Here is a 131,561-nt window from a genome sequence, read left to right as displayed (position 1 = left end):
ATGACAGCATGGAAGGTGACGTCCTCGTATATACCCATTAGCACAGGAATTTCATATAGTATAGATAACTCCCTCAATTCGTAACAGCAAAGCCTGAAAGAACTTATACATAATTCCCCCCACTGTCCTAACAACAAGCTAATATGCCACAGCTTGAAATGGGCAATTCCTGCAATATTCCGCAAGTAGCAATGATACCAACGTCCACACATTATGTATATGACAAAGAATCTTACAACAGTATCAGCTGTTGTATGGCCAGGTAACAAAGCCAGATGTCACACAACACGTAGCAGTGCATTACAGTACTCTGTGGAAGACATAGGAACTACTTGAAGGTAATGAGAATATTCATATAAAAACTACAACATTTCTAAGGAACTTCAGAATTAATGGTTTAAAATAAGGGATGTGGTAGTAGTGGTGAATGATTTTTTTAAGAGTTGGTAGAACTATACAACCATCCTCTCAAAGAGTGGGTGTCTCACTTACATGAACGTGACATATCAAAAAGGCTTCTTTAAGACATACCGGAGGCAAAAAAGATAACCTCCATAAATCCAGTACCTAATAATAATGGAACTGAAGCAAAGTATTACAGTAAAACCTCGTTAGAGCGTTCGTCATTGACACCTTTTCCCACTTAGCACGTCGTAAATTCGAAGTCACAATGCTCATCGTATTAAATCTATATAAAAATACGTCACTTACCACGTCACGAATTTTCGCTGTTACTGCTTAGTACGATCACATTTTCCTAGTCCTGAAAATGTTATTTGTCATCCCTTGGGGAAGGAACGTGATTTCGAACTCCGGTAAAAGCGCTGGCCGCAGCTGCGTGATAAATGGAAAAGGCCTTGAATTCTTTAAGTTCACAGAATAAATTTTACCTTCAGGGAGCCTCAGAAACGCTCAGTTTTTCTTGCCGGTCAGCAGTGAAACTGCTGAATAACACAACGAGCCTGTTTGTGCTTGTATTTCACATTCGATTCAAAAGTTAGAAATGTATTTCCTCTTTAGTTGCACAATGACGGGTAGCAAATGTCTGTCGCGCAGTAGCCTACATCTGCAACATAATCGTGGGAAGTTGACCACCCACTGGTTCAAAATAAAATGCCTTCTCTAACATTTGTTTTAGAAAGAGTGTGATGTGCATAATACTACGATATTTTTATTGGCCATATTCAAATATTTTCATATTTGTGCACTTTTCAGTGCACAATTTTTATGTTATAAGCCCCAGCGGAAAAGGTCTCATATTTGTTCTCTCGTGTGTTTTCCCCTCTCAATAGTCTCTCCTTGTAGAGTTTCACTGTACCCTTGGATATACGACGAGAAATCCGAATATGTCGGAAAATCGTATGTACTGTTTCGATATCCCTGTTGGATAGTTTTTATACGTTTATTCAGTAGTACGTTTTCTTGCTTAACACATTCATTTTCCTTGTCCCTTGCAGAAACGTCTTAACGATGTTCCAGTGTGTTTAAATCAACAGAATTGGTAAATATGGCAAAGGTCTGGCTTCAAAAAATAAAATTACCAAGTTTTGACGAGACTATATTTCGAGGGCATTTTTGAAAATATGATCACTAAAAATTAAGGCCTCATTGGAATAATAAAATGTCAGTATATCACCTCATCCCACAAAGTTTAGACAAAGACGACCATAAAAACACATTGCCATGATCGAATCCAATGTCACCATATTGTACAACTTAAGCTGATTGCATCAGAGTATGTGAAGCACATCCTTGAGTCCACAAATAAGCATGTTGATTAAGGCTCGCTTTATGCTGTTTAACCCTTCTCCTCTGAGTGGAATCGAACCAGATTTAATATTCCATTGCATGTAACTGAGAAAATATGGACGCTACATGCCCAAAACCTTGTGTATTTGTTCATCTCGTTTAGTAGTTGTGACATGATTTTAAAATATTTTTCAGTTGCTGACTTCTCTACTTGTTCAATAAATTAAATATATGACGGACCCATCCATTCATTTCAAAGCTTCCCTGGTCACCATAGAAACAATATTTGACTACTTCCATGACTAGAGAGTACTTCAGTAAGGAAAGTAATATTATGTTCATTGTTTCAGTGTTCAAGTATGGCTGGTCATCAGCGGATATGTGAGCAATCTGTACGAAATATATTGTATGAAATTAGTAAGAGTGAATATGAAGAGGAAGCTGATGATGCATTGGCTGATCCTGATATTATGTTTCCCAAAAAACTCATGATGAAGATCACGTTTCCCTCGAGGGAGAAGAAAATGATCTGATAATAAAATACAACATGTGGTTGACTGTACATCATGATATGTACATATCTCGAAATAGGACAGAATGGAGAAAATAACCCTATTGACAATCACGTGTAAGGTACAATCAACATATACAGTAGAACCACTACGTAATGTTTGTACAAGTACCCAATTCATTTAACCTTAAATGGGGTTTACACTAAATCGAGTTTTCAGTAGGAAGCACACCATTTCCAGAGATCTTTGCATGTTTAACATAAATTATACCATCGTACAATATTTACACAATGAGAGCATTATAAGAAGGAGATAATTATATATTCTACACAATGTATTGAAGTTACAGTATGTGCTTCAATTTGACAAATTTTTGTCAGGGAGTGCAAATCGGTTCAGTTTAACTTTTCCTTATAGCGTTATACATGATTTTCCATTAAAGAAGAGGAATACACCAAACTCGCAAAAAACACAATAACATTGGTATGAAACAGCAATGGGTTTGTTTAGACATATTCGCGGATGTCTTCCTAGTAGCAGCTTACTCATTAGCACGTATTTTCTAATTCCAATAGTCTGAACACACATATTCCGTCTCATTCTTAAGAATTGTAATAGCACCAGTCCAGAGGATTGTGGTAAATACTTCCATTCTCTTATTCCAAACAGCGTCACCTAACCTAGGTTTACTGCGCACATATTATGAAAACATATTTCAAGCTCCCTGTAGAATAATGATAACATTTTTACTACAAATTTACATGGAAACAGCCTTTCTGAAATTTAATAAGACGCATAAGTACATAACCTAACCTCTGAAATTAGTAACTTAATAAGGAGAAGTATCACATTCTTATTTTATTTCAGTACATAGTATTACAATTAAGAAATCATTTAATTATTGCAAGAAAATGTTATACCGATGTATAGACACCAGTCGGAGTTGTGAGAAGACCTCAGACTCCCTCAAGATTGATTCACTCACACGTAACGAGGAATCAATACGGGAGATGATTGATTGCATTCAATATAAATGCTGGAGTAGAGTGTATGAATACAGATAACAGATAAAACTAACATGCCCAAATTTGCCCGTGATAATGGATGAATCAATAAAAGGGTTCTCAGTGTAACTGATGGATACTGCACAGAATAATACAGGAATTTTTGAAGGTTAAAATAACATTTCCCTTTAGAGAAAAAAAGTCCCTTTAAACGGTATTTACCTTCCAAACCTAGAGGAAAACATAAAATAAAAGTATGGCTCCTCTTGGATTTTGACAAGGCTTATGTGTGCGCCACCGAAGTTTACAATGGTCAACCAGTAAACGGACAGAGAGAAGTGAATAGGGGAAGGAATGTGGTATTGAGAATTGTCAAGGATATTGAGGGAACAGGGAGAAATGTCACTAAAGATAATTTCTTCACCGACTTCACCCTGAATAGCGAGCTTCTGAAAAGAAGAAAAACACAATTTCAACAATGACTGCATTGATCTTCACCTATCCCACTGGAACATACCTAGAGACCTAACACTTGCTCATCCTCAAACAGACACATTCCCAGGAACTCAAGTTTTCATGCAGCATTTAATAATGGATCAGGAAATTCACAAACCCTAACCTGTTCTCCAAAACACAAAATTGAGATGAATCTGTGATGGAGAGGTTAGTATAATTACTTACAAAAGTTAAAAGCTGATCGTCAAAGATACATATGTACGTGCTGGCAAATGAGGGGTAATACCATGGATGATACACAGGGGGAAGATATAGGTGATGTACCAGCAGTCAGGAAAATACAAGGATACTAGTGGATGAACAAGATTAGGCCACTTCGGATGAACTTAAACACAAACCACAACAAGTTATAAACAGTACAGCACAAAAATATAGAAAGATATTTCACAACAAATCACAAAGGAAATATTACAAAGTTCAGTGAGAGCGACACTAACAATTACAATTAGATTCATTAAACAGAACAGATGTTTCCTCACACCAACTGTACAATGAGATGGGATGATATGATAGGAAAAAAGAACAGGAGAATGAATTCAAAATGAGCATTTTCAATTACTAAGTCCAGGCATGCCATAAGATCTGACCAGACCGGAAAGTATAAACATAAACAAGTTTAAGATAAGACTATTACGCAGTTGGGGAATGTAAACAAATATTGAAATCCGAATGTTCTTGAGAGAATTGACACATAGAAGTTCATTTTCACATAAGTTCAAAAAGTGATCCAAATAAAGGAATAGACATACATCTGCTTCGTAATGGATACAAAATAGTATACAAGCACTCCAGAATCAAGCGCAGTTTACAATACCCTATGGTCTAAGAATAAGTTCCATACCAGTGTGAAAATTTACACCAGTAATGACACAAAAATGTTGCCCGCTCTCCAACAACCAAAGAATGACTCAAGGTAGTAGAAGACAAAGAGAACTACTTATACAGACCAGTTGAAGAGGTTAGGTACAGGAAAAGTGATGACACATGGTACTAGAAACGCTGAGAAAAACCATGAAGAGTGTAGAGTGTAAAATCTAAAACCAATGATGTCATCCATGTTTAACGACTGTAGTCCTGTAACTGTGATAGTGTGCGTATGTCAAATGCCAGGAAGAAGGCAGCAGTAAATGATGAATGGGGCAGAGTGAACTGACGATGTTAAAAAGTAGTCAGTTGTAGCTATCTACTAACAAGAAGGGAAGATAAAAACTATACCTCATCAATCTCTATTCCTATGCAACCTACAAAAAAATTCAACTATTTTGGATAATACAAGAACTACACCAACAGAAAAAGGGTTTGAATCAGAATTCCAGCAACATTTGACAGACATGTCAAGCAGATACACTGTAGATTTCCCTATTAAGAAATACTTTAAAACTTGGTAGATCAAAACAAATGGCAATTCAGCATGTCCTGTCCTTGGAAAAAAATTGAAACAAAATGGGAAGTTCTGCCCGGAATATATTGAATTCATGTGAGAATTCGAGTCACTGGTTCACATGAAAGAAAGAAATGTGAAATGCTCGTAGGAAGAAAAATCACTATTAAATTCCACATCAAGATGTCATAATTCTGTCAAGTTAAAAAACAAAAACACTTGTTTTCTGTCAATACTGACAATGGCATAAGTCTGAACTACATCCAACATATAGGGCCATCTATTCAAGAACATCTCTTCTCTATAATCATCTGATTGCAGGCTCAACAAATAGCATTTACAGCAGACATAGGAAAATGTATCTTCAGGTGAATATCAAGAATAACATTTACAATTCATGATGTGTACTCTGGCAAGATAGGCCACATCAGGCAATTAAAACATACGGAGTCACAGTGGTAACCTACACAATAGCATACCTTGAAAGAAGATGCACGAATAAATTCAAAGAATGTACAAGCTCCCCTCATGCAGGAAACATCATAAATCAAGACTTCTGTGTAGATGCATGCCTCAAGTGTTCTAAGTTGAATGCAGACACTTCTGAACAATTAATGCAAAATACACAAAGGGTGCATGCAACCCCAACATACCCATTCCTTAACACTAGAACAGAGTATCTTGGCCCAAGTCTGGGTCTGAAACTTTGATCGTTTACATACCTACATGGCATCATTCCATATCTTAAAAATCAACACAAACGACCAATGCCTTCATGGTGTTGCATTTTCTATTTTCTTAAGTGTATCATATTAATATGTCTAGATTTTATCAAAATCAAATCGAGAGCTAATTTGTGCCTGTGAGTGTTAATGTCCTTCTAATGGTTTGATTATTATTATTATTATTATTATTATTATTATTATTATTATTAAATTTTGGTCAGTGTATTTCATTCTATTTTTCCTTGTTCTTGTTATGTGATCTCTAATTGTGCTGTAATTTTGTGTTTTATCCTGTGTTGGTTTATTTAACATTATGGGATCATTCTTCTCGCTGTTCTGGGGTCTAATTTCAATTATGCCTCATACACACATTATGCTGTTCCCAAAGCCGCTCACTTTAAATGTTATAACAATTTCGGTCACCTGTTAAATACTCTGTAAAGTGAAATCTTAATTCAATCCAACTATCATTCAATGTATTAATAATTGTACCTCACCTCCGCTCATTCAAATAAGCGCCTTAATGAACTCCTCTACGGAACAAAAGTTGAAACTGATACTACATGAATTTGGAACTTTAATCAGAAGATGTCACTACTGAAATATTAAGTTTCTAAACAGATTGAATTTCTCCTTGTTTTGTTTGGCTATACATCAAGATGTTTGAACATTTTTCCACAGATGTCACTACCACAAACTCTGATCATGCACTCTGGTGCAAGGTGAAAGAACTTATAACTTAAAGAAGTTTCGTATTTTGAAGTTTTCATAACTGAATCTATGTTCATTTATTTTTGGACTGGCAACACTTCTTTTCTTTCCACCACTTTGAATCTAGCCAATCAGGAATTTTTGTAATTAATTTCCAAACAATCCTGCATTTCTTGTTCACTTGGTGCTAACTAACAATAATTGAGAGGGTGTGGCCAGATCAGTCCTGAATTCTCTCGAACCTTCCCCGAGGGTATATAAGTTGCGGCTTTTCGAGTTTCCTTGTCAATTGATCGCCGTCTTTCTAAGTGTGTGTGTTAAGGCAAGAGGCCGGGCGCCTCTTTCTTCAGCCGGCAGAACATCTTCCAGGTAATGGCCCGTTAATCCTATCTTTCTTTGTCTCCGCAACTTTATCTGAGGGGAAGGTCGGAATCTTAACTATCTAACATTCTTTTCTAAAATGTAAATTTTCGTTTGGCTAATGTAAAACTTTATAAAATCTGAAACTGTAAATCGGGCATTGAGAGTGAGTTACCCTCTCGAGATCCCCTTCATCTTGGATTCAAGTGACTACCATTTCGTAACCTTTCGTTCCTGTAATGTATTACAGTTTTTCCCGTGCACACCACCTCAGTAGTTCGGGACTAGCCCCAGTTTCACCAGCCAAGATCCCTGTAGGTTTTAATATTTCATTATCTCAGAGCGCAGTGTATGCCTCCATTCTGATTGAGTACTAGATACCACTGTGCCTTGTGAGGCCAGAGAGTGTAACATTGCCTTGAGCGTTCTGTAAGCAACTGAGAGCCTGTTCGCTGTTATAATAGTAAAGAGTGGCTCTGGAAGGGTAGATATTTTATTTAGGGAGCAAGTGATCTTGAATTAGGGGATATCTGCCCTTGACTAAATTGTTCCTTATTTTGACTTGAAGTTTTGTAAACTGGATCTGGTATCTCTGAAATTTTAAAACTAGGGGCTTGAAGCCCAAAATGGTTAAAGTTCTGAATCTTGGATTTTTCCAAATCTGGTTTCAAGATTGGCATTGTACCTGATTGTTACTTCACTTAGTGGAAATTTGTTTGTTTTTATATGCTGAAAGGTATATAAGATATATAACCTTGGTTAAAATTTTAATTCAATTCTTGATATTGCAGTTAGACCCATTCAAGACCGCACCTTCTTTCACCATCCCCGCATTCCACACATACCCCAGAACAACAATAATTATTATTTATCTTCTGTAACTAGGCCATTCTAGGGAATTGAAATTTGTTTCTCCTGTTCTTAATTTTCCTTTGGTTCACGCTCACATGTCTTATTCACATCCGTGTTTTGTTTTTTTCTCCCATTATTTATTTGTTCTGGCGCTAAGTTCTTATCTCTTATTTTGTGGATGCTTTCAGTTTAGCAGGCCTTGCCTGTTATTGATTAATGATAACTTTTGCTTGGATAGCTGTATGCTTCAGTTCGTGTATCATAGTTCTCTTAATGTCAAAAAACTTGTTTTTGAGCTATTAGCATTCGAAGTTTTGCTTATAGTTTTCCAATTATTTTTTTCAACAACTAACTTTAAATAAACTTTACACTTTCTGCATGGAAGTCACCTTATTACACGCTAATTTTCTTCTATCCTATTCTTTAAAAATTGCCAGGTATCTAATCTTTATTGGTAACCTAACATTATTGGCAAGGGCTTATTTAAATAAACATCAACTGTTTGTTTAGTACTTAACAGAGACATTGGCCCTTTTAACACGTTGCAGGCCAGGATAAAACGCGTTTGTATCAGTTAATATCCCAATCTTGATGAAAAATGGCATTGGCTCTGTTAGAACCAAGCCACAGAATTGTGGACCATTAATATTGTTTTTCCATTGTAATATTGTAATTGGTATGGGGAGTTTTCTACCATGTATTATTGTCATTGAAATTCATTTATTTATCCGTGTGATTTTATTTGCTGTTCAAGTCACATTTTGAGTTTGTGTGCGTCCGTGTTTCCATAATTGTTCAAACATTCATGTAAGAATGAATTGAAACAAAGTTCAATGAAATCAGATTAATATTTAGTTACTGGCCAGTATTCTATTTCTTAGAGAGGTATACCTTAACATTAAATATTAATTTTGTAAAAGAGTCTCAGGTTCATAGTAATAATCTAGAAAGGTGTCGAACTTTCAGTATACTTATTGCTTTAGTAATTTATTCAGAGTTATTAGTGATCATATTTCTTATAATTTTATTCATTAGAAATGGTAATTCAATTGTGAATAATATGAAATTTAACTCTTTATTCATTAAGTAAATATTTAACTCCAATTCTAATTGCATCTCTTCATTTGGTAGTGTTGGTTACTTTGAGCTGTCGACTAATTAAGAGCTAATTTAAGATCTTGCCCTCTTACCTGTCTATTATCCTGGGCCCCTTCCACGTTTTATGTTCATATGCTGCTGCCCCAAGTAGGTAATTTTGTGCTTTGATGTTGTTTTCTGTTGTTTTACTGTATTCATTTTTGTGTCCTTGGCCCATTGCAAAATGGGCATTGAAATACCCCATAACAACATATTCATACCGAAACAAGATGACAGAAATGCTATGCAGTGGACGATTGCAGTGATCAAATGGGTATCATGGTAGCGACGGATTCATTCATATAACAAATGTTCACGTGAGTAACGGTCAACATACAAGGACTATTCACAAACAGTATCTGTTATGAAGTATGAAACAGAAACAGAAGTGTTTAAGTAATGCTATACGTTACAATACACTAGTAACATCATAGTTGGAAGAATAAGAATACTTTTGCTTGCCACAAGAGGGCTACAATGTGTGTAGTATAAAAGTGATAGCTCACAGTAAGCAAGCATATCCCTTGCAACTTATACCTACAAATAATTGTATTATCTAGAAATCAATAATTAATATAATCAATAAGAATACAAATGTGTTTCATTTGGATGCAACTAGTATCCACTAACAGTAAAAAAGAATGTATCTTATAGCAAATCTGTGTTCAAAAATACTTACAAACCCAAAAGTATTGGTATGAATAATACCAGGTCACAAATGATAACACGGTACTGGTCTTTCGGGTAATCCTAACTGCTACACAATACATAATACCAGATAGTGGAACAACTTGAAGGAAAAATGAAAATTAGGTAAGTAAACAGTCAATCTCATAAAAAAGTATATTTCCATAGGACTATCAATCATATGCATTGAAATGAACGGTCAACCACTGATATCTGTTGAGCCATTTTTAAAATATTTTAATTACCTGCAGATGGATTATCAAATCATGTACATTACCTCAAGGGTGTTTTCCTGTGTTGACCCTGGCTCTGTTAACTCTGATTTAACTTCATTTTTCAGAACTACCATATCTGATAGATGTTCAATACTTTCCTGTGGAAAATAAGACATATTAGGTATGCATTAAACATATATCTACAAATACAGTCACCAACAAATGAACATGATAATTCATTATCTGCCAGTATAACAGTTACTTTCAAAATTTCACTTATGTTCAAGAAAGATTTCTACCATCAGAGGATTGTTAATACCAAAGGATGTACTGAGAATGGGCTTCCTCACTCCTTATGTCAGAGACAGAATGGGACTGAAAACCAAATATAAAATGTGATACACATTCTAGCAATATCAGAATATATCCTAGAAGAGACAGAACTGGGGCCATCTCGCACAGAATTTGGAAGGAAGCTGCCATAGGCATAGACACTAAATTGTATGTACTGTACCCGGACAATATACTGTACCGGTTACGACCTGTACACGAGTCTTTTTTGAGTATAAATGACATTTAATTATCACGCGTAATGTTCTGAGCACGCCTGGTTTGTTTACCGTCAGCGGGGCAAGCAAGCGAGTGAAGGACAGCTGTGAGCTGTAACGTAGCCACAGGGGCTAGCTAGACCGCCCGCCCGTCACACCACGTGTTCCCAGCCTGGACTCGTATATTCTAGATTCCACGTCACATCTTCCGGAATGTTCGACGGGGGAAATTTTGTAACTCCCGTAATAATTACGCTAGCGGCTTGAGCGATATATCATCTTGTTTGGGACCACCTGAACGTCGCAATGCTCGAGTTTCAAGTAAATCCATCGAGGGATTCAGGAGATATTCAGTCAAGCCGTATTGTGACATAGACGTCTCGGATCGAATAAAAGGAGGGCCCACTGTAGCCTGTTCACTCAGTTACAGCTGAGTAGTCAGCGTGGACACTCTCGCTGCTACTATCGTCGTGTAGTGACAGTCCCGACGAGGAACTCTGTAATTTTCTAAGTATTCATAAAGTGAACTTGTATTTTTTTCGAGTGTGGGAGAACGAATTCTTCCAAGTATTCTCAAGTGGACTTGCAATATTTCGAGTGTTAAAAACATTTTCTAAGTCTTCATAACTGAACTTACAATATTTACGGGTGTTCGAGACTGGAATTTTTCCAATTATTCATGAAATGGACTTGTATTATTTACGTGTGTTAAATTCATAATTAGACTTGTTTTATTTGTGTTGAAGAACGAATTCTTCATAAATTGAACCTGCAATATTTGCGAGTGTTAAGAGACTCATTCCTCTAATAAACAGTGATTTATAAACTTTGCTAGTGATGATCTCTGAATGTGCTCAAAGTTCCCGTAAGCATAAATTTGTGATTTTTGCCGGTACTGGTTCAAAGACTTATAAACTTTGCCGGTGATGAACTCTAACTTCATTCAACGTCTTTAAAACATAAATTTAGGATTTCACCTGTGTTTACTCAAAGACTTGGATACCTTGCCAGTGATAGACTATAAATTTATTCAGGTGGATGGACTTGTGTTTTTCGTCCATGTTCACTCAAAGACTTGTACATTCGCCAGAGTTGATTCAAAACTTTATAAATTTCGCCAGTGATAGACTGTAAATTTATTCATGTGGATGGACTTGTGTTTTTCGTCCATGTTCATTCAAAGACATGTACATTCGCCAGTGTTGATTCAAAACTTTATAAATTTCGCCAGTGATGAACTTTAAATCTATTCAGATTTTCATGTGGATGGACTTATGTTTTTCGTCCGTGTTCATTCAAAGACTTGTACCTTCGCCAATGATGAACTTTAAATTTGGTCATAGTTTCATGAGAAGGGACTTGTGTTTTTTTGCCAGTATTTATTCAGAAACGAAGACTTTTGCTAGTGGTGAACTCTGAAATTATTTATTTTCCTCGTATACAGAGACATATCATTTTACGAGTGTTAAATTTTGAAAGTCTTGACGAATTATAACCAGTGACATCGCTAATAGGTTAATCACCCGAGGTTTTTATGAACTCAGATTTATCAGTACTGCGAGTGACCTTGGAGACATCAACCCTCTCAGTCACATTGGACTGAGGTAGCAAATGATTATCTGCAACATCACCAGGATCATCGGGGTTCAACTTGGGCCTCGAAAGTTCGAGGCATCTCTACCTTCTACCAACCCAGACAGTCCAGCCGCTTCTGTACGGAGTCCCTGGAATCTTCCGGAACGTGTTCCAACCTGCTAGGCTTGGTGAACTGGAGAATCCGAGCCATATTATAGGACTATGTGGAAGACAGCTTATATCTACCTGGAGGTGATGTGCAATTTCATGTCTTATATGAATAAACTCATGTTCAGTCAGAGTCAAAGTTTTCTTGTAAATAGGACCCTACCTCCTGTACTCACTCAGTTTTAGCCCTGAGAACTATATTCTTGCTTACTTTAAAATATAATCTGAGAGTCGGGCTCTTTTACCGGTACAATATGGAATAAGGAATAAGGGCATGAGATTCAACAAAGGGGTGAACGGACCTTATGGAGGAGGTACTGAGAGGTATACACTGATCGAAATAATAGCTGATTTTTTAAGACAAAATTTATTCATTTCATTGAGTAGGACTTGAATTTTCCTTATTATTTGCTTGATCAAAAATACTTTGATAAACAGACTCAATATCGTCTTGAAGTTTTAATATCAAATTAATTGTGACGAATGTCTGTCTTTCCAAAATGATTTTCATTTGAAAGTACAATCTCTTCATTGAAAAGTTCTTACATTTTTTTCTTGAACTCGTTTGAATTATGGGTAAAGAGAAAATTATTAAATTTAAATTAAGTTTCCTTCACTTGAAAATATAGAAGTTTTCCCTAGAGTCTTTTCTAAATGTTTAACACTTGAAATTGTGAAACTCTCCTCTAGAGTCTCTTTAAACTTTTAATACTTCACAAAGTATCGCAAAATGATTCGTCTTACAAAGTTCAATCTTATAATTTCTTTACGAATAGAAGTTTAAATATTCTGATAGTACTGTTGGAATATTGATTCCCAGTAAGAGTGAATAAACTGTTTGTTGAACTGCTATCTAGAACCAGTGATTCTAATATTCCACCAATGAAAAGATAGTCTTGTGGAATTCAAAGAATCCAAAAACACTCATCACCAGTAATCTGGAATTCAGGAATGGATTGTGAAGATATGCAGTTCAGTGAATAGCATGTTTGACAGCCGGTGTCGTGATGTCATCACCCATGGTACAACGCTAAACTCCCTCATTGAGACAACGACCCATGTCCGTCGCTGAAACAACGTCTCCAATCCCGTGTTGAAACCACGTCTTCAATGCCACGTTGACAGGTAGACATGAATATAATAGGCACTTGTCAGGTTTTAACGCGTTTTTGGCTGGATATAAAAACACGAGACAGTTCAACTGACTAGTAATAATTACCGAGTGTCCTATCTGACCTGTTTCAGATTTATGAATCAGCCTACGAACACAGTATCGTCTTAAGTGCACACTGGCTGTAAATTGTTGATAACTATTCTTCTGGAAATCGTCGTGTAAAATAGCAGTCGGAGGATATGTACAAGTGTTTTCACAAGCAGATCACAGTCTATTCAAATGACGGAATCTTATTATCTCGAGAATACTTACAAGTATTGTCACACTGAGATCACAGTCTACTCAAAATGTCCAAATGTTATCTCTCGCGAATGTTTACAAGTCCTGATTGCGGTAGAGTAGAAAGCGGTACAATATTATGCACTCGCGACGAAGGATTAAATACGTTGATAGTTCAAAATTGTCATTAGACGTGTGTTTTCAAGCACAATTATGAGATAGTCTGCTTTAGTAAACAAGATATTATTTTTACAAGAAAATGTCCTTAACATGCACATGTTTATCAGTTGTAAATGTTTTAAGTTATTCCGTCCAGAAGAAAATTATAAGTTTTAAATAGTCGAGTTCACTCGAGTTAAAGTCCAAAATGTAAAGTAAGTTACTATCACCAACATTGTTAAACACTTTAAAAATGGTGAGACTACCAAGTCATCGTAGTAATAATTGAAACATTTCTAAGTGCGATATTTTTCACTGGACTACAAGTCCGAAGACAGTTCAAGCGGAGTACCCCTACGCGATTACTAAGTTCGACTTTCGACGTGTATATCTGCGTCAACAGCATGCTTACGTGATTGCTGTGAGTTGAGAACTGTCTCACCAGGACAAATGCCTGCTCTTTTATATCGTGCAGCTGTGTTAGCTTTCCTCCCCTTCTGATAAAATTGCATTTCTTTATTGCGGAATGACTTTTAACTCCGTGGGCCCATTTTTATAAAATTTAAATATGTTGCCATTTAAATCATGGGCTACAAAATGGTTTAAGTCATTATTTGATATTGCCACGGGATAAGAGTTAGTAGAAATACTTCTCGTATGTTCTAAAGGTACCATGCGTTGTTCACATGATCATGACGTCAGTTCTGACGTAGACAGCTTGCTGTTTGCCTGTCTGAGCGTGCCGTTGCAGTTCCTCACACGTCGGGCCGTATCGTTGCAGCACACTGACATTACAAAATAATGTCCCAGGCCGTTAATTGCTCCTGGTACAGTACTGTTTTCGTATGTCCAATCATATCAATCAAATCTTGGAGAATGTTTGAACCAATTCCATGTGTTACAACTGTTCTAAAGATTTCTTTGTTCACAGCACAGACTTTGGTTTAGAGACAGATTAAAACATTTTGAAATATCTGAATCACATTCTCTACTGTGGTTTTGTTGAGATCACAGGGGCTGCATGCTGCATTGATACAATTCTGTTTCAAACAGCATATTTCAATGCTTGCAAGTGTGAAAATATAAAACAAACATGGAAGAAGAAGGCTTATCACAATCATATAGCAGGGAAAGTTGTGACGTAGCCCAAACTCAAAGCAACTACAAATGAAACATTTTACTACTACAACTAAGTTATGCAGTGTTCTGTAAAGAACTGTGGGGAAGAGAACACCATCAGCAGTGTTGTAGTGTACATCAGCAGTTTCAGAAGGTCTTTCATGAACTTTCACGAGACCTTTTAATTTCTCACATGGATTCTTAAAACCTCATCTGTACGAAAGTATGTGAGGGAGGGAGTGTGATCAAAAGCTTACATTCTAATATAAGTTAATTTTTAATAAAAGTGTATTCAAGTATAAAATTCTAGAATATACCGGCATAACCTATTCAATATAGAAGAAAGACAACAGTACCTGATGTAAGCAAAGGATGAAAAAGATGCAAAAAGTGGAGAGGAAAATAACTACAAAGAGGAAAGAAAAGTTAATTTCTAATGTGCATGAAATCCTCAAAGTGTCGGAGCCCACTGAGAAGGGGCACATTAAAGAAAATTTTCCCCGAAATCATATATTCTAGAGTCCTTAGACATGGTTCTCTATGTAACACAGACACAGGCATGTATTTGAGAAATAAAACGGGCTAATCACTATTCTGCCTTTCTAAATGAATTCAATGTCTGAGCAAAATAATTATTTTGAGAGAAATCAAATTCAGATTTTAACTCTCATAAGCCATAAGCAAATCTTTTTCCTTAACACAAATATCTTCCAGCAGTTTGTGGATGTGAGGTAACCCAGAGTAATCATACCTGTGTTGACATTCTGTTTAGCACACTGGTGTATCCAGTCTCAAAAACACTGACAAAACATATGTGATTCAATTACACTAATGAAGACAGGAGTAATAATTTTTAACATGTGGTGCTAATGCTGGTGCAGTAGTGTTGGAGGATATTACTGTTTTAAAAAAGTACAATGGGTCAACCATCCTCTAGTTTAATCAGAGGGGAAAATAGAAGAGGCATGACCCCTAAACTAAAGTAAATTTGATACAGACAGAAAAAAATACAGACTAATCCAACCCAAACATTAACACACTCACCAACAGTTTCCGATAAGAGCACACATTTCTTTAACATCATTTTGAGATCTGTACAACTTAGAAGCAGTATCATTTTAAAAAAATATCACAACTAGAGTTCTTGTTTAGGAGTGCGCTCATATGCCAGGTTTAGGCCTGACACAGAACATAACAAGAAATATCAGAGGTAAAGATCTTGAACAGCAAAACGCTGACATCATTGATACGTTCACACACCTTTACCTTCTGTAGTGCATGTAATTAGAACTCAACAAACACACATTTATTCTGAGAATAGCGTGCATTAACTGCAGAAATTTAACTTTAATTATTACTGCCAAGTCACAGTTATTCACTGAACATCTCTCTTCCAACTTTCAAGGTTTTCAAAGACTCTGAGGTGCCAGAATGATGCGCAGGAATTCACTCTCACGATACTACAACTACAGGCATGTGCTACGTCACATACCTCTAGACCGAACCCAAATAACACTCGCCAACACGAAATTAGCATGTCATCAGTTTACCATCTGAGCTATCAGATTAAGAGCCACTGAACTGAAATTCACACTCGGAGGATAGTAATGGACTGTGATTAGATTAGCAACAGACAAAGCAAGGAAAGATGATGAAAATATCTTGATTCTTCTCAAAAATATTCCACTGCATCTCCGCCTCCATCAGGGTGTTTGCTTTAGACGAGCTATACTCACAGCAAACTGCCAAGGCAGAATTCACCACATGCTCACCCAACATTAGCGACATTGTACAGAAGGTTGAATGATGCAAATCTTACTTGGAATTTCTTTTGGAGGAAAATTATGTTCACCATGAGAGCCAGGGACCTACTGGCCATAACCTCATTCAATCTAGCACCCACCATTTTCCACCATTTCAGCAACTACTAGGACTGCAATTGGCTGACATATGATAGGAAATGATTTCAAACCCACAAAGATTTCAGTATTATACCATGAAGAATAAATTCATAACCACACACCCTCCAGAAATCAATTTCAATAACCAACAGAGGTAAACAATTAAACAACTCACAGTCAGTCAATGGGTACTTAACACATGAAATGCCCTGAAAACTCAATCTTGAACAATGCCTATCACAAATTCGTCACTAGCTGGCCTTAACCAAGGTTCCTTCACTATCAAGCCCACAACAATAATTCAGCTTTTTGCCACTATCAAACACTAGTAAATGCTAGAGGCCAATTGTCCACTCAACGGCCCTAATCTGGGGGCTTATGCCACAACTACTGTTGTTTGTAGTTCCTAAGAGTTGGCAGCTCTTTGTAGCACGCTATAACATACTGCTAAGCTAAGAAACAAAACAGAGAAATATCATGCCTAGACACCCATGCAGTAAATGAAGACTGCTGGCATTAACGTTGGGTAAGCACACAGTAAATTTTGCCCCAGTCAAACTTATTCAGCTACTAAGGGTTAAATTATGATCTCTATACAGTTATCTGGAATGGGACTTACAAGTGATGCATTTCTTGTTCCTTCAAGCCAGGCTGGTTCCTCTTTGATGTTTACTTCCAGGTCCATTTCACACTGCACCTGAAGTAGTTAGAAGGTTGCTACTTACATTATTTGTCAACAGATTTAGCAACAAACATGTAATTCTATATGACTGTCAATAATATGATCATACCAAAAAGGCTCAAAATTTTAAATGATTGTTGACACCGTGATCGTACTTATAGGATTTCAAGTTTTCTATTACGGATGTAATGATCATAGCTAAAGACTTCCAGTTTTACATGACCTCTAACACAATGATCACATCCATTGGATATCTAATTTAACATATCTGTCGATATCGAGATCATAGTCCCCTAGTTTTACATGGTATAAGTCCAGGATCCGCCGGCACAGGCGAGCACGGGCTCCGCGGCTGCTGCTCGTGCGTCTATATGACGTCATGTAAGACGTGTTTAGCGAGTTGATGTTTGCAAACATGGCGGATAATTCGAAGGAACGTGTAGCAGCCGCTAAATGTATGAAATAATGGTCTGGTATATTTAGCTGTTTGAGACTGCGTAACACAATTCACAGCCACTAGATTGGGTTAAAAATTGACCAGTTGGATAGTGAAATAGATATTAACGGCGCGATATGATGGGGCTGACTTGATTTCGCGAAAACTTTACGAATATTAAGTACGTCCGGCAAGTAGGAAAAGCACTGATCTGGTTTGGTTAAGTCCGGCTAGTGGCAAAACCATTGGTCTAGAGACAAGCAAAAGGGGGTCGGTGGGCATAAGCCCCCATGTTAGGGCCGCGAAGCGGCCAACAGCCCCTAGCATCCTTTACGAAAGCAATTGTGATTCACCGAAAAACACGTAATCGCACTGACACAGATAGGTGGGAATGGGAAGGAAGTGGCCGTGGCCTTAATTAAGGTACAGCCCCAGCATTTGCGTGGTGTGAAAATGGGAAACCACGGTAAACCATCTTCAGGGCTGCCGACAGCATTACTAATTTAGCGCGGTGATCCACCGAAAACCACTGGTAGTGACACGTTAGGTTAGGTGCGACAGCATTACTAATTTAGCGCGGTGATCCACCGAAATCCACTGATAGTGACAGGTGGGGAAACCACGGAAACAATTTCTGGGCTGCCCATCGCGCAATTCGAACCCATGCAATCTCACCGCCACTCACCCCTGAAGAAGAAATTTTACACACCAATAATTATCAGGAAATATGTTTTGAAGGAGAGGCATCCTACTGATAAATAAAACATGAGGACTAATTACTGGATATAGCTGTGTTGTGGGGTGATGATATGATACAGACGAATCTCCATACCAACACTTATATACCAAGAATTCTACATATTCAGATAATATTCCAGATAACCTAAACGGAACAACTCTCAAGATTGTGAACCCTACTACCATCTTTCGCAGCCGACAGTGTAAAGAAAAACTCAACATTCACAGCTTCACTTTTAAATCGCACACAGAGGTAAATAACACATTAACACAATAATTAAAATTATACACTACATCTTGTAATTTCTTTCTGAAACTACGATCCGCATTTCTTCACCTGCGTAGCTCTTCAGAAAAATTCCTCATTCCTCTAAATGTAATTGCACGGTACATTGTTACAACATATGACTTGCCGACACTTGTAAGGCAAAGGCCAGGAGTTTTCAAGAAGAAAGCTAGTTATAGAAGTATACACTTTTAATGCTTAGGTAAGCCTAAAATTTAAGAAAAATTAAAAGTATTAAATATAAAAATATGTACGCTAGAATACTGAAACAGAAAGATTAGTATTAACTTATTACGGTTCTCAACTGAGTAAAAGTAAATTATTGAAACTTCAACATTACCACCAATATGTTAGATGCTGTGAACACAGTGTAAAATGATAGAAATCACGATTCCCCAATAAAGAAAATCTGTAGCACGATTAACGGAATAAGCTGGTGAACTGGCTAATACGCGTCTTATATAACAACATACCTCACACTTCGAAACAAAACCGAACATTTTAATGTAGTTTAATCACTTAATACAAAGCAGGAGGAACAAATGTAATTTCTATCATTCAGTACAATAGGCTTCTTCTTCTTCTTCTTCTTCTTCTTGGTTAGTTGTTGGACATCGTCGTAAGACGCTACGTCCAGTCACTGGTTTGCGGGATAATTAATGTCTAGGAGAGGTACCAACATTAGAAGAAATCAGTACACTACAAGATAGTAGGGTTAGCTATGTAATGAAGCTAATGACAGCCGGTAATAATGAAACTGAGGAAAATACCAATAATATGGAGGTTAAACTATCTAGGATAACACGAAAACACTGGGACACAGGGTTCTAATGCTTCACGTCTGTGTGGTCTGCCACGACGTCTTACTACAAACAAACGAGACCGGACCACAAATAAGGGTTGGGATGCGAAAGTTCGTACCTATAGGAAAGGAAAAGGTTACAATTGTATGTTACAGGTAACTAAAAAATTAAGTATTAAGTCTACAACGCGAAAAGTCGGGTGAAACAGTAAACACGAAACATTTAACGGCAGTTGGTAACCCGCATGAAGAAACTGAGCTATGAATTCGCGACGGTGATGTTCATATGTCTGACACTAAAAAAAGATATGGTTGACAGTACCTACTGCCCGACCGCATGGACATAAGTTACTTTCGATAAGATTAAGGCGATAGAGATGAGCAGGCGTACACACATGATTTAAGCGGAGCCGTATGATTGTAGGAATATGACCCCGAGTGTAGTTACCAAAGGCGAACCACGGTTTATGAGGAATATCAGACATAAGCGTGAATAAGTGCTTACCTTTCAACTGGGAAGTTCGGCGCCATACTGCACATCACTGATCGTGGATGAAGTGACGACAGTGTTCCCATAAGTCTGTGTGTGGAACTGCGATATAGTAATCCAATCCAGTACCCTGGGCGGCCTCTTTAGCTAGGATATCCGCTGAGACGTTACCGTGTATTCCAGAATGGCCCGGAATCCATGCGAATAATACTTTAACATTACGGAGGAACAAGTCATAACTTAATTTGCGTAAATGTTGAATGTACCAATTATTGGTATGTTCGGGATTGTACAAATGAGAGCTTTTAATATTCCAGAATATCAAAAGAATTTATCAAACTCACTAATTCATGTTTCTTATTTAATATGCTCCGACAATTCCATTGCAGTATCCGCATGTTTTACATTGACAGTAGGGGAAGGTCCCACGTATCGAAACATCTCATCATATGCTGATTGTAACTTTTGCTTCCATATGCCGGTTGTTTCAATTTCTGCGATTATATCTGCAAATGTGTTAAAGGCGTTTCGACATCGTTCATTAGAATTAACGTTTGATTTACTATGTAAAGCCATGACAGAGGGAGATGCCGATATTGGCGCGTGGGGATCCGAAGGTTGCCCTTGAGGACTGGGCTTCCGTGATGTAGATGCAGGCTCGTTAGAAGTAGCAGGTATCAAACGCACGACTGGAGTTCCAGAATGTTCTGGAACCGTCTTCGGATTACTGATCAAATTAAGATATGATGCCCTGTCATAACCTGGTTTAACGGGTGGGCGTGAAGGGTTACTAACCACCATAGTAAATTTACGCTTTCGAGGGAGAGTTTCGTCCGATTGAGATGATCTAGTGGGTAAAGGAGGAAAATGTTGGGGCATCAGAAGGGGGTTAGATAGGGACTGTAATGGGGCAAAATAGTTTTTCACTTCAAAATATGATTTGTTTTCAACACTCATAATGCGTTTAATTTCTTTTTGTTGTTTATGGATTTCACAATGTTCTGCTCCCGCAGGATGATTTCCGCCACAGTTAGCACATTTAACGACTTGGTGAGTGCAATCTTCAGTAGAATGAGTAAGGGAACACTTTCCACATCTCGGCTCCCTGGAACGACAATTAGTAGCGGTGTGTCCATACCGCTGACATCGTTTGCATAATAAAGGAGAGAATATAAAGGCCTGAACCTCTAACATGACTTTAAAAATGGACACACTTTTCGGAAGTTGTTGACTCTCGAATACAACCTTCACAGTACCTGTAGGGATATATTCAGTTTTTCCGTCTTTAGATGAACGTCTATTTAGACGTTGTACTTTCACTACAGGATATGGGGAGTCTAAATAGGTGAGAATGTCGGATTCGGAAATAGTAGTGTCTACTCCCCGTATGACCCCTACTCGCTGAATATTCGAAGACGGAATAAAAGCTGTCAATTTCTTTTCTGTAAGAATGGGATGAGAAAGAAAGGCGTTTGCAGCCTTACTAGACATGAAAGTAACTTGAATTCTATTTCTTCCCTTCCTATGTATGGCCTTGACGTCACCAATTTGCCTCTCGTAGAAAATCCGTCCCAGAGCCATAGGGTGAATATGTCCTATTTTATTTGTAGAATCAATCGATTCGACAAATACTATGTAAGGGCCAAGATGAGTGGTAGAATAGGTAGATACAGGAACGTGCGGGCGCTGATCCGAATCACGTATTGCATCTTGAGAACTGTCTCGTTGGGTAGCAGTATTACTAACGTCCATGTGTAAATCCTTACTCACGGCACCTTTACCAATATCAGGAGGTCGGCCTAAAGGGCCACCACCACTATCTACAGACATAATAGTCCAAAAGGAATTACCCTATACTAGCACCAGAAAAAAACACAAAAGAAAATTACTAGGATACAAACACAAACATAAAACACTCTACTTATCTACAGACAGGAAAAAGCCGCTGCACCAGTGACCGGAGCAAGACGTGTGCACCGCACAACAGCAGTACAATAGGCTGAATTTACAAAAGGTATTACCGCTAGAAACTCCCAAGTATACAACACTTCTTCTTCTTCTTCTCCTTGATATCTGGTTGGGCTCAGTATTTAACTGACACCCAGTTCCAATAATTTTGAATGAAACACTTCACAACACACGTAACCACTTATTTATGGTGAATAATAAACACCTTATCTCACAGTTTTTAAAGCTCGTAAAACTGTAACCTTCTTTGTTATTACTATGTAGGGATCGCACCTTAGTATGTGGAATTATACGATACTTACTGAAAAGAGCACTGGGTATACAAATACAGTAGAGACAATACGCGACTCTCAGCGAGATATCGAGGGACAGAGCTCTCTCTAGCGAGTAGACCTGAGAACTGCTGATTCTGTCATAAGAGCACGTGTATTTGTTTGTGAAATTTTTGGTGTTATTTATGCGTTTTCAGTGAGTTGACATAATTCAATAGTAGCGTGTGTCATTCCTTGATATCTCCTTCCAACACGAGGGGAAATGTATGTGCTGTAACTATGAAGTAGAGAAGAATGCGCGGTCTTTCTTTCGCTACCCTCATGACAAGAACAATAATATTGTATTTGCATATATATATTCTTCCAGTGACAAAGAGATTTTTATAGTACTTCATAATCTTCTGACCTGCTCGACCCATATTTTAACTGGCTTAAAATATAATACGCATACTTTATTGTATAGTACAGCAGATAACCTTCAATATTCAATATTCAAATATTCCTCAAAGCATCACTATCGACAACATTTTCATACCTTTATACTTTTCTTTCTCTTATCCCTCTTCTCAGATTAAAGCCGGCCTTTTACAGATTTTTCTTTCTGTTGGTAGGCTTCATGTTAAGAGGAAAATTGTCCTGCTTTTAAATGTTAATTCATTGCATCATGTGGGTAAGGAATGTGCCGATATTTTTACTGACAAGTGTCTTAATGTGATGATCCAATGTTTTTAAATGAGAAAAAAGACAAATCTAACTGTAAAAGTTCAGGCAGGAATGCTAAAGCAAAAAAAGTAATACATAAATGAAAGATCAATCCCTTTCACAGCAGTCCATTTCACATCTTGTTTATATGTCTAATTTCAGTCTTTAAATAATAACCTTTTAAATAATTCTTCATTCATTAATCCAGAATTGCTTTAGCAACTTCGAAGTTAATATCTCAATAATACTTTCTTTCTGGACGTAATTTATTTATCCATTTTCGTATATGCATTTCCATTGATATTTGCTTTTAGCGCGACTTTCCAGGTCAACTCACTAGGAGCACCACCATCGAATTGTCTCACATTTGAACATGGTTATATCCGTAAGTCGCGTATAGCTCTACTGCATTTGGTATAATGTCCGGCTATGTCTGGCCCAAAGAGGATCTATAATAGAAAATGAACATCTCCGGGTATCAACAGATGGGAATAAACAAATTTGATGTTAGTTGCTTCAGAGGAGAAAAATAATACGACAACGGGTCCATAAGTCGTAACGTATGTGGACAGCCATGGAAGGAAGGAACAACTGGCTGAATTTCAAGATCCAATTCGTCGTATAACAGAAATTAAATCGTAGAGTTTTTATTATTATTATTATTATTATTATTATTATTATTATTATTATTATTATTATTATTATTATTATTATTATTATTATTATTATTATTGAAATATGCAAGGGAATTTGTATGACTACCAATTATGCTTGCCTTCATGTTATCCTTAGCTGGCTTTGCTAGATTCAGTTTCCAAGTAAGTTCCTTCAATTCCTCCTTATTTCCACAGCCATTTCTAACTCTATTTCTTTCCAGTCTGCACCTTCTTCTTAGCATCTTTACTTTTCTATTTAATAATGTGGGTATTTACCACTCATTACCACCTTTAAAGGCACTGACCTATTTTCGCATTCCTCAACAATTGCTTTAAACCCACCCCAGAGTCTGTTTACATTTTCATGTACCGCTTTCCACCATTCATACTCACTTTATAAAACCTCCCTAATACCTGCTTTATCAGCAATATGGTACTGCCTAATACTTTTCGACCTTCCTTTCCATAATTTATTTTTAACTACGTCAATAACAGCTTCATGATCACCAATACCGGTACCATCTATTACTTCGGTTTCTCTATAGAGCTCATCTGGTATTATCAGCACCACGTCCAGGATATTTTTGCCTCTAGTTAGTTTCATCACATTCTGAATCAGCTGTCCGTCCCATATTAGCTTGCTTGTCATTTGTTGGTCACCCTTCCTGCCGTTCGCATTACATTCCCAATTGACATTTGGTAAATACAGATCTCCCGCTACAATCACATTCCTTTCCATGTCGTTTCCCACGTTTCTGATTAGCTTATCAAATAATTCTGATTTAGCGTCAGTGCTACCCTTTCCCAATATGTACACTCTAAAGACATAAAGTTGCCATATTATCTTTAGAAATGAGCTATACACCTAGAATTTCACATTTGTCATCTTTAACTTCTTCGTAGCGTACTAATAATTTGTACTCTTAAACTAATAAGCCTAACTAATAATATTACCCGATACCTCTATGAAACGTCATTTGACCGGTTCAGGAATAGAATGAATGAAGTCCCCATCTAGCCTGTCGCACTCCTCTGGGGCAAAGATTAATGAATGACAGATGAAATGAAATATTACTGGAGAGTCTTGCTGGAAAGAAATATGAAGGGAAAGCGGGAGTTAACTGAGAAAAACCTGTCCCGCCTCCGCTTTGTCCAGCACAAATCTCACATGGAGCGACCGGGATTTGAACCTCTGAACCCAGTGGTGAGAGACCGGTGCGCTGCCACATGAGCCACGGAGCCTCTGTACTACTCATAATATTAATAAACATTATAAGTGAAAAATATCTTATAAAACAAGGCCCTGCTCTCGATGGGATCAGTCAAGCAACACTCTGTTCCGAAAAAACAGTGTTCCGTATCGCCTGCACTCGTAGGGACTGGTATAGCAACACCCTGTTCCGAAAGAACAGTGTTCCGTATCGCCTGCACTCGGCGGGATTGGTCCAAGATCGAATCCAACTCTCCTTATTGGTCTAGGTGTGTGAGAACCGCGCATGTTCCGCTCCGCTGGCTGTCTGATTGTTCAGACTCCGGGCGAATGTGAGTGCTATTTCTCTGCACTGGTTTTGAAGTTCTTTGAAAATTGACTGCACTGGACCATCCAGGCAAGGGGAAGGGAACCCTCGAAATATGAAACTGTAACACGTAGGGGCGCGCATCTTAGTCAGCATTTTGACAGACAGCGAAGGTATGCATGACACTGATTTTTAATCTTTATTCGTATGAATTCTTGCTGCTTGAAACCACGTGCATCGTCAAAGTATTCAGGTACCGCGATTTACGGCTATTTGTTCTGTGCTATCCACTGCAATTTGTTCATAAGAATTGTTAGAAATAGACTATTATGCATACAGCTATATAAAACACAGCAATATCCATACACCAAATGTTATTGAACAAGGCCTACATGTTTCATATTTTACTAGCATCTGTGTTCATTTGTCATATAAGCATCTTAGGTAATATATGACTGTTTCACTGTCTGTAGAAACTATTTTTTATTATGAAATACCTGAAAATTGAACATATAACAACAGATCAAACCTAAAAATTAATTTAATTTAATTACTTGTTCCTTTCTCATGTTTTATTAATACACATTTTCTGTGATAAAAGCCATGTTTCAGCGTCTTCTACAGACATTAAAAGTCAAGCATGAAACTAACATTGAGAGGCGGAACTGTTATTGGAACAGTTATTCTGAACAAAGCATTTTTTCGTAACCGGAACAAACAGAACTCTTCCAGAAAAAGAAAAACTTCACCCATCCCTACAGGTTTGGTTCTTCTGATCCCCAGAGAGCAGGTAGGTTGCCCTGCCATTCCGTACGGTACCAGTGCGCATTATTTCAGATTTTCTCCTACAGATCGTTACTCGCACCACATATCTGACAACTCTGTTTTACATTATCCCTACAATGCCCGAAATCAACAGAGGGTTTTATTGGACTCTTTGTTGGCGGCGACGCCTGCTAGGAATTTGAGATCTATCGAGAGGAATAAAGATGAGTGCCCGTCTAAGGTAAGTTGCTTTATATTGTTTATACATCCTGACAATACAATTATGTATCCCGGGGTTTATTGACTTGAAATAGCAAGCAATTGGTCAGAATTTCTGTATTCGCTGTTATGACACTAAATATTTCGTTGGTACAGTATGGTACGGCACGGCGCTTACCATACCTTCTTGTTTCTTTCCTCCTCCTTACTTCTAGAAAACAATTCATACTGTAGTCACAAATAATGGGCCATTGAATTATATAATTGTGGATTTTACTCAAATGTCCACGTCGTAATGCACGTGGAGAGCGTGATGTAACGTGTAAAATTATTTTCAGTGGCTTTACGCTTGATGAAGTTCTGTGCATTCTTGAAGAGAAGGATACTGAAGTTGAAGCGATATACATTGAACAACTGGAATTCAATGTATTATCCGATGAAGTTTCGGCTGGGGAAGGTGAAGGCGGTCTCGCAGATAACCTAACGGGACGCCAACACCGAGCACAAGCTGAAGTAGTGCTGAAGCGGCAAATTCCGCACAGCAGTAGAGAATCCATGTCTGATAATGATCCACGGCCCGCGAAGAGAGCGAAATCAGCACCTCGTCCGCCAGCTATGGATAGCGGATGAGCTAGTTCCCACAACAGTCACTTCCCCAGTGAGAATTTTTCCACTTTCCTAATATGACACTGACCGACATATTTGAGTTGTTTCTTGACGATGAAATCGTGAATTTCTTGTGCTCTGAGGCTAGGAATTATGAGTAGCCTCGCCATCTCTGAGCTTTGGAACCTTGAGACTATAGGTATCTCTGATCAGGTAGAAGACAAAACGACTGAAGAGGTCAAACAGAATCTCCTTTTGAAAAGATATGGCAATGGTCGCTATATAATAAACCTTCCGTGGAGAAATGGTCAATGCGAGATCGGTTGCAGAAACGATATTGCAGAGAACAGACTTGAATCTACGACTGACATGCTGATGAAGGCAAACCTATTCACCGGTTACGTTCAGATTTTCACCGATTGGAAGAAAGAAGGATTCATAGAAGAGATACCGAAGGAAGAATTAAAAGAATTAAAAAGTTGCTGCCATTATCTTCCTCATCGGCCAATAATTAATTTAACGAGCTTGACAACTCCTGTTCGTCCAGTCTTCGACGCATCTTGCAGAAAAAAGTGTTTCACTGAATGACTGTCTAGATAAAGCCTATTCTACACCAGGGCGACTAAATGATAAACATTAAATACGAAAAGAGTGTTAATAATATTAGAGGATAATAAACTTTAGTCACCCCATACCTAGTTGAATGTGAGTCAACAAAGGTTAATCACCCTTGTCCTCTTATCGTCGTGGATTATCGTCGTGATCTAGAATTAGACAAACGTTCAGCTTTAAGTACGGGGCACGCTGGAAGCACATGATACTACGTCACCTTAAGGTTGTGAACAATATGTTGCTTGCGACTCTTTCATTTAAATTCTTTTCCCCTTCCTATGGTATGGCACATATATTTTTCACATCAAAATTCAGTTTCATATGTGTTTTATGCATAGTCTTACACTTTTCTATTTCTTATTTTACAGTTGATCCAAAGAGAGCTCTATTTTAACTGCTTTGAAACTATAAGTGACACACATTCATCTAAAATCAAATGCTTTAAAATATTTCAACACTGATGATGGACCTTAGAGTCCGAAAACCGTTTCCGAAATAAAATTTAGTGTGCTGATACGACTGTATATGATTAATTATAATAATAAGGAGTACCTAGTACTCATTCTACCGGGCCTTTGAGAGAAGAAAGGAAAAACACGGGTTAAGGTTACTGTCCCAAGATCACTTGCACTCCTTGAATCTTATAAATAAAGTTGTTCGTGTCTGTTTGTCTGTTTGTTTGTTCCACCATCACGTCCAAACGGCTGGATAGATCTCAACCAAACTTCATATTTAGAGTATACTCTCTCCGGGGAAGGTTTCGATATGCATATCATTTTAAAATCTTTGAAAAGACGGGGGTTTTATAGGAAAACCACAACGGTTTTATTTTCTCTTATACTATTATAGGCAAAATATCGAATTTGTCGTATAAGGACGAGACAAAGCTCAACTTAATCCTCTTGACGCAAAGAACAAAACTCGGTAGGCCCTACGGGCCCGAAAACCATGTTTAAGGCCCTAAAACCAAGCGTTACGGAGATATTGGCACCACACTACCCCTGCTCTAGGAATCGGATAAAGAAATGAACTGCCGTAACCATGGCGACGTCAGCTCCAGGATTCTAGAGCAGTGAGATTATGTATGTACGTTTGGGCATAGCTACCAACCAAAATTGGTACAAATAATACTTAATATGTGGAAAAAATATACTGTTGTGGAAGGCACTCATAGGACTCCTTTGGGCGGGGATGGAAAGGAGATGAATTACGGGTATAAAAATCTTACTATATATAGAAATGGAAGTGTGTGTGTAAATGACACATCTCCTCCTAAACCACTGGAGCAATTTCAACCAAACTAGGTACACGTATTACTTACTATCGGAAGACGAGCACTGTGGCGGGTAAGCCATCCCTAGCGCCCTTAAGGGGGGGGTGGTTACAATAATAATCGAGAATAGTGTCGAATTCATAGTTTTCGGGGTCGCTGTGTTGAAAAGTTATACTCTAGAATTTTTTAAAGTCCAGCCCCCTTTTAGGTGGGGAGCAAGGGGGGGTGAGATATAGAAATAATTAAAAACAGTTTCGAATCCATAGATTTCAGGGTCTCTGAGATGAGTAGTATTACCCCGGATTTTTTGCAAGTCCAAGTGGGGAGCGAAGGGGGTGAGATATAAAATTAATCGAAAAACTACATATAAAAATATTATCTTCTTCTTACTATATATAAAAATTGATGTATGTGTGTGCGTGGGTGTGTGGGTGTGCGGGTGTGGGTGTGTAAATGACACATCTCCTCCTAAACCACTGGAGCAATTTCACCAAACTTGGTACACTTATCAATTAGTATCAGGAGACAAACCGCGTGAGGGTAAGACACCCCTAGCACCCTTATGGGCAGGGGGCGAGGGGCGTGGTATAAAAATAATCTAGAATATTATCGAATCCATAGTTTTCGTGGTAGCTGAAATAATTAGTGACACTCCGATTTTTTTAAAATTCATGTTCAGCCCCCTTTTGGGTGTGGGTGAGGGGGAATGAGATATAAAAATAATCGGAAACAGTGTCCAATGTACATTTTCCTGGGTCACTGAGATGAATGGTGACAATCCAGATTTTATATCTCTTAGTGGTGGAGGGCGGGAGGGGGACAGTCTCATTGACAGTTGAAATCCTGTACATCGTATCTATAGTACGACGGCTAAATACATATAGTTATCACTTATTAATTTTTGACAGGATCAAATACTTCCCAGTTTATTCGAGCTTCCATAAGGACGAAGTTCTACTCGAAAACTAAATAATCTAAAACTTGAAATCAAACACATCTAAATAATTTTAAAACTACATAATAGATCATAACATATCAATCTGCAAGTCAAAAAGGAATTCTATAAAAATTCACTACACACGTAACTAACTGGTAATGCAAATCTTAGAGGTAAATATTCAGAAACTATCCGGGCAACGCCGGGTACTACAACTAGTTTGCAATAAAATCATTAAGACCCTATTTGGGGTACTTGCCCTAAGTTACAGAGGCTGATTAGATGGAGAAAATTTACGTTACAAGTTACAAAGAACGGTTACGAAATCATAGTCACCTCCACAACAAGTTGAAAGGGAATTCGAGAGTGTAGCTCACTCTCTATCCCCAGATAAAGTTTAAGTTCTTTACAGCTGTTAGAATTTTACATTAGAAGTTTACATTTTAAGTCACATGTTTAGGTCCGGAAATATTCCCCTCGAGGTAGCTGAGAGAGACTATCACAAGATCACCTTAATATGCTGGAAAGCTCGATGAACCTCCAAACACATTAGACCAGAGCGATGATCAACACCAAGTGGCTCGAGAGAGGCCCGGCACGCCCCGCAAAATTTACACAGGTACAAGAAAGCGCCTATTGGTTGACAATTAAATATATAATTTTGCTATTGGTTAATATTTAAAGTTTGCGGCAGGGACGGAAGTGTTGAAAACCTTTGAACATACCAAAACAAAGAATAATCAACACAGTGTAGTAAACCTAGAAATAATAAATTTCCTGAGAATTTTACTGTTTCCTCTTCACACCAGAGGGCATGGACATAGTATTTAAGTAAAGACATCTGTTGACTAAGTTCACATTTCTTGCAATAGTTGTACCTCCGGGTACAGACCTCCCCCCCTCCCAAAGTCTCTCCTCACAGTGACAGATAGAGGAATTTCATGTTAGAAAAAATTAAGTTTGATTCAACAGACAAAATATTTCTTGATGACAGTTCATTTTTGAATAAATTATGTTGGAAACCAATCTTGATGTCTTCCTGCAGCCGCCCAAGTACAGGATGTATAGTTCAGTTTTGACAGCGAGTGCGGCCGCCGCAACCGATAACCGGATGGGTCCCCCGGACCTCCCAAGTACCCTAAGATACGCCTCTCCCGCTACTATGAAAGGGGTTTCCATGGTGATGGTCGCCGCAGACCAGATGTAGAGATAAAGCCCCAAGATGGGTAGGCGGTTGAATTGCCGCACCTCATTCCTTGCCGGGAAGGATGGTGCTCCAGCACGCCGTTATGAAAGAGACTGGGCCAGAGCAGAGTGGGCCCATACCCACGCCAGCATCGCTCGCAAGATATTGTGACACGGCCGCAGGAGAGAGAGGGGGTACAGGAACAGTCAATTCTTTGGCGACAGAGATTGTTTTTTTTTTTTGGAGAGCGAGAGTTGTTTATTGGGATGATGCGGGCGGCATTGAGGAGGCGAGGCGAGGGTGCAAGAGGGGAATGTTGTACATGTTTGCTTAGATGGATATGGGCGGGGCAGAAAGCCTCCAAATATGCCTTCAAGTAAAAATGTTTAATTACTGAGCAACAGAGGAAGGAAATGTAGCCGATTTTTTACTGCCATAACTTAATGGCCTATCTTGCAAAATAAGAAATTTATACAGGCTTAATTTGTGAGATTTGTACCCTGAAGATTATCTCAGTAGCGGGGTTGCTCACCAAAAGTGTGACTGGCGTTAAGAAATCCAAAATGATGCACGGTCCATGAAATCTGGGGGCAAGCTTGCCTGCAGGAACAAAATTCTTAACCATAACTTGTTCTCCAAACTTTAAATTGGATGGCCTCCGTCCACAATCATATCTCAAATGTACTGTTACTAAGTAAAGAAAGAGAACCAAGGCTGAGATGAGATGGACACATCGAAACAGAAAATCGAAAAAGTACAACACTTCCGGAACACGCTACGAGGGAAGGCTGTCACGTTTAACTCATGACAGAATAAAAAGGATAATAGCATATACTTCCGAGGAGGAATTCTTGAGAGATAGAAAAAATCGAGAACCTCATACAGATAAACCTCATATCAACAACGAAGGTGGTTTACTACCGCATAAATACTTCCCAGAATTAAAGCAGGATAACTCCCACGAAGTGAATAATTCACACTGAGGACTTCATCGGTAAATCCAAAGGCCAAAACACGCCTGATACCGATATAAATGTACTACCAGGGATAATCACTCCGATATGACCTCAATACACCCATGTCAAAAGGACAAAGCACCAAACACTAATTATACAAGAAAATAGGTTGCACTACAACTTCACAATATACACCAAAAAATCTCGAGAAGATGTATCAATACCATAAAAGGAGCAACATACTCCAGAAACATCCTCTCATCCTCTCACTTCATAAATACCCTTATTCAGAAAAGAGAAAATGCGTATCGAAAAGTAGCCTAGAACTCCATACAAAATCTCATATTATACAAAATATAATCCTACAACTAATCAAGATACAAGGACATCATGGGTGAACCGGTCAAGAAGACCAAATAGCGGGTCGAAAATTAGGGTAGAAACACATCTGGAATGAAAAAAAAGAATTCCGGTGTTAAGCTGGTCCTATCAAAAGGAGGGGACAGAAAGGAAGACAGAGAAATGTAGTAAGCATAACTAAGAACAGTTTAAGTATGCTAGAGGAACTACCCCATATGAGCAATCTCCAACTGCAGTGGGTTCAGCAGGAGGACGAGTAGCAGAACTTAACCACAAGAAGCACATACTTCATTCTGTGCACCTTGAAATCATTACCAGACCTACAATGCGCCATGTGACGCGAAATTCGAGAAAACTGCGATACAGCACAGAGAATAGAATCGGAACATGGCCTGCATAGGACAGGGTACGGGACAAGGGATAATCAATATCCATTCAAAAGAGAAAGCAATTACGGATTGCATATATATACATGGCATCAAAGGCAAGAAATGAGAAGAGAAAGCGCCCGATTCTAAAAGCAAATCGTACAAGGAAATCCACCACCCCCATACCCTGCTACCATTACACATCAACACAGTACACGACATATACGCGCAGATACTTACCTCGCTTACCTCTCTTCGTAAATTGCCGTGGATGGACTGGAACGAGCTAAAACAGCTCGGAGCTGGATCCGTGCATAGACAAAGGGAAGCGAAAGGACAGAAAGGCATGAACCCGTAACCCCCATGAATAAAAGAATGGATCAAAAAACCTGGGGTTTATTATAAACACACATAGTATTAGAATGAGAACAGAAATGTGAGGCTGCATTAAAAGTTACTTACATAACTGTAGAAAATTGAAACATCAAGTAGTATCCCGTTCAGTGACATAGTAAGTTTCGTGTAACAGTACACACGATCGCACTACACACCTACGTATGACTACATATAATTTACAAATTGGTTTGAGAAAAATAATGTGACGTGAAACACATCATCGAGGGAATCAGAAAATGGAACCACTAAAGGAATAATACAGTCGCGGTAATACGGGCCGCGCACATATTACAGTTTGCATCCGCGCTCCAAGCGAGCGTCCATTCGATGCCAGCGCGTCCTAACAAAAGCAAAGCACAGCCTCCAAAAAGGAGCAGAAGCGAAGGAGAAAAAGATGTTGCCACAGTTACAAAAACAAAAACTAATCGCTGACAATGGACTAAATAACGGCCTAGAAATATAAAATAGCACACTACACATGGCCCTAATCGGCCAACAAAAACGAAAAGTAAAATAAAGAAAAATAAAAATTGAAATTACGAGATACGGAGAGTACTATAGACCGTACACAAGCAGACACCACAGGCTCGCGCGCGCGCGCGCACACACACACACGCACACACACGTATGAACAAGAAGAGAGACCCAATATAAAATCGACCCAGATCAGGCCGGAGTGTAAAGGCACTCGACGTATACTATCGCACAGGATAGCGAAGGATATCATGGGCTCACGAGCATGGTTCGAACACCGCAGATGCAATGCTGGACCGCCGCAAAATATAGGCAAGGCTGATCCAAATATAATCGTAGCAATCACAACACTCGTCGACCCGCTACACGAGACATCCAAATTGCCTCACGCGGACAAACATGAATTAAACCCCGTAGCATCAAATCACACAATACACCAATGCTCAGCCATGATTTCAAATGATGAGTAAACAAAAATGCATGGTCTCAAAACCCACAAACACACACAGGCCCAAATAAACAGATAGGTAAATACCACTCTCCGTTCCCACGCGTGTGCACACAAAGAAAGAAAAAATTAAAGCACACACATAAAATGAAGTAATTAAGAGCCTGCAAAGACAGGTGATAAAAGACTACCGAAATACAATCACACAGAACAGTTTTTTGTAACTGGCATGAAAATGAAATAAAATGAATGAATACCTGGGAGCAGCAATCAGGAGTCTCGAAATATATAGGCTACCTCAATCAAAATAAGAACTTCATGCAGAGAACCGAGCCTTGAAACAAGTAAATCCACGATAATAGCAATTCGCAGATCAAGAAGCATTTATTAAATTCCAGTCAGCTTATCACGTTTGATGCGACCATTGTTGGCATCGCGAGCAGACCAACTTAACACTCGGAGAGCGAGAGACAGACTGTGTCAAAGAGACTGTGCACAAACACAGATGGCAAGAGCGCCATCTTCAATGAGAAACTATAAGTTTCACTTCGCATTCGGGTAATGTTATCGCTAATGGCGACAACGACAGTCAAGGAGAAGTAGGAATAAAGGAAGTGCACCACCAAGGCAGGCTTGGTTCGGCCCAGAAATGAGTACGTATTAGAAACGAAGACCGATTAAGCTTAGCAAAATATTCAAGGAGCGGTCGGTCTAAAGGTACCGCGCCTGAACCAGAAGAGTAGATCTACACCAGATAATTTAGCCCACGGGCGTACCCAACGACCTTGCCACAGAAACAAACCACACATTAAAGTGGCGACCGATAGGTAAAGCAAGAACAAGTACACAAGTTAAGGAGCACTGAGGACCGAACGACAGGATCCAGGTCACACAACCAAAATAATAATCATCACTCAGAAAGAAAACGCTTGAAATGGGGCAGCTCAAAACGACTTTAAGTTTCACAATATGATTAGCAACCGTGCCGCCAGACTGGACCTTCCTAATTAGAAGCTCGTAAATCAGTTCCTCCTTGTGCAGTTACCCGGGTGAAAGGACTTCGCGAGGGCCAGATATCGTGATATGAAAATTTAAAAATTTACAAAATTTCCAGCCACCAAGAAAATTTTCAGATTTCGATGTAGATTTCAATTAGTAGCCGACGAAAGAGGCTAAATTCAGACCCATTCAACCACGCTCTGGTACCACTTGTTACGGAGTTTGTGGGTCACAGAGAGGTGCGGGCTTGAATGGGTCTAACGACGGCAATTCAAAGATTGATTTAAAACTTTAAAATCAAAGTTTTACTTCCTTTTATGCTCCTTTTTATTAATTTCAATTTTTTTACAAACAAGTCGTTCTTAGACAGAACAAAATTTGAAGGTACAGATTTAGCTTGTTAACTTAGTTACAAGGTTGGAGAAAATAAGAAAATCAACAAATTTGTCACTTAATCGTCTGAGATTACAGCTCCCAATTTTACAAATGTCCTTTGAGCGCTGTGACTCCATCCACTCAATAATCAAGGAGACAGACCTCCCAATTTCTTTTACAGAGAATTTGCAAGGAAAATCTTTCTCAGAGCACTTTGCTCCACCACAACTTTACCGCCTTCCAAAAGGCACCATTTAACCATCACAAAGAAAACTCAAAAGAACGTGTCAGAGAAATTAAGAATACCTGGTGGCAACAGAAAGCTCAGAAACTTCAGAAATGATCTAATACTTGGGACCTGAGGGACTTTTACGCAGGGAAAAAATGAGCTGTGTGGTCCACCTCGCTCTTCAGCAGGTATGCTGTAAACTGCTGATAACTCTACCACTCTTACTGACATCCATGAAATCTTGGAGCGTTAGAAGGAGCATTTCTCCACCCTTCTAAATCAACCTTCTACCGCTGATGAATACTTTCATCGTGATGTGCCTCAACAGTCCAAACGTCATGAATGGCAGTTCGGCAGTTCCGCCAAGTTACCAAGAATTCAGTGCAGCTCTCAATCATCTGAAACCCAGAAAGGCATCTGGCCCAGGAGATAATTCAGTGTGGGTTTCGAACTTGCACAGGCACAACTGATCTGATCTTATGTGCAAGGCAACATCAGCAACAGTATCCTGCCGTCTTAGTCTTCGATGACCTGGCAAATCCATTTGACTCTCTTCCAGGACCTGTTATATGGGCGGTAATGGTACACTTTGCGTTTTGTTGATCTGATTCAGCCTCTCCATGATGGCATCAGAGTAGGATCTCTATCTAATGGACTGAAACAGGGGTGTGTTCTTGATACAAGCTACGAACAACACAGGTGTGGAGGCTAGGTATTGTTTCGCTGGAGGGTTTTTCAACCTAGTTCACTCCCGGAGGCTCACCGAGGTTATAAATGTAACCAAAATGCTGTATGCAGATAAATAAGCTGCCCGTCCCTAGAGACAACTAATACCATAGGGCTGTCGCGAGGGAAGCATTATGTATAATTTCGTGCGGCGTTTTCTAGGCGTGTGCAGCCCTTGTAAGGCAGACCCTAAAACAACGGGAGCTACGTCAGCATTTTCCCACGAGGTCACTGACCCCGTCATGGTCATTGACATCATCACGTTACGGTCACGTGCTAATGATGTCATGGCAACGTGCTACTGTTTACAAACAAGGCCACGTGCTCGTGTTGTGACAGCTGTCGTCTTCACAGCTGTCATCTTGGCGGGTCCTAACAAGATTTTGAACACGTGCTCGTGTTATGGGCGCTGAATTTGAATAAGTGGGCGAGGCTAACCTCACAGCTGTCATCTTGAGGGCTCTTAATGTCACTTTTTGACAACGTACACTTGTTTGTACAGGTGAAAAGCGCTAAATTTGAATATGTGGGCGACCCTAACCTCACAGCTGTCATCTTGACGGAACTAAGGCGCGCAACAGTGCAAGGCTAACCTCACAGACGCTGGGGCATAACTACACAGGACCTAGTTTTACGGTCAGATGCCCTACCCGAAGCCATTTTGCTAGATGCCCTTCCCGAAACCATCTTGGAGGGGCCTAACCTTCTTTTACGGTAAGATCCCTTCCCGACGCCATCTTGCTAGATGACCTTCCTGACACCACCTTCGAGGGTCTTAATCTTACAAGGCCCCTTATTTTACAGGCAGTTGCCATTTCCGTCGTCATCTTGACAGATCCCCTTCCCGACACCATCTTGTGGCTTTACGTCTCCATCCGACGGGCAAATAACTATGATCACACGTCCTCTTCCTTTACCAAAACCGCATCATTACTTGGTTGTGCAACTGCGTTATCGTGAGGTCTGCTTACGGCTTTTCTTCTCCATCCGACAGAGATATATCGTCCTATTCTTTATCGTCTGGCCTCTTACCTCCTCCTCTTTATCGTCAGTCCCTAGATGCCTTCCCTCATCCTCCCTCCTCCTTCTCATCATCTGTCCTAGTTTTACAGATAGGCTACCGGATGCTCTTTATAACGCAAGGAAGATAATAAGATAAAATTAATAATGTAATGAACAATAATGTACATCTACTTTTACGGTTTTCGAACAAAATGAAAATCATAATTTTGTTACTAATACAATTGAAGAGCTATCTGATAAATATACCCGATCCCCAATAATTTAATAAAATATCATTACATGTTAACTACACATTAATAACACCTATTACCCCATTTGGCTGCAGATATACTTACAATATTATTATATTAAACGCGTAAGCATGGTGTAAAGTACCGTCGCCATCTTGCTCAAGGCTTTACGTCTCCATCCGCCGACGTCATGGCGTGACCTCCCTCTCCTAACATGTCGGCAGAGCGCAAGCAATCTGTACAGGTACAACCCCGTTACAGAGGAGAGGAAATGCGTTGTGCTGTGCCCTCTACTGAGAACATGATGGCAACAATTTCGTGTTTAGAACATACGTAGTCTGTTGTTATCTTACCTTAATTATAAATTACAAATATACATGTACACTGACTGACAGTGACAATGCAACACCAAGGAGGAGTGGTTCGAAAGGGATGAAAGTTGGGGGAAAAAACAGAGACGGCACGGATGAATAATTGATGTTTATTTCAAACCGATATGCAGGTTACACAATGCGCACGGCATCGACTAAGTAGGATGTAGGACCACCGCGAGCGGCGATGCACGCAGAAACACGTCGAGGTACAGAGTCAATAAGAGTGCGGATGGTGTCCTGAGGGATGGTTCTCCATTCTCTGTCAACCATTTGCCACAGTTGGTCGTCCGTACGAGGCTGGGGCAGAGTTTGCTAACGGCGTCCAATGAGATCCCACACGTGTTCGATTGGTGAGAGATCCGGAGAGTACGCTGGCCACGGAAGCATCTGTACACCTCGTAGAGCCTGTTGGGAGATGCAAGCAGTGTGTGGGCGGGCATTATCCTGCTGAAACAGAACATTGGGCAGCCCCTGAAGGTACGGGAGTGCCACCGGCAGCAGCACATGCTGCACGTAGCGGTGGGCATTTAACGTGCCTTGAATACGCACTAGAGGTGACGTGGAATCATACGCAATAGCGCCCCAAACCATGATGCCGCGTTGTCTAGCGGTAGGGCGCTCCACAGTTACTACCGGATTTGACCTTTCTCCACGCCGACGCCACACTCGTCTGCGGTGACTATCACTGACAGAACAGAAGCGTGACTCATCGGAGAACACGACGTTCCGCCATTCCCTCATCCAAGTCGCTCTAGCCCGGCACCATGCCAGGCGTGCACGTCTATGCTGTGGAGTCAATGGTAGTCTTCTGAGCGGACGCCGGGAGTGCAGGCCTCCTTCAACCAATCGACGGGAAATTGTTCTGGTCGATATTGGAACAGCCAGGTTGTCTTGCACATGCTGAAGAATGGCGGTTGACGTGGCGTGCGGGGCTGCCACCGCTTGGCGGCGGATGCGGCGATCCTCGCGTGCTGACGTCACTCGGGCTGCGCCTGGACCCCTCGCACGTGCCACATGTCCCTGCGCCAACCATCTTCGCCACAGGCGCTGCACCGTGGACACATCCCTATGGGTATCGGCTGCGATTTGACGAAGCGACCAACCTGCCCTTCTCAGCCCAATCACCATACCCCTCGTAAAGTCGTCTGTCTGCTGGAAATGCCTCCGTTGACGGCGGCCTGGCATTCTTAGCTATACACGTGTCCTGTGGCACACGACAACACGTTCTACAATGACTGTCGGCTGAGAAATCACGGTACGAAGTGGGCCATTCGCCAACGCCGTGTCCCATTTATCGTTCGCTACGTGCGCAGCACAGCGGCGCATTTCACATCATGAGCATACCTCAGTGACGTCAGTCTACCCTGCAATTGGCATAAAGTTCTGACCACTCCTTCTTGGTGTTGCATTTGCTCTGTCAGTCAGTGTATTTTGCAATAAACAATTACATGCATAGATTCGAACACTGAAACTGAGCGGCAAACTACCTCTCTCCTTATTTCGCGACCTCAGAAACCCATAGTCACTGTAACTGAATAAAAAATAATCTCTATTATAATTATGGATTCGATCCCTTTCCTCTTTGTTAAGTGGCAAAATAAAAATCTCTATTCCATGCAAAACATTGTCACCGTAACACAGAAAATATCTCTATTACAGACACGGGATTCGAACGCTGATCTCTCCGTTTAATGCTAGAGAAACTACCTGTCTAAACAAGATTCATGGCACAAAAACATAGTCAACGTGACTGAAGAAAAAATTACTATTACATGCATGGAATAGAAACTCTCTGTTGTGTAGTGAAAAACGATGTGAAATATAACAACAGACTACACACTGCATTAGGTGAGATAACTACACAACCTCTGATTTTCGTTAGTACACTTCTTTAGTGTTATACGCACACGCAGACATTTAATTTGCTTGCACTCTCTAACGTAAAAACACAACACACAAAATACGGAATTGATTGTTATATAGAAGAGAATGTGCGACAAGCAAATGCTGTGAGCTGGCTCTTACACAAGTACACACTTTATTACTGCGCGCAGTAAAAATCTTAGATACAGCAAACACAAGAGATTAATTCTTCATTCATATGTTTTGTTTACCTGAGATTACCAATATATACTTACATATGGAAAAAATAAGGGAAATTTATATCATACATTAATATTTTGATATTTAATAATTTAATACTTTTGTATGCGGGTGTGTGCTTTGTGTGAAGCCATCAAATCAATCAATTAATCAATCAATCAATACTGATCTGCATTTAGGGCAGTCGCCCAGGTGGCAGATTCCCTATCTGTTGCTTTCCTAGGCTTTTCCTAAATGATTTCAAAGAAATTGGAAATTTATTGAATATCTCCCTTGGTAAGTTATTCCAATCCCTAACTCCCCTTCCTATAAATGAATATTTGCCCCAGTTTGTCCTCTTGAATTCCAACTTTATCTTCATATTGTGATCTTTCCTACTTTTATAAACGCCATTCAAACTTATTCGTCTACTAATGTCATTCCACGCCATCTCTCCGCTGACAGCTCGGAACATACCACTTAGTCGAGCAGCTCTTCTTCTTTCTCTCAATTCTTCCCAACCCAAACATTGCAACATTTTTGTAACACTACTCTTTTGTCGGAAATCACCCAGAACAAATCGAGCTGCTTTTCTTTGGATTTTTTCCAGTTCTTGAATCAGGTAATCCTGGTGAGGGTCCCATACACTGGAACCATACTCTAGTTGGGGTCTTACCAGAGACTTATATGCACTCTCCTTTACATCCTTACTACAACCCCTAAACACCCTCATAACCATGTGCAGAGATCTGTACCCTTTATTTACAATCTCATTTATGTGATTACCCCAATGAAGATCTTTCCTTATATTAACACCTAGATACTTACAATGATCCCCAAAAGGAGCTTTCACCCCATCAACGCAGTAATTAAAACTGAGAGGACTTTTCCTATTTGTGAAACTCACAACCTGACTTTTAACCCCGTTTATCATCATACCATTGCCTGCTGTCCATCTCACAACATTTTCGAGGTCACGTTGCAGTTGCTCACAATCTTGTAACTTATTTATCACTCTACAGAGAATAACATCATCCGCAAAAAGCCTTACCTCCGATTCCACTCCTTTACTCATATCATTTATATATATAAGAAACCATAAAGGTCCAATAATACTGCCTTGAGGAATTCCCCTCTTAATTATTACAAGGTCAGATAAAGCTTTGCCTACTCTAATTCTCTGAGATCTATTTTCTAGAAATATAGCAATCCATTCAGTCACTCTTTTGTCTAGTCCAATTGCACTCATTTTTGCCAGTAGTCTCCCATGATCCACCCTATGAAATGCTTTAGACAGGTCAATCGCGATACAGTCCATTTGACCTCCAGAATCCAAGATATCTGCTATATCTTGCTGGAATCCTACAAGTTGAGCTTCAGTGGAATAACCCTTCCTAAAACCGAATTGCCTTCTATCGAACCAGTTATTAATTTCACAAACATGTCTAATATAATCAGAAAGAATGCCTTCCCAAAGCTTACATACAATGCATGTCAAACTTACTGGCCTGTAATTTTCAGCTTTATGTCTATCACCCTTTCCTTTATACACCGGGGCTACAATAGCAACTCTCCATTCATCTGGTATAGCTCCTCCGACCAAACAATAATCAAATAAGTACTTCAGATATGGTACTATATCCCAACCCATTGTCTTTAGTATATCCCCAGAAATCTGATCAATTCCAGCCGCTTTTCTAGTTTTCAACTTTTGTATCTTATTGTAAATGTCATTGTTATCATACGTAAATTTTATTACTTCTTTGGCCTTAGTCTCCTCCTCTATCTCGACATCATCCTTGTTACCAACAATCTTTACATACTGCTGACTGAATACTTCTGCCTTTTGAAGATCATCACATACACACTCCCCTTGTTCATTAATTATTCCTGGAATGTCCTTCTTGGAACCTGTTTCTGCCTTAAAATACCTATACATACCCTTCCATTTTTCACTAAAATTCGTATGACTGCAAATTATGCTTGCCATCATGTTATCCTTAGCTGCCTTCTTTGCTAGATTCAATTTTCTAGTAAGTTCCTTCAATTTCTCCTTACTTCCACAGCCATTTCTAACTCTATTTCTTTCCAGTCTGCACCTCCTTCTTAGTCTCTTTATTTCTCTATTATAATAAGGTGGGTCTTTACCATTCCTTACCAGCCTTAATGGTACAAACCTGTTTTCGCATTCCTCAACAATTTCTTTAAACCCATCCCAGAGTCTGTTTACATTTTTATTTACCGTTTTCCACCGATCATAGCTACTTTTTAGAAACTGCCTCATGCCTGCTTTATCAGCCATATGGTACTGCCTAACAGTCCTACTTTTAAGACCTTCCTTTCTATCACATTTATTTTTAACTACCACAAAAACAGCTTCATGATCACTAATACCATCTATTACTTCAGTTTTCCTATAGAGCTCATCTGGTTTTATCAGCACCACATCCAGGATATTTTTCCCTCTGGTTGGTTCCATCACTTTCTGAATCAGCTGTCCTTCCCACATTAACTTATTTGCCATTTGTTGGCCATGGTTTCTGTCGTTCGCATTTCCTTCCCAATTGACATCTGGCAAATTCTGATCTCCAGCTACAATCACATTTCTTTCCATGTCGTTTCCCACATAGCTGACTATCCTATCAAATAATTCCGAATCCGCGTCAGTACTACCCTTTCCCGATCTGTACACTCCAAATATATCAAGTTGCCTATTATCTTTAGAAATGAGCCTAACACCTAGAATTTCATGTGTCTCATCTTTAACTTTTTCGTAGCTTACAAATTCTTCTTTCACCAGAATGAACACTCCCCCTCCCACCCTTCCTATCCTATCTCTACGATACACACTCCAGTGCCGTGAGAAAATTTCTGCATCCATTATATCATTTCTCAGCCATGATTCAACTCCTATTACAATATCTGGTAAATATATATCTATTAAATTACTTAATTCTATTCCTTTCCTTACAATACTTCTACAGTTCAACACTAACAATTTTATGTCATCCCTACTTGATTTCCAGTTCCCTGTTCAATATCAGCACTCCCTAGGCCATCCCGTTTCCCTGAATGTACCTCCCTATTACCCTTCCAAACAAATTTCCTAACTTATATGTACCACTGCGGTTTAAATTAAGGCCATCTGAGCGCAGATCCCTATCTCCTACCCACCCATTAGGATCTAGAAATTTCACTCCCAGTTTCCCACATACCCACTCCATAGTCTCATTTAAATCCCCAATCACCCTCCAGTCAGTATCCTTTCTACACAGTATTCCACTAATAACAATTTCCGCTTTCTTAAACTTCACCTGTGCTGCATTTACCAGATCCCACACATCTCCAACTATGTTGGTACTTATATCAGCTTGCCTTACATTGTTGGTACCAACGTGAAACACTACCACCTTCTCCTTCCCCTCCTCCCTCTCTTCTACTTTCCTCAACATCTGCCTCAACCTAATTCCTGGATAACACTCTACCCTGGTACCCTTTCCTCCATACACTTTCCCCACGTGTCTAACGATGGAATCCCCCATGACCAGAGCCTCAACCCTACCCACCTCATTTGATCCCCTCCCCTCCTGGTCAGACCTATCTTTCCTGATAGCTGCAGAAGCTACTTCCTCCTCCCTTTTCTCCTTCCCATGACCCTGTTCCACCTGTCTTTTCCTACCCTCTACTCTACATTTTCCTTTCCTACCTTTTCCCTTCCTCCTACTTTCACACATCTCAGCAACAGTTCCCTGTCCCTCATCTTCCCTCTGTTGTTCTACCTGGAGTGACTCGTACCGATTTCGCACAGACACCTGTCCTGAATTCTGATCCTGAATAGAGCCCTTAGCCTGCAATCTCCTTCCCCTTAGAACATTAGACCACCTGTCTTCTACAACTCCTCCCTTTCCTTCCCCTCCCTCTTGTACACCTACTGCAACCTGTACATTGTTTGAGGGAGTTCTATCTTCCTTCCTGTCTTCTGTGAGAATCCTAATTATCTCCCTCAAACTTTCCAACTCCTCCCTCATACCCCTCAATGCCTCGCCACATCCACAGAAAGTACACTCACGCTCCTTAGCCATTCTTTACGGGGAAAAAAATGAAATTAAAAAATAAAATAACTTATTTGCAAAAATAAATGAACGGAGGGATATATTGCCTGGGATAGTACACAACAATAAGGTAATTAATATACGACTACACTACAATACTACTTAGTCGTGCTCTATTTTTTTTTATCCTACCACCCCTGACAGGATAAAAACTGCTAATTACTGAATATCGAAAGTAATAGCCTACACAAGAACTACACAATTCCAAACTGCAATTAAGCCTATTCTAATTACAACAACAGTATTTTAGTAAGAGTTTCTACGGATACCTCTACTACACCAGTACTACACAAATATTTTACAATAATAAAATAATCACACACAAAAAAAAGAAATGAACAAGATACTGCGTTTACCCGTGTCTGCCTGCACGTCACTAGAGGCTAGACTCAGTATACACATGCAAGTACATTACCTGTAACTTACCTACATGACCAATACCATACAGTTCTGACAATTATATTAAAATAATTATCACATTTGCGTCCTGGTGTTATAGAAAAATGTGGAAACCATAAAAATTAACAATATGACTACCTGTTGTATGGTTAATCGATTCTGACACTGTTCAATTTCGATTAATTCCCTGTCGGATATCCTGACCTGCCCAGGGAATTAAACCCCGGCGTCGCTATCTCACTATCGATGGATAAATCTCTAGCCGAGTAGTTTCTGTTATGTACGGTCTCTCCGAGCCACATTCTATTATTATTATTATTATTATTATTATTATTATTATTATTATTATTATTATTATTATTATTATTATTATTATTATTTAGAAATTGAACTTATAGTTATAAAAATAATTGTTAACTCTCTAACGAGCCGGTTTCAAACTCACATGCAACGGAAACTTCATAAATCACCGGGCATGTCATCCACACGTAGGAGACCTGCGCGTTGTAATGCCCATAGGATGCACAACAACTTACGAGCCGTTTTTAAACTTACACTACGGAAAACCAACTTCCGGGCTGCCGACAGTGGGATTCGAGCCCACATTCTCCCGAATGCAAGCTTACAGCCGTGCGACCATAACCGCACGGACAACTCGCCCATGTAATCCTTCAATTCAATTCAAAAGACCTGGGCCTAACTATACTCAATTACCATTTTTAGCGCAATTTTCATATGACTGCAGTGAAAACAGTAAACCACGGAAATTTATAGGGTGAACCTACCTACAAGCAAAATTCACGATCTTGGGAGGGGCATAATTTTGTGGGTAGATAACCAGCCTAACCTTATTACGACACGCAGGACGCCAGCGGGAGTCAATTCAAAAGACCTGGGCCTAACTGCACTCAATTATCATTTTAGGCGCACTATTTTAGAAAAGTATCTGTTGGGGTTATCTTTATTTACAACATGCAATTGCTCCTTAATTATCATTACATTCTGTCCGTAGTGAAAACAGAAAACAACGGAAATCTATTTTGATGGCTGCTAACAGTACGGTTTAAAACCTGAATGCAAGCTTACAGATCTACACTATTCGCACAGCCAACTCAATAGGGGTCTAACAACGCGCACTATCAAATATTTTGTGGGCACAGTTTTACGGATAGGTATCCAGCGTTCCGAGTTATCCTTATTACGCACGACAACTACGAGACGTTAAATAAAAAGATGTGCACTGATATAGTAGTCCAACTATACACAATTACTACGGTACCTTGTGCGCAGGTTTTACGGTTAGATGTCCCTCCTGCTTATTTCATCTTATTACAACATGCATAACGTCTACAGGCAAGGAGACTATCTATATAATTTATATATTCCGCTTAAGGGTCTGCACACACTCGAAAAATAACTAACTAAATTTATTGTTTTGTTTTTTTTCTGGCTTTACAGACACGCGTGCAGTCCAATGCAGTTTTGTGCGCCCCTAAGAGAGTCACATCCGGTCGGCCATACCAAAGTCATTTGCAAAGCCAGCATGCCCTCTTCCTGCTTGCTGCTACTGTGTGCTCAGCACGCTGTACAAAACTACCAGAATACCTGTGTATTAAATTCGGGTCTATAAATTAATAATATTAAATACACACCTGCTGTACAAAGGGAACGCGTCTCCGCTCGAAGGCCTGCAGATTACGAGGTGTCGTGTAACTGCAGACCGGGGCCGCTATCTGACACTCAGATAGTTCCTTAATTCTAATCACGTAGGCTGAGTAGACCTGGAACCAGCCCTCAGGTCCAGACAAAAATTCCTGACCTCGCCAGGCATCAAACCTGGGGCCTCCGGGTAAGAGGCAGACAATATTAATAACGGTAATAATGATAATTATAATATTTGTCAAGCCTAGAATGTCCTTTAATTTCTTACAGTTCATAAGCCTTGCCATTCTTCTTTCCCTGTGGCTGGAGTCAAAGGATGCTCGCTCTCTCGTCTTGTAACATGTAAAATGTACAGTACGAAGAAAACTGGTTATGCGATAACTCTGCCTTTGTAGCTAAATAATTGAATGGTGTGTGGCGCAGGTCTTTCGAGTTGACGCCATATATGCGAAATGCGCGTCTGTGATGATGGGCCTACCTGTAATGTATTCTAATGATGAAGACCTAGTCCTAGAGCCATTAGAATTGACCAAGAAAGGTCTGGCTGGGAGAATCGAAACCGGGACCCGATGAACTAAAGATCAGCACGCTAACCATTCAGTTATGGAGCAATAGGCCTTTGTATTAAAACCTAATATTTGCAGCGTACTACGTTTTTTAAACCAGACTGCGTGGCTCAGGCGGCAGCGCGCCAGCCTCTTACCGCTGGGTTCCGTGGCTCTAATCCTGGTTACGGAATGTGCTGGACAAAAGCGGAGCCCCGACGGTTTTTCTCCAGTTTTCTCTATCATCTTTCATTTCAGCAACACTCTCCAATAACATGCCAGTCATTAATCACTGCCCAGCAACATCCGGGGTGTTAGCTCAAAAGAAGGATTCCCGTTGTTTCCTGTGTTCACTACAGTCGTATCGTGATGCAATTTCTAAATAATAATAGCATGTAGCCTCCTCTCGGAGAAGGCCTGGTCTGTTTTCTTTAACGCCCGAGTAGGTAGCTAGCATGCCATGTTGAGGTTGATTCAACAACCACGCTAACGATTACGCCATAAAACCCCATGTTAGCAACCGTTTTCGACCGGGGTCAGCACTTAACTGTGGTCAGCACGACGATTGTTATTCTTTGCTTTCTAGACCGGAGCCACTATCTCACAATCAGAGAATAAGCAGCCCTATAGTTACAGGTGAAAATTCCTGACCTTGTCGGGATCGAACATAAATCGAAGATGGAAGATTACAGGGAGTATCTATCCTCGCCTCCACACAAATCTCTCGTAGAGTAACTAGGAATTCGAACGATGGAATCCAGCGGTGTCAGAGTCGATTGCAGCGACCAAGTGCTATGAGGGCGAGAGGATTCGTCGTGCAGACCATAGCACACCTCGTAATTTTGCAGGCCTTCAGGGGGCTCTGCAGCGGCTAAGTGCTACGTGGCGAGAGGATATATCATCCTGACCACACGACACCTAGTAATCTGCAGGCCTTCGGAGGCTGTGCGGCGTCCGCTTGGTAGGCCAAAGGCCATTCAAGGGTAAAGTGCTATGGAGTATGGTAATGGGCATTACAACGCGCAGGTCGCCTACAGATGGAGAACATGCCCGCTGATTTATAAAGATTCCGTTGCAAGTGAGTTTGAAAACGGCTCGTAATTAGAGGGTTTACAATTATTCTTATAACGAAAAGAGTTTTTCTAAATAATAATAGCATGCGGTCTCGTGGAATCAGAGATAAGGCTGTTTGCAGATGATGTTATTCTGTACAGAGTAATAAATAAGTTACAAGATTGTGAGCGGCTGCAGGGTGACCTCGATAGTGTTGTGAGATGGACGGTGGGCAATGGTATGATGATAAACGGGGTTAAAAGTCAGGTTGTGAGTTTCACAAATAGGAAGAGTCCTCTCACTTTTAATTACTGCGTTGACGGGGTGAAAGTTCCTTTTGGGGATCATTGTAAGTACCTAGGTTTTAATATAAGAAAGGACCTTCTTTGGGGTAATCACATAAATATGATTGTTAATAAAGGGTACAGATCTCTGCACATGGTTATGAGGGTATTTAGGGGTTGTAGTAAGGATGTAAAGGAGAGGGCATATAAGTCTCTGGTAAGACCCCAACTAGAGTATGGTTCCAGTGTATGGGACCCTCACCAGGATTACTTGATTCAAGAACTGGAAAAAATCAAAAGTAAAGCAGCTCGATTTGTTCTGGGTGATTTCCGACAAAAGAGTAGTGTTACAAAATTGTTGCAAAGTTTGGGCTGGGAAAATTTGGGAGAAAGGGGACGAGCTGCTCGATTAAGTGGTATGTTCCGAGCTGTCATTGGAGAGATGGCGTGGGAGGACATAAGTAAACGAGTAAGTTTGAGTGGTGTCTTTAAAAGTAGGAAAGATCACAATATGAAGACAAATTTGGAATTCAAGAGGAAAAATTGGGGCAAATATTCGTTTATAGGAAGGGGAGTTACGGATTGGAATAACTTACCAAGGGAAATGTTCAATAATTTTCCAATTTCTTTGCGATCATTTAAGAAAAAGCTAGGAAAACAACAGGTAGGGAATCTGCCACCTGGGCGACTGCCCTAAATGCAGATCAGTAGTGATTGATTGATTGCTTGAAGGGACTAGAGACTGTACATAACAGAAACTATTCAGCTATAGATTTATCCACCGATAGTAAAATAGCGACTCCGGTCAGGTCTCGGGGTTTAATTCCCTGGGCAGGTCAGGATATCCGATAGAGAGGTAATCGAAATTGAACAGTGTCAGAGTCGATTAACAACACAACAGGTAGTCATATTGTTAATTTTTATGTTTTTCACATTTTTTCGATAACACCGCGACGCGAATGTGATAATCATTTTAATATAATTCTCAGTACTGTATGTAATCGGTACTGTAGGTCAGTGAAAGGTGCTGTACTTGCATGTGTATGCCGAGTCATACAACCGGTCTAGCCTCGAACGACATGCAGGCAGACACGGGTAAGCGCAGTATCTCGTTCATATCTTTTGATGGCTTCACATAAAGCGCACACACACATAAAATATTTTAAAAATTTATTTGACATTCCCCTTTCCTTCACATGTAAGTAGATATTGGTAATCTCAGGTAGACAAAAAATGTGAATGAAGAATTAATCTCGTGTGTATGCTATATCTAAGTTATTTTTACTGCGTGCAGTATTAAAATATGTCCGTGTGTAAGGGCTACCTCACAGCATTTGCTTGTCGCACAATCCGTATTTTGTGCCTCGTGTTTTTTACGTTAGAGAATGCAAGCAAAATTAAATATCTGCGTGCGCGTATTACACTAAAGAAGTGTACTAACGAAAATAAGAAGTGGTGTAGTTTTCTCACCTAATGCAGTGCGTTTGTCATCATGTATAGTCTGTTGTTATCTCACACATTAATTACACATTGTTTTCAAGTATACGACAGAGAGCTTCAGTCTTCGATTCTATGTATGTGTTAGTAACTTTTTTTATTCTGTCACATTGACTACGCGTTTGTGCCATGAATCATGTGCAGACAGTTCATGAAATAAGGAGTGAGGTAGTTTTAGTAATTTCTTTACTCAAGCATTAAGCAGAGGGATCAGGGTTCGAATCCATATCTATAGTAGAGATTTTTTCTCTGTTACGGTAACCATATAATGCATGTAATAGTGATTTTTGATTTTGGCGTTAAACAGAGATGTCAGGCATCGAATCCATGCCTGTCATAGAGATATTTTGCCCTGTTACGGACACTATGTGTTTGTGAGCTAGAAGAATAAGGCCAGAGGTAGTTTGACGTTCACCTTCTGAGTTCGAGTCCATGCATTTAATTGTTTGTTACAAACATACATGTATATTTGTAATTTATGAGTAAGGTAATATAGCAACAGCATGTTCTAAACACAAAGTTGTTGCCATCTTGCTCTTAGTAGAGGGCACATTTCCACTCTACTGTAACAGGATTGAACCTGTAGAGATTGCTTGTCGACAGGTTTAGTTTGATAAGGAGAGGGAGGTCACGCTATGACGTCGTTGGATGGAGACGTAAAGCCTTAAGCAAGATGGCGACGGTACTCTACACCGTGCTTCCGCGTTAATTTCATAACAGTAACGTAAGTATACCTGCAGAAAAACGGGATAATAGGTGCTATTAATGTATAGTTAACATGTAATGATAATTTACTAAATTTTTCAGTCTAATCATCTCATCCGTTATTCTTTGCAAACTAGACCGGGCATCGACATCAGATTGCTCCTGAATTGTTATTAATAAAAAATTATGATGTTCGTTTTTTCAAAAACCGTAAAATTAGATGTAAATTATTGTTCATTACATTTGTTACGGTGTAACGCAATTTACCCTACCCTGAGAACCTATTTTGAACTGGCAACATCGCCGTAAAAAATCCTTAATTATTCTATACGACTAAGCGTATGGTTTCCCTCGTACACTAAGTGTTTTAGTGATACTTATTGAACATTATTTATATGCCTTATCGTGGACTAATGACAACGTCAATACATTCTCGCATTTCTGTATGGTGTGGACTGTTTCATTCCTCGTCTAATATGTGCTGCTATCTTCCGTCAATCACCCACAATAGAGTTCCCCTCCCCGCGCGCTCTTCTACCTATCGGAGCGCGGCTACTGCCCGAGGGAGCAAAACCTCGCCATTTTGTACTATAAACAGTTCGTTGCTGCGAGTCATGGCGTGCAGTTGCGTTAATGGGATTCTCAAGATGTTGGCGTCATGTTGGAGAATAGACCCCGGCTGAGGGACTTGAGATATGGGTTTGAAACCCGTTTTACTTCATCTTCTGCATCGTCCTATTAGTAAATGGTTTTAACTAATTCTGACCTGGGAAACCAAACTCTTCAGTAAGCGTCTGTAAGTATGTGAGGATATAACTCATCTTCGCTGAGCGTCTGCTTCACCCAAGTAAGTGGTTCATCATTTGGCAAGTTATATCCTGTGATTATGAAACTGCGAGGAAATTCATGTGATCCGTGTTTTGAAATTAACTATTTCATGGTGGAAGTTTATGAAATTAATTTTTTTTTGGAAACTACAAACCGGACGGTCGTGTGGTTATTTCTACTAAAATATCAAGCTTATAAGCATGTAAAGACTATGAAAATAAGGAGATTTTACTTATTAACCATCATTTTCACCCGTTAATTAATCATGTACATTCAAATTGTGTCGCGGCACTCTGTTGCCTTTATTCTGTGCGAGGTTTTGCAGTAGCATATAATTCTAGTTTCCTTGTTCTTTTTAAGGAAATCTTGCTTCTTCTGTTTTTTCCGGTATTTTATGTTTACTGAAATTCTAGTGTTTTTTTTAGGGTTTCTCGCCTTCGTTGTGCCTTGTACCTTATTGTGGGACGCGGCGTGTTTTTTGGGTTGCCATGGCAACGCTTTTCTTTTTGGGGCGTGATTGTTGATTGTTGCCGGTGGGTTTTGCGTGTTGGTTGTGTGACCTAAGATTACTGATGTATTTTCGACTGATGTGAAAGATTTCCCTATCCTCGCTTGGTCGTTTCTTGTTTTTCTCCTGTTTTCCTGTGTGATTATCGCTCGTGGATTGGATTTTTGTCCTCGCAGTTTATTAATTGGGCTAGAGTTTTATGTTTCTGCGAACCCTCATATTCTTAACTATTTCAATTAAACTGATCAAATGAGTGGGTTTTCCCAAGGTTTAAGCTTTAGTTTTAATTTCATTTTAGTTACGTTAACAAACGGGCCCGGGTACACTTCCTGTAGTCAATTTAAGTTTTTATTCGTATAATTGTCTGTAATAGTAATGTTATCAATCCGAACCTTTTCTTGTAATGAATTTGGTGTTATAAATTAGAGCCATTTCTTTTTAGTTAATGATTTCCATCAGTGTTATTACCTGATAGGCCTGCGTTTTCAGTCTGTGTTATTCTCTATTTTTCACTGTTTATTTTCGAACGAAACAATTTTTATTCTCTCAGATGGGACGATGTTAGTTTTGGTTAAATGATAAGTTTTCATTCCTTGATTAAAGTTTTTGAAAAGTTAATCAAGAGTTTTCTTTCATTATCTAAGTGGTTCAACGCCAAAACAAGGGATCTAGCCTTTTTTTTCCTCTGGGTGATTTTATGGGCCGCATGGTAAGTACTTGATTGGTGTAATTTTCCTATCTTGTTTCTGACTTTCATTTTGCTTTTGGTAACTGTCTATTTCATACCGACCGGTGTTTGTTTGCTAACCGCTAGTGTGGTGACTTAACTGCGCTGGTGGCTTAGTAAAGTGGTAGCAGAAAGCTCTGGTTGCCTTCTTTTTCTTGAGGGCGCTGCTAACCATTGTCCTCTTTTCCCCTTTTTTCCCTGGGTAATTGTACTTGTGACGGCGTTGAATGGCTGGATTATGAAGGAGGACTATGTATGATAACTATATGCATAATTGTGAAAAGAAGTGCAAGTATCTTTCCTAATTTTTTTGAACTCTGTTTCATGTTCATTCATCATGTCCCGAGCGGTGTTGTTTCCATATCATTTGCGGAAAGCCAAACTCCTGTATGAGCTTCAGGTTCGTGGCTTGGAGAATGACGGCACTGCTACTGAATGTGCAGCTCGTTTGTCATCCCATCTCCAGGTTCCGGTTGATCTATCTAAGGTAGAAGTTAACAACTCCGGTGAGTCCATTCTTGAGATTAAAAGTAACGTAGAGGAGATTCAATCCTTCAGAAATGAATTTATTGAGGTGACGGCTACCAAGGCCCAAGTAGATCGGCTCAAGGCTAGATCATTCCACTATTGTGGGCGGATTCAAGACATTTTAACCATTAAACCTGCTGCAGAAAATGTTAGTGAGTTAACACGTTTGTTATGTCTCGCCTCTAGTATCTCAACTGAGTTAGACCTGATGTTAGCGTGTAGAGAGGTAGAAAAGTTATCTGTGGTTGACAGACAAGGTCCTTTGTGTCCTAACCCTAATAACCATCCTAACCGAGTTGCTTCCAATACTAATGAACAAGAGTCTACCTGTGTTCCTACTTCTGTGTTAGAAAGCCTCATCTCTAGGTTAAACGTTACCCCTTCTCATAATTCCCTTAAGGAACTGTTTAACGGAGTTATGAATTTTTCTGTGAATTCAATCGAAGAAACTTTAAGATTCCTAAGATTCCTTGTAGAAATCAAGGAATCCGCTTGTGTATACTCTATTGACGATCTGGACATGTATAGGGCCTTATTTTCCCATTGCGAGGGTATTTTAAAGAGAGAAATTTCTGAGGCTATTTCTCAGAAGTGTAAAATTGATGATTTTCATGAACTAATTTTTGATAAATTTATTCCCTCCTTAGCCCTTCAGAGTCTCATTCCACAGCATTGCTTCAGGACTCAGTACCTTCATGAGAATTTGCTAACATACATTGTTGATGTGAAATTCTTTTGTAAGGTGTTCCGAATTACGGTCCCTGAAGAAGAAATGGTAACTCGTATACTAAAAGGGATATCTCCTGCCTATCGGTCTTACCTTTCCCTTATGAGGTGTCCTACTAATTTCAGTGAACTTGAGGCCGCGTGTTCCTTCGCAGAAGATGTAAAGCACGGAGATGCGTCCAGATCGGTACACCTACCTCCCCCTATTAATCCCAGTTATCCAATGGGTTCTAAAACTGGTAATGGTTCTAATCTTAAAACATGTTTTGTATGTGGTTCTGTCGAGCATCTTAGGAATTCATGCCTTTCCAAGAACAGAAAACTGGATATTTGTTGCTATTTGTGTGGTTCTCGTCAACATTCCAAAAATTCCTGCCCTAACTCCTTCCATAGACGTAGCAAATGACAAAAGGGTAATGGTAAACTATCTGCATTTCAAAATTCCGTGAATTCAAACGATGTGAATGAAGTTCTCTGTCCTCTTGAATGTAATAAAATATATGGGCTCGTTTCTTCCCATGGTACTTTCACTAAGGTGGAAGTAAATAATGAACCTGTCCTTGCAGTGGTGGATTATGGTAGTATGGTGAATTTGATTGATTTTGATTGGTATAATTGTCTTAAGAGTGCCTGTAAATTTTCTGAATTGCAACCCGTTGGCATTAAATGTGTTGCAGCTAATGGTAACAAATTGGATATTTTGGTAACTGTGAGAGTAAAACTAAGAATAGGAAATTTCACTTGGAAAATTACCTTCCTAGTGGCATCCCAACTATCCTGCATTGTAATTTTAGGATCTGGATTCTTGTCAAAAACGGGATTAGTTCTTGATCTTCAGGACAAAATGTTCTTTTTTAAATTTTCTCCCACCTGTAAATTTAAATTGATTGAGAGTTCTAGGGGTACCCTTAAAGTCTCTTGTGTATCTGGGTCTGTACCAGATGAAAATAGTGGTATTGGAAACTTAAAATTTGATCATTTAAGTAAAGAAAAGGCTGAGGTAATCCGTGCTCTCTGTAGTGAATTTCCTGAAGTATTCACCAGTAAATTAGGGCTAACTGATGTTCTTGAATATGATATCGAACTAACTGATACCAAACCTGTGAGGTCTCCCCCGTATAGACTCTCTCCTCCGCGTATGTTGGAATTAAAAAGGATTATTGAGAAAATGCTTGCGGAAGGGGTTATCTGACCTTCTACCTCTCCATATGCCTCTCCAGTTTTCCTTGTACCCAAGCCCTCTGGTGGCTTCCGTGCTGTTCTGGACTATAGGAAATTAAACCAGAAAGTGGTTCTTCAGTCTTATCCGTTACCTGACCTGCACACCTGCTTTGGGTGGTTTTCTGGGACAAAGTTTTTCACAGTACTGGACCTTAACCAGGCCTACTATCAAATTCCTTTATCTAAGCGGTCGATACCTCTTACTGCCTTCATTACTGACTGGAATTTGTATGAATTTCTCCGGCTCCCGTTCGGTTTGAATTCTGGTGCTGGTGTTCTCACTCGTTTGCTTGATTTTATCTTCTCTGATATCAAATTTAAATGCGTTTTTAACTATCTTGATGATGTCGTTATATATTCGAAAACCTTTGAAGAACATGTGACCCATGTTCGGGAAGTTCTTGAGCGCTTGAGGAAAGCTGGTCTCACCATTAAGCTATCTACGGTAGCCTTTGCCCAACCGAGTATGTCCTTTCTTGGACACGTTGTCTCTTCAAATGGAGTTTTCATTGACCTATCCAGGACACAGGCCATTCGTGAGTTCCAGCCTCCTAAAGATGTCAAAGGCATTGCCCGTTTTGTGGGAATGGTTAACTTTTTCAGGAAATTTATTCCCAATTTCGCTGAGGTAGCTGCTCCCCTCAATCATTTAAGGCGGAAAGATGTGTTTCTGGGGTCCTCTTCAACAAGAAGCTTTTGAGAAATTGAAACTTGCTCTGTCGAACGTCCCTGTTTTGGCCATACCTGATTTTTATAAACGCTTTATTGTTCAGACCGACGCATCTGGAAAGGCTATTGCTGGTGTACTCATGCAAGAGTACGAGGATGGACGCAGACCTGTTGCATATGCCTCCCGTGTCCTAACTGATATTGAGAGTAAATACTCTGTTTACGAGTTGGAGTGCCTTGCAGTCCTGTTTGCCCTCGAAAAGTTTCGGCCATTTGTTGAACATGTAAATTTTGACCTGGAGACAGATAATCAGGCTTTGTCGTGGGTTTTGAACCGGCCCAAAAGAACTGGGAGGATCACTCGACGGGCACTTAGGATTTCTGCCTTTAATTTTCAAGTTAATCATATCAGAGGTACTGATAATGTCATCGCCGATAGTCTAAGCAGAATGTTTGATGGGGAACCTTGTCCTAAGGAAAAATCTGATGTTGTAAATTTTGATGAAAGTAATGTCGTTGGAGTTAGTGCCATCCTTACTAATCTACCTTTACTTTACCATGAATTTGAAGATCATCAGAAATCTGACCCTGAATTAAGTGAGATCATCGACAAAATTAATAATGGAACTCTAGTGAAGCCTTACTCTCTTGTCAAAGGTGTTCTGTGTTGTAAGGGTCGAGGAGACCATAGTTTCAAAATTGTTGTGCCCAAGGTGCTAATACCGATTATCTTCAAGTATTATCACTACTGTCCAATTGGAGGTCATTTAGGTATGTTGAAGACAAGGCACAAAATTAGGCAGTTTTTCATTTGGAAAAGGATGGACTGTGACATCAGAAACATGATTAAGTCATGTAAAATTTGTGCCATCAGTAAACCTAGTTTGAACAACCGTGTAGGTTTGTTATCATCCTCACAAGCCTCTCGCCCGATGGAGCGACTATTCATCGACTACGTGGGACCAATGGTTCGATCTTCTCAGGGGAACACTCATATCTTTGTGTGTGTCGATGCGTTCTCACGGTTCACTTGGATCTTTCCTACTAGGTCTACCACTTCTCGGACTACTATTAACTGTCTAAATTATATATTTGCTCCTTTCGGCCCTCCCAAGTTCCTTGTTTCTGATAATGCCAGTGCTTTCACTAGTCATCAGTTTAAAGGGTACCTTTTCGAGTTGTGTATCTCACATGTCACAACCACTCCTTATTATCCAAACCCATCTTATGCTGAAAGAGTAAATAGAAATTTGAAGTTTGCGTTGATAGCCTATCATCACAATAATCAATCTAAGTGCGACTCCTGTTTGCATTGGTTAGCCCATGCTTTCAACTCTGCGATCCATGAGTCTCATGGAAAAACGCTCATGTCCCTTATGTTTTCTTACATTCCATATTCCCCAATGTCAAATGTGCTTGCTATTGATGATCTTTTGCCTGATCTCTCTAAGCCACATGGTGTTCGGAAGGTTTGGGACGAAGCAAAGAAAAACCTGTCCGTGTATTATGAGAAAGCCAAGATAAGGTACAATTTGGGTAGGAAATCAACTAGAGTGAAGGTTGGCGATACAGTCTTCATTAAATGTTATCCCATCAGTAAAGCTGTTAATAAATTTTCTGCCAAGCTGGCGCCTAGGTATCAAGGTCCTTGCACCGTATTGTTTCTGTCCCCGGTATCTATGTTAGTGAGTGACCCGGTTGCTAAAAGAATTAGGCGTGTCCATGTGTCTCAAATTAAACCTGGTTGATGTACAGTACTGTTCTACTGTTTCCCTTCCTTTGGGTTTCTGTTTTGTCAAGCACCTGGGGTGCTGGAATCAACATACAACAGAGAACCTGCATTTCAGTGAGCTAATTAAACCGTTAACACGTTACTGTTTATTGTAAGTGTACTTGTCAGGTTCATTTAGGTACATGTTTCTGTGACTTTTGAACCTAAGTTTGTTATGTTTCTATTTGTTCTGGGACTGCCGATGTTTCAGAGGTGAACGTGGTGGTTTGGTGGTCACATGTCTGTTTCTTGGGGTTTGTTACCAATAAGTTTCCTGAGCTGTACACCTAATGTCTTACCTTTTCTGGGTTTAAATTTTTATTTATCATGTCAAATCTGCCTTGGCTGTGAGTAGGATTTGATAATGAATTCTTCGAGTCTGCCTTTCGTCATCCTTGCTGCTCATACTGTGGTATAGCAAAAATGTTATGACCGTGTCCTGTTGATATGTATTTATCCTCCTGTGCAGGGTATGTATTTGGTAGCCTTCTGAACTATTGGTTGCTCGTTTTAATTTGGTCACCTTAGGTGATTGTTCTAAAATATATTTTAAAAAAATTGGTTGAGTTTTAACTATCTGGTGGTTGATTTAATCATGGAATATTTTGTTCATATCCTAGACTTGTTTCTGGTGTTGGTGATGTTATCATTATTTATCTCTTTGAAATTAGGTTTAATATCTTATTCTGTATCTTATTTGTGGGCTACTATCGATTGTCAATAATAACTGTCCCTGAGTGCCATTTGTTTAAGCTTCGAAGATTAACACAGTTACTTACCGCTGATCAGTTTCTGCAATCCTTTTGTTTTGGTGAAATCCTTTGGGGTGGTCTGTTAACCTGTGTCGGAGTTGGTAGACTGTTTGCTTCGTGCATGGATCTTGGATCTTTATGGTTTTTCCATCTGTAGCTATTGGTTTCAGTCCCTCTTCATTTCTAGTGCTGCGTTGCCCTTTGATAATTATTCTGAGAACTGACAGTAGTACCTCTATTCTTAGTAATCTCAATTTATTCCTTACTTGGCTTATGGTTTTCCTTTGGTTGAATATATTATCCCATTGTTTTGAAATTTTGTCCTGTTTTAAAACTACTCTTCCTCTATGGGTGATATTAGGTTGTCCTTTATGATGTTCATGGATCTTGTGGTATTTTATTCCACGCATTACTATTATCGCCACACTACTGAAATATTTTCTTGAATTTACTATCTTCTTGTTGATCTTATCGTTCTGTGCGAGTTGTGGAGTGTATGTTGGGGTGTTGACAGTACCATCTTCCATCTATTGATATTATGTTGAGTAGAGAAGTCAATACATGGACTTGAAGCCTGAGAAGTTATCTTCTTTTACCTTTGTGCTTGGTTTCCTAGTCCTGAATTTGGTGGTGGTGTGGTTTTGCACCATGAATTGGTTAAGATGCTGTGTGGCATGTGGTGGTAGAGGGACCCTGTTATATTGTCTCTTAGTGCTGGTTACCATTGCTCCTGTAAGGATTCTGTGAGTCAATATTAGTTGTGTTATTGCACTCTGGTGGGTGTTTAAGCACCTTTGATTGAACCATTGTGTCTTTGTGAAGATGGAAATTAATTAGGCAGTTTGTGCCTGCAACTCGTATGGTATGTTATGGACTTGGTGAGTGAAAATTGTAATTACCCGCAAAACCTATTGCCCTGATGTCATCCTTATTTCCACTTATAATATTGTAAAGTTCAATTTTGTTAATCCTACCTTCTATGGTTATTTTTCCTTTGGTTAATTTGCTAACATTAGTAGTTATTGTTGATTTGTCTGCTTACCGTTCTGCATTCTGGATTGTTGAGCGTGTTATTGCTTACCTATGTGCTATCACCTTTTGGAGTCATCCTGCCTATTAATTTGATGATCCCTTAGTGGAATTTATCCTTTCTTCTGCATGTTGTCTAGTAAATTATTATCACCAACATCGTTGCCTACTATGTACACTGACTGACAGTGACAATGCAACACCAAGGAGGAGTGGTTCGAAAGGGATGAAAGTTGGGGAAAAAACAGAGACGGCACGGATGAATAATTGATGTTTATTTCAAACCGATATGCAGGTTACACAATGCGCACGGCATCGACTCAGTAGGATGTAGGACCACCGCGAGCGGCGATGCACGCAGAAACACGTCGAGGTACAGAGTCAATAAGAGTGCGGATGGTGTCCTGAGGGATGGTTCTCCATTCTCTGTCAACCATTTGCCACAGTTGGTCGTCCGTACGAGGCTGGGGCAGAGTTTGCAAACGGCGTCCAATGAGATCCCACACGTGTTCGATTGGTGAGAGATCCAGGGAGTACGCTGGCCACGGAAGCATCTGTACACCTCGTAGAGCCTGTTGGGAGATGCGAGCAGTGTGTGGGCGGGCATTATCCTGCTGAAACAGAGCATTGGGCAGCCCCTGAAGGTACGGGAGTGCCACCGGCCGCAGCACATGCTGCACGTAGCGGTGGGCATTTAACGTGCCTTGAATACGCACTAGAGGTGATGTGGAATCATAGGCAATAGCGCCCCAAACCATGATGCCGCGTTGTCTAGCGGTAGGGCGCTCCATAGTTACTGCCGTATTTGACCTTTCTCCACGCCGACGCCACACTCGTCTGCGGTGACTATCACTGACAGAACAGAAGCGTGACTCATCGGAGAACACGACGTTCCGCCATTCCCTCATCCAAGTCGCTCTAGCCCGGCACCATGCCAGGCGTGCACATCTATGCTGTGGAGTCAATGGTAGTCTTCTGAGCGGACGCCGGGAGTGCAGGCCTCCTTCAACCAATCGACGCGAAATTGTTCTGGTCGATATTGGAACAGCCAGGGTGTCTTGCACATGCTGAAGAATGGCGGTTGACGTGGCGTGCGGGGCTGCCACCGCTTGGCGGCGGATGCGCCGATCCTCGCGTGCTGACGTCACTCGGGCTGCGGCTGGACCCCTCGCACGTGCCACATGTCCCTGCGCCAACCATCTTCGCCACAGGCGCTGCACCGTGGACACATCCCTATGGGTATCGGCTGCGATTTGACGAAGCGACCAACCTGCCCTTCTCAGCCCGATCACCATACCCCTCGTAAAGTCGTCTGTCTGCTGGAAATGCCTCCGTTGACGGCGGCCTGGCATTCTTAGCTATACACGTGTCCTGTGGCACACGACAACACGTTCTACAATGACTGTCGGCTGAGAAATCACGGTACGAAGTGGGCCATTCGCCAACGCCGTGTCCCATTTATCGTTCGCTACGTGCGCAGCACAGCGGCGCATTTCACATCATGAGCATACCTCAGTGACGTCAGTCTACCCTGCAATTGGCATAAAGTTCTGACCACTCCTTCTTGGTGTTGCATTTGCTCTGTCAGTCAGTGTATATATAATATTTCCACTCTCCTGTTGGTGGGGAAGTGGTCCTGTTTGCTCATGGGCAGCAGTGTGTATCTACGGATATAACCTATTTTTAAATAACCGTGTAGTGGCGAGGTTCTTTGGGCTATCAGTTATGTGCGATGTTGGGTTATTGCCCATCACGTCCCCAGTAGTCATCTAATTGAGGTATCTCATTACCTTTTCTGTTTTAATTGAGTGTACTATTGTGGAAGGTGTTCCAGTTTTTCCTCTTCCAATGTGGGTTGGTTATGTGACTCCGTGTTATGTCCTCCTGAAGCCTTATCCATCAATTCTTGAATGGTACTTACCTCTGTGCTAGTTTGTTCCTTGCTTAGTGTACCCCCGCGGAATGACTGTTGCGCTCCCTACACAGAGGTCTCCAACTCATTCTACCCAGGGTTTCCTTTGCTTGGAAAGGCAGTTATGGCTTCACAATGTTTATGCTCTGGTCGGTAGTTGCTCTGCTTGATGTGTCCTTCTGGGTTATGCGGGGTCAATTACTTATGATTTAAAATCTGCCATTCTTTATGGTCTAATTAGTTATTTGGGTTGAATTATGGTGGGTTCTTAAAAATTAATGAACCAGTGGCTCACTGTTCTGTAGATCTCAGTCTGTTTTTTTAAAAGGGGGTTCTTACTCATCTTATCCGTCTGTGGGTGTTTAAGTAAAGCTGTGTTTTGGAGATTGTATCTTGGTATATTGCTGGTTTTGGGGATTTTTCTTATAGTGGTAAGGGTTCTCCGGTGGAGCACGTGAATTGATTATTCTCGCTGTGGCTCCCTGTATAGGTAGGGAACCTTAGTGGACGTTACATCCATTATTCTCATTCACCTCCAACGTTTAAATTTAGTGTATTGAACCATTTGGTACATTGAGGTAAGTACTGTAAGCTTGACATTTATGTTCCACCTTTGGAGTAGGGTGGGTTAAAATTACCTTTGCCTGTGTCTATCTATTATGTGTAGTAATCTTGTGATCTTTGGGTGCTGGTAGATTATTTGGTTCGTACCTACTTTAGTTAAACCTAATTTGTTTCCTTGTGTAATATAGTTTGGTGGGTCAATTGGTACGATTTAGTCTTGAGTCCGCCTTCTACTAAGTTAAGCTATGTGTGATTTATTATTGATTTTTTTAATTTTCTTTACTGTATGTATCACCGGACTTGTTTCTCTCCTTGTGATTTTTCCTTTTCTTTTGCTTACATGTTTGACTATTATGTCAAAAGGAAATGGGCGAGATAGTGCATTTCTTGGTAACCTAGAGAATATTTATTCTCTAAACTGTAATTATGAACTTAATCTTAATTTTCTTTAAACGGGTGAATAGTAATATGTAACTGGCTTAACTAGAGGCGCACCGCCTAGAGTGCGAAAATTCAATTAAATCTAATGGGTATGAACGTTAGGTAAATGGAACCCTGTTTGAGGGAAGCGTGATTTGTTTACTAAACTCTTGCCACCACAAACTTGAACTGAAGTGAGGATTGTGACATTAAAATGACTCAAGGTCGGCGTGTTATTGTTATGCATACATGAAGTCGTCATTTGTGGTCTCTATCTAATGTGGACATGATTTGAAATTTAGCTTACTTCTTGACCACTAAACTGAACTGGCAGCTATTTCAGTGAATACACTAGGCTTCGGGGGGGGGGGGGGGAGGGCTGTTACGGTGTAACGCAATTTACCCTACCCTGAGAACCTATTTTGAACTGGCAACATCGCCGTAAAAAAACTTAATTATTCTATACGACTAAGCGTATGGTTTCCCTCGTATACTAAGTGTTTTAGTGATACTTATTGAACATTATTTATATGCCTTATTGTGGACTAATGACAACGTCAATACATTCTCGCATTTCTGTATGGTGCGGACTGTTTCATTCCTCGTCTAATATGTGCTGCTATCTTCCGTCAATCACCCACAATAGAGTTCCCCTCCCCGCGCGCTCTTCTACCTATCGGAGCGCGGCTACTGCCCGAGGGAGCAAACCTCGCCATTTTGTACTATAACAATTCGTTGCTGCGAGTCATGGCGTGCAGTTGCGTTAATGGGATTCTCAAGATGTTGGCGTCATGTTGGAGAATAGACCCCGGCTGAGGGACTTGAGATATGGGTTTGAAACCCGTTTTACTTCATCTTCTGCATCGCCCTATTAGTAAATGGTTTTAACTAATTCTGACCTGGGAAACCAAACTCTTCAGTAAGCGTCTGTAAGTATGTGAGGATATAACTCATCTTCGCTGAGCGTCTGCTTCACCCAAGTAAGTGGTTCATCATTTGGCCAGTTATATCCTGTGATTATGAAACTGCGAGGAAATTCATGTGATCCGTGTTTTGAAATTAACTATTTCATGGTGGAAGTTCGTGAAATTAATTTTTTTGGAAACTACATACCGGACGGTCGTTTGGTTATTTCTACTAAAATATCAAGCTTATAGGCATGTAAAGACTATGAAAATAAGGAGATTTTACTTATTAACCATCATTTTCACCCGTTAATTAATCATGTAAATTCAAATTGTGTCGCGGCACTCTGTTGCCTTTATTCTGTGCGAGGTTTTGCAGTAGCATATAATTCTTGTTTCCTTGTTCTTTTTAAGGAAATCATGCTTCTATTTTTCCGGTATTTTATGTTTAGTGAATTTCTAGTTTTTTTTGGGTTTCTCGCCTTCGTTGTGCCTTGTACCTTATTGTGGGACGCGGCGTGTTTTTTGGGTTGTCATGGCAACGCTTTTCTTTTTGGGCGTGATTGTTGATTGTTGCCGGTAGGTTTTGCGTGTTGGTTGTGTGACTTAAGATTACTGATGTATTTTCGACTGAAGTGAAAGATTTCCCTATCCTCGCTTGGTCTCTTCTTGTTTTCCTCCTGTTTTCCTGTGTGATTATCGCTCGTGGATTGGATTTTTGTCCTCGCAGTTTATTAATTGGGCTAGAGTTTTATGTTTCTGCGAACCCTCATATTCTTAACTATTTCAATTAAACTGATCAAATGAGTGGGTTTTCCCAAGGTTTAAGCTTTAGTTTTAATTTCATTTTATTTACGTTAACAAACGGGCCCGTGTACACTTTCTGTAGTCAATTTAAGTTTTTATTCGTATAATTGTCTGTAATAGTAAGGTTATCAATCCGAACCTTTTCTTGTAATGAATTTGGTGTTATAAATTAGAGCCATTTCTTTTTAGTTAATGATTTCCATCAGTGTTATTACCTGATAGGCCTGCGTTTTCAGTCTGTGTTATTCTCTATTTTTCACTGTTTATTTTCAAACGAAACCATTTTTATTCTCTCAGATGAGACGATGTTAGTTTTGGTTAAATGATAAGTTTTCATTCCTTGATTAAAGTTTTTGAAAAGTTAATCAAGAGTTTTCTTTCATTATCTAAGTGGTTCAACGCCAAAACAAGGGATCTAGCCTTTTTTTCCTCTGGGTGATTTTATGGGCCGCATGGTAAGTACTTGATTGGTGTAATTTTCCTATCTTGTTTCTGACTTTCATTTTGCTTTTGGTAACTGTCTATTTCACACCGATTCATAGGCTGTACCGACCGGTGTTTGTTTGCTAACCGCTAGTGTGGTGACTTAACTGCGCTGGTGGCTTACATTATTCATTTTATATTATTTTCATCCCTGCGTTATAAAAGGCATCGGAGGAGGGAAGGCACCTAGGGAGAGACGATAGGGAGAAGAAGGGAGTGGGTCAGACGATGAGGAGGCCGTCTATGTGTCGGATGGAGACGTAAAGCCTCAATCAGACCTTACGATAACGCAGGTGTGCAACTAAGTAGAGATGTGTTTTAGGTAAAGGAAGAGGAGGTGTGATCATAGTTATTTGTCCATCGGATGGAGACGTAAATCTACCAAGATAGGGTCGGAATGGGGAACTGGCGGGATGATGTCGGGAAGGGCATATTGCCGTAAAACTAGGGCCTTGTAAGAATAGAACCCTCCAAGATGACATAATGGAGGTGGCGTCTATTATTTAAAATTTCGCACCTCACCCTTGTCAAAAGCACGTGGTGTGTCCGCGCCCAACACCTTCCAAAAGCACGTGGTGTGAGGCTAAGTCCCATCAAGATGACAGTTGTGAGGTTAGGGTCCTTCACTTATTCAAAATTCTGCGCCTCATACTTGCCAAAAGCAAGTGGTGTGTGGCTAAGTCCTAGCAGGATGGCGAAGGGAAGGGCATCTAGCCTTAAAACTAAGGCACTGTAATGTTAGACCCCTCCAAGATGTTGTCGGGAAGGGGAATCTGGCAAGATGGCGTCTGAAGTGCATCTGGCCTTAAAAATCGGGCCCTGTAAGTTTAGGCCCCTCGAAGATGGTGTCGGGGAAGGTAGATCTAGCAAGAGGACCTGTGTAGCGTCTGTGTGGTTAGCCTTGCACTCATGCCACAGCACGCGGTCGTGTTAACAGCTGTCAATCAAAAAAGCACGTGGTGTGTGGCTATGTCCCGTCAAGGTGACAGCTGTGAGGTTAGAGTCCTTCTCTTTTTCAAAATTCCGCGCCACATACCTGCTAAAAGCAGGTGGTGTGTGGCTAAGTCCCGTCAGGATAACAGCTGTGAGGTTAGGATCGTTCTACTTTTCAAAATATCCCACATCTCCCTTGCCAAAAGCACGCGGTGTTTGGCTAAGTCCCGTCTAGATGAGAGCTGTGAGGTGGGAGTGCTTCTCTTTTTTAAAATTCCGCACCTCACCCTTGTCGATAGCACGTGGTGTGCTTCTAAGTCCCGTCAAGACGACAGCAGTGAGGTTAGGGTCACACACTTATTCAAATTCCGCTCCTCACACCTGTCAAAAGAACATGGGGTGAGGTTAGAAGCTCTCAAGATGACGTTTGTAAGGTTAGGGTCACTAACTTAATCAAATCCCGCGCCAAAACACAAGCACGTGTTCAAAAGTGATTTTAGGACCCGTCAAGATGACAGCTGTCGAAACACGAGCACGTGGCCTTGTTTGTAAACAATAATTCGTGGCTGTGTCGTCATGGGGGTCAATGACCTTGGGAGGGGACAATGACCTCGTGAGAAAATGCTGACGTAGCTCCCATTGTTTTAGAACCGTGTTGCTCTACTACTGTCAAGCGCATTCATATGGAAAACTTCGAACCAAATGATAGGCCTAATAGCGTTGTGTGCATCAATAATTAGATACCAAATTTATGTTAGGAAGATTTTATAAGCATGGAAGGTGGTGATCAAATTCGAGTGCCACACAACTTCCGAAGTTAAAACTATTGATGCATATTCTGCCTTTATCCCTTTCAGCCAACGTAGCTTACTAGAACGATAAGTAACTCAGTCCCTAAGAGATCGAGGAAATCGTGACCAAGAGTTATGATTGAGAGACGAAAATGATTTTAAGTGATGGTGCAAGAATGATGTAAGATTTAAGTAATAGTTCTCAGTGTTTTAGAGCGGAGGTGCGTAAACCAAACATAACCCCATTTCTCGTGAGTGAGAATGTGGACTACGTTTTTTTATAAATTACAAGATGATGTGCAATCAATTCCGTTAAGTTTTCGGTGACTAGTGGGCTTGCGTTCGGGGGATAGTGGGTTTGAGCCCCATTGTCGGCAGCTCTGAAGTCTGATTTCCGTGGTTTAACATTTGAAATTAGGCAAATGCTGTTGCTATACCCCAACAGAAACCACGTTCTTTTCCATCCTTTATCGCCATAAAAAGTATCCGCCCATAATTAATATATTTTTCTCAGTTACCTGCCTGCAGAAGTTAATTTCTTTTTCAGTAGCGTATCCTGGATGAGTCTGCACTCTGATGTGATTTTTTAAACTATATTCCCTCAATTCCAATGTATCATACAGAACGCAACTTACGTCTGGGCAAGAACGGCCTGAAGCCCAATACCCTCGCGCCGAAGCCTAATCGTCTCTTGGATGAAATTATATTGCCTTAGAAGGTATTTCTGGAGATCGTGATAATCAAGAGACCTCTCTGGTGATACTTTAGAACTGTGACTTTGAGTTCTTGGGTTGGGTTCATTTTTCACGATTGGAGTGTGCGTTTACTGCGAGTTGCACAACATTTATTATCGTACGCATGTGTTCTGTAATTCAATTCATTAATTTCCTCCCAACTGCTGAGACAAGGGTTCTATTCATTTCCTTTTCTTACATTTCTTCCGCTAAAATGTCTGAAAGAAATCATCAGTCCCCACCGTTAGAGGAAGATGATTTATGGATCATCATAAACGAAATGTTGATATTTAGTGTGGGCGATAGTGATCTTAGTGAAGGCAATTCTGCCGCAGGGGAATTCGTGACAGGAATGTACATGGAATAAGTACTGCAGCCTGGAATGTACAGAGTTCGGGCCCAGCTAATGCGAAAATTTTGCAGTAAAGAGATAACACGTGATCGATTCTTGTTCAAGTAGCGATCATGACAGTGACGGTGACGATAATACTGATAACAGTCCAATCAGTGTAACTTCTTCGTCAACCTGGACCTAAAAAGGACAAGGAAGGCCCCACTTTGACCCAAAATTCCATCATGATACAAAAAGGTCGAGAGTTTAGGGAAAGCAAAACCGAGCGAAATATTTGATTTTTTTCATCACGAATTATGCCAGAACATACAAAAGGTACCCAGAAGAAAATCGCATATAAAACTCAGTTTAGTAGGAAAAAACGAAGGGGTAGAAGTCAAGACCGTGTCCGTACAAATAGGGACGAAATAAAGATTCTTATGGGCATATTGTTGCCACGAGGGATTGTACAGAAAACTAAATAAGGACATTACATTTCTTGCAATTGCTGGTTGACTACCAACTCCTATTTCCTATGAGCGGGTGAAACGGAAGTCATTTTATCTTGCCAGGCTGAGTGGCTCAGACGGTTGAGGCGCTGGCCGGCCTCAGACCCCAGCTTGGCATGTTCGAACCTGGCTCAGTCCGGTGGTATTTCAAGGTGCACGAATACATCAGCTCCGTATCAGTAGATTTACTGGCACGGAATATAAGTTCTTGACTAAATTCCAGCACCTCAGCGTCTACGAAAAGCACAAAATTAGTTAGTGAAACGTAAAGCCATTATTAATATTATTAGATATTCCTCCACATCTTTTCACATTTATCTGACAATGAGGCGTATAATGAACAAATTCCTCCCAAAGTATAAAAGATAGAGCCAGTACATGACCCCGTGGTATCAAAATTTTTGGAAGCTTTTACCACTGATGGCATCGTCTCAGTTGATGAGAACTCCTTGTTACGGAAAGGGTGCCTAGGATGGAAAGTTTACATACCAAGAAAACGATCGCGTTCCAGAATCGAATCACACGAATTATGTGAAACCGAGGAGGGTATGTTACACGATCTGCTTCCGTGTGTATCATAATGAACAGCTGTAAAGGAAAAAACACAGTGAAGACTACAAATACTGTACATATTACCTATATTTTAGTGTAATGTAATCAGTTGGTGACAATTAAAAATTGTAGGTATATAAAACGGGTACCTCGGAAGCTCTAACCAACATAACAGTTCGTTTCGTATCATTTATTCCACTTAAATGTTTAAGTACATGGAAACCTTGTAAATCTAAAATTCACATGCAGAGAAATTTTTTCAGGAGATTTTCAGTAAACAGCATAAAATATGTACGTACACGTTACTGTATAAACGAAAACAAGAGCTTTGTCATTGGGAAGAAACGAACTCCGTATCACAGTATGAAAGCACTTAGTACGTTCGTCCACAAAGGATTCAAAAATTAAAACAGTACAGTTTCTCACCAATTACATTCAATATAATGAAGTAAACATTTCCTAGTGGTCCTTCTATTGTTCATTTTAGTCTAAGATTGCTTTAATACTGTAAGTACCGGTTCACTTCCAGGTGGGGAGAGCTTTCCCTGATTGAAGAAAATGTTTAACTACTAGCTCAAAAAAATGATTTTAGGACCCGTCAAGATGACAGCTGTCAAAACACGAGCACGTGGCCTTGTTTGTAAACAATAATTCGTGGCCGTGACGACGTGAGCACGTGACCGTGACGTCATGGGGGTCAATGACCTTGCAAGGGGACAATGACCTCGTGAGACAATTCCGACGTAGCTCCCATTTTAGAACCCGTGTTGCTCTATTACTGTCAAATGCATTCATACGGAAAACTTCGAACCAAATGGTAGGCCTAATAGCGTCGTGGCTGCAGGATTTGCCACCGACACTGCAGCAGGCCACAGAGTCGGTCTAACAGATCTCATGTGGACTCATACCGTTGTGTGCATTAATAATTTGACACCAAATTTATGTTGGGAAGATTTTATACCCATGGAAGATGGTGATCCAATTCGAGTGCCACACAACTTCCGAAGTTAAAACTATTGATGCCTATTCTAGCTTTATCCCTTTCAGCCAACGTAGTTTTCTAGAACGATAAGTAACTCAGACCCTAAGAGATCCAGGAAATCGTGACCAACGTTGTGACTTCTCGCCCGTGTGAGTCCACATGTGAAATCTTAAATGGACTTCCTAGCTGCACGACTTCCCAAGGACATTAGAGCGATGTGACTTCTCTCCTGTGTGAGTCCGCATGTGACGTGTCAGATGGACTTTGAAGCTGAAGGATTTACCATAGATATTGCAGCAATATGGCTTCTCGCCTGTGTGAGTGCGCATGTGATATCTTAAATGGATTTTCTGGCTGAAGGATTTGCGACAGACATGGTAGCATTATGGCTTATCGCCCGTTTGAGTCTGCATTTGACAATTCAGGTCGACTTTGAGGCTGAAGGATTTACCTCACATATTGCAACAATATGGCTTCCCGCCTATGTGAGTCCGCATGTGATCTCTGAAATAGATTTTCTGGCTGAAGGATTTGCCACAGACATTGCAGGATTGTGGCTTATCGCCCGTGGGATTCCGCATGTGACGATTCAGATTAACTTTGGGGCTGAACGATTTACTACAGAGATTACACCAGTGTGGCTTCTCGCCTGTGTGAGTCCGCATGTGGAGTCTTAAATGGACTTTTTAGATGAAGGATTTGACACGGACATTACAGCAATGCGGCTTCTCGTCCGTGTGAGTCCGCATGTGAATTATTAAACGGACTTTCGGGCTGGAGGATTCGCCATAGGCACAGCATCATTGTGGCTAACACCCGTGTGATTGCGCATGTGGTGATTCACATTGATTTTGAGGCTGAAGGATTTTCCACAGATATTGCAAGAAAATTGCTTCTCGCCTGTGTGAGTCCGCATGTGATCGCTTAAATTGTTTTTCATGCTGAAAGATTTACCACAGAGTTTGCAGGAAAATGACTTCTCGCCTGTGTGAGTCCGCATGTGATAACTTAAATGGTTTTTCTGTCTGAAGACTTTGCCACAGACATTGCAACAATGCGGCTTCTCACCTGTGTGAATGCGCATATGATCTCTCAAATAGATTTTCTGGCTGAAGGATTTGCAACAGACATTGCAACAATGCGGCTTCTCACCTGTGTGAATGCACATATGATCTCTCAAATAGATTTTCTGGCTGAAGGATTTGCCACAGACATTGCAACAATGCGGCTTCTCACCTGTGTGAATGCGCATATGATCTCTCAAATAGATTTTCTGGCTGAAAGATTTACCACAGACATCGCAGCGATGCGGCTTTTGGCCCATGTGAGTCCGCATATGACATGTCAGGGTACCTTTGAGGCTAAAGGATTTACTACAGACATTGCACAAGTGTGGCTTCTCGCCTGTGTGAGTTCGCATGTGATCTCCTAAATGGTTTTTCTGGATGAAGAATTTGCCACAGACATTGCACCAATGCGGCTTTTGGCCCGTGTGAATCCGCATGTGACGTGTCAGAGTACCTTTGAGGCTGTACGATTTACTACAGACATTGCACAAGTGTGGCTTCTCGCCTGTGTGAGTCCGCATGTGATCTCCTAAATGGTATTTCTGGCTGAAGGATTTACCACAGACATCGCAGCAATGCGGCTTTTGGCCCGTGTGATTCCGCATGTGACGCGTCAGAACACATTTGAGGCTGTACGATTTACTACAGACATTGCAAAAGTGTGGCTTCTCGCCTGTGTGAGTCCGCATGTGGAGTATTAAATGGACTTCCTCTCTGAAGGATTTGTCACAGACATTGCACCAATGTTTATTATCGCGCGTGTGTGTCCGCATGTGACGATTCAGATTGACTTTGTGGCTGAAGAATTCTCCACAGATATTGCACCTGAAATAAGTTCCTCCGTTATCCGGAGGTTGATGATCTGCGCAGCTCACCTCTTGTTTCGACCTACAGTGAAAAGATGAAAACGATGTTAAGAATTATATAACAGTCAACTCCGCTACAACTCTCACACTAAGGAAAAGCTACTGAACATTCCACTCACTGACATCACATGTTACTCATGAACATCACATTCCTGAGAGTAAACATCATGTGAGGTCAAATTCAGGGTGTAATAAATTTGAAAATCTGTCACTTGTTACGAGGACATATTGCGACCTTTCTCTCGAATGACATTATTATGCGCAAGAAACTCCTGACGATATAGGAATGCACGAGCTTGTAGCCCTCATCAGAAATGGTCCATTAAAAAAAGTACAAGGTCTTTAATCCGGTAAATATGTATGTATTTAAATCCGTATACGTCTGTCCTCCTAGATAAAGGACGGCATATGATTTGATCTTGTTCAACCACACTGCAGTTTGTGGCAGGCGAGTAATAATTTTGTAAAAGCCCTTTTTGCGATTGTTTCAAAGAATCTCAGTCTTGTAGATATTAATAAAGTCGAGAACATTGTTTGCCGACAGTCTGCAAGATCTGCTGAACCATGGCAAATCATTTATAAATATTATTTACTCTCCCGAAAATATACTTATTGTATTTGTACATTGTATTCATACCAGTGCAGCATTATAAAATATCAGTGTGGCAATTTCTAATTATATAGCTTTGATGTGCAATCAGATCCGACATACTGTAAATGAAGGACAGTAGGTTCATACAAGGAAGTTCGTACTACTACCATGTATTACATCAGTCTACGTTTTAAGTGGAGACTAAAAGCCCTATGCTTATAATGTTACTAGCTGATATACCCGTGCTTCGCTACGGGATTCTCAGAAATACTGACTTGGTGATTTTCTTAACTGAATTAAACATAGGTCATTACAAAAACGTAAGTAGGAATGTAGCGATTGAAAGCAATGTTATCATATAAAATACTCGATCAAATGAAAAACCGCACATTTTCTCACTTTCAACGAACAGTATTACGGTGCCGATCTAACAGTCCAAAGTTTCAGAGCTGGAATAACCAGGTCGCAGACTGCCGTGAACACTCCCCTCTCATTATTCCGTTAAATATGCACACTACTCATTCCAATCAGTGCCTCAGGAGAGATTGAATAGCTCGATTGCTATGATGAACCAGTGTGTTACGTACCAGTAATATCAGAAAATGTATGAACCAGAGGAATAGCATGCTAAAGAAGAAAGTTATTTAACTCCCCAGGTTCTTCCCGCCAATATACAGGCAGGCTGTTACACTCGGTACGACGAAGCGAGTTGGCCGTGCGGTAAGAGGCGCGCAAATGTGAGCCTGCATCCGGGAGATAGTGGATTCGAACCCCACTGCCAGCATCCCTGAATATGGTTTTCCGTGGTTTTCCATTTTCGCACCAGTCACACCAGACTGTACCTTAATTAAAGCCTAGGCCGCTTCCTTCACACCCTTATTCCTTTCCTATCCCATCATCGCTACAAGACCTACCTGTGTCGGTGCAACGTAAAGCAAATTAAAAAAACTTCGGTACGCTGCAGTAATCATATCTATCGGGGATGAGTGGAAACAGAAGACAAAAAGCACATCACAACAAACAATGGTCAATGTAATGTTATTGTTGATAAAGTTTCTGTGCTTTCTATATTGCAGGCCTTCACGTTAGTTATCTTTCGACTCTATGATATTAGGGCGTCTTAAAAATTATTTATATCGTAGACTGTAGTTCCTTATTCTCAGATCGTACATACCTATATTCACTAAATTCTGTTTACCCATTTTCTCGTGACTCGGCGCTGATATGGGCTTAGTAACAAAAAATCCAAATTCATGAATATCTCCGTGATTATATGCGGTACGGTAACAATGTGAGACATAAGTGATCGGAAATTTAATAACTTCTTACATAACTACTACTAACTTACGACATAACTAAAGTTATGTTAGTTATGTAGTATTCATCGATACGACCACTAATAACATAAATAACTTATTTTAGAATTACCTTTCATGCCTTCCCCGAAACTAACATTTCACTCAGTGCGAATACAATTATTGATGGCATAGATTATAGCGACTTATTCCCCGACTTTGTATACCAATTTTCGTTAAGATACGACCACAAATATAATAAATATGTCAGAATTAAATTTTAGGCCTTCCCCTAAACTACCATTTTCTCAGTGTGAATACAATTATGTATAACCTATATTGTAGCGACTTATTTCCCATCTCTGTCTACCGATTTCCATTAAGATACGACCACTAACAATATAAATATTTGAAAATTAAATTTTAGGCATTCCCTAAACTGCCATCACTCAGCGTGAATACAATTATTTATGGCCTAGATTATATCAACTTATTACCCCGACTTTGCATACCGATTTTCATTAAGATAGGAACACAAATACATAAATATTTGAGAATTAAATTTCAGGCCTTCCCCTAAACTACCATTTCATTCAGCGTGAATAAAATAAGTTATAGCCTAGATTAAAGCGGTTCATCACCCGATTTTACATTCCGATTTTCATTAAATTATCTTCAGCCGTTTTCTCGTGATGCGTGTACATACAGACAGACAGACAGACATTACGGAAAAGTAAAAAATGCATTTCCTTGTTACTGTAGACATGACCGATACAAAAATACCATCCTTCTCAAATTCTGAGCAATGTACAGACAAAACTCTTATTATATATATATATATATATAGATATTCACCATACTGATGACCCATTTTCTCATAAATTATTTCAAGTAGAGACTTGAAATTTTTACTGAAGGTTATTGAGTACCCATAATGTACACTGATCTACACTCAATACGACAGCTTAGTTCATCAGTTGTAATCGAGCTAGCGAAGCGAGAGGTTGTATTGTGCAGTGAGTGCTGAGTGAGAAGTATGAATATTGCTTTAGAGCAATATCGCGCGGCCATAGGTCGATGGCACGGGCGAGTGAAGTGTGTGTGTACGCCAAGTGATAAGGTGCATTTACGAAAATCTGGGCTTGAGGGAACTATGATGGTAGCAGCAGTGGTGGCAATTCTTCTGATAATAGGAGGCATAGAAATGAACCCTAGACCAACGGGTTCATTGAGCTGGGAGGACATAGATAAGATTAGGGAAATAGTCAGAGATGCTTGCCAGTGTGAGCAAACGAGGGAGTTAATTCGCGAGCTGAGAAATGACATGACAGAAATGAAAGACTGTATAAAAGAAGAGAGAATAATTATGACAGAAAAGGTGGTGGAAAACTCTAGGGAAATAGAATTATTGAAGTCGAATATGAAGGAGATTGAAGGAGAAACTGATAAATTAAAGTGGCAACTGAAAATGACTATCCAGGACGCAAAGAGGAAAAATATTTTCATATACGGCATTCCAGAGAAGGAAAAGGAGGATTCGAATGATCTAACGAATAAAGTGTTGGATATTATAAATAACCATATCAAGATAAATTGTAAAGAAGAAGATATTGATGAAATATATAGGCTGGGGAGAGTCAAAGGGAAAAGACCTATTAAGGTTAAGTTGATTTCTGCTTTGAAGGCGAACAAAATTATCCTCAATGGGAAGAACTTGAAAGGAGAAAGGATTTGGGTAAGAAGAGATATGGATAAAGAGACAATCATGGAACAGAGAGTCTTGCGATTTCACCTAGTAAAAGCTAGGGACTATGGACTAAAAGCATACATAAGAGGCAAACGTCTTATAGTAGGTGACAGTAACTGGCCGCGTATCTGGTCAATTGCACAGCTACGAGAAATGGATAGACAGTTGAGTTCATCACACCAGGAAGTGCAACGGCCTGTAGAGGAAGGAATGTGTCAGTCAGCTGCCTGCACAGTGGCTGATAACGTACAATCTGATGACAACAGCGATCTGCATACTCTACAGAGGAACAGAAGACGGCAGAGGGACGAACACCTAGTGGAGGAGGATGGACAAACAGCTGACAGTTGAGTCGACACGAATCCAGGAAGTAGCGGCACACCTGATGACAGAACTAAGACTCTGGCTGGGAAAGATCTTCCAGCGGAGTTAAATAACAGTGGGAGGAACGACGAGGCGACCCGGATGTCAACAGCGGCGCCGCGTGGAGGAGCTGAGGATACATTCAGGCGTAGGTCAGTGAGTCTAAAAGACTTTTTTCAGAAGAAGGGGATGGGTTCAGGTAGTAGATTAAAACTCACAGAAGAACTATCTGAGAAGGACGTTATTTGCTCTCCGGAGGAAAGTATAATGGAAGTGGAAAGATCTAGAATAACTAGAAGTAAGTCAGGGAGTTTAGAACATAGAAGTAAAAAATAACTAGAGTTAAAGGTATCATGTGTTAACATTGAAGGAGTATGGAGCAAAATAGGTAACGAAGACTTTAAAGAGCTACAAGAAGAAATGAACATCCTTGGGCTTGTAGAAACTTGGGCTGATTACAAGAAAGACTTAAAGATAGAAGGGTGTATCGTATGGAGTCAATATGGATCAAGGAGATCCAATAGAGGAAGGATATCGGGCAGAATTAAAGTGGTTATCAAAAACAACTTAAAAGATAGAATACAGCGGTTAGAATCTGAGTTTAAGGAATTAATCTGGATAAGCATATTAGATAGGGTTAATTGGAGGAATGAAATATGTATAGCTTTTATATATAATCCATCTTTGAGCTCTCCATTTGCGCAGAATGATTTTTTTGAGAATTTAGCGACAGAAATCAGACGAATGAGAAGTACGTATGATCAGGCAAGCATTATTATTATTATGGGCGATCTTAACGCGAGGATAGGGGACAAGAAACCAGTTTATAGTCAACTTGTGGACGGGGTATTACTAGTTAATAGAAATAGCCAGGATAAAGAATGTAACAGAAATGGAGAAAAACTACTAGAGTTATGCGCGGTAGAGGAGCTTGGAGATGAGAGTGGAAAACTAACCTATATAGTAGAAAATGGGGGTAGTACTATTGACCTAGTTGTATGCTGTAGGGATAGTTTGCAAATTATCAAAGAGATAAGCATTAAGGATTGGGCAGAGGCAAATCATATGCCAGTATCTATAAAATTAATTATTCAAGAGATAGGAGCGCAAGAGATCGTTTACGATAGCGTACAGGAGAGGAAAATAGCTAGGTATCGTTGGAGAGAAGAATTAGGAAATGAGAATGGAAAACTAACCTATATAGTAGAAAATGGGGGTAGTACTATTGACCTAGTTGTATGCTGTAGGGATAGTTTGCAAATTATCAAAGAGATAAGCATTAAGGATTGGGCAGAGGCAAATCATATGCCAGTATCTATAAAATTAATTATTCAAGAGATAGGAGAGCAAGAGATCGTTTACGATAGCGTACAGGAGAGGAAAATAGCTAGGTATCGTTGGAGAGAAGAATTAGGAAATGAATTCAGAGAGTACTTCAATGGAGAAAATTTTGAGATTTGGAAAATAGGTATTGTAAAATTGATAGAAGAGAATAGAGTGGAGGAAGCCCTAACCAGGATAGAAAATTTAATAGGAATGGCAGGAAAAGGTATGAGGCAAAATCTAAGTAAAACGCAAATAAGAGGTGGATGGTATAATACAGAATGTGTAAAGAAAAAGTCACAAGTTATGAAGGCACTTAGGTTATACAGGGTGGATGGTGGTCAAGTAGCTAAAAACGAATTTTGTAAAAAAAGGAAAGAATACAGAGAATTGTTAAGAAAGACGAAGTTGGAATGGCAACAAAAGTTGGCTGCAGATATAAATAAAAAGTGCAAGGACAATGGCAGTAGGAAAGTATGGGATAAAATAAATCAAATAACCAAGAAGAAGTCGGGCTCTGGGGGGACCAATATAAGTTATAGTACATGGGTCCAGTATTTCGAGAAATTATTGAATAAAAAAAAGAAGACAGCTTAGTTGGGAAATGTGTTTCAATTTTTTTACAAATGACCTTTTTTTCAAAATTTTGGAACGTTTATTAACAAAACTCTCAAGATATAAATGCAATTGCACTAACAAATGTTACTTACCTATATCTGAAGACTCCAAGTGTCTATCTGTTATCGTTTCTGAGATAATAGGTTATTTGTACAAGAAAAACATATGATTATTATAATAAATGTTTATGCAATTACTAGAAGCACCCTGGTCCACAGTCTGGATCCTGTTCCTTATCTTCCACACCAAGTTTCTTCTTTCTCTCCAATCTTTCTTGATCATGTTTTGAGCTGCAGTTCCTGCCTTTTTTATCCGTGATCGAAACATCTGAGAGTATCCTGACACCAAGTTCCTGTAGGACCCTCAGCCTTCCAACATTGCCACCATTAAATTTTACTACTGCATCCCATACACCCAAATGTAATGTTTTCTTCCCAACAAAAACATTTTTAGGAAAACGAAACCACACAAAATTGTTAAATGACATGTAGGGATTCTGAGTCTTCCCATGTAAGCACTTCCTTAACAGTTCCGTTGCTGCCAGATCACGGTATATTGGCTTTATTGCTTCCATAACAGCTTCTGGCAATGCATTCTGGTCGTGGTAAGTGTCAGCAGTTCCAGCTGCCTCAGCTCTCCTATATTTGCACCAGGTTTCTGGAGGAGAAGGGCACAGATGGTGAACTAATTTCTCATTAGAAGAACCCTTATGAAAATACGTGGCCCAAACTGCTCTTCTCATAGCCTGTAAAAACATTGCTATTCTCTCTGACTACTTTGCCGTAGTAGTTTTGTAGTTCATCTTCTCAGTGAGCCTTCCAGAATGTTTTTTGGTTGTACCATCTGACACCTTTTTGTCCACATATTGTGCTTTCAGTTTGCGAAGATGTGTCCCCATTCTCTTTTGGAAGTAGCCTACACATTCCAACATAGTAATAACAGTATCACCACAGCACTTTGTCTTAGAGTCTCCATGTCCCAGGTATTGGACACAGCGAGCCCCTCGAGCTTGTTCAGAGCAATTGAAAATAGCTTTTACTGCAGCTGTCAACAGGCCCCTGCTTGTACCTTCATAGTTTTGTTTACTAGCTGATTGATGGACAGCTTTTTTGTCACCACTGCAATAGAATATACGAATCTAAGTAACTTATGAATATTTCACACCACAACTAAGTAATACTGAAAGTAAAAATACTGGGATAATGCACACTCTTTACGATAAATATAAACAAATGTCCTGCATTATTATTTTGGCAATCCTGCCAACCTAAAATAAATGAATATACCATGTCATCTGTTTTGGCAATCGTGCCAAACTAAAACAAATGAATATGCCACGTCCTTACACATAAAATAATTTCTGAGACAAGCTTTAGAAGAAAGTGTTGCGGTATGTAAGCCATATTTCTTATATTACTTTAAACATATTTAGGACCATCATAATTTAACAAATGATGCACCAAAATGAGCAGAAAAGACCCCGCTACAACTTGAGGCAAATAAAAGTCATATTTTCATCAAAAGGGATTTCAATTTCCCCTTAATTGCTGTCTTTAACAGAGGCCATTGGCAATCTAGAAACAACTATTCCTGATGAATTCCTGATGAAATGCTCAAAAAGCTGAAAGATAACGTGCAGATGATGGCTCTTTCCCCAACCCCGGTGCTTTCATTTCACCTACAGATACTGCTGTCATAGATATTATGATGGCGACAAAGAATATGGCTCAGGTTGTAGCGTTTTATTACAATGTTCTGATATCCTGGAATATTTGAACGCAAATGCAAGCAATCATGTCCTTAAATATTCTTACGAGTGTTCCTTTAACACTACACCTAAAAGGAGCATGAAAATCAAAACTTGAGCCAGAATTCGAGATGACACGACATTGAATTGCACGTAGGGGATACTGCTGCTATATATCAGACGTAAGGCTTTTCAGGTGTTTGCTCTGACGAGTCTAGTGTCAGACCTAAGACAAAACGCTGGTTAATAGAGCAAACGCCAGAAAAGCCTTACATCTGATATGTTTTTGACAAGCTCTATTGGTGAAAAATATCTAATTCCCTCCATGGGAATTTAGAATTTTCCATACTGCTGTTATGTAACAGAAAGAATGAATTTCATTTTATTTCAATAACTTCATGGACCAAGTGTTATTTTTAGTAGAATGATAACATCGCTGAATAGCATCCAAATCTATACCTGTGTCCTCCCCGCAGGGTGGTTCTATATATCCTAGGAAAGAAGAGAGAGAAATACAAATATCTTGGCTAAATGTGACATCTGCCTGCAACAGGCACATGGGAAAAGTCGATCACACAGGACAAAATGCATCGTAACGTGAAGTGGGACTTCCCAATTCATGCTGTATGCACTGAATTCACATCTACCAGAGGAATGCATGACTTCCTCACAAGCAAAGTACTGGGAGGCTCGACTATTTGTTGTTATTGCACTCTTAGGAGAAAATAAGTGGACAAACAAAAAAGAGGGCAATGATTCCAGACGAGACAGGCTAGACCACTTGATCATCACACAATATATTGATATGGCCACCACAAGACAACACGTGGCAGAAAATACGACACTGGTTTGTATGTCACACGTTTTGTGTCATATCACAGCAAGGAAAAGGTGCATTACTGTGCGGCAATTCTTCTTTACGTGATTACGTTACAAGTGTTTTATCAGGTTCTCAATTAGTTTTTTCAGTAAAATGGTATTTCATTTTGTATTGATGAATATCCTCCACGAACCTTGTGCATTAATAATAATAATCGTATGGCCTCAGCTACCGTTTGCAGACATTTCGATTTGACGCCATCTGGCTGTCTGCTCGTCAATTTCGACGTTCCGGTTTACACTGTCTGCCATCTAGCGGACCTAGAGTAAACCGGATCTCTCTTGGACGTCTATGGCTGAGATTTAATTAATTTTGTCGGGTAAATACCAAATATATCACCAGAGATCTTTTACATGCCGACATCGTACGACATGGAGTGTCGAATGGACTTTTTTCCGCCCTTCAAAAATCCGACTACCTCTGCCGGGTTTGAACCCGCTATCTTGGGATCCGGAGGCCGACACTCTACCACGGACCCACAGAGGCAACTACCTTGTGCATTGCAATAACACATGGCTAGTCGCAGGTAACGGATACGGGTTCCCAATCGGCCTGTCGGTAGTCTTGAGCGAAATAAACTGTATTTGCTCTCGTAGACCGAACACACACAAAGTTCTTAATGACAACTTTGGCGGAGATGGAGACGTTCAGTACGGAGCGGTTCGCAGACGAGGTACTCTTCCTTCTTCGAAGTTAATACAGAAACGAGCGTAGCGTTCCTTCTCTAGAGGAGGGCTGCAAAAGGCGTCTGTTCATGTCCGGAGAGGCGTAACTACCTGCTGTCTTGAGCTCTAAAACTCTTCATAATAAGCCGGCCGTCATATAACGGAATAATGGAAATACGTGTCATGGAATCGGAACCAAGCCTAGGGCGTCCCCTGGAAGGGCTAAACAAGCGAGAACCCCCATTTGTATCGCATCACTGAACTACGTCTGGACGAAGTAGCGAATTAGCTACAGCACTTGACAGAATGCATATAGGCATCTGCAGGTGCAGGAAAAAAGATGGAGTGGAGAAAAGTCATGCGAAATGGGGTGCAGATACTAAATGATGTACAACGGAAACTGAAGAACAACTAATTTTGTTGGCATTGTTTTATCAGCAAAATTTAGACTGTTTAGTCTCTGAGGTGCAAATGTATGACAATCGCTTTATGTAACATGTCTACGTTCGGGATAGAAGGAAAATCCCATTTTTCAGTGCAACGCTCCACAAACTGGCCTGGGCACGGAAAGCAAAGGTGCCTTCTGGGCAGTGCTTGACAAGAATACCGTTGTTGCCTGCGATCTGAATGGACGTCAGACGGAGGAAACAAGAGCACAGAGCTCACTGCGGTCAGAAGAGCGATGACCACGACCAACGAATTCCCGATAATGCACAAACTAAAGAGCGTGATACTCATCTAGGCAATTGCTGCAGTGGCTAACATCCGACTCACAATGTATAATCTCAGAGATGTCGCAGACAAATTCACAGGAAATGGACCAAAATGGATCGAATTGTGGCACCTAAAGGAGGCTGACGTTGCAAAAATTACACTGCCACCAATCACCACAGTTGAAGTAGGCCGGGCTAAACTGTAAGACGCTGCACGCCCTATTCTTGGAACAACTAACTGAGGGCGACGACGACGGATTGGCAATGACACGTGGCTTCGGAATTACAATGTTCAGGATGCATTAACGTGGAAGGAACAGCTGTTCGACAAGTTTCTAGTTCATTGGAATGCCTACAAAGCAGCCAGTAGTATGCAGGTCTACATGTGAAACTAGACATGCGCGAATACGAGCGGGATATTTAACAGCTAGTCAAATCGAGGCATCATGAAACGGAACAAATCAAACATTTTTACAGCATCAATAAGGGAACAGACGATTTGCTATTCGACTGGCGGGAAGCGCGAGAACGCTGGCGGAACTACTTCGACAAAGTTTCAATCTTGGGATTTCCGTATCTACCAGTACCAATCACATCCGCTCAAAAATAAGGGAAACCCTGTCGATTTTTATAATTACCGCCATATCACACTTCTGAGCTACGCAATGACAGTTTTCGAACAAATCCTCAATAATAGGATTAGCGATTTAGCCAAAATTACAAAGAGCCAATCGGAGCAAATCACACCGCACGGCTGTTAGCTGAGAGACACTGTGAAAAGAATAAGAGGCTTCATCTCGACATTCTGGACCTTAAGAGAGCCTTCCATCGGGTACCTCGTGACCTTATCTGGTCAGCGCTACAAGAACGTGGCATTCCAGAGCACCTTGCAGAGAGGGTGCAATTGCTCTACGTAGAATGAAGCAGTTATGTCCAAGCTGCCGCAGGGGCATCTGATGACTTTCGCATAACTCTAGGAGTCCACCAAGGCCGTGTTGCATTACCACTGCTGTACATTCTTGTGATGGAAAACATTATATCAGACCTGCACAAGCAAATGCCACGGACACTTCTCTATGCTTATGTCATTTTGGCTGCAGAGAATAAGCTTGATCTGCAGTGCCAAACAGAAGGTTGGAACAATCGACTAGCGCAATATGTCCCGCGCCTCAACAAAAAGAAGGCAGAATGCATGACAATACATCGTCGAGAAGTTGGAACCATGCATGTTCACGGTGAAGATATAGCACGAGTGGTGAAATTTAAGTATCTTGGCTCCACAATCTCTGATGAATTCAACTTAAGATATACAAAGCCTGGCTGATGTGGAGAATGACAAAGGGCACCCTTGCGACAGTCGGATGAAGAACAATCTTAAATCGACCGAAGTGTTATCTGTCCTCTCGTGTTCCAGCTACCAAGGAGGTAGAACGACAATTAAGCGTCATGGATACGAAGATGTTTAAGTGGAAGGCTAGAATAACTAGAGTGGATCGCATTTCAAATAATGTTATTAGCAAATGTCTTGGCATTGCACAGATCCAGAAGAAAATTGAGGAAAGGCGTGTGCGCTGATTTGGGCAATTGTTGCGTGCATAGGGTAATATATTGTGAGAGTCAGTATATACACAGGAAGTAAGCGGAAAGAGGCGCAAGGGACGAACTAGACAGCAAAGGAGAGATACAGTGCACAGCGACCCGAAATCTGCGAAAGTACATACAGACATGGTCCGAGAGCGATCTAACTGGAGACAACGTACCACAACACGACGCAGGACTAACACTAAAGAAGTAGAATAACAAGAAGCAGATTGATGGATATTCTATTGTGAAAAATCGGATACAATGTATATGTTACACATTGTAGCATTCCACTTAATAAGTTCCAATTCTCACCCCTAAATCCTTATGTCCAATCTCTATAAATGACTTAATTTCACAAAATACTGTTTGAATGATAGAACGCTTTTGGATTTCGTGTTTAAGTGACTGCACTAAATGTATTTTATACAAAAATATATAACTCAACCAAATAAAAAATTCAGTATTATCTGTATTAATCGGGAGTGACAGTTTGTATATCCAGTGAAATGGTATGGGTACCAACAAGAGTGTCTGAATGGAATTTCACAATTCATGTTTCTGCTTACATCCGTTAAAGATAGCAGATGATCAGATCAGTCAATTTATTTTCACTCTGATCAAGTCTATAAATATGAAAACGATGGAGGAGTGGCACAAAGTGTTCAGCTCAAGGCCATTTGCTCCTACACAAACGGAAGTTAACCTCTTCACTAATTATTTATCTCATGGCGATGTGTCTCTTCACAAATGGAAGTTAACCTCATCACTAACTGGTAAGCTCAGGAATATGTGTCCTTCCACAAGTCAGCAATTAGGAAATTTCATGAATCTTAAAACCTGTTCTTATGTAATTCAGTTCCAAACTGACATGGTAAACCTCTTAGACATTTTGAAAGAAATCATTGCTGCATGATATTTGTAAACTGCTGAAATGACAGTCCGGATAACACAGCGCCAGAGGTGAGATATAAAATAATACACAAAAGGCGTGTCACTTTGCTGGTTCGAGAGTGCCCCTGCACAAGATACGTTTAAGAACAAAGCTAAATTAAACTCCATTCAAAAATAGTAATATTCATTTTGTGTGTGAAAAGTATTCATAAGCAATATTTTTATTGGTGGCCATATTACAAAATTGTTCTCTAACGTGACCCATTGTGTCCTGTAACACAAGAATTACAAAGAAACAGCAGAATTTCAACCTAGAAGAGATGACGTATTTTGCGTTCTTTAGTTGTATGCATGGTTCTACTCTGACTAATGAGAGAGTGTAAGCTGATACAGGGCATTTCTGAGGACTGAAATGAATATTTCTTGCCACTAGTTGTGAATGTACAGAAGGAACAATTCAAAGCATCACATAACACATGAGAGGACTCTAATCACTAACAAAATCAAATAAACCGTTCGTAGTTTCCATCAATCAGGTTTGAAGTCAAATATTAGGCTATGACTAGGCATTCCAGAACGTGCTCATACAAGAGTGAAGCTAAGAGCACAAACTCGACCTTATACAATGGTTCCCCAGGGATTATCAAAGATCATTCTACACAGTAACCAAGAAAGGTGTGACAGCCAAAAATGAATTAGCAAGTAGTCCAATGGCACAACTACAGTTCAAAAACACTACTGCATTAAAAATTTTAAAACAGGATACACACTAGCAATACTCTGTTATGTCACTGATAAAAATAACAATTCGGAAATAATATTCTATGATTACATCATTATTTAACTACTCCTGCCAGATAATAAATTCACCTACTTGAAGAATTCTGGAATGTTCTTTAGGCAACCTGCACAAATTTAAAACTTCTCTTCTAGTTATTAGTTTATAATAACTGTGTAAATACGTTTGCAAACAACAAAGTACAAGCACATGACTGACAATGAGTACTGAAGTGAAAAGTGGGAAATGGCGGCAATCAGCAAGAGTGACCACAACACTGGAACAAGTGGTGAAATTATTTAACACAAAATAGAACCGGAAAGATCATAAAAGAGGAATCTAACCAAATAAATAATTCGAAAACTGACAATATTTGAGTTATAACACTATTGAACTGATTAATGAAACTAAATTACATTAGTCCGAAATTATTACATTGTTTACAATGTACATAAAAACATTTCAATTTGTGGATTTAGTTTATAATCTACAAACATGCATTTTTCTGTGTGTCACTGTTGATACATACGTAAAAAATTACTGAGAATATCTGGAGGCAATAGTGGCAGATGGCATTTCAGATGATAAGCATGTGATGAACAAATGAAGCAGTGACAGTGAAAGAAAGAATACATTTTTCACAGTTGCTTAGAGGTATTGTTTTTCTGCTAGTTGCTTTACGTCATGCTGACACAAAAATATCTAGTTCTAGAGATTTTTTGTACATATATATTCAACAAAACTACATGAAGGAACAAAAAATTTGATCTCAAAATTTCTTAATATTTCAGATATTTTTTTTTGCTAGTTGCTTTACGTCGCACCAACACAGATAGGTCTTATGGCGACGATGGGACAGGAAAGGGCTAGGAGTGGGAAGGAAGCGGCCGTGGCCTTAATTAAGGTACAGCCCCAGCATTTGCCTGGTGTGAAAATGGGAAACCACGGAAAACCATTTTCAGAGCTGCCGACAGTGGGGTTCGAACCTACTATCTCCCGAATACTGGATACTGGCCGCACTTAAGCGACTGCAGCTATCGAGCTCGGTGTCAGATAATTTTAACAAATAGAATTTTAAGATATAAGTATTTTAAATGTAACTTTGTAAAGACAAGATTAAACTGATAAAAATGGTAAGTTTCAAAGATAAAACAACCACTGCTCAACACAACTGGGAATAGGTACAACATATTCCATATTGTATAGGGTTTGTGTGTACGTACCTTGTTTCTTCTTTGATGTATGCCAGCAGCTGATCATCAGTATATTGTTCTATGAATATTTCCTTCTTAATATCTTCGGACTGCTATAAATAAGAAGAGTAGAATAAAGAAGTAAAGGAATAAAAAAAGAGTATATAGTCCTAAACAAGAATCGGGTGAGAATATAAATTTCATATTGGCAAAATAAGAGTATAATTAATTTATCTCCCAATTTAAAATATAAACATTTAAGAATGGAAAGTAACAATCAAATTAAAATCACATTATTTGGAAAAGAGGTGTCTACCTCGGTGGCAAATGGCACACTAAACTGCATTATTATCAAGCACTAAATTTTAAATTGACAAGAAAAGAAGATATTTTCCTAAAATACAGTGTTATACAATTTACACTAACAATTTTTTTATTAATTACAAAGCTCATATTTCATAAATTTATATCATTTAAAAAATTCTACTCATAACATCTTCTGCACATACAAATATAATCAACTCATATACAGTACGTGGAATGACTTAAAATAATACTATACAACTGCTACAAGATTAAAATTTACAATGGATTTATTTATTTATTTATTTATTTATTTATTTATTTATTTATTTATTTATTACCATTTTTGGAACCTAACTAGCATAACGACCTGCTACGTCATAACCAGAGCCACTGCTTTTCAGATAAGTGATAAGAGAGATAAGAACATGAAAAGTACGTAGAATAGTATAGCAGTAGACAAGGAAGCGATAGAAGGGAGGAACATGAAAGGATAAATATAATCTCCAAATCCTTACCCAACACCATGCTCTTTCTCTTTCTGCTGATCCCTATTTCCAAACTGACTACCTATTATCCTTATCCTCTTATATTCACGTTCCCCTGTTCCCATCATTCTATACATGAATTAACTTGTCATCTCTTTGTTACTTTCCATGCTCCTACATCTATATAATTAAAGTTCGTTTGTTTTGCCGATTTTTCAGATAATTATCCGTTTGTCTGTTCCACTATAACGGTGAGACGGCTTTATAGAATTTGACCAAACGTCATTTTTAGTGTATACTCATCCCGGGGTAGCTTTTTATATGCATATCATTTTAAAATCTTTGAATAGATGGAGGATTTATAGGAAAACCAAAACGGTTTTCCTCCATTTTCTCTTACATTATTGATTTCCTGTAAACTCCGTGGACTGTATGTGAAACGTCTCTTCATTATAAACAACTTTTGTTATGTTCATAATTTATCTTACTCTTCAAATGACGGGAAGATTTACTATTTTCTGCGGGTATCATGCTCTGTAATGAGTGACCGACAGACCGACAACGATTCTACAGGTTACCATGGCAACGTCTCTGACTGCTTGCCAGCAGGGAAGTGCCGTATTGCCATTTTCGTCATCATTCCTGTAAATTCGTGGTTGTTCCTTTGGTAGAAAACAAGAGAGACATCAATCGGCAATTCTGCGGGATATTGGCGGAATATCGTTTGAGTTTATAACCGTCTTCGAATAGCTTAAGTAATGACAGAAATATCGATCATCCTTCTCTGTACATCACATTAAGACAATCAATCAATCAATCAATCAATCAATCAATCAATCAATCAATCAATCAATCAATCAATCAATCAATCAATCAATCAATCAATCAATCAATCAATCAATCAATCAATCAATCAATCAATCAATCAATCAATCAATCAATCAATCAATCAATCAATCAATCAATCAATCAATCAATCAATCAATCAATCAATCAATCAATCAATCAATCAATCAATCAATCAATCAATCAATCAATCAATCAATCAATCAATCAATCAATCAATCAATCAATCAATCAATCAATCAATCAATCAATCAATCAATCAATCAATCAATCAATCAATCAATCAATCAATCAATCAATCAATCAATCAATCAATCAATCAATCAATCAATCAATCAATCAATCAATCAATCAATCAATCAATCAATCAATCAATCAATCAATCAATCAATCAATCAATCAATCAATCAATCAATCAATCAATCAATCAATCAATCAATCAATCAATCAATCAATCAATCAATCAATCAATCAATCAATCAATCAATCAATCAATCAATCAATCAATCAACCATAAAATTGATCAATCACCATTGATCAGCATTTAGGGCTGTCAATCAGGTGGAAGATTGATTCTCAGTTGTTTATGTAGAAGAAGGTTGTTGAAATTCATGAAACAACTCCTTTAGTAAATTATTTCTATCATTAAATCATCTTTGTATAAGCAAACATTTGCCAATGTATGTCCTTTTGAATTCCAATGCATCTCTCCAATGACATCTCAGAATATACTGCTTAGTCGAACAGCTTGTCTCCTTTCCCCAAGTCTTCCCAGCCCAAACTTTGCAACATCTGTGTAACACAAATATTTTGTGTGAAATCACCCACAAGAAATTGAATTGTTTCTGTAGATTATTTCCTGTTCTCTAATGAAGTAATTCTGGTGACGGTCTCATACTCTAATTGTGGCATTGCTGGAGATTTATATGTCCTATCCTTTAAAACCCCTAAATGAACTCATAATCATATTAAGAGATCCGAAAATTTTATTTTGAATTCTGTTTATGTGATTATCACAATGGAGTTCTATCTTTATTATGAATACCTAGGGACTTACAGAGATCCCCATGAGGAACATTCACCCCTTCAACAAAATATTATAATTAAAATAATTAAAACAGAGAGGACTCTTTTCATTTGTGAAACACACAACCTGACCTTTCGCCCTGTTTACCATCATACCATTGCCCGATATCCATCTCACAATATTGTCAAGGTCTTTTGCAGTCACTCACAATGAAGCGCCTTGAAGAATGCCATCTTCAATATAGTGATTGCAACAACTAGAGATGTCTCTACCAAGAAAAACTTGCATTATGCCCTCTAGTGTGAAGACGAACTATTAAACTCCTAAAGACATTCTTTATTTTGAGTTTACTACACTGAGTTGATTGTTTCTTGTGTGTCAAGATTGTCAAAACTTAAAATACGCCCCACCAACCTCAAAACTGAGCAATAGGAAATTTTGAATATGTATTTTTTCACCAGTAACAATCATCTTCTACCTATTTAATTAGCCAACAGGAACCGTCTTGTATACATTTGATTATCAAATAAAATTTGCAGGGGTGACGGGCGTTAGCCCAGAGTTCACCAGAACCATCCCCTTGGGTATAAAAGCTGGCACTTTTTCAAGCTCTCTTGTCCTACTGATCGTCAAGTTTACTGAGTGTGTGCTAATTGAGGAGGCGGAGGCGTCTCGCCCTTCATCGAACTTTACAGCAGATTAAGATAATGGCAGCTATTTAATATCTATGTGATAGCCTCTGAAAGCTAGCTCAAGGGGAAGGTTTCCCATCTCTAATAATGTAACCATACATTTCCAATAATCAAAAATGTAGATTTCCACTATGAATTTCAAACCATCCGAAAATCACTTAGCTTAAATTCGGGAAGAGAGAGTATGAAACCCTCCCGAGTTCTCTATCAACTTGACTTCGAGGAGACTATGATTTTGTAACCGTTTTCTATCTGGAACTAAAAATTTCTCCCTCTAGTCACCTCAGTAGTATAGGATTAATGAGCCCTACTAGGGTTTTAAGCTTCTAAATGTAAGTTCCAAGGAGTTCAAGTGTCCGCCTGGGCATCATTTTCATTTTTGGGCCAGTAACTTTAACCTGTGGTTTTTCCCACACAAAGGCCCGGTAGAATGAGTTTTCGATACTCCTGTAAAATTCAACCATTTATGTTAAGTGGATGGAGCCACAGTGCTCCAAAACATTTGTAAAATTGGGAGCTTAAAGCTCAGATGATTGACACATTTTGTTGATTTTCTAACTTCCCCTCCTTGTATCTAAGCTAACGTGCTAGTTATGTACCTGAAATCTTGTTCTGTCGCTGATTCACGTTTTTGTTAAAATTGGACATTTGAAAAAATAAGAAAACAGCCAAAAGGAAATATAACCTTGATTTTAAAGCTTTTAATTAATCTTATGATTGACGGAGATAGACCCATTCATGCCTGCACCTTTTTCACCCCTCTGTTCCACGCAAACAAGTGCTAGCAGAGCGTGGTTGAATGGGTCTAGATAAAGCCAATTTTGACGGCTACTAATAGAAATGTACATAGAACTCTAAAAATGTTCTTGGTTACTGGAAATTTTCAAAATTCCTATCATTTTCTATCAACATGTCTGGTCCTCGAGTAGTCCTTGCAAGCGGGTATTTGCGCAAGGAGGTATTGATGTATGAACTTCTAATTGGGAAGGTCCAGTCTGGAGGCACGGTTGAGGTAGATATTGCCAAACTTAAGGAATCCTTAGTACTTCCTATTTGTTTCCCGGTATTTGGGGGGAAAAAAGAGATTGATGAGGCTCTATCCACTATCACGGATAATACCACCGAGCTAGTTTCTGTATTTAGTGTTTTTGAAGTAAGCGGTACTTCTGGTCATCAACTTAAAGGAGTTCAGGCTAGACTGTTTCACTTCTATAATAGGGTTAGAGATCTATTTTCTCTGAAATTGAAGGATGATCATGCTAAGGAGGCGAGTAATCTAGTGGAACACTTGTTTGAAATGTCGAATAGAGTTAGTCAATTGTTGTCCGGGGAAGCTACTCCTAAAAGCGACAAGGTTCCTATGGTAAATTTGTCGACGGAGGAAGAATCTAGTAGAGCGATTGAGAGTAGGAAATCTGTTGATGCTCAACAACCATCTACCCCATCGGAACAAGTGTCGGACCATCTAAGACAACTTCCACCCTTCTTTCTGAGAAACGCAGTGTTTGAACCTACCAACCTCCAATGCCGTCACCTGTTATGTCGCACGGCTTCAGCAGCTTGCCCCACCACTTAGCCATGTTGCTTAAAGGAATATCCAAGTTATCCATTAACTCAACTATTGAAGTCATTGCGTCTTTAAGATTTTTAGTCGAATTTCAAGACCATGCTTTATTGTTTGCCATCTCTCACTCCCAAATACTTCAAATAATTTACCCCTCTTCTGCAGGTGTCTTCTCGGACAAAACTGTAAGAGCAATAGCTGATAGATCTTCAGTAGAAGATTTCCATGTCCATCTTTTGGCTAACTTCATTCATGCTAGAGCTATGTCATCTTTAATCCAGAAGTACTATTTCAGAGTAGAGAGGTTGGACGAGAACCTTGTTGACTTTATCTAAGATATAAAGTTTCATACGAGGGTATTCGCTCTTCATTTCCCAGAAGATCAAATTGTCCAAACTACAGTAGAAGGAATCTCTCCGCCCTATAACACGTACATATGTTTCGCATTTCGGCCCCAAACCTTCTCGGAATTAGAAGCAATGGCAGTGTCAGCCGAAGGAGTAAGGTACGCTGACACCTTACGAGTCGCCAAGGAGCCCCATTCGCCATCTAACTCTTCTCGGCCACCACCTCACCGAACATTTCCTACACGCAAGTGTTGCGCATGTGTATCAAGGGAACATCTTAGAAACAAATGTCCCTTGATAAAATCTAGTTGAACCAGGAACGGAGCTGGTCCGTCTCAAGGTTGCTTCAAGTGCGGGTCATTTTCCCATCTTGCTAAGAATTGCACCTTAAGTAACAGCACACCATCTTTTCAAATTCTAGTGCTGCCTCTACGACTCCATGTGATAGGAAGTGACTAGTGTCACGGGCTGAGTCACAAAATTCTCCTTCCAGAAGCTCAGCCCCTATTAGATTAGGGAATGCCTTAAAATTACTTCCGAGAGCCCAGGATTTGTACTATATCTCAGGTGGCAGATTCCCTATCAGTTGTTTTCCTAGCCTTTCCCTAAATGATTTCTAAGAAATTTGAAATTTATTGAACATCTCCCTTGGTAAGTTATTCCAATCCGTAACTCCCCTTCCTATAAATGAATATTTGCCCCAGTTTGTCCTCTTGAATTCCAACTTTATCTTCATATTTTGATCTTTCCTACTTTTATAAACGCCACTCGAACTTATTCATCTACTAATATCATTCCACGCCATCTCTCCGCTGACAGCTCGGAACATACCACTTAGTCGAGCAGCTCTTCTTATTTCTCTCAATTCTCCCCAGCCCAAACTTTGCAATATTTTTGTAACGCTACTCTTTTGTCGGATATCACGCAGAACAAATCGGGCTGCTTTTCTTTGGATTCTTTCCAATTCTTGAATGAGGTAATCCTGGTGAGGGTCCCATACAGTGGAACCATACTCTAGTTGGGGTCTTACCAGAGACTTATATTGCCCTCTTCTTTACATCCTTACGACAACTCCTACAAACCCTCATAACCATGTGCAGAGATCTGTACCCTTTATTTACAATCCCATTTATGTGATTACCCCAATGAATATCTATCCTTATATTAACACTAATGAACCCCAAATGGAACTTTCACCCCATCAACGCAGTAATTAAAACTGAGAGGACTTTTCCTATTTGTGAAACTCACAACCTAACTTTTAACCCCGTTTATCATCATACCATTGCCTGCTGTCCATCTCACAACATTATCGAGGTCACGTTGCAGTTGCTCACAATCTTGTAACTTATTTATTACTCTATACAGAATAACATCATCCGCAAAAACCTTACCTCTAATTCCACTCCTTTAATCATATCATTTATATATATAAGAAAACGTAAAGGTCCAACAGTACTGTATAGTTGTATATAAATGTGTTTTTATTCAACGAAAAACTGCATTGAATGGTCTACCAGACTTACAGTTTTGTTATAGCCCTTCTACTATGAACAGTTACAACCTAAGCTGCTTAACATTTGTATAATTCCTACTACAAGTGCACGGGAAACTGTTTTGTCCTAAAAACGAAAAGTTCACCGTCCTAATGGTCATGAGTTAAAACTTTGTGTTAAGAACCAGAACATTTCGTGCTACACACATGATAGTGAATGGAACCCAGGGCTCACTTTTAAACATAAGGGCTCCTCCTCATTTTCCTGGCAAAAGGGCTTCTCTTCCTTATCCGTATGGCAAAAGGGCAAACGGCTCCTCCCCACTGCCTGGCAAAAGGGCTCGTCCTCCTAATCCCAATGGCAAAAGGGCTCCTCCTTATTTGCCTGGAAAATGGACCCCTACTCACCCTTAAGGCAAAAGGGCTCCGCCTCATTTGGCTGGCAAAAGGGCTCCTCTTCCTCATCTGAATGGCAAAAGGGTTTAGAAATTGAACTCGGAGCGGGACTAGGAAGAATATGGTGGAAGATTTAATACTTATGCTTTATCCATAGGGACATAGCGGCTACACATTTTACTAATAGCTTAGGAAGAGTGGTGTAAGGCTTAATACATGTGCTTTATCGACTGGGACAGACTTTTGACCTTTTTCCCAGTCCTATTTTCTAGAAATATAGCCACCTAGTTAGTCACAATTTTACCTAGCCCAACTGCACTTAATTTTTTCAGTAGTCTCCAAATATCTATCCTATCAAAAGCCTTAGGTATGTACATCATGAAACATTTGACCTCTTGAATCTAAAATATCTGCTATATCTTGCTGGAATCTACAAGATGAGCTTCAGTGGAATAATGTTTCCTAATCCTGAACTACCATCTATCGAACCAGTTATTAATTTTGTAAATGTGTATAATATAATCAGAAAGAATGCATTCCAGGAGCTTGCATGCAACACCAGCCAAGATGACTAGTGTGTGATTATTGGCTTTATGTTTATCACATTTCTTTATACACAGGATGCTACTACTGCAATTCTTCATTCATTTGGTATAGCTGCTTCATACATACACTTATCAAATAAACACTACAGATACGGTTCTATATCTGAACCAACTGACTTTAGTATATCCCCAGAAAGTTTACCAATCCCAGCAGCATTTCTAGTGTTAAATTTTTGTAGATCATTTTCAATCTTTTAAAAACATTGTAGATCCATGTGGACATTGCAAATTAATTTCAAAGGATTAAGTGAAATTCTCAACTGCGTCAGGTGCAGCAAAAGGACATGACCATACATTGGTGACATGTCCTATGCCTCGCGAGTGATGGGTACGATGCCCATTTCCTGGCGAATGGTGTCTTTTTTACGTGATGCAGGACTGCGATACCCATCGACTAATGGAGTATACACATTCCCATGTTGCAAAATTGGTACTCCATACCTTTCTCAGTTCGTCGACATTCAGCACTGTACACACAGCAACAGGACATATTGTGGACTTCAGATTAGTGGAATCCTCCAGTCACACAGTATGCCTGTGACTTCTTCATGTGATCCATGGCGACTTTATCATAATTCGCACTTCAACAACTATCCTACTATCAGACTGTAGGCGAGATCCTAGATACCTGAATCAACTTGGATGGAGCCAAGAGTCCAGGTATTCACTCTTGTTTATGCTCATCCTTTTTTCTTTATTCGTGTCAGAAGTATCAACTTTACTTACAGATGTTCCTGCCTGTGGTGCCCCTGCATAGGTACCTGGATTAAAACTCCAGTACTGAACTGAACGTAGGCATTCCAGAAGTATCTACCAGTCAATAAGTTCATTCTAAGGTCATATTTTTATAAATAGATATTCCAAACTTCACCTTGAAGCCGCAGTCCCGTTGTGGGTCTATCAGCAAGTGCAACATCACGTGGATATAAGAGAGTCGTAGGAACACTCCTTTGCAGGTCCCATGTGAGTGTGTTCATGCTGAGGACAGAGCGGAACCTTGCTGTACACCAAGCTGCACTGAGAAGCTGAGAGCGCAACGTACACAATCTCTGTTGTCCATGTATAGCATCTTAAAGTCTTTCGAAGTTCGAGAAGCGAATGACAGAATTCCAAGCACGCTTGGAGGAAGCCATGGCTGCTGGTGCGACCAGTGCTGCCAACCCAGGCGAAACACTAAGCGGCCTCGCTTCAGAGTTGCAGGAGTTTCGGGAAATAATTTCAGAGGAATTAAGTGAAATGAAGAAGGAGGTAAGTCATCTACAGGAACGTCTCGACAAGCAGGACGTCCTGATTGACGAGGCAGAGCCGAAGGAACTGCCTGCTCCTTCATGGTGTCGGTGAGACCGCCGACGACGACACGTACGCTGTGGCGCTGGGTAAATTAAAAAACAGACGGAACGTCGAATTTTCTACAGACAGTATAGATCTATGTCATAGACTGGGCCGTGTGAAGAGGACAGCAGCTGAGGTGGTGTCCGCAGATAATAGGCCGATCAGCATTAAATTCCTCAGGCAGAATGAAAGAGACCGCATCTGGCGCGGCAAGCAAGCTCTTAAAGGTACTAAATTATTAATCACCGAATCTCTGACTTCCACAAGGAAAGAAGTATTGCGTAAGGCTCGGGACTTCTGGGATTTGCGGCGGGTTTCGACGCAGGACGGCCGAATTATCGTTCATTTAGAAGACGGAATAAAGCTCTACATTAACTCACCTCATGAACTTACATATGAGGCGGTTAGGTAGATCATCAGTGTGATATGACCATTGTGATGTGCATACAAAATATTATTATCATCAATAGGTTTACGCGCGCGTATGTGTGTGTGTGTGTGTGTGTCTGTGTGTGTGTGTGTGTGTGGTGCCTTAAGCAATCAGCAGTCCATTTCTTCAGGAAATACAGGTAAGAAATTTTAGGCCTCAGTTAAAGTATGCCCTTTATTCAGGTAGCTACGACATTTCCTCAGGATATTGACCACTCTAAGAATAGCACACCCCTCACTCCTTCCCAGAACATAGATGCCGGCAACCTTTTGAAACAAGAGCTTTCACTATATCCTCATACTCTCCAGTGTTGTCACTTGAACAGCCTAAGTTTGCCAGCATACATTGACGAAATTCAGCTATATTTAACGAAAATAGCGTCCATTTGATAGCTATTAGTGAAAGGTGGTTATCGCCATCCATTCCGAACAATATGGTTCGCCTTGACGGATATAACTTCTACCGCCATGATCGTACATGTTCTCTGCTGTAGAGATGACGTGAAGAGCCGTATCATTTGTACCTCATCGACCGGTGAACTGCCGAGGACGGAGTTTATGTTCGTCGAAGTAGTTGCTAGTGGACAGAAAATACTTACTGGAGTGGTTTACCGACCACCTAAAGTATCTCATTTGACCGAGTTTGAAACGCACCTACTTAACTTGCTACCAGCGTAGCAACATATCATTATATCAGGGGACTTCAGTACTAATCTATTTACGAAGAAATACGATACTAAGAAATTGGAAGACTTGTTTTCCTCGTGTGAATTGACTATCCTTCCCTCTGACCCTAAAAAACATGTACATACTGCCAGCAACATTTTCCGCACCTTAATAGACCTCAAAGTGACTAACAACCCTCACAAAGTGGTAACCCACAGACAAATTTCAGTACCGGCCGTGTCCACCCACGATCTTATATTTCTTGCCTACTCACTTCGCGTACCAAAATACAAACCTAGGTATATGACGTGCAGGAATATGAAAAATATTGACACATTGATGCAAAAATAAATACATATAATTCGTTAATACACAATATATACAACAAGCATGCACCGAAAAACAGATCAGAATATCCCGCAAACCTAATCCATGGCTAACCTATGCATTTAAAAATATGATGTCTCAACGTGATGCTCTTTACCGACATTACAAGGGTACTCCGGACCCAAATGACTATGAAAACTATAGAATAATTAGGAATAAAACTAAATAAATCATCCGTAAACTCAATTTTAAATATATTCGCGAATCAGTAAATAAAAAGCCTAAATACGGCTAGTGTCTGGAGGCATCTCTAAGCCATGGGCATAGGAAAAACACATGAACAGCTTCAGGTAACTGACATTCCTCTCGAAGATTTAAATGAGTATTTCACGGAAGAGAGAGCTCAGTCTAATCCACTTAACAGACCACACGTAAATAACGTCTCAGCACGTGTCCCACAAAATCGCCCCTGCTTCGCCTTTCGTACCGTCAGCACTAATGAAGTTAAGAAAGTCTTGTATTCTATTATATCCAAAGCAAGTGGTGTCGATGAAACTCCTATTACTCTCATACATAACATTATTGGCGCTATTCTACCCATTCTCACCCATATTTTAATTACTGGCTCAAGAACGGCACATTACCGAAAATTTGGAAGTACGCCAATGTAATTCCACTTCCTAGAAACCCAGATTCGAAACTCCCATCCGATTACCGCCCCATTTCGATTCTTTCTGCTCTCTCCAAAGCTTTAGAACGGTTGGCACATGCGCAAATACTGGAATACCTTCAGGCTCAAACTCTTCTTGGCCCGCTTCAATCTGGCTTCAAGAAGGGTCATAGCACAGCAACTGCCTTACTCAAAGTGACTGAGGACACCAGACAAGCGATGGACGAAAGACAAGTGACAACACTCACACTCCTTGACTTCAGCAGTGCTTTTGACACGATAAACATCCAGACATTGCTGATGAAGCTCAAATCGTTTTTCGGTAATGTTGCTTTAAAAATTTTCGCCCCATATCTTACAGACCGTATGCAACGTGTTATAGTACAAGATACCGCTGCTCAGTGGCGACTCTGGAAGGCAGGAACCCCCGAGGTTCTGTTCTTGGTCCCGTTTTGTTTGTCCTCTATATTAATGACATCTCCTCCAAAATTAAGTATAATAGATATTACCTCTCCGCCGACGACCTCCATATTTACAGCCACGTTAATATAAATGATATATCGAATGCAATAAGTGATATTAACTCCGACCTTCAACAACTCAGTGTGTACGCCAGTGAAAACTCTCTCCTCCTCAACCCCCCCAAAAAACTCAATCATAATCTGTTCTCAGAAATTATTAAACATCATGTATAAAAATTATGCTTTTCCTCCGGTGACATTAAATGCCACCGTAATCCCGTTCAGTAAGGAAGTGAAGAACCTAGGTATGACCCTGACTGAAACTCTTGATTTGCCTGCACGCATAAGAAACACGTGTAGAAAGATGCACGCGACGTTACACCCTATGAAACGACATAAGGACATTTTGTCACAAGACGTTAAGATAAAACTACTCCATACTTTGATACTACCAATACTTGACTACTGTGACATTGTCCTCGTTGATGCGACCCGTGAACAAACTATGAAACATTACGAGAATTGAACTCTGGTCTTCGATTTGTTTTTAACATGAGTTACGATGCTCACATAACCCATAGTTACACATTTATTTTCTGGCTGAAACTCGAGAGGCGACGGAAAATCCACGTACTCACGTTGATATATCGAACTCAGAAGGAAAATCTACCCAAATACATCTCTTTTAAATTCCATTTAATATCCTCATTCCATAACTGTAACACAAGATCTGGCACTTCCCTCGCTATTTCCGTCAACCACTCTCCAATATATAACAGAGCATTCGTTGTGGCTGGGTCACGACTTTGGAATTCACTCCCAGCTGCTGTCAGGTACTCAAACTCAATATCAAAAGTTAGGACTGCATGTAGAGATTACCTGTTGAATACCGCTGATTATTTCATGTGTATGACGAAGTTGTGTGATTGTGGTTATTATTATGACCATTATTATTATTATAGTGTAAAAATACTTATTATTATAGTATAATATACATAATATTTAGCTTCTAACTCATGTACATAGATCACTTTTATGGCCATACTTATATTTCCATTTACTTTATTACTTATTGTGTTCTCTTTATGCAATGCTTATTCTTTGAGTTTGTATCTTACTTTTTCATTAAGACATTGTCTCTTTCTTATTGTCTTTACGCTCCGAATTTTTTTCTATTTTATTTGTTGAACTTTGCTTTCTTTCTTCATTATATCTGTAATTTTTAGCTTATCTTTGATTTTATACTAGATTAGTACATTTCCTATATATATGTATTATCTGTAAATTGATTATGTGGTTAAGTGTAAGAGAGGGCCACGAGCCCTAACTTCGCCACTGCTAAAGTCATTAAATAAATAAATAAATCGCACGCAGGGTACAACTCCATCACGGCACTTACGTGTATATCGATGGTAACTCACTGTACTGTGTGTGTCAGGAATGCTCCGTTCACAATAATATACACGAGACATCCCCACCGTTGGTAACTGCTCTCTTTTCCATCGAAGCACCGGATTCCTTGAACTCATATCAGATCTTTCCCTTTCTTGCTTCTTCACGGGTAACCAGTTGGCGTGTCAACGATGTAGGCACGCAGCTCTAGCCTTGCGCGGGTCGCTGTATAATCAAGTACTCCTGAGTTAAACCCAGTGACTCATCGCAAATTCCCAGCTTCAAGAATAACTTTTCCGTTTACACAAACATGACATGAAATAACACATGTCTCAACATATTGACCACATTACAATACATAATATATCGAGCTCGATAGCTGCAGTCGCCTAAGTGCGGCCAGTATCCAGTAATCGGGAGATAGTGGGTTCGAACCCCACTATCGGCAGCCCTGAAGATGGGTTTCCGTGGTTTCCAATTTTCACACCAGGCAAATGCTGGGACTGTACCTTAATTAAGGCCAAGGCCGATTTCTTCCCATTACTAGGCATTTCCTATCCCATCGTAATGATAAGACATATCTGTGTCGGTGCGACGTAAAGCAAATAGCAACAACACATAATACATTCCTATCCAGATAACTAAAATAATAAATGATGTTCTAATATAACTAATGTGATTCCAATATAATTTTACTTTACAAATGACTGCAGTTTAATTAACAGTTCTCAACGAATAGTTGCCGATGACGGATGTAATTGGACTGTAGAATTCCAATCAACATGGCTGACGGCTACAGTGTGCATGTATGTTGATTGTGCGGCATGAAAGCAGCTTGGACCTTCAAAAATTGTATTTATTATTTTTTGCAAACTGGAGTGTAGTTAGTAAGACGTAAAGCGATTATTGTAATTTTCCCACTCAAACGATAGTCGAACTTGAAGTGTTTCAGTTAAACACACAAGCTTTTAACGTAAACCCATTTAGTTAGCATGCTTGTTTCTTGCCCAAGTAAAGGAGCCACCGTTTCGATACCTTGTCTCATCGGTGATTTTTAATTTATTTTAGCTCGAATGTTGTATGTTTTGAATTTAACGCACATTCCTTTAGTTATTATATTTGTTCAAGGGAAAGTGTGCCGAGTTTGATTCCCATACGGCCTGTGGATTTTATAGCTCTATTGTTAGGTGCCAAGTGATGTAAACTTCACAGCAGGCAATTATTCCTTTAGTAATTTAACACATTTTCTCTTTAGTCCTTCGACCCTTTCGCAGTCTCTCAGCTCCATGAACTAACGTCGCCTTCGAACATTTTGACCAAAATGAATAAAGCATATGTATTTAGCCTTACACTATTTCCCCAGTAATATTAAAACAATTTGAATAGCCATTATCTTGTTCCAAGATCAGATCCAAAAGCCCCTGGACCACGTCTCAATTGTCTAGTTAGGTTAAGCCTGGGATCGAATCTCAAACAGTCGTTGGTAGTGCCTTTGTAAGTTACGGTGGGCATCAAATGCATGCTTGTCCCTAATCACATTGGCAGTTGGGTTTAGCTAGCACTCCTGGGCGTCAAACTTGAGCCTGTAAAGCTAACGCCATTGCAAGGTTAAGCCTAGGGTTGAATCCACGACCAGTGAGGTTAGGCGTCGAGTCGAATCTGTGTTTGTTAGGTTAAGCTTGCACTCTTAGCCAAGAACTATTTTTAAAATCCCCCGCCAAGTAAGGTCATGTGAGGTTAAGCATACACTCTTACTGAGCATATTCCGTGAGGCAGAGGAGCATGTGGTGGCGGTGGCTGGCGAACCTGTGAATAGTATCTACTAATATCTTGTTCTTTCAGTGTTACATAAACCACGTTCCATACATTCCAAGGACAGTGAATAATATCTCAAAAGTATTATATACTTACACAGTAGAAATTTGTGAGTGTTGATTTAAAATTCAAAAAAGACTTTATTATTGAACATCAAGAGACCTAATTATTGTAATTCTTGTGATTTTTGAGCAGTGATGTAGTCTCCTGTTATACTTTGTGTCATTTGCCAGACGTGTTCCAAGTCCCGTCACATCTAAATATGCCACAAACATTTAAGTGTTGCCAACACAAACAGTCCACCTCTGGATTCCTTGTCTTCACTAATTAGGTGCAGAGTAGTTTGGGGGCAATATATAAACATGCAAGCTATTAAGATAACATTTTATTAGTACAAACAACACAAAGAGTGTTCAAAATCTTTCATTTTGTCACGCTGTGGACTAATGTGTAACAATTACAGGAGTTAGGTGATGTCTAGATGTCTCCACCGAGCACCTTACTGAGTTTTAATATATTTCTTTACGATTTGTTTTACATCGCACCGACACAGACAGATCTTATGGCGACGATGGGTTAGGAAAGGACTAGGGGTGGGAAAGAAGCGGCTGTGGCCTTAAATAAGGTAGAGAACCAGCATTTTCCTGGCGTTAAATTCGGAAACCATGAAAAACCATCTTCAGGGCTGCCGGCATTGGGGCTCCAACCCACTATCTCCCGGATGCAAGCTCACAGCTGCGCACCTCTAATTGGACGGCCAACTCGACCAGTAGATTCAATACAATCGATATCTTTGATACTCTAGGTTACATTACTTTCAAGTACTTGCAGGATTACTCTCTTCAGTCATAATCCTAACAGTTCCCATCGCATTCGGTCTAGTCCCACCAAAGCTGTTCCTTGTCAGATGACAACATGGATGAGGATGTCCTTGTATTACCCATTAGTACAGGAATTTCATATAGTAAAGATAACTCCCTCAATTCGTAACAGCAAAGCCTGAAAGAACTTGCACAAAATTCACCCTACTGTCCTAACAAGCAGCTAACATGCCACGGTTTGAAATGGACAATTCCTGCAATATACCGCAAGTAGCAATGATACCAACGTCCACACATTATGTATATGGCAAAGAATCTTGGAACACTATCAGCTGTTGCGTGGCCTTGGAACAAAGCCAGATGTCACACAATACCTAGCAGTGCATTACAGTACTATGTGGAAGACAGAGGAACTACTTGAAGAAAATGAGAATATTCATATAAAAACTACAACATATCTAAGGAACTTCAGAATTAATGGTTTAAAATAAGGAATGTGGTAGTAGTGATGAATGATTTTTTACGAGTTAGTACAACTACACAACCATCATCTCAAAGAGTGGCTGTCTCACGTACATGGACGTGACATATAGAAAAGGCTTCTAAGATCTTTAAGACTTACTGGAGGCAAAAATGATAAGCTCCATAAATCCAGTACCACATAATAATGGAACTGAAGCAAAGCATTACAGTGAAACCTCGTTAGAGCGTTCCTCATTTACACCTTTTCTCACTTAACACGACGTAAATTCGAAGTCCCAATGCTCATCGTATTAAATCCATATAAAATACGTCACTTAGCACGTCACTAATTTTTGCTATTACTGCTTAGTACGATCACATTTTCCTAGCCCTGAAAATGTTATTTGTCATCCCCTGTGGAAGGAACGTGATTTCGAACTCCGGTAAGAGCCCTGCCCGCAGTTGCGTGATAATTCGACAAGGTCTTGAATTCTTTAAGTTCACAGAATAAATTTCACCTTCAAGGAGCCTCAGAAACGCTCAGTTTTGCTTGCCGGTCGGCAATGAAACTGCTGAATAACACTATCAGCCTGTTTGTGCTTGTATTTCAGATTCGATTCAAAAGTTAGAAATGTATTTCCTGTTTAGTTGCACAATGACGGGTAGCAAATATTTGTCGCGCGGTAGCCTACATCCGCAACATAATCGTGTGAAGTTGACCACCCACTGGTCCGAAAAAAAATGCTTTCTCTAGCATTTGTTTTAGAAAGAGTGAGATATGCAATAATACTTCGATGTTTTTATGGGCCAAATTCAAATATTTTCATATTTGTTGTTCTTAACACTTTCCGGTGTACAATTTTAATGTTATAAGCCACAGCAGAAAAGGTCTCATATGTGTTCTCTCGCGTTTTTTCACATCACAATAGTCTCTCCTTACAGAGTTTCGCTGTATCCGTGGATATACGACGAGAAATCCGAATATGTCGGAAAATCGTATGTACTGTTTCGATATCCCTGTTGGATAATTTTTATACATTTATTCAGTAGTACGTTTTCTCGCTTACCACATTAATTTTCCTTGTCCCCTGCAGAAACGTCTTAACGAGGTTTCACTGTGTTCAAATCAAGAGAATTGGTAAATATGGCAAAGGTCTGGCTTCCAAAAACAAAATTACCAAGTTTCGACGAGACTATATTTCGAGGGCATTTTCGAAAATAAGACCACCATAAATTAAAGCCTCATTCGAATACAAAAAAATTCAATATATCACCTCATCCCTGAAAGTTTAGACAAAGAAAACCATAAAAACATATTGCCATGATCGAATCCAAGGTCACCATACTGTACAACTTAAGCTGATTGCATCGGAGTATGTGAAGCACATTCTTGAATCCACGAATAAGCTGTGCTTAGATAATATTATCATCATCTGGGCATGTTCAGTAAGGCTCGTCTTTACGCTGTTTAACCCTTCTACTCTGAGTGGATCGAATCGAACAAGATTTAATATTCAATTGCGTGTAGCTGATAAAATGTGGACACTATATGCAAAAAGCCTTGTGTATTTATTCATCTCGTTAGTAGTTATGACATGACTTTAAAATATTTTTCAGTTGATGACTTCTCTACTTGTTCAATAAATTAAATATATGATGAATGGGTTGATGGACCCATCCATTCATTTCAATACTTCCCTGCATGCTGGTCACCATAGAAACTACCTCCATGACTATGGAGTACTTCAGTAAGGAAAGTAATAATCTGTTCATTGTTTCAGTGTTCAAATATGGCAGGTCAGCAGCGGATATGTGAGAAATTATGTATGAAATTAGTGAGAGTGAATATGAAGAGGAAGCTGATGATCATTCGCTGATCTTGATATTTCGTTTCCCAAAAAACTCATGATGAAGATCATGTTTCCCCCGAGGGAGAAGAAAATGATGAGCTCAAAGTATCTGATAATGAAATACAAGATGAGGTTGACTGTACAACAAGATGGGTACATATCTCGAAATAGGACAGAATGGAGAAAATAACCCTATTGACAATCACGTGTAAGGTACATTCAACATATACAGTAGAACCCCTAAGTAATGTTTCTACAGGTACCTGATTCTTTTAACCTTAAATGGGGTATACTTTAAATCGAGGTTTCAGTAGGAAGCATACCGTTTCCAGAGATCTTTGCGTGTATTAATATCCATATTTTTTTATTTTTATCAATATTTATTTCAAATAACGAGCTACTTTTATTTTTGAGAGCAGCCATGTTGCACTTCCAGAGCCTCGCTGTCGCGTGGGAACGAACTCACCCGCGGTAAGCTCGTGAAATAACGTGACACCTCGGTGGACTTCGAGTACCCAACAATTCTTCAAATTCACGGAATTCTGCGTAACGAGAGATTTTGGCAACACAGTAAATACAGCAATAAATAGTCTAAATTATTCTTAAAACCTACATGGAGACAGAACCCCCAGGGTTAAATATAAATGAAGTTAAGCCTAAGTACAAATCAGCGTCAGATCAGTGGACTAGCTCCACGTGCCAAGGTCAATGGATGAAGAAAACCCGCTAAACGCCCGGGCAGAAATAATTTATTTCACCTGTTGCGAGTGTGGTAAAATTATGAGGTTAACATCTAAATAAATCACAAGTCTGTCCGGAATTCTGGAACAAGTTTCATGAAAATCGGTCTCTTGGACGCGATATTAGCAGATTACGTAATCAAGCGTAGTGGTGTGAGTAGCGTCAATCCTACTGTAAGACTATAAAAGAAACCCCCCTCTGCATTTTTCTCAGTGTCGGTCTGGTTTCTGAAGCAGTGGAAGCTTACGCCCGTCGTCAGCAGAAAATTGTATAAGATTGATCTACAAATAGCATAGGCGTCTGTTAAAGGAAATAGCAGATTTTATTGTATCACCTTGTGTGTGTTGGAAAGTGTTAAGGGAGTTGGGAAGCTAGTCAGAGTAGTTCTGATTTCGTTATCTGTTGAACACCTGTTGTATTAGGGTGACTGAAAGCCGACTCTGGGGAGAAGGGAGACAGTCGCAGTCGACTGCAGAACGAAGGAGGTGTGCTGTACAAATTATAACGAAGAAAGTGCGTGATTTGTGTTGTCACTTAATAACGTGTGAAAAGGCAGTATTTGTAAGATTGATATGTTTGAGAAGATGATGTTCTTTGTACCAATGTGCGGCTAAGCATGAGGTCAGCTGGCGAAAATGTAGCCAGAATGCTGGAGATGACGTCAATGTAGGTCTGTCTATATTTTGTATTATGTTGTGGTTAAACTTTTTTGTTTGTCCCAACCAATTTTTTAAGACGTGTGTCGGGTTGATATTTGTAATTATCAGGCGAGAAGTGTTATAATTATGGTCAGCGTGTGAAAATCTTTAGTTTTGTAAAATTTCACGTCAAGAAACTGTAAAATGCGACGTTTAAATCTGGTGTTAATGTTCTATGATATATTGTCCAAAGTGAGGAAAATTAGGAAAGCGATAATGGTAAAGTAGTCGAGGCGAACGTCTTAAATTTCAAGTATCATTTGAATTCAGACATTTTTGTCGAAATTAATAATATTAATAATATTAATAATAATAATAGTAATAATAATAATAATAATAATAATAATAATAATAATAATAATAATAATGTCTACCGCGGGATAAAAATTTTCCTATGTTAAAAGTGCATTTAACAAGTATGTTTTACAAGGATCGCAGGCATTTCGAAAATTCCAGTGAAATTCGATAGAGTTATGTTTTATTCATGGGAAGTAAAATTTTGTGAATCGTGTATGTCGATGATACGGAAAATCGCGGTGTGTTCTTGTATTCTCGAGGTCCGAAAGTTGTAGTAACAGTAAAATAAAGAGGTGTATTTTATAATGGTTATTGCTTTCTACAAGAGGATCGAAATATGAAAAGGTTCTTGGAAATATAAGAAAAATGGATTGAGAGCGAAGAATTTATACATGTGGAGATGAGAGTGATAGGAATACTGAAGGTGAAAGGGAGCCTGGATTTTAAGTAATACCGCTGGGATAAGGCGAGGAGAATGAGTTTTGAGACAGGCTCTGTTTGCCGAGGAAGGATTTGTGCGACAGGCTGTATTGTGGCAGGCTGTAGTGTATTCCGCTAACAATCCGAAATTTGAGACGACTACTGTGTGAGGCACCGTAGATTTCTAGTAAGATCCCAAGTGAAAAACGATTCTAGTGAAGATTAAAAATCTTGGTAGTAAAAGTCAAGTGACTAGTTACGTAAAGTCAGTATGAATAGTAGGATAATGTGACCTCAAGGATAAAAGAGCATTTAGAATACACGGTTGGTGTTGTGTGACCGTATAAATTTATTGAATTTCGTTTCACTGGATAGTCAGAGATATAAATATTTGAAATTGACGGTAGACGATTTGAGGGTTTCCAATGCGGTAGTGATGATTATTATTTTTGGACAACATCCACTAAATTGTAGACGGGTGTTGGGATATTATTTTTTCTTCCCTAAAAATTCATTGCGCATGCTGAGATCGTGTTTGATTTGGGGGATTGCTCGTCACGCATATTTATTTTCGAGTTCACGTTTTGTAACGAGATAGAGACTTACTGCATTTTCCGACTTGCGTTTCTTTAATAGTAAGAGACGTTGTTCCGTTGTGTGTTATTAGTCTGACCAGGTTATTACTGAAATGTCAGAGTTTGTTTGAAATTGCTGGTTCGCCTGATGTGCCAGGAGAAGCATAATACGACCCATTTTCCGCCCGACAATAGATTTAGGACGTCACATGTTATCCTTGGAGTATACTGATGATGAGACGTCCTAGTTCACGCTCGACGATAGAATTAGGAAGGTATCGTGTACATAGAGATTAGTGTTAGGATGTACAGATTTTAAGTGAGCCCGACGATAGGTGTGGGATGTCAGCTGTACATACTCAAGTCTCAGATTAGATGTTTTTTTGTTTTTGCGAAGTGACCTGGGCGAAGGTAGCATCTACAGTAAAATACGAAATATGAAGAGGGTTAGATCGGAAATAATGAGGCCAACTTGTGCGCAACTCCAACAGCTGGAAGGTGCTCCCTAAGATATGGGACCGTTATCGGCGAATGAGGGTTGCCCAACATTGGATATCGACCTGATGGTGATTAAATATTTTACTGTAATTCTCCATGCGTGTTGAGTTAAAATAACTTTGATATTTTATTTTATTTTACGGACTTAATTCTTTTGTCGTTCTGACGTCCGTTTCGTTTTGATAGTGTGCATATTGACACTCAATGTATTAGTGTGAGACTTGAGTTGCGAATGTGGTTTCCATTCGTCAGCCAGTAATATTATTTTTATTTTCAATCTTTGTCGTTCTTTCATCTATATACGTAGTTGAGTTCGATTAAGTGCTAACTTTGTAGGTAGTGTGTTGGGACAAACAATAAGTAGATGGATCTGTAATGGTAGTCATTGTTGAAAAAGGAAAGAATTCCTTAAGTTTGTTGTATTTTTCAATGTGGACCGGTAATTTTATTAAGAGTAACATAATCATTTCTAACCTGAAAATTGGTTCGATAATAATACTTTTCAAGTGATTTACCACTTTTTAATTAACTTCAGTGATTAGCATTTCTTCCAAATGCGTGATGAATAAGTGTTTCCTGCATTTCGCAGTTTTGTTCCTTCAGAATGACGTAACATAAGATCCTCGCGGTTCATGTTGTTGGTTCCTTCCGAACAGCTGTTTGGGTGATGCATATTTAGCATCGGGATTATTTTATCACTTAAGGGTGTCATGAATGACAAATACATGGTGGAATTTTATTTCAATTGTGAATGATGCTGTTAACTCGTAGTGAACACCATGCTTTCCCATAATATTTCGCAACCTATCCAAAGCAACTGATAGTCAATTTGGTTCGACTAAGGGTCCATTCGGCGGGTGTTCCGTATCCGCAAGGGTATTCGACTGGTGGATAACCTTAATTGAGAGGAAATCAGGCGTTCTACTTGTTGAAAGTCAGATTTTCCACGGATCGTGTGGATTAATTCTCAGTTCTCGTTTGGAGTAATAGGTGCCCGGTTTTCAGGTCTTTCCTTTTTCAGTTTTTCAGTTTCGCTGTCCACTAATTTATTACTTTCTCCGAAGCAACTCCTCGATAATTGTGAGAAATAAATCAACGCTATGCAATGTGACTGCGTTTGAAACTTCAATAATAAATGATTTATATTTTTTTATTTCATGGATTTATATTAAAATAACAATGTTGTCGTGCCATTTCGAATTTAATAAAAGTCAGTAAGCACATATTTGCTCCTCATTTCAAGTAGTTAGGCTCTCTTCTGAATCCCATCGTTTGGTTAAGATCGTGACCGAATTTCTTCCCGCAACGACCCATGATTTAAGAGTTATATATTGGTCTACTGTAGCAGCTGTGGCCGACCAACGATGGAATGGTAAGTTCAAGGGTTCAATACATTACTTGCACAATGAGAGCAATAAAAGGAGGAGATAATTATATATTCTACACACTGTATTGTAGTTACAGTCTGTGCTTCATTTCACAAATTTTTGTCAGGAAATGCAAATCGGTTCAGTTTAACGTTTTCCTTATAGCGTTATACATGATTTTCCATAAAAGAAGGGAAATATACTGTACCGGGAACGCCGCTACGAGAGAAGTCCGAAGTATGTTTGTTGAACTTCGCGCGAGGTGGAAGGTAGGCAGCCCGCCGAACGCAGTGACGTACCCAGCGAGTGACGTGGCCGTCGTAAGCCAGCTATCCGCAACCATATATGGTTATGTTCCAGCTTACCCTCAAAAGTACATTTTGCGCTACTTTATCGCTATTTCGACACTGCCATCTTAAAAACCATTACAATGGACGTCATCTGTCAAGATTTCAAGAAAATCCACCGAGTATTATAGAAGTTATAAGGGCAGATAATACCCGGGTTCTAGACACTTCCATGCGAACGTGTGTAAAAGGAGGACAACCCGACCTACGAATTCAGTATCTGTCACTCCGCCGTCTCTGTGACACGGGTGACAGGAGGAGTATTGTGTGTGTCGAACTTCTAGTTGACAGTCTTCGAAATCCAAGTATTGGAACTTCGGTATTTTCTCTAAGTGTTGTGTCGGGACTTTATCATCTTCTTGAAGTGCCTGATTGGGACTTTGTTATTTTCTGCGAGCATGTGTTGGAACTTAGTCATAATGACACATTGGAACTTTGTTATTTTTCGTATGTCGTGATTGGACTTTGATATTTTCTTATAGTGCCATATAGGAACTTTGTTATTTTTCTGAAGCGTCTCATTGGAACGTAGTTATTTCCGCCAAGTGTCACGGTAAGACTTTATTATTTTCTTAAGGTGACATACTGGAACATTGTCGTCGGAACTTTATTTTCTTCGAGTGTCGTGTTGGGACTTTTATATTTTGACACATCGGAACTTTATTTTCTTCGAGTGTCGTGTTGGGACTTTAGTATTTTGACACATTGGAACTTTGTTATTTCTACACATTGGAACTTTGTTATTTTTGGAAGTGCCACATAGGGACTTAGTTATTCGACGAGGATTGAAAGGACTTTGAATTTTCACGAGTGTTGTGTACCACACTGAACTTGCGTTTCGAACTTATTCGAACTTGTATTTTGTGAATCAATTTCTGGAACATTGACATTTTCCGAGCGTGTAGGATGAACGTGTGCCCTACCAACATAAACTTTCGTGTGAACGATATGACTTGTTTTCCAAAGTGCCTCATTGAATTTACGTCTTGTAAAGACTGTGAAACTGCTGGAAAATACATGAGTGGAAATATATTGTGAAATGGAGAGGTTTTTTGTAGATAAAGGAAAACCTATAGGCCTATTCCTTTGATAGAGCTTGAAGCATATTTAGGTACGTATGATTTACATTATTTAGTAACAATATCAGTTCCTGTCTTTATTGCTGATTATTAATAATCACAACCAGTTGCATAGAAAATCAATACTGGCGCGCGGAGCTTCCGGCTAGTTACTGAATTGTGCTTCAGCCGAGCTCCATGTCGTGTTTGTTGGAAGACATATTGGAGTATCTGGGGAATGTATTTAAATACTCCAGGTTAATGTGCTTGAAGATTAAGGTTAAGCCTTAATTTTTTATATTTCCAGTTATTACCTTTCAATTTTTATTTTATTTAAAGCCATGTGAGCACTAAATTGCTGTCTGTGTGTACCTTTAAATGAGACTAGAATACGTTAATTTTGGATAACATTATTTTGGATAGTCCACAGTAAAAATGTAAGCAATTTGACTTCCCAAACTCATGCTGAATATCTGCTGCCATGGATTAGTTGAAGTTATTACCATAAATTGAAGTAACAAGCCATCGATCAACATGTGACGTTACTAATATTAGGCCTACCGATCGTAGGAAATTTCGGCAACAACTTTTACGTCCACCTGATGAATAATATTCTCAACAAACAATTGTAATTAGGTTAAAAATATCATATTAACATGTCTAGATTTTTATCAAACCAAACCAAGAGGTAATTTGTGCCTATGAGTGTTAATGTCATTCTAATTGTTTCATTGAGATTATTGTTTGTGTTAAATTTTCGCCTCCATATTTTTCCTTGGTTTTGATTATTATTATTATTATTATTATTATATTTATTAAATTTTGGCCGGTGTATTTCATTCTATTTTTCCTTGTTTTTGATATGTGATCTCTAATCGTGCTGTAAATTTGTGTTTTGCCCTGTGTTGGTTTATTTATCATTATGGGATCATTCTTTTCGCTGTTCTGGGGGCCTAAATTTGATTATCCCTCATATACACATCATGCTGTTTCCTAAGCCACTCACTTTAAATGTTATAACAATTTTGATCACCTGTTAAATACTCTGTAAATCCAACTATCAATCAATGTATTAATAATTCTTTTTATTTATCTTCTGTAACTAGGCCATTCTAGGGAACTGAAATTTGTTTCTCCTGTTCTTTATTCTCCTTTGGTTCATGCTCACATGTCTTATTCACATCCGTGTTTTGTTTTTTTACCTTCCATTATTTATTTGTTGTATCACAAAGTTCTTATCCCTTATCTTGTGGATGCTTTAATTTTGGCAGGCCTTGCCTGTTAATGATTAATGATAGATTGGCTCAGGTAGCTGTATGCTTCAGTTCGTGTAACATTGTTCTGTTAATTGTGGACCATTAATATGTTTTTCCCTTGTAATATTGTAATTGGTTTGGGAAATTTTTCTACCGTTTATTATTGTCATTTAAATTTATTTATTTATACATGTGATTTTATTTGCTGTTCGAGTCACATTTTGAGTTTGCTTGTGTCTCTGTTTCCGTAATTGCTTAAACATTCATGTAAGAATGAATTGAAACAAAGTTCAATTTAATCAGATTAATACTTAGTTACTGGCCAGTATTCTATTTTTTAGAAAGGTATATCTTAAAATTAAGTATTAATTTTTTTAAATGGTCTCAGGTTCATAGTAATAATCTAGAAAGGTATCGACCTTTCAGTATCCTTATTGTTTTATAGAATTGGTTAACTTTTACATTATTTAGTAACTTATTTAAAGTTATTAGTTATCAAATTTCTTGTAATTTTATTCATTTAAAATGGTAATTCAATTGTAGATATTCATGAAATTTAAATCTTTATTCATTAAGTAAATATTTAACTCCAATTCTAATTGTGTCTCTTCATTTGGTAGTGCTGGTTACTTCGACTTGGCAACTAGTTAAGTGGTAATTTAAGATCTTGCCCTCTTAACTGTCTATTATCCTGGGCCCCTTCCATGCTTTATGTTCATATGCTGCTGCTCCAAATAAGTAATTTTGTGCTTTGATGTTGTTTCTTGTTGTTTTACTGTATTCATATTTGTGTCCTTGGCCCATTGAAATACCCCATAACAACATAGTCATACTGAAAGAAGATGACACAGATGCTATGCAGTGGACGATGGCAGTGATCCTGGTTGTGACGGATTCATTCATGTAACGAATGTTCAGGTGAGTAACGGTCAACATACAAGGACTATTCACAAACAGTATCCATTATGAAGTATGAAACAGAAAGGCTCTCATTCGTTAAGCGTTTATTTATTCATTGCAAGTTTAAGTAATACTATAAGTCACAATACACTAGTAACACCACAGACCATATTAGGAAGAATAAGAATATTTTTTGCTTGCCACGAGATGGCTACAATATGTGCAGTATAAAAGTGATAGCTCATAGTAAGCAAACATATCCCATGCAACTTATACCTACAAATAATTGTATGATCTAGAAATCAATAATTAATATAATCAATAAGATTACAAAGGTGTTTCATTTGGATGCAACAAGTAAAGTGTCCAGTAAGAGTAAAAAAATGTATCTTATAGCAATTCTGTGTTCGAAAATATTTACGAAGTCAAAAGTATTAGTAAGAATGATACCAGGTCACAAGTGATAACACGGTACTGGTCTTTCGGGTAATCCTAACTGCTACACAATACATAAAGCAAGATCGTGGAACAACTTGAAGGAAAATGAAAATTGGCGAAGTAAACAGTCAATCTCATAAAAAAGTATATTTTCCATAGGACTATCAATCGTATGCATTGAAATGAAGGGTTAACAACTGATATCTGTTGAGCCATTTTTAAACTATTTTCATTACCTGTAGATGGATTATCAAATTATGTACATTACCTCAAGAGTATTTTCCTGTGTTGACCCTGGCTCTGTTAACTCTGATTTAACTTCATTTTTCAGAACTACCATATCTGATACATGTTCAATATTTTCCTGTGGAAAATAAGGCATATTAGGTATGCACATAACACGTATCTACAAATACAGTCACCAACAAATGAACATGATAATTCATTACCTGCCAGTGTTACAGTTACTTTCAAAATTTCACTAATGTTTAAGAAAGATTTCTAGCGACAGAAGATTGTTAATACCAAAGTCTGTACTGAAAATGGGCTTCTTCACTCCTTATGTCAGAGAAAGAATGGGACTGAAAACCAAATATAAAATTAGATATATTTTCTAGTCATATCAGAAGATACCCTAGAAGAGATGGAATTGGGGCCATCTTGCACAGAATTTGGAAGGATGCTGCCATAGTCATTAACACTAAATCGTATGTACTGTATCGGGAAAATATACGGAATAAGGAATAAGGGCTTGAGATTCAACAAAGGGGTGAACGGATCTTATGGAGCAGGTACAGAGAGATGTATTCGCTGATCGAAATAATAGCTGATTTTGAAGACAAAATTTATTCATTTCATTGAGTAGGACTTGCATTTTCCCTGTTATTTGCTTCATCAAAAAATACTTTAATAAACGGACTCAATTTCGTCTTGAAGTTTTAATATCAAATTAATTGTGGCGAATGTCTGTCATTCCTAAATGAATTTCATTTCAAAGTACAACCTCTTCCTTTAAAAATTCATAAAATTCTTTCTTGAACTCGTTTGAATTATGGGAAAAGAGAAAATTATTGAATTTAAATTAAGTTTCCTTCACTTGACAATATGGAAAATTTCCCTACAGTGTTTTCTAAATGATTAACACTTAAAATTGTGCAAGTCTCCACTAGACTCTCTTTAAACATTTAACACTTAAAAGGATATCGCAAAGAGATTCGTCTTACAAAGTTCGATCTTATAATTTCTTTACGAATAGAAGTTTAAATATTCTGATAATACTGTTGGAATATTATGATTTCCAGTAAGAGTGAATAAACTGTTTGTTGAACTGCTATCTAAACCACTGATTCTAATATTCCAACAATGAAAAGATAGTCTTGTGGAATTCAAAAAGAGTCCGAGAAACACTCATATCAACAATAATCTGGAATTCAGGAATGGTTTGTGAAGATATGCGGTTCAGCGAATAGCATGTTTGACAGCCGGTGTCGTGATGTCATCACCCATGGTACCACGTTAAACTCCCTAGTTGAGACCACGTCCCATGTCCCATGTCATCAATCCCACATTGACAGGTAGACATGAATATAATTGACACTCAGGTTTTAACGCGTTTTTGGCTGGATATACAACACGAAACAGTTCAACTGACTAGTAAAACTTACCGAGTGTCTTATCTGACCTGCTTCAGACTACGAACACAGTATCGTCTTAAGTGCACACCAGCAGTAAATTGCTGATAATTATTGTTCTGAAAATCGTCGTTTAAAATAGCAGTGGGAGGATATGTACAAGTGTTTTCACACTGAGATCACAGTCTATTCAAATGACGGAATGTTGTATCTCGCGATTGTTTACAAGTCCTGATTGCGGTACTACATCACGCACTCGCGACGAAAGATTCAATACGTTGATAGTTCAAAATTGTCATTAGATGTGTATATTAAAGCACTATTATGAGATAGCCTGCTTTAGTAAACGAGACATTATTTTACAAGAAAATGTCCTTAACTTGCACACGTTTATCAGTTGTAAATGTTTTAAGTTATTCTGTCTAGAAGAAAATTATAAGTTTTATATAGTCCAGTTCACTCGAGTTAAAGTCCAAAATGTAAGGTAAGTTACTATCACCAGCACTGTTAAACACTTTAAAAATGATGAGATTACCAAGTTGTAGTAATAATTAAAAAAATTCTAAGACCGACACTGTTCACTGGACTACAAGTCCGAAGATAATTGAAGCAGAGTACGTGATTGCTGTTCTTTTATATCGTGCAGCTGTGTTAGCTTTCCTCCCCTTCCGATAAAATTCCATTTTTTACTGTGGAATAACTTTTAAATCCGAGGGCCAATTTTAATAAAATTTCCACATGTTGATGTTTAAATCATGGACTACAAGATCGTGTATGTCATTATTTGATATCTCCACGGGATAAAATGTTAGTGAAAGTACTTCTCGTATGTTCTAAAGCAATCATGCGTTGTTCACGTGATCATGACGTCAATCTCCAACGTGGAAGTTCTGACGTTAATAGCTCGCTGTTTGCCTGCCTGAGCCGTGCCGTTGCAGTTCTTCGCACGTCGGGCCGTATCGTTGCAGTTAATTGACATTACACAATAATGTTCCAGGCCGTTAATGCTTCCTAGTACATATTCCTCCCTCAGTGGCTAAAGAAAACTCGAAGGATTTCCTTTTGCTCGTTTTTGTTTCTGGACATATATCTTGAGGTTGGAGACCTTGTATATACCCCCTAGGGTAACATCCATCCTTGCTATCGTCTGATGATGTCTTTCAATAGAGGAGGACGATCATATTCGAGAACCCATCTCTCGTTGAAGACGCGAGCCTCAAGATATAACCTAATACGAACGTTAGACTTGCGAACAATTGCCAGTGGGTTGATATAAGGCGTAACGCAAGGCGAAATGTTGTCATCTTTCTTCATTTGCTGGATAAGGACTTTGGCTTCGTCTCTAAACTTGTTTGGAATCGGATACGGCTTTCTATTATACGGGGAATGATCAGTTACAATAAGGTGATATACGAAACCCTTAATTTCAACGAGTTGGTCATCAAATACACTTCGATAGATATTGAATACCTCTTGTCCAGCTTTCCCTAATCCGGCTACGAGTTCTGGGTCTTCAGCCACACTGGATAAGGATATAAAATTCTAGGGACCGACTATGGACTTTTCGTCAAGTACGGACTCTTCTTTGTCCTATTCTGGTTCACCCTTCGTAACAACCATTGCTTCGGATAGTGCATCCTCGCATTCAGCGGGTAATACATAGTCACGACTGACCTCTCCGGCAGGGGTTCCAATCTCTTCAGTCTCTATGTCCCCATGATCCACCAGCTGTAGCTCTAGAGAATCAGCATTGCTCAAACTTACAAGATTGGCGTCGTAATTTATGGTTCCTCTATATTTTATCATAAAGTCTGACCCTAAAGTAATATTACAGTTGATACGTGCTATTACAAGAAAAATATGCTCAAATGACTTTCCACTGATGTAAAATTCTACGAAAGCTTGCATCCTACATTTGATATTTTATCTGGAATTATTCCTTGGACCTTCAGTTATGCAACTGGCATTAGCAAAATGTCGTTATTCTTCTTCTTCAAAGACTCAATCAGTTTGTCAGATATAAGTGAGGATTGCGCTCCAGAGTCAATTAAAGTGATTACATTTAGTATCATGACTAGACTTCTCTTGTGCTCTGATATGCTGCTGGTATTCCAACGAAGTTGTCCAGGGTCATCGTTAGGTTTGATTCTTTCTCTGGCGTATTCTCTCGTTTCTTTCCACCTGCATTCTAGGTCTTCTCTTCTATAATACTTTCTTTCTTCTGGAGCTTCCTCCTGTTTTCTCCAAGAAGGTCTGTTCCTATAGGGAACTTCACCACGATTCTGGCGTCTTGGAAATCCACGATACCTACTGAGAGAGGTTGTGTTATTCCGCCTCTCTTCTCTCGGTTTTACGTTCTCTCAATCAGGCGTCCTAATCTCGGCAGAATTGGTAGAAATATCTTTAGTCCTGCCCCCTTTAGGAGTTAACTGGTTGTTAGCAGTATCAGGTCTCCTTATTGTGGCATATAAGTGTTCTATGGTCCGAATGTTAGCAGTTACAAGTATCTCCTGTACATGGGACGGGAATTGCAAAGTCATTATCTGAATAAGCTCTTTATCCGGCAGTGGAGCATCCAGAAATTGCATTTTCTTAAGTTGTATGAGAAGATAATAACAGTATCGGGACGTATTGACTGAAGAATTATACTTTCTGGAGTATAATTGCACTTTTACAAGATGTTGGGTTTCCGTATCCAACAAACAGTTTAGAACAGCTTTCTTAAAATCCTCGTAGGTATCAAAACTACTCTTAAATGCGATGAACCACGAGAGAACTCTGCCTTCCAGTAACTTAGAGACTGTAAATAATCTTCAAAGTTTCGTAAAATTTCCCGGGCTGTGTACACAACTCGTCCGGAAAATTTGGTTGGTTTGTCGTCTTGGATCTTAATAAGAGTTGCTGTATATGACATATCCTATTAAGTAGCACGGCTTGATGAAAATGATAGGTTTTCCTTTTGCTTAATTTGTGTCATCTCTTCAGATGGACTTTTTACTTTAGACTGAAATACAGTGTCTCAGGTTTAGAGATCATTAACATTTCTGCATTTGTGGTATTTGTGTTTTCTAACTGTCCAGTGAAACGCTTATCAAATTCTCCTTGGCTAGTTCTAATAAGTCGTATATCGTTATTGATTTTACTAATATCATACTTAAATGATTCACTGAATTTTTCCTGAATTTGGGCCATTTTAATCTGACCTTGCAATATGTGGCTGTGTGATTCTTGAAATTCAGATATCAGTTCCTTTCATTCGGAAGCGAACGATTGAACTGATAGAAGAACTGTTCTAATGACACAATCTACAGACTCTATTGATTTATTGACTTGTTTTATATGGCGTGACTCAGGCTATGAAGCCTGTGGTTATGCCAGACCATCTTATATGCGCTACATCCTGTGCTCTAATTTCTTCCTTGAGAATTTCAAGATTCTCAAGAAATAGGGTTTTTATTCACTGAGTTTGGCTTCTACTTTACCACTGGAGTCAGAATATCTCTTCTCAATTCATGCACCTGCTTCCTTGAATCTTTGCTCTAAGTTGGTATTTGATTCATTGAGCATATTGTTAATGGTCTTGTCTGCTTCAGCAAACCTCCTCTCTAGAGCGGATTGACCTTCCACAAACCTAGGCTCCATCTTTTCACTGGTGTTAATTTCTTGGATAGCTAATTCTTCCATCTCAGCATTGGATTGATCAATTTTAATATTTAACAGTGTGCTGGACACCACCATCTGAGTGTTAATTCTATCTTTGAATTTTGGTCAATAATACTCAGCCTAAGTGCTCCAATGGCTGCGAACAAAGCAAAGTGATTAACCACTTTAAAATATTTAAAGTTTGATGAAGCTCCAATAGCACGAAGTACTAAAGGTGTAATCAATTTTGCGCTCGAGTGTTGGAACAAAATCTGTCCATGTTGATGTTACTTCGTGTTCATAGTTATTCATGTAACTCCACTTAATACCTGCATTACTTTGCATGTCGCAGCTCCAAATCAAGTTTGTGCGCCATCTATACATCAATACAAATCGAGGCCACTCACTGGGAGCCGACTGTATCCTTCCCTCTCTGTACCAGGAAAAGATATGGAATAAGGAAGAAGGGCATGAGATTCTACAATGGGTTAACGGTCCTTATGGAGCAGGTACAGAGAAAGGTATACGGTGATCGAAATAATAGCCGATTTCTAAGACAAAATTTATTCATTTCATTGAGTAAGACTTGCATTTTCCCTATTAATTGCTTGATGAAAAATATGTTAACAAATCGACTCACTTCCGTCTTGAAGTTTTAATATCAAATTAATTGTGGCAAATGTCTGTGATTCCAAAATGAATTTCATTTGAAAGTACAATCTCTTCCTTCCTTCAAAAGTTCTTAAAATTCTTTTTGAACTCATTTGAATTACGGGAAAAGAGAAAATTATTCAATTTAAATTAAGTTCCCTTCACTTAACAATATGGAAACTTTCCCTACAGTGTTTTCTAAATATTGTGGTTTTGCTGAGATCACAGGGGCTACATGCTGCATTGATACAATTCTGTTTCAAACAGCATATTTCAATGCTTGCAAGTGTGAAAATAAAAAACGAACATGCAAGAAAAAGGCTCATCACAGTCATATAGCAGGGAAAGATGTGACATAGCCCAAACTCAAAGCAACTACAAATGAAACATTTTACTACTTCTAGTATGGTATGCAGTGTTCTGTGAAGAACTGTGGGGATGAGAACACCATCAGCAGTGTTGTAGTGTACATCAGCAGTTTCAGATCTTCCATGAACTCCCACGAGACCTTTTAATCTCACATGGATTCTTTAAACCTCGTCGGTATGAAAGGAGGTGGGGGAGGGAGTGTGATCAAAAGCTTACATTCTAATATAAGTTAATTTATTAATAAAAGTGTATTCAAGTATAAAATTCTAGAATATACTGACTTAACCTATTCAATATAGAAGAAAGAGAACAGTAGGTGATGTAAATAAAGGATGAAAAATATGCACAAAGTAGGGAGGAAAATAACTACAAAGAGGAAAGAAAAGTTATTTTAATGTGCCAGAAATCCTCAAAGAGTTGGAGCCCACTATGAAGGGTCACATTAAATTGAATTTTCCAAGATATCATATATTCTAGATCCCTTAGACATGGTTCTCTATGTAACATAGACACAGACATGTATTTGAGAAATAAAATGAGCTAATGACTATTCTGCCTTTCTAAATGAATTCAATGTCTAAGAAAAATACTTATTTTGAAAGAAATCACATTCAGATTTTAACTCTCATATGCCATAGGCAAATCTCCTTTTTCCTTAACACAAATATATTCCAGCAGTTTGTAGATGTGAGGGTAACCCAGAGTAATCATACCTGTGTTGACATTCTGTTTAGCAGATTGATGTATCCAGTCTCAAAAACACTGACGAAAGATATGTGATTCAACTTCTACACTAATTAAGACAGGTGTAATAATTTTTACCATGTGGTGATAATGGTGGAGCAGTAGTATTGGAGGTTATTATTTTAAAAAAGTAAACTGGGCCAACCATCCTCTATTTTAATCACAGGAGAAAATAGAAGAGGTGTGACCCCTAAAACAAAGTACATTTGATACAGACAGAAAAAAATACAGACTAATCCAACACAAACATTAACACACTCACCAACAGTTTCCAATAATAGCACACATTTCTTTAACATCATTTTGAGATCTGTACAACTTTGAAGCAGTATCATTATAAGAACTATCAAACCTAGAGTTCTTCATCAGGAGTGTGCTCATATGCCAGGTTCAAGTTTGACACAGAACATAACAAAGCAAAATGCTCACATCCTTGATATTTTCACACCTTTACCTTCTGTAGTGCCTGTAAATTAGAACTCAACAAACACACATTTATTCTGACAATAGTGTGCATTAACTGAAGAATTTTGACTTTAATTATCACCGTCAAGTCACAGTTATTCACTGAACATCTCTCTTCCAACTTTCAAGGTTTTCGAAGACTCTGAGGTGCCAGAATGATGCGCAGGAATTCACTTTCATGCTAGTACAACTACAGGCACGTGCTGTGATAATACAGCTTCTCCACATACCTCTAGACGGAACCCAAATCACACTCGCCAACACATAATTAGCAAGTCATCAGTTTACTATCTGAGCTATCAGATGAAGAGCCACTGAACTGAAATCCACACTCAGAGGATAGCAATGGACTGTGATTAGAGTAGCAACAGACAAAGCAAGGAAAGATGATGAAAATATCTTGCTTCTTCTCAAAACAATTCCACGGCATCTCCGCCTTTATCAGCGTGTTTCCTTTAGATGAGCTATACTCACAGCAAACTGCCACAGCAGAATTTACTACATGCTCACCCAACATTAGTGACATTGTACAGAAGTTTAAATGATGCAAATCTTATCTGGAATTTTTTTGGAGGAAAATTATGTTCACCATGCAAGCCAGGGATCTACTGTCCATAACCTAATTCAATCTAGCACTCACCATTTTCCATCACTTCAGCAACTACTAGCACTGCAATTGGCTGACATATAACAGGAAATGATGTCAATCCCACAAAGATTTCATTACCATACCATGCAGAATAAATTCATAACCATACACCTCTCAGAAATCAATTTCAATAACCAACAGAGGTAAACAATTAAACAACACAGAGTCAGTCAATGGGTACTTAACACATGAAATGCCCTGAAGACTCGATCTTGAGACAATGCCTATCACAAATTTGTCACTACCTGGACCTAACCTAGGCTCCTTCACTATCAAGCCCACAACAATAATTCAGCTTTTTGCCACTATCAAACAAAGAATGCACTGCCGTCCACTAGTAAATGCTAGAGGCCAAATGTCCACTCAACGGCTCTAATCTGGGGCTTATGCCACGACTACTGTTGTTTGTAATTCCTAAGAGTTGACCAAATTTATTAATAAGAATTTATTGCAGCCATATGGCCATATAATGGGATACAACAATAGGTTTCAAGGTTACAAAGTAAGCATGAAACAATGTCACACAACATACTGCGATTTACAGATGCTTGAGGCATTCTAGTCTTTGCTATAGTCAACTATGCTCTTTTCCCTTTTACTACACAGTGTTATGTGGTACCAAATTTATTCAGCTACTAAGGGTTAAATTCTGATCTCTATAAATTTATCTGGAATGGGACTTACAAGTGATGCATTTCTTGTTCCTTCAAGCCAGGCTGGTTCCTCTTTGATGTTTACTTCCAGCTCCATTTTACACTGCCACTGAAGTAGTTAGAAGGTACTGGGGATCGTTGATTACTTTCAATGACCTTACACTGAAACACAGGCCAGAAAAATATATTTCCTAATTGCTGTCATTGCTACTTACATTATTTGTCAACAGACTAAGCAACAAACTTGTAATTCTATATGACTGTCAACAATATGATTATACCAAAAAGACTCAAAATTTTAAATGATTGTTGAGACCGTGATCGTACCTATGGGACTTCAAGTTTTCTATGACGGATGTTATGATCATAGCTAAAGACCTCCAGTTTTAAATGACTTCTAATATAATGATCACCTCCATAGGATATCTAATTTAACATATCTGTCGATATCGAGATCATAGTCCCCTGGTTTTACTTCAAAACTTTTCTTATTTATAGCTATATAATATACAGTTTCATATGGAACTGAAACCACAGCATGTTGACTTTTCTTTCTAAAAATCCAACATACGATGATTGTGATTGAAATTCACAAAATTTCTTGAAGAATTCAGTGACTAATTCGTTTGCATATCACTCTGATCTCCTTGGTCCATATCTCGGAAACTTCCTACCATTTTTGTCCTCTGCACTTGCGCTCCAGTGCCTTGAGATTTGTTCTATCAAAACTTTCCTTCTTAGGATCAAATTATCTCAAACCATTCTCCTCTCATCAAGCTGATTCACTAACTCTTTATTTGAGACGTGTTCTATTCATCTGATCTTCAACAACTTGCGATAACACAGCTTCCACTCTGTTTTTCTCGGCACCACTTATTTTCCATGTTTCACCTTCACCTCAGTGCAAACATAATTATTAAGGTTTTCATTCCGTTTAATCTAAAGAACGTGATGTAGAAAAGATGCGAGTTAGGCAGGATTTAGTGATGACATTTACAGATATTGAGGAGGCATATGGCTGTGTACCACAAGTTGTCTTCGATGCACTATTAAAAAAGAAGGCAGGGAGAGGAGAACTAATTATAAAAGCCAAAAATGAAAGATGAGAAATCAATATGAAGACAACTATAGGACAAACAAAATGGTTGAAAGTAGAAACATGACTTCAACAAGGATGTGTATTGTCCCCTCTACACTTCATTACAGTCATGGATGAAATCCACAAGTGGGAACCAATGAGGCAAAGGCCTCACTCTTTACAGATGACTTTGTAATTTTTTTTTTTTTTTTTTTTTTTTGCTATTTGCTTTACGTCGCACCGACACAGATATGTCTTATGGCGACGATGGGATAGGAAAGGCCTAGGAATGGGAAGGAAGCGGCTGTGGCCTTACGTGGGGTACAGCCTCAGCATTTGCCGGGTGTGAAAATGGGAAACCACGGAAAACCATCTTCAGGGCTGCCGACAGTGGGGTTCGAACCCACTATCTCCCGATTACTGGATACTGGCCGCACTTAAGCGACTGCAGCTATCGAGCTCGGTGTTAGGAAGATAGGAGAGTTAATTAAGGTTAATTAATGAGAAAATGGGGAAACCACGGAAGCAATTTCTGGGCTGCCCATCGCGGAATTCGAACCCATGCAATCTCGCCGCCACTCACCCCTGAAGGAGATATTTTACACACCCATAATTATCAGGAAATATGTTTAGAAGGAGAGGCATTCTACTGATAAATAAAACATAAGGACTAATTACTAGATACAGCTGTGTTGTGGAGTAATGATGTGATACAGAAGAATCTCCATAACAACACTTATATACCAAGAATTCTACATATTCAGATAATATTCCAGATATCCTAAACGGAACAAATCTCAAGATTTCGAACCCTACTACAACCTTTCGCAGCCGACAGTGTAAAGCAAAACTCAAATCGCACACAGAGGTAAATAACACATTAACACAATAATTAAAATTATACACTACATCTTGTAATTTCTTTCTGAAACTATCACCCGCGTAGCTCTTCAGAAAAATTCCTCATTCCTCTAAATTTAATTGCACTGTACATTGTTACAACACATAACTTGCCGGCACTTGTAAGGCAAAGGCCAGGAGTTTTCAAGAAGAAAGCTAGTTATAGAAGTATACACTTTTAATGCTTAAGTAAACGTAAAAGTTAAGAAAAATTAAAAGTATTAAATATAAAATTATGTAGGCTGGAATGCTGAAACAGAAAGATTAGTATTAACTTATTAAGTTTACGGTTCTCAAATGAGATCTGTATGTTCGGCAAAAGTAAATGATTGAAACTTCAACATTACCGACAATACGTTAGAGGGTGTGAACACAGTGTAAAATGATAGAAATCACGATTCCTCAATAAAGAAAATATGTAACACAATGAACGGAATAAGCTGTACAACTGGCCAATACTCGTCTCATATAACAACTTACCTCACACTTCGAAACAAAACCGATGATTTTAATGTAGTACAAATTTAATTTATATCATTCAGTACAATAGGCTGAATTTACAAAAGGATGTATTACCGCTAACAACTCCCAAGTACTGGGTACAATGTCCGGCTATATCTGGCCCACAGAGGATCTATAATAGAAAATTAACCTCTCCGGGTATAAACAGACCACAATACACAAATTCGTCATTAGTTGCTGCAGGGGAGAAAAATAATACGACAGCCGGTCCATAACTCGTAACGTATGTGGACAGCCATCGAAGGAGAGATCAATTGGCTGAATTTAAAGATCCATTTCGTCGTATAATAGAAATTAAACCGTACAGTTATTATTATTATTATTATTATTATTATTATTATTATTATTATTATTATTATTATTATTATTATTATTATTATTATTATTATTATTATTATTATTATTAATATTATTATTATTATTATTATTATTGTTGTACCTCCACGCCGCTAATTTAACATGTGCGCTAGTTGAAACTCCTCTGCTGGAGGAAGTCTGAACTTTATTGACGCCATTAATTCTCTACTTTCTCAGAAGATGTCACCACGTGGAAAACTTTGAGTTTTTGAACTGTGTCATTTTTGATGTGCTTTTGTTTAGCTTGAAGTAAGAAGTGTGAACTTTCTCTTCTAGAGGACACTACTGAAGATCTACAATAGTGCAACCTAGTGCGGAGTCAAAGAACTATTTTGTTGGAGAAAATTTAATTTCAAGAGTTTGTTCTTTGTTAAATTTCTTTCTGTTATTGTTTAAGTTGGCTATATTTACCCCTTTCTTCCCCTTGTTTTGAATGTATCCAATCACGAATTTCTTCAATTATTTCTGACCAATCTGGTGTATCTTCCCCCAACTTGAATCTGTTGCGGGGTCCTACCCAATAAAATCTTTGTGGGAGGGTGTTTTCTTTCCCCTAACGCCTAGAACTTTCTGCGAGAGTATTTAAACTGCTGATTTTAGGGTCTCCGGGCCACTTCTGTTCCATCTTTCAGTGTATTAAGTACGTAGCGGGAGGCGGGAAGCGCCTCTTTCTTCGGCGACTGTCTACTACCAGGTAATGGCCTATTAATAACTTCTTTTCTTGCTAGGTCGGCAGTTTAACTCTCGCGGCGGGTTCGAAGCGTTTTCCACCATGTAATCTTTTCCTAAAATGTAACTGCTCTTTTATCTATTATCTTGTAAAGCTGCATACTGGGATAGAGAGTGCTAACCCTCTCGAGCTCCCACTCACATTGTCTTGAGGTGAACTTATTTTCTCAACCAATTCTTCCGTAATGTAAATTGTTCTTTCTTAAGTCACCTCTGTAGTATGGGATTAGCCCTTGCATCAGTGGCCTAAGAGCCAAAATAGGTCTTAAAAACAAAGTGTATTAGGAGTGCAAGTTCGCCTCCTCTCAAATTGTATTTTAGAGGTCATGTATTAACCTTTTTTTATTTCCTAGACCTCAGTAGATTGGGTATTTTACCCCTGTGTTTAGGTCCGTTGAGGACAACTTGAAGGTTGAGTTTGGTGTGGCCTGGGAGAAGGCTTAAATTTGAGAGCGAGTGGCTCTTTTAAAAATTGATTGTGGTATGCCTCGTGGAGGCTTTTCAGTGTAATTTGGAGCAAGGGCTCCGAGGTATGAATGGGGTTTTCTGCCCCTCTGTTGAAACTTGTGTTTGGAAGGTAAAACTGGGCTGATTGCCCAAGCATTGTGTTTTCGGGGCTCGAAGCCCAAATCCTGTAAATATTGTGACTACCCGTTGACGTGCTACCTTGTAACTGCCATACTTGTTATTTCTTTGTTTTTGAAAAGAAAATATAACCTTGTTAAATTTTAAAATTAATTTTACTTTAGTAGCTTGAGACCTATTCACCACCCAGCACCTTCTTTCATGCATAACTACCACCAAAACACGGTAACAAGTGGTAGCAGAGCGTGGTTGAATGGGTCTCAATTTAGCCCCTTTTGACGGCTACACATTGTTTTGATCCGAACTCTAACCATTTTCTCAGTTGCTGGAATTTTTGACCTTTTCAAAATTGTTCTGTCATCAAGCCCGGCCCTCGCGATGTTCTCCTTCTTAACTATTTGCGCAAAGAGGAGTTGATATACGAGTTAACTATCAGAAATGTGCAATCTGGAGGCACGGTTGCAATAGACACTAACAGGCTTAGAGAGTCCCTTGATTTGCCCATTTCCATCCCCAATTTGGGAGAGAAAGAAATTGACGACTCTCTTTCCACGATCACGGAGAATATTACTGGGCTAGCTTCTGTAGTTAGTTTTTTTGATGAAAATGATCCGTCTCCTAATCAAATTAAGCGTGTGCAAGGCAGGCTATATCATTTTTCGAATAGGGTTAACGATCTGTTGTCTCTAAAACTGAATGACGTTCAGAGGAAGGAAGCTAGTACGCTCCTGGAAAATATTTCCGAATTATCTAGTAAGGTCACTCAATTATTAACTGGGGAAGTTCCTCCCAAAACTGATCAACCCGCCACGATGAATGTAGGTAGCGAGGGAGAACCTCCTAAGGGAGAAGTAAATAGGCAAACCATCGCTGCTCAAACTATCTCTGCCCCATTGGACAACGAGCCTGAACGCCGTGCATCGTTGAGTAACATCCGTTCTGAATTAACTTATTTGCCCCTGAAACCTCTACCTACTATGTCACCCGGGTTTAGCAGCTTGCCTCATCCATTGGCAATGTTGCTCAGAGGCATCTCTAAGTTTTCTGTTAATACCACCAGTGATGTAATTTCATTTTTAAGATTTCTAGTGGAATTTCAGGATCATGCCCTTGTTTTTTCTCTTTCTCCATGTCAAATCTTGCAAATTATCTATCCGTATGCTATTGGTATTCTCTCTGATAAAATCGTAAGAGCCATTGCCGAGCAATCATCTATTGAGGATTTCCATGCCCACTTGCTAGCTAACTTCATCCCGGCTAGGGCCAGGTCCTCCCTTATTCAGAAGTACTATTATCGTGTACAGCGCTTGGATGAAAACTTGGCTGATTTCATACAGGACATTAAGTTTTATACTAGGGTGTTTGCCCTTCATTTTCCTGAAGATCAGATTGTACAGGCTATTGTAGAGGGAATTTCACCACCCTACAGGTCATATTTGTGTTTCGCGGCATGCCCGCAAACTTTCTCGGAACTTGAAGCATTGGCTGTCTCAGCAGAAGGGGTTAGATACGCCGATTCTTTGCGTGTCGCGAAAGAACCCCCGCCTTCCTTTAGTAACACTCGGCCTCCACCTCGCCGATCAGTCACCCCTCGTAAATGCTATGCTTGCGGGTCGCCTGACCATCTGCGCGACAAGTGTCCACTGATCAAGTCAAGTGGGACAAGGAATGGAGCCGGGTCATCACAAGGCTGTTTTAAGTGTGGGGCCTTCTCACATATCGCCAAGAATTGCCCAAACTCAAATAGCACCCCCTCCTGCTCAACTTCTGGTGCAAATTCCACCTATGTCAATAATCAAAAGTGACTAGTGGCTTCGGCTGAGTCAACTAATTCTGCTTCCCAAGGCTCAGCCCCTGGCAAAAAGGTCGAGAATTCAGGGAACGATAAGTCTTCGAATACAACTTTTGAATGCCCCAAAGAGTGTCTTAGGATTGCGGCGGATACCCCCGCACCTGTTCCTTTTCTTAAGATTGAGGTAAATAACGAACCTATAACAGCTCTATTAGATTCAGGCAGTGTTTGTTCCATTATTTCGGCTGAATGGTACTCGAAATTGAAATCTGTTTGTAAACTACCTGACTATGTCTCATCTCCTATTCAATATGTTTCGGCTAATTCATCTCCATTAGAAATTATAGGTTCCGTACTGGTCAAAATTCGTATTTTTAAATTTACATGGAAAATTAAATTGTTTGTGGCCAAGCAATTGTCTTGCCCCATCATACTGGGAGCGGACGTTATTTCTCACACTGGTCTTGTGCTCGATCTTCAGAGTAAGTCGTGCACATTCAAATTTGCGTCCAATTGTAAAATTCCCTTGTTAAAGTGTAATTCTGTGTCATGTTCATCTATTTCGCCTACCCAGGATGAGATGTTGTTAGACCTTAGACATCTACCTGAGGAGCAGGCCGATAGTATTCGTAAATTATGTCAGTCATTTCCAGAGGTGTTCTCTGATACTCTTGGTGTTACTGACCTTATTGAATACAAAATTGAGGTCACGGATTCGATTCCTGTCCGTTTTCCACCATATAGGCTATCTCCACCTAAAATGAAGGCTCTGAAAGAAATCATCGATCAGATGTTGAAGGATGGTATTATTAGGCCCTCTAAGTCGGCGTATTCATCGCCTATTTTTCTAGTCCCGAAACCCCAAGGAGGCTTCAGGCCTGTAATTGATTACAGGGCTCTCAATCGGAAGGTGGTGTTACAATCTGTGCCCCTTCCCGACCTTCATTCTTGCTTTTCATGGTTTCGTAAGGCCAAGTTCTTTACTATCTTGGACTTAAATCAGGCCTATAATCAAATTCCCCTTGCCGAAGAGTCTAAACACCTTACAGCGTTTGCCACGGACTGGAATTTATATGAATACAACCGCGTGCATTTCGGGCTCCCCACGGGGGCAGCTGTACTCACTAGGCTACTAGATAGGGTCTTCTCCGACATCAAATTCGAGTACTTATATCACTACTTAGATGATGTCGTCGTATTTTCAGAGACTTTTGAAGAACATCTAGATCATCTGCGAGAAGTTCTCGATCGCCTTCGTAAGGCTGGGTTAACTGTTAAGTTGTCCAAGGTTGCCTTTGCTAAGCCCTCTATGTCATTCCTAGGGCATATTGTGTCACCCGACGGTGTAGCGGTCGATCATTCTAGAACACAGGCCATCCGTGATTTTAAACCTCCCAAGGACATTAAAGGCATCGCCAGGTTTATTGGTATGGTGAATTTCTTCAGAAAGTTCATTCCTAATTTTGCTAATAGAGCGGCGCCCTTAAACCTTCTTCGTAGGAAAGGCATCAAATTCGAGTGGGGACCTTCTCAACAAGCCGCTTTTGAAGATCTTAAATTAGCTCTTTGTAATGCCCCTGTCCTTGCTATGCCTGATTTCTCGAAGAAATTCATTGTCCAAACCGACGCATCGTCGTCAGCAGTAGCTGCAGTCCTTCTTCAAGAGACTGAACTAGGGAGGCGACCCATCGCCTATGCGTCTAGGACTCTTTCGGCTCAAGAAGCAAAGTACTCCATATATGAGCTCGAAGGTTTGGCAGTCTTATTCGCCTTAGAAAAGTTCCGTCTCTATCTGGAACACGTCAAATTCGACCTGGAGACAGATAATCAAGCATTAAGCTGGGTCTTAGGTAGGCCGCGTCGTACCGGTCGTATAGCCCGTTGGGCCATCCGTATTTCTGCCTTCCAATTCAATGTCAGGCATATCCGAGGTACCGAAAATGTTGTCGCTGATGGACTCAGCCGTATGTTTTCAGACGACGTTGAGAACCATGAACAGGTCGACAGTTCATCACCTCCCGAGTCCATGCTATCTGAGGTTAATGCCATTCTAACGGATGCTCCCATGCTTTTTAGGGATATCGAGAAATACCAACGTGAAGATCCGACGCTGGCTCCGATAATGGAAACCCTTTCTTCTGGGGAACATGTTGTCCCTTATGTTCTGAGGAATGGTGTTTTATGTTGCCCTTCGAGGCATGACAAGATGATGAAAGTTGTCGTTCCAGCTGTTCTGGTACCTATGATCTTCAAGTATTATCATGAGACCCCATTAGGAGGGCATCTTGGAATCTTTAAAACCCGTGAAAAGATTCGTGAAATGTTCATCTGGAAAGGTATGGACGGTGAAATCCGTGAACTTGTAAAGGCTTGTAAATCTTGTTTGCTCAGTAAACCTACCATGTCCACCAAGGTAGGGCTTTTGTCTTCGCATCAAGCGTCGCGCCCCATGGAACGCCTGTATATTGATTATGTAGGACCCTTCCCCCAGTCAAAGGGTAATGCCAACAAGTTCATCTTTGTGTGTGTAGATGGTTTTACCAGATTTTCTTGGCTATTTCCGACTAAGCTGGCTACCGCTCAGTCTACCATTACCTGCTTGAATTCTATTTTTGCTTCTTTTGGTCCGTGTCAATATATTGTATCTGATAATGCTAAGGCTTTTACATCTAATTTATTTCGTAAATTCTGTTTTGACTTATCAATCTCTCATGTAACTACTTCTGCTTATTACCCTCAACCATCTCTGGCTGAACGGATTAACCGTAATCTCAGGTCCGCACTTATTGCCTATCATCATGAAGATCATTCCAGGTGGGACACGTCCCTGCATTGGATAGCTTTTGCTTTGAATTCGGCGGTTCATGAATCTCACAAGTTTACTCCAGCTTCCTTGATGTTCAAGTTTGTTCCCAACTCGCCGCTCTCTAACCTCTGGTCTCTGAATGACATTCTACCCGAGACAATAGATCCGGATAACATTAAAGATCTTTGGAAGAAGGCTAAAGCCAATCTTAAAGTGTCTCATGAAAAGGTTAGGGAAAGGTATGATCGTGGACGGAGACCCACCCCTTTGAAGGTAGGTGACCAGGTTATGGTCAAAAATTTTGTTCCCGCGGGCAAGCTTGCCCCCAGATTTCATGGGCCATGTATCATTCTCGATTTTCTCACACCGGTTACATTGTTAGTAAGTAATCCAGCCACCGAGAGGATATTTAGGGTTCACCTGTCCCAGGTGAAACCGGTGTAAATTTTGTGTCAACTTGCTTCATATAATTTGATAGGAATATGATGGTTATATTTTTTTTTTTGAGTTCCACGCTTAAGGCATTCTGCTCATTCTATAATATTTTGTTTTATATGTAAGCTTTTCTTGTAAACCTCCCCCGACTGTTAAACTGCCATCCTGTCCTTGCCACGGCCATTACCACGCTCCCGTCTCCTGCTCCAATACACACTGTGGCTTCATAATATTAAAGGCCATGGATATCTGCACGCCGCTGGCCCCTCAACCTCTCCACAAGCCTGTACCCTCAAAAAAGATGATGGTCCAACACAATTCTGCCGCCTAGCTTTATGTTTCAGTGCCCCCGCAGCCGCGCGGCGCTGTGCCGCGGCTGAGGTCGAGGACGGGCCCCCTCGGCCCCAGCGAGGACGACATGTGCACGGCGAGCCGGAGCTCTCCTCCCGGCCAAGGCGGATGTGCGGCGCACGACCTGCTACTTGCCCGCAGCCTGTATATGTTCACCGCGGGCGCGGCGTACTTCAACACATCTGCTCCCCTCATAGTGCGGGCGAGCGGTATCTCAGGGTACTTGAGGGGTCCGAGCGGCCTCCTTTGGACGCAAGCTGCAACGGCCGGCCTGGCCATCCAACTTCATTAACCTCAACTACATGAACAGTTACTATAAGCAATGACTACACTTGGGAAACCAACAAGCAATATTTGGTGGACATTGCAAAATTCTTCATCACTTTTAAGGATTAAAAGTTTATCTTCAGAATTCAACTTCTACAACTTAAAGACTATACTTCACCTGCAACAACAAAATTTTGAAACCAAAACAAACCAAATCAAGAAAATCTTATAATTTTTTTTTTTTTGCAATCAATCTCCATATCTACATCAAAACTTGGACCTGGTTTTCAAACAAATTTCATATATCACCCCTGGTGGAACTTTTGGGGGGGGAGGTCTGTACCGGGCGGTACACCTCCACGCCGCTAATTTAAAATGTGCGCCAGTTGAAACTCCTCTGCTGGAGGAAGTCTGAACTTTATTGACGCCATTAATTCTCTACTTTCTCAGAAGATGTCACCACGTGGAAAACTTTGAGTTTTTGAACTGTGTCATTTTTGATGTGCTTTTGTTTAGCTTGAAGTAAGAAGTGTGAACTTTCTCTTCTAGAGGACACTACTGAAGATCTACAATAGTGCAACCTAGTGCGGAGTCAAAGAACTATTTTGTTGGAGAAAATTTAATTTCAAGAGTTTGTTCTTTGTTAAATTTCTTTCTGTTATTGTTTAAGTTGGCTATATTTACCCCTTTCTTCCCCTTGTTTTGAATGTATCCAATCACGAATTTCTTCAATTATTTCTGACCAATCTGGTGTATCTTCCCCCAACTTGAATCTGTTGCGGGGTCCTACCCAATAAAATCTTTGTGGGAGGGTGTTTTCTTTCCCCTAACGCCTAGAACTTTCTGCGAGAGTATTTAAACTGCTGATTTTAGGGTCTCCGGGCCACTTCTGTTCCATCTTTCAGTGTATTAAGTACGTAGCGGGAGGCGGGAAGCGCCTCTTTCTTCGGCGACTGTCTACTACCAGGTAATGGCCTATTAATAACTTCTTTTCTTGCTAGGTCGGCAGTTTAACTCTCGCGGCGGGTTCGAAGCGTTTTCCACCATGTAACCTTTTCCTAAAATGTAACTGCTCTTTTATCTATTATCTTGTAAAGCTGCATACTGGGATAGAGAGTGCTAACCCTCTCGAGCTCCCACTCACATTGTCTTGAGGTGAACTTATTTTCTCAACCAATTCTTCCGTAATGTA

At 39.5% G+C, this 131,561-nt stretch overlaps 1 protein-coding gene across 1 annotated transcript; it reads right to left on the bottom strand.

The window, feature by feature from the left end:
* Nucleotides 1-9,911: 9,911 nt before the first annotated feature.
* LOC137503446 (zinc finger protein OZF-like) lies at nucleotides 9,912-122,966 on the bottom strand (the record flags this gene model as incomplete). Its single annotated transcript, XM_068231032.1, has 8 exons — nucleotides 122,873-122,966; nucleotides 120,579-120,709; nucleotides 112,012-112,107; nucleotides 85,191-85,273; nucleotides 70,075-70,793; nucleotides 21,779-21,966; nucleotides 17,332-17,409; nucleotides 9,912-10,007 (listed from the first exon to the last, which is right to left on the bottom strand). Coding segments are annotated over exons 2-8 (1,326 nt in total), but the record flags the coding sequence as incomplete, so codon positions are not given.
* Nucleotides 122,967-131,561: the final 8,595 nt, after the last annotated feature.

Source organism: Anabrus simplex, unplaced genomic scaffold (assembly GCF_040414725.1).
Source record: "Anabrus simplex isolate iqAnaSimp1 unplaced genomic scaffold, ASM4041472v1 ctg00000125.1, whole genome shotgun sequence".
Taxonomy (NCBI): domain Eukaryota; kingdom Metazoa; phylum Arthropoda; class Insecta; order Orthoptera; family Tettigoniidae; genus Anabrus; species Anabrus simplex.
This window is presented reverse-complemented; position numbering and strand designations above follow the sequence as displayed.